The sequence below is a fragment of the Musca vetustissima genome, unplaced genomic scaffold, assembly GCF_032173495.1.
Source record: "Musca vetustissima isolate MV318-11 ecotype Yass unplaced genomic scaffold, APGP_CSIRO_Mvet_v1 utg4449, whole genome shotgun sequence".
NCBI classification, from domain to species: Eukaryota; Metazoa; Arthropoda; class Insecta; order Diptera; family Muscidae; genus Musca; species Musca vetustissima.
The window spans coordinates 193,499-332,174 of NW_026880903.1; the positions used below are offsets into that span (position 1 = coordinate 193,499).

The following is a 138,676-nucleotide window of genomic DNA, read 5'->3' on the forward strand; positions in this document are numbered from 1 at the left end:
AAATCTTCCAAGGGAGATGTCATTTCCATTGAAATTTCAAAACCGAAAATATTTCCTTTCAAAAATCCTATATTCCTCTCTCCCCCAACTTAGCCACGTCCCTGCCAACAACACCACTTAATGCCGCCGACAAACAAAGCTGCAACATTTTGTTGTATTTTATGAGCTGATGTTTTTCCATTTTTATTATTATTTTTATTTTTGTTGTTGTTATTATTATGTATTTTATTTCATAGTTTAGTTTGTGTTGCGGGTGGCTATATAAACAGCAACAACAACAAAATTATGATCAACAACATAATGATGATCCTGATCATCATCGTCGTCATACACACAACGTATTTGATCTTGTAACTCAAGTTGTAAATATTTCTCACCCAGCAGCTCCCCTTCCCACTTCCCCCAATTTCACTCCTCTACCTTAGATCCAATCAAATCATAAAAAAATCAAGATGACGAATAAAAAACGAACGAACGACGTGAGGAGGACGAGAACGTACACAGCTACTAATTAAATGACTACATTTGCATTCTTCGCACACACACACACACACACACACATCGTTTACATTGTTGTTGTTGCTGTTCTTATTGTTGCTTATTTTCTTTCAGGAGCAGCGATTTATTCTTTGATGTTTGGACACATTACGTTTTCCTCTTCCAAATGGGAGGAGGGACGTAGGGAAGGGGGAGTCATTCAACATCACTTCATTTGACTACATTATGGACGTTTAGTAGTGCCAGTCAGTGTCTTCAAAAAAAAAAAAAAAAAAAAAACACAAGGAGACTGGTGGCAATGACGAAAACGACCAACCATCCGCCATCGGACCAAAAGAGCCGAACGAGATGATGGCGTTGGATGGATGCAACTGCTGCTGATGCCGCTGCATTTGAATGGTAATTTGTATTTTTATTGCACTTTTATTGAAGTTCAGGAGTCAATGATCGTCTGTTGTTGGTGCTGCTGCTTCATCTTCTACTCATGGATCCATCGCATATATGTATCCATGTATGCATTTATGTGTGTGTGTGCTTGAACGAAACAGGAATGCCAGCATCCATTGCCATTGATTTTATTGCCCTGAATGTGTTCGTCTTGGTAGCTTCTTATTTTTGGTTTTAGTTTTTTTTCTTTTTGCTTCATTTTTTGTTGTTGTTTTTTTTTTTGTTTCTAGCCAGGAAAGAAATAAAAATTAAATGCATGCCCATAAAACAAGCAACTAATTTGATTTCTTTTCCTTTCCTCTTCTCCTCTCCAGGCCTTTGTAGTTTTATTGTCTAAATTTGTTTAGTCTGTTGTGGTTGTTGTTTTTTCTCAAGGAGTGATTTTTTGTTTTGTTTTTTGAATTGCTTTCTTTTCCTTTTTTAATAAATTGCATCTTTCATTTGTGCACTTTAGAATTTATTTTTGTTTACATTTAAAACGGATTCTTTTCGAGACAATTTATTAGCTAAAGCTCTTCAATCTCATCAAAACAAAGAAAACAACGGAATACACTTCAATGACAGTTAGAGAGCGGAAAGAAATGAGAGTAGAGTGGAGTTGAGGGAGTATCATAATAACTCTTTTAAAGAGGAGGATTTTTAGAACTATAACTGTCAAGAGATTGCCCAAAAAATAAATCCCGTTACGGACAATTGAATATTGAACAGTGTTAAACTAAATTAAATTGAGAGTAGGTGTGTGAGAGCTTAACTGAGAGATCATCGTTAAAAATATCTGACGAAAAGAGAATTCGTATTTAGCCATCACCGTTATTGTACTATTTTGTGCATTAGTGATATAGAAGAATCTTTTTATAGTGGTCTATAGATCAGGTTTAGCTCTTCATTAGGTAATGGTATTTTTCTAAATTTTCTAAAGGAACATTTCTTCAATTTATCTGATTTTACACCCCAGGTGTAAGCTCATAAATGACCTTGGGCGTTTATAGAGGACTCTTATTAAGTTCAATCGCGTTTTATAAAAGATAGGAATACTAAAGACCTAACCTCAAACGGGCCGATTTTTTACAAACTCCTAAATCTTCCAAAAAATGGTTTCAAACTCCCTTATCTTCTAAAGAATGATTCTGGCGCCCAACACTTTGTAATTAACTGACGATTAACGAGGTTGAAGAATGGAAGGTCACACAAGAATGCTCCTTCTTCAAAGATAAATCAGGTTTACAATTTCAGGACCATCACAATCGGAACTGGGTTTAAATTCTGGAGACTTATCAGAGGAAGGTTAGGGCAGCAAAACAATTACGGTTCAAAAAACTTCCACGAACTTCGAGAAAGGAAATCTGATGATAAAGAGATTCTAAAAAATTAAATAAATCCAAACAACAGTTGGGCGCCATATAATGATACTTATACAAAATCGATAGTTTGATCAAGTTCTTCATAATAATTCATTCATAATTTTGGTAGCATATCTTCCTACCAAAAATTATCAATGTCGGTCTGCGTTTATGTAAAGCCCTCATAAATCGGTACTCCCCGATATTCGGCATTTTGAAGATTTTGGACACCAATTTCAGCCGAATAGGCCATAATTTAATATATTCCTATCCAAAACTATCAAGATTGATAAATTCTTTTTCGGTTGGGCGCCATGTACCGGTACCACAAAAAATGTCGGTATTTGGAGGAATTTATGCACGTTTCTCAACTGAATTGGCTTTGATTTGGTATTTTGGGTTCCCATTGGGTAGCATATCTGCCTATCAAAAATTACCAATATTGGCAAACTTTTTCGGTTGGGCGCCATGTAGCAGTACTTACAAGAATTTCAGCAGTTTGGGAATATTCGGAATCTTTTCAACCGAATAGATTAGAACCGAATAGATTAGTATTTTGAATTCTAAGTCTTCCTAATAAAAATTGGCGGTTGGGCGCCATATATCAGTACCCCCAATATTCGGTATTTAGCGGAGTTCAGACCTACTTTTCAACCGAATTTGATGTAATTTTGGATTCTCATTTGGGTAGTAAATCTCCCTACCAAAATTTATCAATATTGGTAAACTTTTTTCGTTTGGGCGCCATATAACCGTACCTTAAAAATTTCGATATTTGATGATCCCTATTATTCGATATTATGGGGACTTTGTTTCTTAACCGAATTGCCTCTAATTTAATTTTCAGGTTATCCTGGGATATCAAATCTTTCCACAAAGATGTCAATATCGGTTTGTATGTTGGTATTGCTCCCATATATAGGTACCGATCCATATTTGATATTTTGAAGGCTTTAGCCGCATTTTGTCATCGATTTGGCTGTAATTTGGTATAAAGGGTTCCTGAAGGTTGGCACACATATATAAGAACTGGACTTTTATCTGGACTTTTATCGATATTTTCCAGAAGACACGATCTTCTGTAGAACCTTTTCACTCCTGAGGATATATAAAATTTCTAAATTTCCTCTTAAATTCCTTTCTCCAAGATATTTTCCCCTTCACTTAGATCATCCCTCCTCCCATTCCCCCTAAAATGTTTAATATTTTTAATTTTCTATCTCCAGTTAATAAGTCAAAAACAAAATTACTCATCTCCGCAAAGCGAAACCTTGCAGCCCATATTTAATTTCAATTTATGAAAAACTTAGTTGCTGTTGTTCACGTTGATGGCAGGGCTGGTGGGGTGGTAGCAGTCATGGTGGTGCTTTACATATTCCATAATCAACATAATACCCATTTTAGTTTTACCGGATTTAGGATCAACCAAAAAAAGGATATGCTTTCAACAGCGGCAACAAAATTAACATTAACAGCAGCGGCAGCAGTGCAGAAAGCAGTTAAATTGGCAGTGGCAGAGACCATAATTACAGCCTGAGCCAGTCACCCAGCAAGTTATCCAGCCAGGCCAATGATGGCCACTAAAATATGTGGCAGTAAAAGAGTGGCAATTCTAAGCCAAGCAGCGATAGTAAAAGTAACTGTTAAGTTAAGGCGTCTAAAATTTTAGCATTTCTTCCATTAGATGGGTGAGTGAATGTGTGTGTGTGCGTGCGTGAGAGTGTATGTGTGTGTTTATGCGAGCAGTCAACGTCGCCTTTGTCATTGCTGCTGCTACCGCTGTCATTGTAATAACAGCAGACGCCGTGAAACATAAATTCTCAAGTTTATGGCATCAATAAATGTCAAAGAATGAAATGATTTCGTCGAGTTCAGTTCATTCGTCGTCATCGTCGTTGTAGAAGTTCTCGTCCTCATCGTCCTCGCAGGCCAACCTCATGCTCGGTTTTATGCGTTTAACTGCTTTTGTAAGCTATGTGGGGTTTGTGTTAAGGTCCGATATGTGTCTGCGTATTTTCGTTATCAGCAGCATATTCCCGTTACTGGCTGGCTGTCTGTGTGTGTGCCAAATTCAAATTCCACCCCTCGACCTAAGGACGGATTGTCGGAGGGGGGATGGTTAGGTTAACGTTGTAATGCCACGATATAAAATGAAACTAAACAAAAAGGATTTTTATAGCATTTTTCGGGTAATAATGCCGCACCAAACAAACGGAATGGAACAGCAACAACAGCAGCATAGAAGAATGGCATGAGAAGCAGTAATGGCAGAAGCAGAAGCGCCCAGTTTTAGTCAGCCAACAAAGCAACCAACCCAAAAAAGGATCACTAAACTTGCTTGCTTACCTTCGGGTATCTGCATATCACCAACACACACACATTCGCAATCACACACAAATCCACACAGCTCAACAGTCATAAAAAATATATAAAAATAAAAATACTCATTGCATTTATTGATGGCAGGAGAAGGAGGAGGAGGAGGATAAATTGGGGGTTGGCAGGCTGGCTGACTGGCTGGCACAAACGAACAAACAAACAAAACAAAAACTATAAAAACTGAGAATTACCGCTCGGAAGTGCGGTAGTAAAACAGCAAGCAGTCCCTGTTTCCTTTCCTCCATTTTTTGGTTTTTGTGTTTTATTGTTTTTGTTCTTCTTCTTACTTCTTGTTCTTCTTCTTCTCCTCATTGCTTACTTCCAACTGTTGTAGTAGTATGTTTGGTTGGACTATTCGTCCTGGCTTTTGTTTTGAATTTTACTACTGCTTTGTTTCCCTTGTGTCGGTGTTTCTGTTTTGGTCTTCTCGACGACCTTACAATAATCGTCATTAGAGAGTATCATTGTCAGGATTAAAACAAAACTTCTCGCCCACAAAAAAAAAAAAAAAAAACAAAAAAACGAGAAATCAGAACGAAAAGTGAAACTCTTTCTCATCTCTTCGGATTTTGCCGGCCACCCCCATATACATTTTGTTAATAAGTAAGCTCTAATAAACAACTGTGGTACAGAAGAGCTTTTAGGGGACCTTCGAAAGTTTTTTTACCCGTCTTTTTTACGAAGTCTTCTATTCAGAAGAAACATTTCAATTGTGCCTTTAAAAAAATCTTCCATTGGAGATCGGATGTTTATAAAGTGTACCTGTAAAAGCTCTATAAAAGCGTTTATATTTATATAATAGAATATAATAATGAAATCGTATACAAATATTTTTAATCGGATGTTATTTAGCAAACCTATGGGTATAAAAAGCTTTTAGGGCGTCGCTAAATCCTTTAAGCGGAGATCGTAGGAATAATAAACAATTGTGGAATAAGAGAACTTTTAGGGGACTTTGGAAACTTTTGGATCTTTAAACGGCATACACATTAGAACTTTTTACCAGGTTAACGTACTTTATGAGGATTTATTTGACATGTATGCAGAGGAATTGGCATTTGAAACCCACTGGGTTAACGAAATCCGGTTAAATGTAAACGTACTATTAAAAAGATATTGACTATGTTTTTTATTCATAGAAAACCATTCAATGGTCCCACTTCATTTTCACTTGTCATTGGGTAAGAAATCTTCCTACAAACAATTATTAATATTGACTCAAGTTTCAGGGTATCTTCCATATAACGGTACCCCCCCATATTCGATATTTTGGGGATTTTGGAAAGGGTTTTCAACCGAATTGGCTGTGATTTAGTATTTTCAGTTCTCATGGAATAACACATATCCTTACACTGACATATTTTCCGAATATTTCCAATATTCAGTACAGCCCTTCTAATTACTTGTCCAGATTCCCTTCGCCGTGGGTTGTGTTGTGAAGTTCGGCTTGTGGCCTGTAAATCGACTCGAAAAAAAAAACAAAAATTAAGTTTTCGGTTCACTTCACGTCAATTTTTTTATGCGATCATCACCAAAAATTATAGACGTTGCCCTTGACCATAACTGGAACCTCTTGGAAAATTTTAAAGCGATCAGCGCTATATTTCTGCCCTTTAATGTTAATGGTTTACTAAATAATATCTGAATACGTAAGCACCTGTAAATATTTAAGTGTAACTCCCACATCCGAATATATACGACAATATAATTCGTATCGATTTAAATGCCAACGACAACTACAAATTTTGTAATTTTTCACACAAAAGTCAGGGTTTATTTGACCCGCTAAATAACGATCGATCTTTACCAAAACAGGCATACTTATTTTTTGGCCCGATCCCATTCTCCATGTAAAATTTCGTGCTGTGCGGTCCATAATTGCGGCCTCTGGAGCGACCAGAAAATCAGACAAACATTAACCGATCTTTACCAAAAACAATAGGGGTCTTTGGCCAGAACCCATCCTACATGCAAAATCTAGTGAAGATTGTTCCATTACTGTGGCCTGTATCGTGTTTACAAATTATAATGGACAGACGGACGGACGGAAACACATGTCTAGATGGACTCAGCTAGTCGAGATATGACGTTCGATTAAATATCAGTGTACCTATGGGAATATACCCTATATAAAGGCCTAATCGCTTTTAAATTTTGACTGTCTTAGGTACACTTTTCCCTCGTGCCCTCTCCTCTCATTTTTAGGTATTTCGATTGTATTTTGGCATTCCGCGACCTTTGGGGGGTAAACAACTTTGCTACAGAACCCAATATAAGTCCACATTTCTACATTGTCCCCCATAGAAAGGTCACACTTCATTTTCGTTAGGTCCTTGCCCAATATGCAAACCTGAGTTTTGAAAATTTGTTGGATTTGCATTATCCTGACAGAAATTTTAAAAAGTACCGATTAATTTTGAAAGTCCATCTTATGGTGGAGGATATAAAGAGTTCGATGTCATTTTTACTTTTTCATAAAAAGTAATCCATCTATTCCACTGTTTTCGAAAACTTGAAAATAAACCCTAACCAACCAAACAATTCAAACAGGAATCGAGTATCCTGCTTTAATGAATGAATGAACGAATGAACACCAACAACAATGACTACATTTTGTTTACCAATTCAATCTTTGCATGTATGAAGAAAACACATAACTCTGTGTGTGTGTCTGTGTCTGCGTTTGTGTGTTTGTGTATGTATGTGTGAGTATTATTTTCGTTCAAGGAACATTTGAATTTTTAAGACAGTTTTATGTTTGACTCGTGTTTGTCGTAAAAATGCTCGTAAAAACCTCTCCCCGTTTCTCGCCCTCCTCCTCCGTCGCAATCATTCCACTCCCATGGCTAGTAAAAATGTTCAATTCTTTTGGCTCAATTTCTTCACCATTCAGTTACTGCTGTTTTTTCTTTTTCTTTTAGTTCCTGTAAGGATATTTTTTATTTGCTATATCTTCGTGTGGCTGGGTCTTACGAATCGTTGAGTTGAGTTTACGCATTTATGTGTGTGTGTGTGTTGGAGGGTTTTAATGTGAATTGCTTTGGTATGGATGGGTGTTGGTGCAAAAGTGGCAAACATTTTTTTTTTGTTTTTGGCCAAAGCAAATTATGAGCGATGAATGCCGGTCTTGCTCACACACACACTGTCACATTTGATATCCTTCAGAGTTACTGTTTGTCATGTCATAAAGTGATATTTATGCTAAGATTCTAGAAACCGGCAAAACACAGAGAACTTGTATGTGTGAAATTGTTGTTGTGTTTGTGTGTGTGTGGCTGATATTCCTTTTTGCTATCTTTATGAGGCCTTACCAAATGACAAACAGCGCCAGCCAGCCAACCAACCATACCAACCAACCAGTCGTCCGTCAGTCAGTCAACAGTAGTAGAATTTCTACAATGTAGCTATCGTTGTTCTTGTACCCATTTTTACAGTTTAATTCCTTGTTGCTGTCTGTCATGAAATGTTGCCATAAAAAAGTCGTAAACTTTTTCGTAAATGACGTACCAAAGTTTTCAATAATCAGCATAAATGTTCAACAGAAGCAGGAGCAGCCGCGCCATAACAAAAACAATAATTTTCTAATACTCTGCTGATTCGCTGGCTGGTTGGTTTGGCGAGCTGTCGTCACCATCGTTGTAACGCCGTTAAATATCTTTTTGTTGCTGTACGTCGTCGTTGTTGTCGTCCTTTGTGTTATCCCCATGACGGTATCTGTTTCAAGAGTGTTGGTGTGTGTGCGAGAGTGTATGTGTTATAATTAAAGTTTTACGATTGTTGCCATCGCTGTTGTTGCTTTTGTCAATAACACCAACATAAACCAAACAACAACTACAATAACAACAACAAAGAATGTTAATGATACATTATCAATGATGGAAAGAATGGAAAACAACAAATGACAACAGCAACAACAACAACCACGCCGACACAGGCACAGACACAAAGTGTGACAAAAAACCGAAGTTTTACTTTGTGTTGTTGTCACTGTTGTTGTTTTTGTGTGGTGTGTTGGCTCTTTGACATCTTCTTTGAATTGCGGTTTTGACAGGACACACACATGTACGAGTACATACATATATATGTGATGTGAGATTCTTTGAAAAGAGAAGAGAATTGTGTTTCAAAAAAAAAATAAACTTGTATATGTCACAAACAATTCTGGGTCTTTGTGGGAATAGTAAAAAATGTAACTATAAAAATATCAAGGACCTCTTCAAATATGTTTTATGGGTCTCTAAATAGAGTAATCGTTCATATAAGACTATAAGGGATATAGGAAAGCAGCACAATCTTTACAAGTAGTTTACTTTTTATGAACTTTTTAATCAACATTTTATATCCCCATGGGAAAACTTCTATAAAAATCCAAAATAGAAATTTTTATGGAATAAATTTTACCATGCTGTCTATAATAAAAATCTTTATAAAATGTATTATTTATCTTTATAAAATAATGTAGGCATCTACATAAATACCTATGAAGGTACTATTACAGATTTCTATAAAAATGTTGAATAGCATTTCCAGCCGATTATAGTATATAGTCTTTAAAATACATAAAACCAAACTTCCTTTATCGCTATATAGATTGTAAATAAATTAGAAAACCCTAATAAAGAGTTATGATGCAGAACCCAAATAATTTAGTACCAGTGGTTGTCGTTAATCTGCAAATATTTCATACAGATGTGGGTGTCTTGGCATAAGTAATCGAAGCTATATCTACTAGTTTGCAGCCAACAGGCATAAACAGATCTGAATTGAAGGACAGAACAGTAGCTGCTATATGAGGAACAGAGGCGGAAACTGATCTTGGAATGAACCGAAGAAACAGGTTGAAAATCAACCTGCCGGTAAACGAATGTCCGTCCATCCGTTGTCCGTCTGGCTGGCCGGTGCGCACGATAACTCTCGAAGGGCTTAATCAATTTCATCCACACTTTGCACTTCTTCTTAGTTCAAGTTCGAAGATAATTTTAATATAATTTTAAAAATTTTCTAAATCCAATATCAGGCTCCCTCCATCTGGGACTTACCCAATAATAGATCAACATTTTAAAGACGAAAAACTGATATTTTCTTTAAATACCTTAAAACGACTGCAATATAAGAAGGGAACAGATATTTTTCTCCCGGGTCTGTCTCCATCCAAATTCATGAATTTTGCAACCTGTATGGTCCGAGTCAATAGGGAATTGGGAGACAGATGAGATGAGCACGACTGAGCAGTTGAAGTGGTGCAAAGTGTCGTGTGATCCTAGTCTACATCCTGGACATGTGTTCGGTATCGATCTATCAATTCGTGCCAAATAGAAACGATGGTAATTGCACCGTCCAGATATTAGCTGTGCGAAGAATACTCGTGTTTGTCTAGGCTGTGGTTTTTTCTCTGTTGCGATAAATTGTGAATATTTTTTTATGAATATTATTCACTGTGCCAAATAGAAACTATGGTAATTGCACAGTCCAGATATTAGCTGTGCGAAGGATACTCGTGTTTATCTAGGCTGTGGTTTTTTCTCTGTTGCGATAAATTGTGAATATTTTTTTACTGAATACTATTCAGATCTGCTGGATCCAGAGACATATCTGGAGGTTCTACATTTATACGATTATACTTTTAGGGTTCTCTCTAAGATCTTTAAGATCTTCCCAGACTTGCCTGGACAAGGGAAGTCTGTGAAGGGGCTTTCTCGATAATTACACCCAAGCTGGTACTACATCGACAACATTTGATTATGTCGACGGACGAGAATTACCACCGTCTCCTCATGAAGCTTGTCGAATGGTGTCATGAGAAGACGCCTTGTTGCAGTTCTCAGGGTGGAATTCTGGATGGTATGAATGTGTTTCCATTTACTTACATTCGCAGTTTACCACTGATCGGTCTATTTCTTTATAAGAGATCAATAAGGGACTCCTTGTCAGAGCCAAAAGTATTGCTGAATAGTAACTTGTGGACCTCGTTCCTACTTCTTAGATTATTGCAAATAGCACAGGCGACATGAAAAGGCTGTTGAACATTACACCCAATATATTGGGGTAATTTGTGGTCGCAATCCGTTCTCCATCGAGCGAAAGCATAATTTCAGTGTGGTTTTTTGTGGCGGATATTTTCATATTTCTCAGATGAAAGTAAAACCAAAGGTATGTAAACGTTTATATTCTCTCATATCATCATCAATAATGCTGCTTGATTAAACTAGGACTAGGATTAAACTAGGACTATTCTTGACCCACAAACTTCTTACAAGTCTTTCGTATTTGAACCCAAGAACGCCTAAAAACTAAAAATAATGTCTTTTTTACTTCTTGATTGTCCCAATCGAATGAAACCCATTTTATTTACAAGATCAGAAATAATGAAGAGAGGTAGAGAGAGCGTGTGAGAGAGGGGCCAGAGTATTTAAATCTATCGGATGTGATTACCACAATGTGTTCGGCACATGACGCTGCAATGATGCCCTGTCTAATGTTTACATTTAATGTACTTGTTAACTGATGGATTTTCTTCATACCCATCCATCGATTACGTCTGGGGTGTTTGCTGCAGTTGTTCAATCTTCTTTTCGTTGTTGTTGCTGCTGCTAATAGAGTTCATTTGGCGTGTGCTAGTCGGTCGGACAATGTGTATTGGGTGTGTTCATTTGGGTGTTCTTTTTAGTTAGGTATGTTGTTGTTGTTTGTGCGTGTATTTTTTTGGTAAACACCGCACTTGAACATGTTGTTGTTGGTGTTGTTGTAGATGCTTTTGAGGACGACGACTGTGTCGGCGGCATTATCGCCCATTGATCAAAGGAAATTAGCTGATGATGATGTGAATGATAATGACGATAATGATGATGCTGCTGCAAGTAAATTTAATTTTAGAATAATTTTTGGATTTTTTAATTGATATGTTTCCTGAGGACGCATGGAGGAGGAGTGGGAGTTTAAAGCCAATTTGTAGAATTTACCAGCTGTTTATTATTTTTTTCTCCGTTCGATTGATGCATTTCCAATGCGGTTAGGTGTTTTTTGAAAATTGTCTGATGAGAAGTTCCAAAGAAATGCAAAACTTTTTCTTTTGTTTGTTGTTTGTATTGTAATTGCGGCGGCGGTGATTTTTTGAAGTGTATTAAGAAAACAAGTTCTTTGAAAACAATTTTCATAAATTCAAAGTAATGTTTATGAAAATTTCTTTAAAGAAAAGAACGAAATAAAGATTAAAGCATTGGGCTTTGTTTAATAAAATTTTATTTTATTATTTTTTAAACATAAAAGGGTAAAGAGTTTTGCTTTCATCTCGAATGGAGCCAAAATAGAGATTTAAAGACGTCTTTATTGGTTGCATTATGGAACATTTAAGAATACATTTTTGTATTCACTAGTTAGAAAAATTGTTTATACCCTCCACCAGAAGACGGCAACATCTCGAAATATTCACGGTAAATCCTTGATCGGAAAAAAATTCTATATCCATTTAGCAATAAGTTCGTTCGTTTACTTCCCCAGTAACATTTACTCAGTAAGAATTTGCAGAGAGTAAAATGCGATTTTTTCGTCAATCGGCCAATCCACGGGTATAAAAAGTTCTTCCCGACTAAACATGACAATATTTGTACTTCTTGTCTAGTAACTTAGGCGTGTAACTAGATAATTCGTTCTAATAATCTATAACAATCGAATCATTAGCGAGTGTATCCATAAGTCCCGAAAAATGTTCTCATCTCTATTTCATATAGCTTATAGCTACCAATTTTGCCGGTCCTATGATCGATGTTATAAATGATTTGGAATGTATATATTTTTATTCTCAGAACAAAACAGCCCTTCAGTATTTATTTAATTTCTTCCTCTGTTTAGGTTTCGGACAAGATCACTTTTTTGGTGGATTGTCAGGAATCATTTATCAATTTAACTGGAACGACTGACGCCAAAGGTTTTCGGTGTTTAATGTCATGGCTCAGAGAATTCCCTCACTTTTTGGAAGAGAGTATCTGTTAACAATCGCTCTTGCATAGATTCCAAATATATTCTATATACATTACATAATTGTTTCCTACTACTTCGTGTTCATTATCGCCATTGAACGTCGTTGTCGTCTATTTGTTCGGTTATAATTGGTATCTTATCATTTAACACTTGTTCTATGTAAATAATTACGGACCAAAATACTCTCTCACCTCCCAGCTAGCGCCAACAATGTTGCTGGTGATGATGGCGATGACGATGACGACAACATTCCATCACATTATCCAGTAATGACAAACATAGACAAACAACATCTATCCCTAACTTCAAAATGAGGGGGGTCTTCTTCGTTTTTTTTTTAAATGCAATGAAGAGGAACCAAGAAAAAACCAGTTTGAATACCAAGTGCCAGCACCTTGTGGTACTCACACCCAACCAGGCAGCCAACCACCCAGCCAGTAACATTGTATGAATGAATAACACTCCCACTGAATTACTGCTGCTGCTACTGCTTCTTCTTCTTATTATTATTCGTCATGTTGATGGAATACCAGCTGCTATTATTAAAAGCCATACAAAAGAAAAGTCCTTAGCGATGGCACGTTATGAAATTGCTTGCCAAATCATTTGTAATGCGGGGGTAGGGTAGGGTGGCGCTGATAGGATAACCTTATGTACCCCGAAGACAATCCAAACAACCTGGCCTGGTCCCTGTTAAACTAACAACGAATATATATTAACAGTGAATGGTAACGACAGCACAGCACACAGCCCGGTACATTGCTGGGTATATACTGTCCTGAACAACAGGAGCACTTGAACAATGCAAGGATCTGGTGAATGCAACAAATTGCATGAATGCCTACACAAAATGTTGAAGCAACAAAAAAACATAATGTAAATAATGTATTTTGAATGAGATACTTGACAACGGAATCAGATGCAACAACAACAACAACCACCAGGCCCACCCTTAGCATCAATGTGACTTCCCTGAGTTGCTAAGTTAGTCGTCCAGTTTTTGCATAGGTCAAGGAATGTAAGGTGCCAGCCAGCATGGTATATGCTCCCAAATTTGATATGCTTCATATTTTCCAGTAATTTATACACACATACATACATAGCTACATATATACTTCCACAACAGCAGGTAAGGTCCTTATTGTGGTGATGATGATTATGACGATCATCATCATCGTCATCTGCATGCCATCTTGTCATCTTATTAAACTGAAATACTAATTAACTGTAAAACAATCAAGCACTGCAGGATATATGGATGGATGGATGACTCGTTGTCATGTTGCTGGCGATGATGATGATGACATATCTACCAATTCCTTGCCAAGTAAACATAACCAAACACATGACAGTTATTACTACAACTTTTTTCCCATTATAAAATGCATTTCGAAATTAATTCACGCGAAAGCATCAGCACCATCACGCCAAGAATTCCCGATTCGAGAATAACGCATAATCTCCTCAACCTCAAACATTCGCATTCACTTACATTGTTCGTTCATTCACTTCCGTAGTCATCGTCAAAATTTGCCCAAGGAATTGCAATTACAAGTTCATTTTTTATATTATTTGCCAACACGTTCCATGAAATAATAATTGGCATACTTGACAGCCAGTCATCATCATCATAAGCCAACAAACAACAGAAGCTATCCACTTGAAAAATATGAAATTATGAATTTTTGAGAGGGACTGTTTTTGTGCGTTTCTTCCAAAAAAGGGGGAATGGAGGTTGAGTTATTATACACCTTATACACAAACATACATAATAAAATAAATAAAACCAAAAAAAAATTATTTAGTTCATATTTTAAAAAAATATTTTATTACTCTATAACCTTATTAAAGATTTAGCGTATCCACCCATACTCCCTATACAGAGTTATTTATTTAATAGCTACATTTATTTCCTTGGTAATAAAATGCCATCTCAAAAAACCTCCCACCTGCACTATTACTACCAAAAACCAAACATGACCATATGTTATTGTTGCTAACAAGAAATGCAAACAAGCCGATTTGGAAAAATTTTTACAAATTTTGAATTTAAGCCATTTACAGTGGCAATAAAACTTTTCATGGACATCAATTAGAAGCAAAAAAAAGAAAGAGAATCTCATATTCAGAAAGGCCATTTAGAAATGATTGTTTCCAACAAAATTTGAATCCACATATATATCTACACATGTACCAACATGTTATATACGTATGTTTGTACAAAGTAAATGGCAAACACAATATCAAATCGCCAATATGCATTGCATCCATTCCATCCATCCATCCAGCAAAGTGCATTCATTCATCTCTGTGATGGGATGAACACAATCGATGACATCAGGTGAAAATATGAGCCATGGGGCGGAAATAGTTTAGTTTTTCACATTTCTCACAAACCATTTTGTTGGCCTTTGCTTAGACTAACAGCAGCCGTCATCGCCGCTTCTGATGACTATTGACAAAACCTCCATAGGCATGGCTGGTGAAGTCGCAAATGAAACGTTTTTGGTATGATGCACCAAAATAACAATTCATGGGCTAATACATGATGGCTATGGGTAGTAGGATATACATACATATGTATGTATAAATGAGGACCACCTACATACTAACATTTTATATATGAAATATTTGTTAATAGACGACAGACGTTCCGACTATTGTTTGAGGGGGATTTTGATGAAAAATAACATTTGAAGCGTGAATAGCAGATTAAGCAAACAATTTCACGTCAATATGTTCAATGCAATCCAATGCACACACATGCATCTCTATATACATATGTATATATTCCAAATTTGGCAAATAAAAAAATCATTATTATAAAATGCTTTGAATTAGAAAATGAAATCGATTTCTTTTAGATGAGGACACTAAAGTGAACTGTGGCCAGGGTCTTCATAGATCTACTCTTAGAATACTAAAGCTTTTCTCTTTAAAGTCAAAAATATCTCCACAGTGAAGTCTTCTCATTGAGGACCAATAGATTTTCTAGTCAAATACTTAAAGGCCTTCTTATGGAAAACGAATTCGAGGAAAAAGTACAAAATATTCACCTAGAAGTTCAAAATATCTTCTTATATGAGCAACATGAATTTTCACATAGAAAACCTAATATTTTTTTCAAAGAAGATTAAAATGTCTTCTCAAAGCCACCAAGAAGGGGTCCTCATATAAGGCCAGAAGGTCTACCATTAGTAGGCACCAGGTCGTCTTCTCATGGAATACAAATAGGCTTCTCGGAAATGTCAAATGGTCATCTCATAGAAGACCGTAAAAATTTTTCAGACTTGACCAAGGGGTCTACAAATAAGTCTCTTCAAAGACCAATAAGTCTTCTCGAATAAGACGATATAAACTTATTTTAGATGACAAATTGTCCTTTCATAGAAATCCAAAAATTACCTCTCACATAAGAACCTAAGGCTATCTCATTGAAACACAAATGTAATTCTTATAGAAGCCCAAGACGTTCTTCCCATAGAAGACCAGAAGGACTTCTCATGAACGACAAAAGAAGACTAAGAGGTCTGCTTAAAAATATTGTTATAGAAGACCAATAGTCTTCCGAAAAACGTCCAAATTTAATTCTAATAGGTAACCAACAAGTCTTCGCATAGAATACCAAAAGGTTTTTACAAAGAATACCCAAAGTTCCTCTATTATTGAATCCCAAAAAGAAACCTTCTCAATAGAATACGAAAAAAGATCTTCTCATAGCAGGCATATATATAAGAACGAATGCTTCTTCATAGAAAAAAAGGTCTTCTCACAGAAGATCAGGTGGTTTTATCATCATAAATATACATATGAAAAAAAGTCTTCTCAAAAAAAAAAACAACATGTGTTGACAGCAGTCACACAATTCTACGTAACACTTTAAGTCACCACTACATCACACAGTTCCTTACTGTGAACAGTTCAATTGAACCAGGCTTGTTTACTTGTTTTCTGCAGTGGGTTAGTAGTTATTAATAAATATTTTATTTATACCATTATTTAAACAATAAATATATAATTATTATTTTTTGTTTAAAATTATTAATAAATACAATTTATTTCCATTATTCATTAGTTTATCCATAAGAAAAATAATATTTTCTAACAATTCATTAACCCCCACTAATTCAATTATAGCTGCTGACACAAAATTCCCAATATAGCTGAGCTCAGATGATGATGACCCTTTAAAGTGCAGCAGAAACTGTAAGGAAAAGGAGGAAGCGACGTTGGGAGAAACAAAAAATAATGTAAAGCATTATTCTTACAAATGGCCTAAATATTCACACCAGCTGCAAAATCTATTTTCTTTTAATTTATTTTGCTTAACAAAATGCCTATTCGTTATGTGTACAGGTAAGAAATATCGATGAATGAATTGAATGGGGCATCCAATTAATTACTTTCCTCTTTACGTTTGTTTTTGTAGATGGATTACAAGGACTTTTCTGCTTCTTACGCTATTGTTATGTTGCTACAATGAAATACTTGTCTATCATTTTAATCGATCCTCTTGGCAGGAAATCAATTGTCGTTTCGGTAAGTTGGTCAAGTGACCACAAGGAAATGACATTTTGTTTGATTCACTGTGTGTGTGTTTTTTTCCTGTTTTGTAGAAAACTGCACGAGAATGTTGCTGATTGCTGACCCCCAACTTTTAGGTTTAACATATGAAAAGACAATACTTAGCGGCCTGGCACGCTATGATTCTGATAGGTATGGAACTGCTATTAAATTTTGTGAATATAAACATAATAATATTATTATATTTTAGGTATTTAAAAAGTACCTTCCAACAAGCTCTTAAGTTTACCCAGCCTCACATTATTTGTTTCCTTGGTGACTTACTAGATGAGGGAAATGTGGCCTCACCACAAGAATTTCAAAGTTATATTCAACGTTTTCGCAATATTTATCATACCGAAGATGATATAAAAGTGGGTATTATTAGTATTTTTGGAATATTTGCTATTATTGCAACGTATATTTATTTAAGTTTCAAATGATTTCTGCCTTTCACCAGGTTGTCCATGTACCCGGCGATAATGATATTGGCGGCGAAAATGGTGAATACATATCGAATTTAAATATACACCGCTTTGAAGAGGCTTTTACCCAACGTGATATTTTTGATTATGAATCGAATTTACGTTTTTTCAAAATCAATCGTATGATGTTGGATTTTACCAATCCCGATAAAATGCATAATCATGAAAAGTTACGCATTGGCCTGTCGCATGCTCCCATACTCATTGGTGGTGGACCATTGCTGCGTTCTGTGATCAATGAATTGGATCCACATATTATATTTTCTGGCCATTGGCATGAATCTCGTATATTTTTATATCCCTCCACTAAAGTGATCAATTTTTATGATAAAGCAGCCGTGAAAAGTTTCAATTTGAAAGACCTTAAAGAAAAAAAACACAATTATTTGGAAATAATGGTGCCTACATCTTCCTATCGAATGGGAAAAGTTAATATTGGTATTGGTTATGCGGTTTTGGGTATGTGAAGAAGTCTTTTTTATATATAAAATGTATGTTTGATTGTTTGTGTTTTTTTTAGATAACTATGATCTCCGTTATACTGTCCTTTGGTTGCCAAATCGTTTTGTGTACTTACTTATTTATGTGTTTTGGCTATTATTTGCAATATGCATGTCTCTGGTATTTCGTATGATGACCCGTTGCCCATTTCGTAAGATCTCTAAGTTCAATAATCAATCTCAGTACCAACGCATTTCCGATGCAATACCTGATTAAAACAAAAAACTCCAATATTTAGTATGTAAATCCAAAATTATATTACTTGAACTAACTATATATTATATATTAATATTATTAAGTTATTTATTTTAAATTATTAACAACAATAAAAATAAGTAATAAAGTCGAGTCGGGATATGTTTTGTATATAATAACATATCTATATTTATATACAAATATAATAAAAATAATTTTGCTTTGTATTTTATTTTAATAATAGGAAATATCCGAATTATTAGAAACTTTTAAAAAACAATTTGAAAACACAACAACGGGTATCAAATTTAAATAATCATATGGTGAGCATAAGTGAAAAGTTAAAAAAAAATGTCACCCAAGGCGTATTAATGTCATCCAAAGAGACTAGTTAGATATCAGCTGCTTCTCTCTCGAGTTTGATGTCAAATCCCTTATCATGAATTGACTTGCATTATGTAAACAAAGTCCAAATTTTTGACATTAAACTTGAGAAATAACCATTATCGTGTAAACATTCTTTAACTACCGTTAATCTCTTTCAATTCAACTTAAAAATGTTCTTATACATCTTCTTCCAATAATTTTTCCCCCATGTAAACATTGTTTTATTTACGTCAAAGCCATTCATCTGACATCTGCCAAAAGAAACCATATTTTGACAGCTGTTGTGTTTATTCTCATACATTACGCCACACATACGTCGTGCGCTTTAGTTTAGACGTCTGTCGTTGACTTAAGATGGCGTTAATTTCTGATAAGTGCTAACAAAAATAAAATAACTCGGGGAAAAGTAAAAAATAAATAAATAAAACATTTTTAATAGAATCCAAATAAATTTTTTTCTTTAAATTCATAAAAACTCAATGCGTATTGTGTCCGTAAAGAAGTGCTACACAGATTGCAAGCGGCTAAAAGGCAAATAAAAGAAGCGCAGTCCACGAAGTAATAACAAAAAAAAATGCGAGAAAAATAATGGTTTAGCGAAAATACACACAGAAAAAAAGATACGATTAACAGAGATGTCAACTATTGCAAAATGGGACGTGATTAGTGCTGTGGATATTTTATAAAAAAAAAGAATTCTAGTTTTAATGCAAAATTCCTTTGGTTGGACAATAGAAAAATAGAAATTCTGAAAGTTATTAAAAAGCAGTGCCCCCTTAAAACGCACACACAAACACACAGCCAAAGGCGGACACACGCAACAACACACACACCTATACAAACAATACCCAAAGCTTGTGTTTGCCTGTACCGATAATTAAGCAGCAGCAAGCAGTTGGAAATAACTTCCTTTGCTGCTGCCGCTGTTGCTGTTTATCTATTGGGGAGTGTGTCGGAACGACGGAATTCTTTACAATAAATATTTATTTTATAGATTCTTTGACATTCTTTTTGAAGGTACACCCCATAAACCAATAAATCTGAGTGGAATACGTTTTTGGGGTCGTCGAACATTATGACGGATATTGTGTATCCAGCGGGATGTAGACCGCTGTCCGAAGATCTGGGCACAGATGAACTGATACGAAGATTAAAGGTAAAAAGCATTCAAAATCCAATCCTTTTTAACTAATTCCCTCTATTTGTCGATCGCTTTTTTTAGACACTGGCAAATGTCTTGCAGGCCATGGGCCAGGATGATGGTGTTTATCAACAGTATATACCACTATCACTGCAACTGGCCGATGACCATTTCTTGCAACATCCTTCGCGGGATGTCCAACTGTTGGTGGCCTGTTGTATTGCCGATGTATTGCGTGTCTATGCTCCCGAAGCACCCTACAAGGATCAGGACCAAGTCAAAGTTATTTTCCTTTTCTTTATTAAACAATTGTATGGTCTCAAGGACCCTAAAGATCCCTCGTTCAAACGTTATTTCTATTTGTTGGAAAATCTGGCTTATGTCAAGTCGTTTAATATGTGCTTCGAACTGGAAGATTGTGCAGAGATTTTTTGCCAACTATTTGGCATGATGTTTAAAATAGTCAAGTGAGTTATTTTCAAGCGCCTTAGCTAATTGATGCAGCCATGATTCGTGTTTGTTTTCAATTCCAGTGAGGAGCATAGCACCAAAGTGAAGAATTTCATGATCGACATAATGAGTCCTCTCATAAGTGAGGCAGACAACTTTACCACAGATATATTGGATTTAATCTTAATAAATATTGTGGAGCCCCGAAAATCACAAAACAAATACGCTTATCAATTGGCCGAGCAATTGATTATCAAGACAGCCGATTCATTAGAAACTATAATCAAAATGGTAATGCCACAATCCGCTCCATTGTTCGTTGTCATCTTAATGTACGTTTTTTTACCTTTGCAGTTTTTCAATCAGGTTCTGGTTTTAGATAAAATCGACAAAAACTATGAAATTTGCACTAAAGTTTATGATCTTATCTATGAGCTACATCTAATATGTCCCAATATTTTGTGTTCGGTATTGCCACAATTGGAATGTAAATTGAAATCATCAAATGAACAGGAACGGCTGAGTAAGTTGAAACATAAAATAAATCTATTTAGATTTACTAATTGGTTTCTCCCCTTGCAGAAGCTGTGGCTCTTTTAGCTCGGATGTTCTCCGAAAAAGATTCACAAATCTCGAAAAAACATCCAAACCTATTGCGTATGTTCTTCGGCCGCTTCTGTGACATATCATATTCGATACGCGTCAAGTGTGTCCAATCCTCAATGCACTTTCTGCTCAATCAAGCCCACCTACGAGAAGAAGTCATACAGTGTTTACGTGCCCGACAACATGACTCCGATGAAAATGTTCGTTACGAAGTGGTCATGGCTATTGTAGAGACGGCCAAACGGGAATTTTCCATAGTATGCGAATCGGAAGAGCTACTGGACATTGTACGCGAACGTACCTTAGATAAAAAATTCAAAATACGTAAAGAGGCTATGTTGGGTTTGGCCTTTGTCTACCGCAAAGCGATATGCGAACCAAATGATCTATCCTCGGAGGTTAAGAAAAATGTGGAATGGATAAAGAATAAAATCATGCATGGCTATTATATGCCAACGCTGGAAGATCGCCTGCAGGTTGAACGTTTGTTAATTACATCCCTAGTGCCCTATAAAATGGCTCCGCTGGAGCGTATGAAACAATTATATCATCTGATGGGCACATTCGACGACAATGCCACAAAGGCATTCATTGAATTGCAAAAGAATCAAATGAAGACGCGCAAAACGGTGTTGGAGTGGGTGAAATTGCACAAAACTAAAGACATGACACCCTCAATGCAAAGCCAGCTGAATATAAAACAGGCCATCATTTGTAAACTCTTGGCTGATCCTTTAAAGGCTTCGGAATTTATTGGCAAGTTCAGTACGAATATGAGAAAAGATCCAACGCTGCTGCGTTACATGGAAATCATATTGAAGCGGGATGTTTCCTGCAAGGAGTGTGCGGACACCATGTCATTGCTGTTGAAAAAATTGGGTACACCCATTATGACAAATCTCTATTATCAGACTGTTAAAATGTTAATAGAACGAATAGCATCGGTAATGATTGACAAGGAATCTTTGGGAATTTTAATTGGGTAAGCATTGAAAGACGACAGGATATTTATGATTAAGATTAATGTTGGTATTTTTGTTATTTACAGATTAATTGAGGATTGTATGCGTGGTGGTGAAACCTGCAAGGAAATTGGCTTACCGGTAAATGAGGCTGGTGAGCAAGGCCTTAAATTGTTGACTGTAAGTATTCTGTGCCTTGTTATTGGATATATGGTATTAACGTTCTCCCTCCCTCTTTCCCCTAGGCTTTATCGTATTTATTTTCTCCACACTTTTTCACCGACAAATCCCTACGTCATTTGATCTCATTACTGAGTTATGACAACGACTACTCGGCGCCTTTAATATTGAAATCTCTTACACATCTCGGCCGCTATAAACCACTAATTTCCGTGGATGCTGCCATTTTGGAGGAATTGGCACCCGTCTGCAAAGACTTTGCTGTGGAGGGAACACCAAAACAGGCCAAACATGCGGTACGTTGCATTTTTGTTAATACCCAGGCCCAGTTGAATGGTGGCACCGAACATTTGGACACACCAAAGACTGTACATCCCATATTCCACGAGATAATGGATAATTTGCGACTCACCCTCAAACCCAATTGTCCACAACAACGGACAAAAGTGGTCACCATGGGCCACATAGCCTACAATATGCCCCGAGCATTTGCCGAGAAAATAAAGAACATGATTGCCCGGCGCATTGTTAAGGAGTTGTTAATACAACCAGTACCTGAAGATAGGATTTGTAAACGCATCGAAGGAGATTGGTGTGATCAGGAGGAATTGCCCACAGACACGTTGTGTAAACTGGAGGGCCTGAAAACAATGGCCCGTTGGCTGTTGGGCTTGCGTGACGACGAAGCCTCGGCCAAGAAAACATTTCGTATGCTGATAGCTTTTATTCACCATGGCGGTGATTTGTTGGATCACAAGCGTATGTTTGCCGCCGAATCGTCATGGTTTAGGGCAGCCGCTGCCTGTGCGATGTTGAAAATATGCGAACAAAAGGGTGTTGGTGATCAGTATACCGCCGAGCAGTATTACAGTTTGGCACAGCTAATGGTGAATATGACGACGCGTCTTTGTGTGTGGTGAAAACGAAAATGTTTTGTTTTAAAATTTGTTTCTCTTCTCTCTCTGTGTTTTTTTGAAGTGCGATCCTGTGCCCCAAGTCAGAGAAATGTTTGCCCGCAAATTACACAAAGGTCTGAACAAGGGTTTGCCCAGCAATTGTTTGCCATTGGATTTTATGGGTTTCTATGCATTGTCGGGTCATGAGACAGACAAAAAGTAAGTTAATGGGGGGGAGTGTGGTTGAATGTCTTATAACTTACTCGAAATCTTCTTATTGAACAACAAAAAAGTGGATTTTTTTTTATTTTAACAGAAGATTACAGTTTTGAAATTGCTTTATAATATTTTTCAGATTATTTGAACTGAAACGTCAATTTTTGGAAGCTGATGTCAACAAAAGAAGAGAATATCTCAAAACAATACAAGCAACAAGTAAGTTGTCCACAATACCCAAATGGTTAGATATGGTTTATTTAAATGTTTTTCTTGGTTTTTCAGATCACGATGCAACAGAGGAACAACGTTTGCACATATTACCTGATTTTATATTGGCTTTTGCCCTACCCATACTTGTACACGATCCACATTTTACCAATTATGAGGATCGCGGCCAATTGAAACAAGTGGAAAAATGTTTGCGTTTCATTTTGGAACCCCTAATGGCCAAGTCGGAAACATTCTCATACAGTTTCTACAAGAATCTTATTGAAATGATGAAAAATCATTATGTTGTCACACCGAATGCTGAAAATCAGGCTTATAATTTGGTAGGTCCCCGATCATCGGAAACAAACAAATTATATTTTATTAATTTATAAACTTTTGTGTTGTTGTAGAAATTGTGGGCCTGTTGCGATCTCGCCAACTATATTATCTGTTCCAAAATGGGACAGTGTGATTTAACGCCAAACAAAACATTCAATGTACCGATTACATTACCACCTCTATATTTCCAAGAGCCTCCACCGGATGCTGCTGGATTTCCAAATACTAAAATATATATACCTTTTGATACATATTCAATAATAACGACCTTAGGGACACATAAGAAAGTAACAACAAATGCCTTGAAACCCACCACCAGTGGTGGTCAGTCATCAATAATAAAAAGTGCAGAAAAACGTCCAGCCTCAGATCATCTATCATCAATAGATCAAAATTCTCTGGTAAGTTGTAACTATTACTTCAAATTAATTTTTGATTGATTGCATTTGTTTTGCAGGAAAATGCCTCATTATTTGAGGCCATGACGGATGATACATCCGACCAACCAGTTACCAAAAAGGTACGAGGTGTTATGCGTACCGGAAAAACGTAAACCCGTTTTTCCCCTCCATATAACATTCTAAGCTAGCACTTAAGATTCTTGGTAGATCCAGTTTTTTATAGCGCCGTCGTTTAGAACAGAACAAATATTTTTTGTAAAGAACATTTGTTTAGTTTTCTTCATTGTCGTCGTCATATTTTACACAAAGTGTTGTCGTCGTCGTAACCGAAATCATTGGTTGGATGGATGAATGATTGAATCGAAGAAAGGAAGGAAGATAATTAAGAATAATAATTATAATAATGATGCCTTTATCCGTGGTCTAATATAATTTACAGAAACAACAAAACAAAACTTATCTTTACACAACTGCGGTATTTTTTATTTTGTGTTTGTCTATGAGGAAGCAAACTCTGTTGCTAAAAATAATCAAACAATAACAACAACAAATAATGTTAATTAATGTTAAACAAAACAATTGTGTAAAATTGAAAAAAAGAGATCAGCTTTACCTACTATATTTCGCCTACCACATTTTTTCTTACGTATTTATTTCAAAAAACTTCAATTGTTTATTTTCTTTATTGTACAATGCGTTTTGCGTTCCTTTTTTTCGAATTTTAAAATGTGTTCCAAAATTCCTCAACTACTTTTACAAAAAACAAAAATCAAATCTACGGGAAAATCATAGCATAAACTAAACGTTTCTTCGTTTCTTTTTTAGAGAATACGAAAAAATAACACATTTGTCTTCTAAGCTATACGTTTTTGTTTTCATTTTTTAATTTTAGCAATATGCTTAGAGAGGTGGTGGTCGGTCTACTATTTGTAATGTTTGAATGAAAAAAAAAACTAAGTTATCATAAACACGCCACCCGCCCATCATCATCATTATTTTCTTTTGAAAATTAGTTTTTAAGTTTCAAACACAATAAAAAGTATACAGTTTAAATACCGATTATAATAGAAACTCTAAAAGATAAGACCAATCAAAGTAACATCTACTGATCTGTATGTATATACATATAAAACAAATATATTGTTTTTTTTTTCAATACTAAAAAATAAACAAGCAAAAAAAAGTGAAAAAAATTAGAAATGTTTTCTTTCTCTAAAATGGATGTGGGATGGAAGTTGAAATTATTGTGAAGGAAATTTAACAGCAATCAAAGTTGTAATGAAATGAATACTAATTTAAAATATTATTCAAATAATACCAAGCGGTTTAATTTACAGTTTGTTATTGCAGTACACATTTTATTCGTGACATTTCCTTTATTCCTCTTAATTACAGACTTGGAAATAATAAAAAATATATCCTATTTGCAAGGTAGCTCTGGATTATTCCTTTATTTGTGGCGTTTTGGCTCTTAATACGCTATTTGAAAATTAATTACAAGTATTTTTTATTTTTGTTTCTCCTCTCTCAACTTCGCATCTACTACTTAACACACATACATTCCGTTTAATTTTTAAATTCAAAATTTTCAACTGATTTGTCTCTTAGACCTTCTTAACAATTTGCACAACATCTTCGTCGTTGAGTACATGATCGATACCAACCTTTTGAGGTTGATGTTTCACAGAAGAACCCCAAACCAAGGCACTAAAAACAGAAAAAGAAAACAAAAAAGAAGCATTACAATCGCTTTCAGTTCCGATAAATTAAATTGACTTACTATTTGAATTCCTTGGCAATACTTCTATGCAATTTATTACAGAAATCTTGTATTGTTGTACGTTCACTATTCAACACAATGGGTGAACTGTAATCTGGCAATTGGCCTTTGGGTTTGGTGTAACTGAGGGATGGAAAAAAATTATTTATATTTTCTGAAAAGAGAAACACTTTTAAGTTTTGTTACTTACATTCGCACCAACTGCAAATATTCCCACATTTTCTCCAACAAATCATCAAAATTCCAACGATGATGAGCCGATATGGGTACACAATGTGGTATTTTATAAATTACATCCAATTCCTCAATGGAAATTTGATCGATTTTATTTAGCAGATATATGCAGGGTATATAAATGCGATTGCCTTCAATGACATCAATTAAATCATCACTGGTGGCATCGTAGCGCAGAGTAATATCAGCATTGTGTATTTTATATTCCGATAAAATGGTCTTCACCATATCAGAGTCCAATTCCGATTGTGGCACCATACTGTTCAAATTGACACCACCCTTGTCCTTACGTTTGAAATAGATATTTGGTGGCTTTTTGTTTAGGCGTATGCCAAAACCTTCCAATTCATGTTCCAGAAGTTTCTTGTGGCCCAAAGGTTTCAGACAATCGAGTACCATAAATATCAAATTACAGGTACGTGCCACGGCAATAACTTGACGACCACGACCCTTACCATCCTTGGCGCCCTCAATAATACCAGGCAAATCCAATAGCTGAATTTTGGCTCCTTTGTATTTGATACAACCCGGCACCGTTGTTAGAGTTGTGAACTCGTAGGCGGCCACCTCAGAATAAACACCAGCCAAATTGGAGAGCAATGTGGATTTTCCCACTGACGGAAAACCTACAAACCCGACCCGAGCATCACCAGTCTTTGCAACTTCAAAACCTATAACACAGGATAACAACAATTGCATTAACATCGTCCAGTTCTCTTTTAGATGTATGTGTTCGATATACTTTACCTTGTTCTCCAGCACCGCCGCCGCCTCCTTTGGGAGAAATCAATTCTCTTCTTAATTTGGCCAATTTTGCCTTAAGCAGACCCAAGTGAGCTGAAGTGGCTTTGTTTTTTTGGGTACGTGCCATCTATGGATCAATTATAGAGGTTAGATTCCATTACATTTCTCCAACCATCCGAATAATAAAACAACAAATATGGAATACAAACCTCAGACTCAATGGCCGCGATTTTTTCCAAAATCGTACTCATCTTGTCAAAGAATTTAAAAATCTACTTGTTTTGTGTTTAAATTAAATATAAAATGTATTTTTTTCCTTCTTCTTCTATCTAGAAAAAACAGAAGACCTCGCGTGGATAGTCAACGACCACAACACAATTTGACATACCAACACTGAGATAGCGGTCCATTTCAAGAGCTGTCAAACAATAAATGTCAAAAGGAGGCAAAACATATGGCTAGCGCAACGTATGACAGGAAATTAGATAGCCATGCTAGAAAATGCTTTTTAATTAAAAAAAATACAGTTAATTTAAAAAATTATTAAAAAAGGAATAGTAAAATTAAAAATGGCGATTAAGTGTCTTAAATAAACTGAAAGAAAAAGGTCAGCTAATACGGCTTGACATATTTGGACGTGCCTTTTGATTGCCACAAAATGTTTCTTTCAAGTATTCGTTTTTAACACAATTAAATAATTTATTACTAATAATTTTCATTTTCAAATAGATACGAAAAAACCTCTTGCTCAAATTTTCCGTGATGGAAATTCGAGAAGTAGATTTGTCAATGAATTGAAAGACCACGAGGAAAAAGTTTTCAATTGCAGCTTTGATACCGCTCAAAGTTCATTGAGCAAAAAAGTCAACTTGAAACAAACCCAAATATGTGTTAGACGCTCGCTTAAAAGACCCCATGACTCCTTTACCACGGCTGATAAATTGGAAACCAAAACGGAATTATTTTTAATGCCAATGCCAACAAAGATTAAGGCCAATAACTATGCAACAGCTAAATTAAATGCCACCGTTTGTGGCCAAATGGATGAAAAGTCGTTAATTAAAAATGAACATGGAGAGACTGGAAGTGATGTTAAACCACTTGATGATCCAATGGATGTACCACAAAGAACTATGCGTGTTTTCGTGGGTAATGTGGATTTTGTCATCAAATATTGTAAGCTGAATCCAAACATAAATGCACTATGGGATGTTTATGGTAAAAGTGGAATTAATATATTTCATTTGCTGGAGTTACCATGTGTTTTGTTTTGCAGGAAAATTAATCAAAATTACCAAAGGTAAACATCGCTTTGAACAAAGTCTTTTGATAAGGAATATGGATGGAAGTGGTCCCATTTTACAATGTGCCTATTTTGATTTTAATAATTTTGTGGACAATTTAACACTGGGTTTGTAAATTTTTTATGGCATTTTATTACATTATCTAACTAAAAATTATTCTTTCAGGTTCCAATATTCGCGTAGTTGGAAAACTGTGTGGCCTCAATTGCCTCAGAACATTTAGAATAGATCCTTGTAATAGAACCATAAATCAATCGAATTTCATACGCCTACAAAATGTTAATTCATTTGTTTTGCTACAGAATAAAAATAGCAACAACAACTAAATGGGCTTTATATAAAGATATAGCATAGCATTGATATTTTTAATAGCCTTGATATTTTCCGAACCTCGGCTTCTTAAAAAATACTTTTTTAATAATTATCAGGGCCTCCATTTTTTATATATTTTTGTTTAATAAATTGTTTTTTATTCTGCAGCAAAACAAATGAATAATGTGCTAATTCATTTCATAAACTAGTGTTTTTTAATATTTTTTATAAAATAACTTTGTTTTAATTTCTTAAAAACTCCGTATATCTGTATAATATTTTAGATTAATTAGAAAAAAAAATGTATCAGAATTTTGAAAGTAACGGTTTGAAGAAATAACAGTTTTAATTTTTAAATATTTTTTTTACCAAATATATTTTATATGTCGTTATAGGAACCAATCCAATCCAAACATTTACTTAAAACCGACCTTGGCCTTGTGGCTAGCTACCCATTCATGAAAAAATAAATAAATTGAAATTCATATATAGAATAAAACATCTTATAAATATGTTATATATAAAAATATAGTTTTTTTATATTTATTTCTCTTATAATGTATAAATATATGTATTAATACTTCTTATTTTTAGTGCTTAGAAATAATTTTATAAAGCATATTATGTTAACTATCTGGGAAGAACCTATATATTACTTTGTACTTAGAAGAAAATTTCATTATTTTTTAGTTATTTGATCCAGATCAAATGATAATAAAAAAAGAAATATAAAAAGTTTTTTTATATAAATAGAAAGCTAAATTAAATTGGGAAAGAAGCTCTACAATGATATTTAAATATCTAAATACATGAGAACTGCAATGACCAGGCCGGCTGCCAGGGCGGTTAAATAACCCAAATGAATACTACTTTTTTGTTGATGGTAACTGTAGAAGAAGAATAAGGAAATAACAAAAATCAATGTAAATAAAAACAACATTTTAGAAATAAATAATTTACTTACTAGACTCTTTTCCTTGGTGAAAATGGTGAGGGAGGATTAACACCCGGAACATTGCTATCCAAATATATTAAACTGTAACCAAATATGGCAACAAGTAAGCCACATGCAATGGGCTGTAGTATGTGCAACACTTCATGTTCCTTGGCCCAGACAACAGCATTACGATAGCTGTCTTCCAGAAATCCTTTGAAATTTACAGCATTTTCCATATTGGAATAGGGCACTGTAAAAAAAAAATAACATATTTGAATACGCAATATTTTGTAAACAAATAACCTTCCATATATATATAAATATATATATGTGTGTGTATACATCAAATTGCACAAAAACTATATGCGGAAGGTAAGGTGGTGGGATGGATGGATGTTAAGCTAACATCTAGTATAGTCTATGGTAATGAGATCATCATTCAATAGAGCACACTCTGAATTGTTTATTTTTCAATACGCATACACACACGCACACACTATTTGTAAAGTCGACACACAACAAAGGCAGTGTATCATCAATATTGTTGCATTTCCAATTCGATATTAATATTGAAATGAAAATACACACGAATTGAAATTATTATCGCTTATTTCTGATAAAAAAAAATTCTGCAAAATATTTGGGAAATTATAAAACTCTTCTTCGGTCCCAATTATTAACTATTGTTGCCATATCAACAAAAGGCGATAACGGCAACAAAATTTTAGCTAATCAAGACATAAATAACAACAAAAATTTTTAACAAACTTTGATAAAGATGTAAACAATAACCACAAAATGGTAGTCAAATAAATGAAATATTGTGCAAAAGTATTTTGTTACATTAATTTAACAAAATATTTAACAACTGGATGATATTACAGTCGTGAAAAAAAGTTTGAAATTATTTTCCATACCGAACACACACCGTCTATTGAACTTACTGAAGGCTAGGCTAGTAGTAGTACACACAGAAAGAACTAGGAAGGTGAATGTAATTCAGTCAAGTGCACAGTGATGTCACCAATAATCACTTCGTCACCGTATTTGTTTACATGAACGAGGTCAGGCAGTGGGAAACTATTTAAATAAACTATTTGTTGTTCCTCTTTTAGTTCCACACAATATCAACATGTAAATAAAAAAAATATAATTCCAATTCGATTTTTCTTGCACTGCCACGAAAAACTACCACCAACATTAGCAACAACAACACAACATCCTCCCTCCCTCAACACCCCCTTCCCTTTACACTTGCTAGTTATTTATATTTTATTTTTATTTCTTGTACTTACTAACAATAACCATTTTATAAATCAATGTTGTACAGGCAAATACCCCGAATAAAGTTATTAAACGTAAATCCAATAAAACTTTTCGATTTCCTTTTAAATTTGCGATGGTTATGATGTCTTGTCGCTTGCCGCTGTTGTGGAATGAATGATACGAAGAATTATTGAAATTCGTTGCGGTTGTTGCTGTTGATAAATTCGCATCTTCATTTTCGTGCATTGTTTGGTATTCTATTGATTGATTTATTAGTGAATTCTTTATATATATTGTTTTCGATTGAACAATTTTGAAATAAACAAAAACCGAAGATTGTACAACAACTCAACAAACAATGACGTATTCTCTAATGACGTCAAATGTTTGCATCAACAAGATGTCAGTCGTTTGATAATTGACGGCGTCGTTTCATGTGAATAACAGGCGCCGTCATTTACTCTACTTATACCACATTTACAAGGAAAGTGTTTTAAGGTAACTGCCATTTATTTGATGAATATATAGAAAGGAAATTGTAAAATATATGTGGATTTTCATAAAGTACGTTTCATGTTTACACCGAACGTGTTTTATGATAAATCGTCATTTAAATTGTTATTCCTTTGTACATATCCCAAGTAAATGGTTTCTACAAAAAATAAAGTGCTGTCCAAACGTATCCTTATATTAGGTGTGTTCCATGGTATAATTATACAAGGTAACTGTAATACTCAGTTGATTTGATTGCATCGTAATACTTGTGTCATGTTCCATATGACATTTGTGATTTATGCAAATATATAACAATATACATATATGGAAACCAGAAAAAATATAAAACACCATTTTTGAAAAGTTTTACATTTATATTTACTATATTCCCAAATCTGCAGACGATAGAAAAATGTAGTATCGACCTATTTTACATCCATAAATTGGCATGAGAATTCCAATTATATTAATTTTAAAGAGTAGTAATCCCGCCTTAATAATTATACATTTAGAAATCAAAGAAATCGTAACAGAAGTTCGTTTTCCTTTGGTTTACAAACGACTTAAATTTCCTAATGGAAACATTTGAAGCAGCAAATCCTTTTTCAATGAAAAATTGCAATTTCAACGCTATTTTTAGCGTATTTGTACGAGTTACCTCTAGACTTCCTTGTATTATTTTTAAATACATTCCTACTCATATTCTAATCATATATATATATATAAATATATATATATATATATATATATATATATATATATATATTCTTCCTATTCTAATAATATTCATAAGTTCCTTTAATTTTTTACTCGTTTTTTTCTTCCTTTCTTTTTGATAACGCCTAGTTTATCGACTCAACGTTGAAATATCAATAGTCTAAAGCACCACTAATGGCGACAAACAGCCAGCGTCGTTATTGTGTTTCAATTCCTACCGTTATGCGGGTTACACTGCTCGTCTTGTGTGCTCGTAACTATTGATTTTTTCAACAATTAACATTTCGACGACATAAGGATACACACAGAAATTACTTAAACAGAAGGAAACAAATAAAAAAATGGAAGAAAAATCCTTAATGGAAAATATTTCAAATCAAGAAGACGGTTTCAATTTATTAAAAGATGAATCTGCACCATCAGAAGAGGCAGATAAAAAAGTAAAATTTTTAGATTATAGCAACATTAAAATTAAGAATCAACAACATATTGTACCCATTGGCCTATTAATTGTTTTGGCCACAATTTATTTGGGTATGAGTGGCATACAAAGCTGTTTTGTGAATTGTTCCGAAAATCATCAATTGTTGCTAAAATCAGCCCAAAATTTAATCTACAACAACAATAACGATGATATTAAAGATCCACAAGTTATATTGGAACGACTGCTGGAATACAAGGACATATGCAGGGATTTGGAAATATTTACGAAAGAACTTAACAAAACAACAAATGCTAAAACACAAGAACAAACAGACGATGTAAAAAATGAAATTGTTTTGGAAAATAGTGGCAGTGGAAGCGGTGGCGGCAGCGGCGCTAATGGTGCCACTGATGATGGCAGTGGAGACGAATGCACAACCACCACCAGCAGCACTAAGTCATACAGTAAGAAAAACAAAAAGCCTAAATCTAAATATTCAATAAAGTTTCCTACTAACGCTAAAAATGGTTTTCACAAATACAACAAATCAACAACTAAAGCTAAAAATGGCAAACATGACAAAAAGGATTTGAATATAAATAAGAAAAACTCCTCTGCAGAGCCAATTATATATCTATTTGCCCTGGTATTTATATATTTGTTAATAAAAGCAGCCTCCGATATAAATCAGCATTATAAATCTGTAAGTTTACCTTGAGAAAAAAACATGACAATTTATGGTAACTTTTGTTGTTTGCAGGAAAATAAAAAGGACAAAAATTTCATGAGACGATGCTCATTGCAATCGTATGCCCAAGCCCATAGGGATCGACGTTCATCAAAAGGTATTTCTGCTAAAAGTTTGCCGAAATTTTAAAATTTCTTAAACTACCTATCTACCTACTACCATTTGAAAAATCTTACTCAACAAACGAGAAACAAAAAGCATTTAATTTTATAAAACTAACTGTACCAGAAACAAAACAAACAAAAAATGACTTGAAATCAAAATTTTTTGACCAAACTATTTAGCTTTAAATGCAAAAAAAATGAAAAACTGAAAAACAGACTCACACACACATCCAACAAAAAAGGAAACGTTTTTATCCTCTAAATGTTATTTGTATATGTAGAATGTGTGTAGACATGTAAGCGTCGTTTCATCTATATTTTGAATGTACTTTGTGATTAAAAATATATATACATACCTATATTTAATATAAAGCCTTCCCTCCGTACCTATTAACCTTATACAAATGAATAGTATTTTATTAATATTAGTAAATTTAAATGTTTTTTGTTATTAGAGAACGAACTTAGCTGTCAGAACTTTTACTTAAACTTTACTTTTTTGAAGACAGTCTTTGTTTGTTTGCCAATAATCAGTTTAAATTGGGTTGTTTTAAATTTATATATTAAAATGAAATTTCTTTCGTAAGTTCTCTTCTACTGTAGCTCTTGATTTTCGTCCAAGTTTACACTGTTTATTATCAAAGTGGTATAGGGTAATCCTTGTTACCTTTGAGAAAAACTAATGTCAGAACCCCCAATTATCTATCCCCTTTCAACTTAGTCTAAAATCGTACTATTTTTTATTAACCTCTTTTTTTTTTGATAATCTGTGTATTGAGAGCACTAGATATCTTCTGAATAAATTTGTTCACAATATTTAGATTCTTGGTTCACACTTATCTATGTTGTTACAATTTCTTATACTTGTATTTAGAAACAATTACCAAAAACTTTAATAAAAAAAATGAACTTAAATGTCTCTGTTTTTTTCGTGTTTTATTATTCGTTTCTTTTTTTTACACTCTCCTCCTATCTATCCTTAACCACCAATAAACTAAATTTGGTTTCCTTTCGATGTTTATGTGCTCTTCGTCTTCTCCTAATTGCCTTTGTCATCGATTTTTTTCTGTATCAAAAATAAATGAAAACGAAACAAAAACTTATTAGCAAATAACCTTTTTACCAAAATCAATTCAAAAAACAACAACAACATTAGAATTGGCAATGAAAACAAAACAACAACGCACATTGGCATCTTCGCAACGTTCCATCAATGCTGAACAGATGGCAAAAGCACAACAACAACATTTCTATCATCATCACATCGAAACATCACCCGTTCAAAGACCACTACCACCACCAACACCACCCACACAGTCTCCTGCGCCTAGGAGCGGCAACAACAGCAATTGGCAATTGTTACGACAACACATGACACTATCTGTAGATAATTCGGATTTAATTGTAACCCCCTTGAGTAAACCAGGTAGGTGGTCAACACACTTTCCCCATCGGCACCCATAAACCTCCTCATTTGCATTCATTTTCATTTCATTAAAGAGTTTTCTTCCATGATGAAACGCAGACGTTGTTCAGTACCAGTTGCTCTAAATTACCAAAGACAAACCAATAAAACATCCTCACAACCAAATCCCCTGGCAATATTAAATGATCCTCCAAAAATAAGACGAACCTCCATAACCATGCTGCCCTTGGATAACGTAGATCCATTGGCTGCACCCGAGGGAATGAAACGTAGAGTACGCATGATAAACAGGCATTAGATTCCCAGCCAAGTTAGCAAGTAATCAAAAGAAAAAAAAAACATATTTTGATTTTTTCTTTTTTTAATGAAACAATTTACAAAAAATGTATACGGATTTTATTCGTAAACTATTCTGATATGTATGTATGTAGTACGTACGTAAAAGTAAGTGAATGTAGTAGTGGTAAAATTAGCGGGTGTATTGGTGTAAATCTAAAATCATTAAACATACTATAGCTATATATATATGAAGCGCATATATAAAAGAAATATATTTGTGTTATTTACATTTTTATCTTCGAAATACAGATTTATAAATAATCATAAAAATAGGAGTTATTCAGAAAAAAACCTTAATTAATATTTATTATTGTATTGTATAATTTTTTTCTTCTTTTTTCGAATTTTGTATATAAAACGTTTCTTCTGTTTTTTACCAGACATTATTACAATAATCTATTAAAAATGAAATGGTCACCTATCCAGTAATGGGTCAATGTGATTTTTGAGAGATGTAAAACAATTTGCTGTTGTTTTTCTTTCTTCTTGATGATTCACTTTTATCAATGTACATTTTATTATTATTATCAATATTATTAAAATTAACACTAAACTACTTATTATGTACTTTAATTAAATAAAATAATTAATAATAAAAATATTACACGCTAAAAGGCAAGATATTTGAACATGGTTTTAATTTGTCTCAACCGTTAACTTACTTACAAATGTGTGTGTGTGTATATAGATGCATTTGTTTGTGTGTGTTAGAATACTACTATGTTGCATTTCGTTTGTGATGTTTTTTTCTTTACTTGGAATGGAAGACGACAACATTGGCATTGGGATGGACAACGCCGGGCGGCTAACTCAATTCATTGCCCTCATAAAGACTTTCACAACTTTCCAAAAGACGCAGTACCGGCGATATATCATACGGATACAATTGTCTGGACACTAGCCGCGATATTTGTAATCTTAATCGTATCAGAACACTCATCGCCTCATCCAAGATGCTAGCACCCATGCCAAAGTCATGGCAACTTTGCACAAACATAGACCAATTCATTCGTATGTATTTCAGGAATCGCAACAAATAGAGCAGGAAACAGGTCTCGTTGCTGACCAACAAATCGAGCAGCAAATCCGAGCTGTTCGATATCATTTTGAGGAACTCTAGGAATGTATAGACGGGATTTAACATTGACACCAATTCGGGAAATGCATTGTTACGAAACGATATGCCAGCCGTGACGTCCAGCGTACACACCATGGCCTCGATCAGATGATCGTCCTGATCATCGAACAGATGTATTAGAATTTTACTAAAATGACATTCGGGATGGAATTCCAGTGTGTGTTTGATAAATGATTCCAACTTGCGCAGTACATCGCGTATGGAGCGTTCAATTAGAACCATATCCTGAAAGGCATCATAATCGGTGGAATCGATCGATGAGTCGGACGAATCGCTACGTATTTCCTTGACGGTAACAGCTATTGACTTGAGGACGAGCAATACGATTTTCTGCAAAATCGTTTTGTCCATTTCAATAACTTCGGCCGCATTCAAAGCACTTGAGTTGACATCATCATCATGGCCATAGGGATGATGCTGAAGTGACTGTGGCGCATAGGCCACTGGTTTCCGTTTGAAACCAATGAAGCCCACAATATTCTCCGGCTGTCGACGAGGTAGAGATTCTAATATACGAAAATCCTTCACATGTCGTACAATCTGATGGGCCAACATACATGTTTCGTCGGGCAACATATCCTGCAACGCCAATGTGGAGCCATAACACAAGGCCTCATTGAACAGACACAACATTTGTTTGTACACCGTGCAGGACAGGTTCTGATTGAGCAGCAGTTCGAATTTGTCCAACTGTGCATAGAATGGCAAAGTCTCAACTATGGAGAGATTGGCCTTTACGGATATGATGTTCTCCCACAACTGAAGGAAATTCAAAATACAGTTCTCGGCGTTTTCAACGTCCAAATGATTTGCTATCAGGGCCGACATATTCTTAACCAATGCCGGCCATTTGTTTTCGAGTATTTTTATGGTAATGCATTTGAGATGGGTGGTATCAAAACTTTCCGAGTCCGTTAGGGTAACCAAATGACAACTTTGACCCAGTGTGGCGGCTGCTGTGTGGTGATGATTAATTAAACCATTGAAATGATGTGGGTGGAGGTGATTGCTGCTGCCAGGCGCCTGATGCACAGACGAGCTGCTGTGGGCATACATGGGAGCACCCGCATTTGTGTTAGTCGCCGCATCGTCAATATTCTCCGTCGAACTATAATGCATTGCAAAATAATTGCTCTCCAATGATGTTTGTTGTGTTTGAAAATGTAGGTAGCCGTGTCTACTCTCACCCATAGACGTCGATGCTGTTGGCTCGGCTACACTATGCGTTTCGGCAATTTCTTCTTCCAGTGGATGCAAATCGATGTCCTTCCATTCAACAATCCGTTTTATTATCTCCAAACTGAAGTGCATTTTTTGTACGGCAACATGATCAAGCCGATCAAAGTTGAATAGATTGTCCACCAATTTCTTCAGCCAATCATCATCCATTTCCTGTTTGGCTATAACCAGAAATGAGGCCAGAACACGGCCAGCCAGAAACTGTACATACATATTGTTGTAGCCCGCCAATACAATGATCTCATCGATGAGATTGTGGTCGTTGCGTATGAGAGCATCGCAAACGTCCATAATCCGGGCGCATATAAAGCCCTTGGAATTCTGTTTTAGGTATATGTCAAAAAGTAACTGTAGATTCGAGAGAAATTGCAAAAGTTTATTCGTCGGCCATTCACTCAAATTTGCGACACGTTTCTGACCATTGGCGTCCATTGAGTAGTGCGATTGGAAGGGTTTCCTCAGCATACGCTCCGACACTCCACACAGGCACTGTCTATTTAATGATTCTTCGAATTCCCGCATATCCTGGGAAGCGGTAATTTCATCCAACCGTTGTGTCCTCGCCGTTAACGACGCTACAGTGGGGTTAGCATTTGGTACAGTGTGGCAGGACGATGTTAATGTGTTTATTAGTAATTTGCTATTGCTGCTGGCGGCGGAACTGCTGGCAGCCATTGTCGAAGACAATGACAACAAATCAGGCAGGGTAACACGATCGACCTCATCAGCCGAATGGTCACTGGAACTACACACACTACTGCTACTACAACCACTCGAGGCACTTGCAACCATGTTAAGATCACTGCGTACAGATGAATCGTCTTTGGATGAGGGCAAAATGCTGGCGACGAGGTTTTGAACATTTAACAGCTGTGTTAGGGACGATGCTCTTGAACTACACGGTGTGGATGACGGTGAACTACTGGACGATGAATCTTGTGTGGATATTGAATTGACCGAAGACGACAGTGAGGAACACAAAGGAATTTTTTCACTGCTGTAAATTATATCCGGAGGACATGGCATAGCTGGAGTGGACACATTTGAAACTGGTGTTGAACTTGCAACTGTTGTGGATGGTGATTTGATTTTTTCAATTTTCTGTCGTTTAGTTTGGGGTTGTTCATGATGGACGCTACTGTTGTTATTCATAAGGCCCGACGACGACGACGATGTACTTATATTTGCATTTATGTTATTGCTATTGTTGTTGTTATTGTTATTATTATTCGAATTTTGAACTGTTGAAGGCATTCCGGCTCCTGACATAAGCACAAAGTTAATGTCTCCCCTATTGTGGGTATCCTTTTGCGAAGACATAACTCAACCAATAGCTTATCAGACGTTCCCGACGTCTTTTTTAGAGTTTATTTTCCACACACTTCACAAAACAGTTAGCTACCACGAAAAAATGTCCCGTTCTTTCCTAAAAAGAAAGAAAACATTTTATTTTGGATCACAATTCTTCAACTACAACAAGAACAAAACAACTGAATAACAACAAAAACACAAATCCCTGAAAACGCTCAACAGACAACATGCATACCAGCAGCAGCATCGTTCGCCTCGCATAGTGATGCCATGACAAAAGGGCTACTGTGCTACGCAGCTTCACAAGGTTACGTGTGCATTTGCTGTAGAGCAGTAGCAATCCTTTTTGTTCCATACTTGAGGTCGATCCGCAGTCCTCGAATTCGTTTCCATTGGGTATTTGGCATTTTTGTTGATTATTATCTTTCTTTTATTTACCTTTTTTACGTTAAAATGTTTTGTTATTGATATCTGCTGCGCACAACAATTCGCTTGTTTTCGTGTACAATTTACTCAAGTAAACGGAACGTTTCATGTTGATTGTTCGCAAATGACATTCTTCGAAATATTAGCCATGTAAAATTATAGTTTTTTGTAATAATTATTTGGAAATAAAATAACACAAGCCACAGCAAAAGAATTTTTCAATTTTTTCTTGATTTCGACTTCTTAATTACACACTATGTCGCCATCTTGCTAGATGTGACTGAAACAAAAATTAAAAACGTTCCATCTGCTACAAATTTGGGGGAGAAAGAATACGCGATAATGAAAGAACTCAACGTAATCGATAATGTTGCTACGTACTAAAGTGGTGTATACACCGGCAAGCATAAATAGAATAAAAGTTAAATTTAATTATTTAAATAAATTTGAGTGTTTTGGCCTTTTCCCGTACTGCAATAATCTACAACATTTTACTACGGTAATGATCTTTCCTATATGATATCGAAGAAAATAGTATCGACAATGTTGTTACCTAGTAAAGTAGTGTACACACCAGCAAGCATAAATAAAAGTTAAATGTAATTATTTTTAATAAATTGGAGTAGTTTTGAGTGTGTCTGACTCTTGGCTATGTAATATTGATAATGTCACTTACAAACTGGCTGGACTACTGCAGATGAATACATTTCCTTTATTAAATCTAAATTATATTAATATTATTATAACTGTACATTTACACTGGGCTGGATTAAGAAACTCTAGTAGATCTTTGAGGACAAAACAAATGTATATATGTCAAATAAATCCTCGCAGAGAATTTCACCTCGTAACAAGGTATAAAGGGTAAAACACATACGAAAATTTTAGGCATGACGTGTTTAACGTAAAATAATGAAAGAAAACTGCGATCAAATGTTTGCAATCCTTTGTAAATAGTCATTTAATACAATTTAACTTAATGAAGAATGTCTGACATTCTCGTATGTGTCTTCTCCCTCTTTACATGCCGTGTGGGTGAGTATTCACAAATATGATTTTTCAATTTTATAACGGAACAATCTTAAAGGATTTCGATATGTAGGATTTTTTTTGTTTTGAAATACATTCAAAACAATGTATTTTTTCGATAATACAACAAAAACATGGTAACGTTCAGTGTTGATGTTATCATCACCATGTTGTTGTATTATTGGTAATAAATAAAGCGACGGATGGCTTCAATGCGACCATTGTGCCGGGGCCTGAATGGTTCCGTTGCATTATCCGTTGTATGGGTAGAATGTGCTTTGGATTTCAAGCACTGTTTTGTTTATTTTCGAGCTAAATGTCCCTACATCAGATTGTCTGTTATGTTTTGATTCTTAACATCCGATTTCGCTTTCTTTTTAGTTTTTTTCAGAAAACAACGGTACATTTCAACAGATATATAAACCGCAGATAATTTTCAAATTTTTAGTACTCCGAGGCAATAACACATCAATTTGATCCAACATCAATAACAATATAATTTTTTGTAATTTCTTAATTTGTTTCAAAAAATGTTCTAATCAAACGATTAAAAATGTATTAAGAAACGTATTTCTCGACAAATCCACCAAAAATTCAGCAATTTTAATTCATATTTTTTTAAATCATAACTATTTGACAACTCACTGTACTAACCAGCTGTTCAGATGCATTTACCCTGTCTCCAAATAACATATTCCTTTTCTTTGCGCAGTCACTCGATGTGAATGCCCACTAAAGAAGAAGTTCAAAAAATTTGTTTTTCATTTGACATTGAAAAAGTTGTTTCTGTATTCATTGCCTGGAAGAAGAAGTTCAAAATTCTCACGGCACATATCCAGTCGGCATTTGGTTGGAAAAGATATACTTATTTTTTTATTAACTATTTAAACTTAAATTATCGGAAGATAACCACTAGTAAAATGGCTGGTCCACTACCATTGCTATCAACTGAAGCGGTTTACAAAAAAATTGCCGACTATTACAAAGAGAATGGCGAAAAAATTAATATAAAAAATCTGTTTGAAAGTGATCCTGAACGTTTCAAGAAATTCAGGTAATTTTTATGGCATTAAATTGTGGGTTTTGAATTGCATTATCTATAAAGTGGGATTATTTTTTCTTTATTATTGAAGATAGATAAGTAAATCCTTGTTTAAATAAGTACATAGTCCAGCAGGTTACATCAAGGTTATTATATATAGAATTTGTATTAACTATTACATGATACCATTACTTGATTGCACCTTCATTGAATTTTGAAAGGTGATTTACATTCACAAAACCAAAAATAGATGTTTTTTTGAAAAAGTGAAAGTCGCACATGTGGAGGTTTGCAAAAAATACAAAAAAACATATTGAAATATAAGATTTGAATATGTGATGCTGTCTGCCTACCTACTAGATACTTTTTGTCGGATTTTTCATTAATGAATGATTTTCTTTGAAATACGTCATCGATGTATATATGTATTTTTGTGAATTAAAATTCAAATATATATTTTTTTGTTTTTGTATTTGAATACTTAACACGGAAAGTGTGTATTCCAATTAATTATCTATTAATTTCAATTTATTCGAATACTAAAAAAATGAAAGTGTGCGTATTCCACCCCTTAAACTCATGACCCGTCCTTTGCCACTCCCCATAAAATATCACCACAGGGGAGACATATTTTCATCAACTTAATTAAATATTGATGTGCCTGTTTTATGTACTGTCAAACATATATGGGTATAACCTAACCGTCAATCAATTTTTATAAATAATCAAACACCACCAACTCAGTGGTCGTCAGTATTTTCTTTAATTTAAATTAAAATTCAACAATATGGACTGCTATCTTTATTTTAAAAAATGTCCTTACTTTAAAGCACACACATTTTTTTTAAATATTAATTAATGAGATTCATAAAAATTCAAATAAGTGATTGAAAATTAAAAAAAACAATTGTTTTTTTTCGAATTCCAGTTTGCGCATCAGCACACCCAATGATGGTGATATCTTACTCGATTATTCAAAAAATCGTATTACACCCGAAGTATGGAATCTACTTTTGGAATTGGCCAAAGTCAGGCACGTTGCTGAGGCTCGTGACGCCATGATGTCTGGTCAGGCCATTAACATTACCGAGAATCGTGCTGTATTGCATATTGCCTTGCGCAATCGCGGAGACGAAGCAATTCTGGTCGATGGCAAAGATGTTATGCCCGATGTCCGTGCTGAATTGACCCACATGAAGGAGTTCACCAATCAAGTCATTTCGGGTGTATGGCGTGGTTTCACGGGAAAACAAATTACAGATGTTGTTAATATTGGCATTGGTGGTAGCGATTTGGGTCCTCTGATGGTCACTGAGGCTTTGAAGCCCTACTGCAAGGGCCTACGTTCCCACTTTGTCTCCAATATTGATGGTACCCACATGGCTGAGGTCTTGAAGAAGGTGAACTATGAAACCACACTGTTTATCATTGCCTCGAAGACTTTTACCACACAAGAAACCATAACAAATGCCACATCGGCCAAAAATTGGCTACTAGAACAAACAAAAGATGTAAGTTTTTTTCTCTTATCAGCAATTTACAACAACAACAAAATATTTTTTGAAACTTTTATAGCCCTCTGCTGTTGCTAAGCATTTTGTGGCTTTGTCTACAAACAAGGAAAAGGTCACTGAATTCGGTATTGACAGCAAAAACATGTTTGGTTTCTGGGATTGGGTGGGAGGACGCTACTCCTTGTGGTCAGCCATTGGTTTGTCAATTTGCCTATCGATTGGCTTTGAACATTTCGAGCAATTGCTTGAAGGTGCCCATTTCATGGACAAGCATTTCAAAAATGCTCCCTTCGAACAAAATGTAAGTGGAAATAAATTTGTCGTCTTTGGAATATTTTTATTGATTAAATGTAATTTATAGGCCCCCGTCATTCTGGCAATGCTAGGCATCTGGTATTCGAATTTCTACAATGCTGAAACCCATGCCATTTTACCCTATGACCAATACTTGCACCGTTTCCCCGCCTACTTCCAACAAGGTGATATGGAAAGTAATGGAAAGTTTGTTACCAAGACTGGCAGCAAGGTGGTCGACTACAACACCGGTCCAATTATCTGGGGCGAACCCGGCACAAATGGCCAACACGCCTTCTATCAACTCATTCACCAGGGTACTCGTTTGATTCCATGCGATTTCATTGCTCCAGCTAATACTCACAATCCAATTGCTGGTGGTGTCCATCACAAAATTTTGCTTGCCAACTTTTTGGCACAAACTGAGGCCCTGGCCTATGGCAAGACTTCGGAACAGGCTAAGGCTGAACTTGAAAAGGCCGGCGTCAAGGGAGAAAAATTGGAACAACTCTTGCCCCATAAAGTATTCACCGGCAACCGTCCCACCAACTCCATTGTTGTTAAGAAATTGACACCTTTCATTTTGGGAGCTCTTATTGGTAGGTTTACAAGACCCCCCAAAATAGCTACGAAGTTCAAACTAAAGTTCGTTTTTTCTTTTACTCCTTTACAGCTATGTATGAACATAAAATCTTTACCCAAGGTATTGTTTGGGACATCAACTCATTCGATCAATGGGGTGTTGAACTGGGAAAACAATTGGCAAAGGCAATTGAACCTGAATTGGCCAACAAGGACCCGGTCTCTTCACACGACTCCTCCACCAATGGTCTCATCAATTTCATCAAAACCAATTGGTCTTAAATGGCTGCATCAAATTAAAACTGATTCTCCAAAAAAAAAAAACGTACTAAATTGCAAGGTTATCTAGTAGCTTGCATTACACATTTCCTTAAATTTAATTTCATTACGAAATTCGTTTGGAGGATTTTGTGCAATCTGTAGAATTATTTGCTTAATCTCTAATTTTCACTCAATCACACACAAACACACAAATTATAAGCTTTTACATACAAACATGTTATAAGATTATTCTTTAGAAATATAAGTTCAAAAGAAAAAACTAATGAATATCAGCGTTATTGCCCTCTGTCGTTGTCATATTACCCAATATGAGATATACAAATTGTTAAAACCTATTGTCGTATGTACTCTTCATTATCCGGAAAACATAGATGTAGAATGTAACTAACAACCACAAAAGGAATGAAAATAAAAGACCTATTTGTTAGATGTTTTAAAAAAAATACGGCGTACACTGTATTTGAATTCCTTCTTTTTCCATCAGCATCACATCATCATATTGTGGGAATCTGGGGGTGGGGGATATTCGGTACTTTTGAAAAGACTAACTATAGACATAACTTAAAATTAAAGAAAAGATTTAGATCTCTTTTACTACATATCCATATCATCGTCGTCATCATCATCCTGATCCATTGATTCGCCACCATTTTTCTGATCATCCTCATCATCCTCTTCGCCCTCTTCCCATTCATCATCTGAAGAAGATTTGTTAATGGCATCATCTAAATCGGATGTTGAGGAGTCTAAAGCAAAGAATTTTTGTATTAACCCACATGGCTGTTACTCTCTCGTTTAATTTCAAAGCTTACCATCATTATCCTCAAATACCAAGACATTATCACTCTTAAGATTGTCTTGATCCTGTTCATTATTTCGTTTGATTTGACTAACAAGTAATTGTAAGCGACCATTCAGTCTGTAAGAGAAAAATACATCAGTTTAACAACAGTTTAATTTGTGTCATTAAAGTTGTTGCTTTGCCACATACTTTGACAGTTCTTTGAGACAGTTGGCTCTATGTTCAATTATTCCAATACAGGGTCCAAATTTATTTAGCAAATCTTCAGCTCCCAACGCCATAAGCTGACTAGAATGTGTCTGGGCTAGTACCTTCAACCAGTTCATGGCATATTCCACACTAAACAAAAATTCTTATTTAATTAACGTTCCGCAATACAATTTCTGCTCTACTCACTTGGTGTGTCTTTGCTGCATTAACAAGGTCAATTCATTGACCAAGGTGCCAACATATTGGACAGGTAACTTCTGTAATGTCAACTGTATAGTCTTCATATCTTTTGTACATAATACGGAACGTAATAACCTTTGGAAAAATAGAAAGAAATTTCAATGAGTTGCACAGAAACATGACTCCAAAGAGCGAATAACTTACGTCTCATCTTTACTGTGCAGCGATTGTACCAATAACTGGACCTTACTTTGAGCCTGTGGTACTACTTTGCCCTCACCCACATTAAGATTAAGATTTTGCAATCGTGCCTCCATGGGCATATCTAATGGCTTCAGTTTTTTGTTCGTCACTGCTATCGATGATTTGTAGTCCACGTCCTTGGTATCTATTATGGGTGTAATCATTTTGAGGGCCTTCTCTGATCCGATTTCATTGCGTTTTCCTATTAGCTGTTGTTTGGCTTGTTTGCGTGGATCTTTGCGCACCAAAACCTGCATTTTTTCGTTGAAACTTGGTTTCAGCTGTTCAAATACGATAACATGTTTATCACCATAGGCGAAGAGTAATTCTCCTTGTTTGGTCGAATGTTGCAACGAAGCTGCCACTGCAGTAATGGGCTCAATAACAGTTGTACTATCGGACGCAATGCTAATGGTTACTTTTGGTTTCAGTGGTTTGTCCGCTTTGATGCTATCTATGTCCAAGACATATACATGTATTACACCACTTCGGGTGACACTGGACACACGCAGTGTGTTCTCATCGTCGATGTGACATGTTAGGCAGTGAGCGATATCTTCCATTAGTAAGGTACAAGCAGCCGGCTTATTGCGGCCTTTCTTGCCTATTTTCCACAGGCATATAATGCGTTCCATTCGTGACGTTGTGAGAACATATTCGCTGCCATCGTTGCTGACAAATTGTGCCATCAGGTTGATTTCAGAAGTGTGTCCCGTAAATGTCTGGACCAATTCTTCCCTGTCTGTGGAATATACTTTGAGAGATCGAGAGCCGACCACTAATGATTTGGATGTAGGCATTAGGGAAATACTAAAAGGTTTCTCGGGTCCAACACTCCATGACTTCAACTGTTTTTCTTCGGCCAGAGACCAAACAATAACTTGGCAATCTTCTCCGCAGGTGTACAGATGTCCCTCCGTATCTCGAATGATGGATGTGATTTTACCATTGTGTCCTTCACCTTTAAGACTGCGTTCAATCTAAAATAGGAATACTATTCACAATTTTCCCCAGGTACATAAGGCAAAATAATTGTTTACCTTGGCTTCGGCATAGGAATACAAGGACACTTGTCCTTTGGATGTGCCCAGAGCAATATAAAGGGATTCACTGCTTTCGCTGGATTTTCGTGCCTTCTTTCCCTATAAAAAACACTTTCTTATTAATTGTTACATGTAACATGTGGCTGGTATTCACTCACCTTTTTGTCTTTGATAGCACTTGCGGCCGTGGAGACCGTTATCCACACCAAAGCCGAGCATGGTCCGGACAAATGCAGATTCGGTGTGTATTCCTGCTTGAGTTCATTGGTATCTGTATCCCATATCCTCAGAATACCCTGATCATTGATTAGGGCAAAAAGTTTTCCATCGGGTGAAAATCCCAACACGTGCTGCTCACCAAAAGCCATTTCCAAAATAACATGCTACCATACCACGGTAAACATTAAAATCAAAAAGCCAACAGGGTGATTCCAATTGACAGATAACCGAAAATGTTGTACGACAAATCGTATGTGTCGTTTCTTATGCTCTTTGTTATATCCTCTTTCATCAACAACTAACTTGTTGTCGTGTAAAATAAAAAAAAAGTATACCGAACCACCCTGTTATGAAGCACACTCTTCCTCTTGTTTTATTTTTTTGCAGCAGCAAAGAATACCATCCAAGCCATTTTAATTTAATTTCCCAACTTTTTCTTTCAAAATGACGATGACCGCAAGAGAGAGGAGCACTTTAGCTGCCTCAGCAGATCATGAATGGACCGCCGAAGAAGAGATTCAATTGTTTTATGCCATGGCCGGCCTGAAACCTGTCGGTGTTAACAAGCATTTTTACATAGCCTGTATTGCCGAACGTGAGTATTTAGCACACTACCCCTGAAACTTAAAACACCGCTGAATTGTTTTTGTTTGCAAAGGCTTGAATCGTGACACCGAAAGCGTTTGGGGCCATTTACGAACTTTGTACAATCTTGAGGCCTTAGATGAATTGGAACCACTGCCTTTTCCCAATGATGAAAAAGAATTCTCCTTGCCAGAGGCCGAGTTCTCTCTGCTGTTGTCAAAGAAGAGGGGACACGTATCTGAGGAGACCACCAGCGACGGTCCGCCATCAATAATAGCCGTCGCAACAGACAACACAACTAAAGGTAAGTCTTTAACCATTTCCGTCAATGAAAGTATAAGGCAAATCCTTATTGCAGACAAATCCTTTACCCAAACCAAATTACCTAGCACCACAACGCCCACAGTCAAGGAATTGGATAAGAAAATTACAGCAAAACTTGCGGATGGTCCCAAAAGAACTCCAAAACGTACACGAGGATCAATGTCACTGGAATCGAATAGTCCATCGACCACACCACCGCCACCCGTGCAAAACAACAAACGACGACGTATATAAGGTCACTGAAGCCACACCATCAACAACACGTACATACTATTTACATTTTTCCTTATTTATAAGTTTTATTTTTTATAAGTTTAGAGTTACACACAAAGAAAAAATACTGCACACAAAAACGAAGCGAAGCAAAATAGAGAATCAATCATCGAATTCATTGGCGTTGTCGTCGTCTTCATTATCGGCGAGGGGAGGGATCTCCATAACGTTCATTCTTTGAAGAAATGTTGATAAAAGTTTTTTGTTTAGATGATCGGTTTGTGTTATCTCTCGCACCACCTGAGGGTCCGTAACTGGATCAGCATGTTGTGGCGTGTTATAAAGTGATAAGATTTGTAGGGATACATCCAATTCTTCCTTAGGTGATTCCAGACAACAAGGCATTTTCACAATTTTTATTTTTTTCTCGTAATTTTCTAACAAAAAATATTAGTCAGATCGGGATTGAGATGTAATAATGAACTTGATGTGAAATGTTGTTTGAAATGTGTATGTAACAGGGTGCCTCAACACGTATCACACGGGGTGTTCACATTGTCACAAATCATATATTTCTTATAAATGTTCTAAAATTCATCTTATAAACAAATCGATATTCAAATATATTTTGTTATATTTTTCAAAACATTACACACATAGAAAAAAAGTGACATTCCATTAATTTTTGGTAAAATGTTAAAAATTGGTTAAATGAACAGAACGACTTGTTGCATTTGTTTATTATTTTCCATAAGGTAGAGGTGTATTTTTTCCTTTCTGACAAAAGCTACCCTACCTTGTATAATTGTACCATGGACTTTAAAGTGGCCACATAATTAAAACATTTGTTCGGTTCCCGTACTGCCACTTTACCACTTTTTACTACAATAACGAATTTTCCCTTATGATATCGAAGAAAATAGTAAAATCTAGTAGGGAACAGACAAATTTTTTGCTTTCTTTACTTTACTGTTTTTTTTTTAATATTTGCAAAAAACTCGAAATTTTTTTTTAATTAAGTAAAATAAACACCGATAAAATCATTTACGGATGAAAATTAAAAAAATTGGCAACAATTTGAACAGAACAGTACATTCGGAAAATCACCCTTAATGTATAAAATAAATGTCCGAATGTACGAGAAATTGCTAGAATTAATAGAAAACAACAAATAATTCTTAAAATAAATAAATATTTGAAATAAAAGCACAAAAAATTGAAGAAGGATGGAATCATAATGCAATAATAAGGTGATGTATCAAAACAAAAACCTTTGTTTTGTCGCGACCATCTGTCAAATTTTTAATTTAATTTAATTTTATTACGTATAGTAATAAAGCCAAATAGGCCATTTAAGTTAAACAAAACAACATACCTTATAATATTTCACATGGTTGGCAACATTACACATCGAATTCAAGTGGTAATTACACACTTTGACAGTTAATCAAGACATCAGCTGCTCTAAATGGACTACATATTCATTGTGCCATGATGCAATAATAATGTGATGTATCAAAACAAAAACCTTTATTTTTTGTCTTGACCATCTGTCAAAATGTTTCCTTATAATATTTCACATGGTTGGCAACATTGCTCCTAGAATTCAAGGAGAAATTATGCACTTTCACAGTGAATCAAGACATCAGCTGCTCTAAATGGACTACCTATTCATTATGCTATGGCCGTAATATTTTTGCAGTGTGTAAGAGGAAATATCGATAAATATTGACATTTATTAGTCTGTAATCGTACAAAATACGGTCACCTCATCATTGCCTGTGTGTGTTTGTGTGTAAGCCATTTTTGTATATACATAATAATTTGTTTGTCATAACTGTAATCGTATTGTATTTTAAAAACACAATTTTATAAAAATATTTCTTTTTTAAATTATTGTTGGGCTTCTTAAGTGATCGTGTGGCATGTTGAATGTGAATTACGTTATCGTCTACAAACGAAAATCATCGAAAAAGGATTATTGCGAGCAACTTTAGCATTGAAGAACTGTCGTCGTCGCCGTCGTTGTCGTAGTCGAAATTGCAGGGGGAAAGTTTTGATGTAGACGTCGAAGAAACCACAACAAACAAAGAGACGTCACACAGCAACTTACACACAGCCAACCGACTGACCGAACGCAGAACGAAAAAAGAAAAACAAAAGTGAATTTCCAATAAGGAAACAACAATTGTCCCAACATGGATTACGTCTATTGTGGAGATCCCATTGCAGGTGAGGATATGCTAAGTGAGTTAGTGTTGTTGTAGTTATGTTGACCTGTTACCTTTGTGTTTGTGGGGTGTTTGTAAATAGATGTCTATGATGGTGGAGGAACTCGATCTGCTGCAACCCATTACTCGCCAAATTTCGCTGGCTTCAATTTGGGCTCCGAACCAGATTACATGGAAATGGTGCCAATATTGGCAGATGGTGGGGAAAATTTTGGTGTTTCAGCTGTTACCTTTGACAATTATGAAGAACTCTTGTGGATGGGCAATCAAGGTGTAAGTGACTTGAATTTATATAGGTATTGTGCCCACAAAAAACTAATGAACTTTTTCATGACGTTTTAGGGTCATGTAACATCATATTATCTTAGCAACACATTGCAAAAGTATACATCATTCCAAGTACATCCGTCGGACATTGTGCGCCAAATAACCACCATTGATTCGGGCATATTGGCATTGACACAAACTTCGCTGAGACATCAAATACGCCGAGGAATTCCGAAATTCACCCACAAATCAAAGAATATGACGGAAATGGTGTGCATGCAACAGTTGTCACCGCATCGTTTGATAATGGCTGGTCTCCAGGATGAAATGATTGATTTTGATTTGAGGACGTTGAAGGAAACGAAATTGGTGGGTAGACAGGCATAGAATTTGTGTCATTGTGTGTTTTTTTACTCCTAATGTCCTTGTTATAGGAACATGTGGGATCCGCAGGCTGCACGGTGTTACGTCAAAATTCCCGTTTTCTATTCGCCGGTGATCCCTTTGGAAATGTAACATTGCGTGATCTGAATTCTCTGCACGTTGAGCACACAATAAAGACCCACACCGGCAGCCTATCAGACTTCGATGTCCAGGGTAATTATTTGATATCGTGTGGCTACAGTGGCCGCCAAGGTACCCTTGCTGTGGATCGATTCCTTATGGTTTATGATTTACGTATGCTGCGTTTGATATCACCCATTCAAGTACTAATTGATCCACAATTGCTGAAATTTTTACCATCACAAACATCACGCTTGGCTGTCGTCTCAAGCTATGGCCAAGTGCAGCTGGTGGATACAGTGGAGCTGAGTGAGCCACGCGTAGCTATGTATCAGATAAATACAACAGGCAATCCCTGTTTGCTGAGTTTCGATGTTAGTTCATCATCACAGGCATTGGCATTTGGCGATCAATCGGGACACATAAGTATTATGACGGCCGTAAATGTACCCCAGCCTCAGTTTAATAGTTTTTCGAGGGAAACTGAGTTTCCAGACCCCCTGCCTCAGTTGCCCATTGTGCCGATTACGGATACCACATTCCCCTTGTCATCGATTGTTTTGCCACATTTAGTCACCGGGTCTCGCTGGTTTTCCGATTGGCCAACCGAGTTGCTGAATTATCAATATCGTCGCCCCAAACCCATCGATGCCGAAATCTTAAATCACATGAAAATGCAAGGTCCCATTGGTTATTCGCCCAATCCCCGGACACAACGACGCAATCAGATACCCTACATCATAGAGAATGCAAGTGGAATAGCTGGCAACGGTAATGGTCTGACAAATACCATTAAATCATCCGATCCCGGTGTTAAGATTATACCTAGACGTTATCGTAAAGTTGAATTGAAATATTCGAAATTGGGAACGCAAGATTTTGATTTTGAACAGCATAATCAGACATGTTTTGCTGGCTTAGAGGCAACACTGCCGAATTCCTATTGCAATGCTATGCTGCAAATTTTGTATTTCATTGAACCGTTACGTCAAAAGCTATTGGAACACAGATGCAGCAAAGAGTTTTGTCTGACATGTGAACTGGGTTTTCTCTTTAATATGTTTGACAAGTGTACCGGTAAGTGGACTAAAAGCCTGGAATGAATATTGTATGGATTATTTGTTTAAATTTGTTATGACAGCTTCAACACCATGTCAGGCCAGTAATTTTTTGCGTTCTTTTCGAACTGTACCGGAGGCATCTGCATTGGGACTTATATTATCGGATCGTTCATCTAATGTTAATCTAATGAATTTAATACAGGTAAATCATATCGTAAAGTGTACACCAACAACAACAAGACGATTGAAAAAGAAGCGTTTTTTGAAAATATTCTTTTGAAAACTACAAAATTCGATTTAGCTAAATAGTTCAAAGCCAATAATTGTTTGAAAAGAAAAAATGTCTGTTGGCGCCCAATCATATGTATAAACTTTTAATATTCCTAAATATCCATGAATTAATAAAAATATTATTTTTCTTTTAGAACTGGAATCGTTTTATATTGCATCAAATGCACTATGAGATTTTAGAGTCTAGCAAAAATGGCCATCTAAGCCATGCAAAATATGGAACAGGAATAGGAACAGCAAATTGTAAGTATTTAATTCGTATTACGAAAAAAATAGAATAATAGTTGCATTTAAATACATTTTAAAAGTAGGTAAAAATTCCGTGGAATTGGTCACCGAGGAAACTGAGGAAATATTTCAGGCAATCGATGTTAAAAATGGTAAGTTGACATATACATATTAAAACAAACGAAATTGCTTACCTAAAGCATTATTATTTAAATTTGACAGATGACACTACAAAGGATGACCAGGATCATGAGGCCCGTAGTAAGGTTAACACCGAAACCGATATCAGTCGCCTTTTTGGCACAAAACAAACAACCGTTAATCGCTGTCTTAAATGTAACGAGGAAAAAACAAAACAGAGTATTCTATTGACATGCAATCTTAGCTATCCACACAACTCCAAAGAAACGGAATACTTTAGTTTTGGCAGCATACTGAAGGGTTCTTTGAGTTCGGAGAAAAGTATTCAGGCATTTTGTGAGAATTGCAAAAAGTTTTCGCCCACAAAACAGATGGTTAAGGTAAATAAAAAATAAGAGACACAATTGCAATAAATTGATGTATTTTTTTGCTTGAATTTAAGGTTACAAGTCTGCCACAAATATTGACCGTCAATTGTGGCTTAAATAATGAAAAAGATTTGGGTTTCTTGAGGCGTCATCTGCAGCGTAACAACTTCAATTTATCGGAGAGTCCAGCCACATTGAATACCAACAAACCCTGTCGTTATGGTATTAATTGTTCACGCAGTGATTGTCATTTCCTACATCCGGATCGTAAATCGCCTTCCATGGCCTCCAATACCACACAGCAGCCGCAGCAACAACAACAACAAAATGTAAACATATCACCAAGTGGAAGGCAAACTTCATGGTTTCCCTTATCGTTTTCAATGTCGCTCAATGATCAGGGTGAATTAGGTGTACAAACGGAGAACAGTAATACAAAGACAACAGTGGTGGAAACAACAGCAGAAGGGAACAACACTAAAGGCAATGGTATATATTTTTGGTTTTTAATATTAAATATTTTTATTTCATTTGTTCATTTGTTTTTATTACAGATGCCCCCTCGGATGTTACTGAATCGTATAGGGAATATGCCTTACATGCTGTGGTATGTCAAATCGATGATGGTACACAGAAAAATTTGGTTTCTTTAATAAATGTTAGCAAAAAATATCACACCATGAAAATGGAGACAATGAATAATTCCGATGAACAGCAACAGTGGTATATTTTCAATGATTTTTGGTAAGTCCACCCACAGGAACAACAAAGACAAAATTGTTCGAGGTTTACACATTCATTGTTCGTATTTCCCCTTTTTAGTATTTCTCCGGTATCAAATCAAGAATCCGTATGGTTTACTTTGGATTGGAAAGTGCCTTGTGTTTTGTTTTACAGCAGTGTCAATTCGGAGAAAAATGAATTATTGGATGGCCTAATCGAAGTACCACACAATGAACCGCAACCGTTGTACAATCCATTCTTGGAGGTATGTACATAGATTATGGGTGGCCCCATGGGGCAGGCAACCAATAAAATCTTCAATATTTGTATTTTTAGGATATTGAAAATGTTGCCCATTCAAATACCACGGCTGGCGATCCATTGTTTAAACCATTACAATCGCATGAAATGCCACAGGCTGGCGATTTAGTTGCCATGGATGCCGAATTTGTTACCTTAAATCCGGAGGAGAATGAGCTGCGTCCAGATGGTAAAACGGCAACAATAAAACCATGTCATATGAGTGTTGCACGTATTTCGTGTATACGCGGGTAAGTAGATCCAATGCCTCGTAAAGCTTATGGATTTGACAAAAATGTGTAATTTTTTTATTCACAGACAAGGTCCCGATGAAGGTGTTCCCTTCATAGATGATTATATTTCGACACAGGAAAAGGTGGCTGATTATCTGACACAATTTTCTGGCATTAAACCCGGAGATTTGGATGCCAATTTTAGTAACAAACGTTTGAATAGCATGAAAAATTCATATCAAAAACTAAAATATTTGGTAGATGTGGGTGTTCTGTTTGTGGGTCATGGTTTGAAAAACGATTTTCGGTAAGTCTAGTCTCTAGTAAACAAATAGCATTCCATTCTAAACAATCTTTTATTTTAGCGTCATCAATATCTTTGTACCCTCGGAACAAATAATCGACACTGTTCATTTATTCCACTTGCCCCACCATCGTATGGTATCATTGAGATTTTTAGCTTGGCATTTCTTGGGCACAAAAATCCAATCAGAAACCCATGATTCCGTAGAAGACGCCCGCACAACATTGCAACTGTACAAACACTATTTGCAGTTGCAGGCGGAAAAGAAATTCCTGGCAGCACTTAAGAACCTCTATGATCGTGGCAAACAACTGCAATGGAAAGTACCGGAAGACTAGAAGGCGAGCAACAAGTAATAACAAGGAGAAGCATTTAATTTAATTTTAGTACATTGGAAAGGAATCCCGTCGTAAAAGAAAGAAAACAACTTTTTAAAAAACAAAAACAAACAAAGTACAAAATGACACTCAACTGAACCGTACCGCGAGAGCAACAAAATTGTTATTCCATTTTAAATGACATTTCGGCACATTATTACAAAAACAAAACAAACATTTTTCTATAACAGACTTTTACACAACAAAAAAGAAAAAACAATCTATTATTGTATTTTGTTTATCTTTCGTCTCAGACACACAAATAATAATGTCCGAATAAAAACAAACAATAAGAATGTGGTCAAATTTATATTACAAAAAAAGAAAAAATAATAAAAACAAAACGCATACATACATATATTTATTCATTAAAAAAAGTGTAAATCAATGGACATCAAAAAGAAACAAAAAATTAAGAAAAAATACATTTAAAATCAAAGAAAACATAATCCATATTCAGATCAGTGCATTTCATTTCAATAATTTCGTAAGGATGGAAAAAAAGGAAGCTAGAAAAAATGGGATCAATGGGAATTCTATGTTTTTTTTTGTTTTATTGGTTTTTTTATTTCACTTCTTCTTACAAAACGCAGTTTTGAACATACAATGTGGTTTGATCAACACGATCCACACGGGCTCGATGTAAACAACAACAAAAATAATGCATTTTTTATTTCATGTTTACATCCAAATTTTATTCAAAGCTAAACTCCTCGTGAGGGAGGGCAGTGTAGCCGCTTCCACCGCCGCTGCCTTATATATTGTCATAGTCTTCGTCAAGTTCCAGACAGGAACTGTTGCTATTTACCGTTGCGGTAGTAGTCATGGTTGAAGCAGCAGCTGCAGCAACAGCAGCGATTTGTGCCGGCTTTGCTGTTGAGGAATCGAATGGCTCCGCCATTACAGTTTTGGAATTACGAGATTGTTGTTTAGAGGTACCGATACTTATGGTGGCCACCGGTGGCGTCGATGTTTTGGGCCTGGCGGTGGCATCAACTGTTGTCGCAACAATATTTGAGAGGTCAATATTGATAACTGGTTCTGCTGTAAAATTGAACGCGCTAGCATTCGTTGTCATACTTGCAATATTAGCTGGGGCACTCAGGGGCGTCGGTGCGGATGCCACATCTGTGGTTATTTGTGGCAAATTGCTATAGTCTATTTTCACCACGGGCTTATTGCAGTAGTCGATGCTAACAATTGGTGCGGGTATGGCAGTCTGTTTTGGGGGCGGCCGTATTGGTTGGGGAGTGTTATTTGGTTTGTTGTTGTTATTGTTGCTCGAGACGCAATTAGACGGCATTGAGAATGATTGATGTTTCAGTCGTGGATGTGACGCTGGCGTCAGTGTGGGTGTCTGTTGTAGTTGTGGTGGATGAGGAGGAACTGGTGTCGATTCGGAACGTGCTAGCTTTGGGGGCAAACATTCTGTCGAACTGTAACCGCCTACTCCAACTCCGGCATTTGCCAACGATGTGGTATGCATAATAACGGAATTGGCATTTGAACTCACTGATCTTTTCAAATGGTTTCGGGGATGATGATCATGGCCACCATTTTGGCCATTTGTTGCCATCGCCGAATGCTGACGAGTCACCGTCGAACTCCTTACCGTCGATGTAGATGGCATACTCAGATCATAGGGTGTATCCGAATCGGCATATGGTTCATCTGGCGAACTGTGATTATCATCCTCGATGTAATTCGCTGCCTCTTCTGCTACACTGATGTCTGGTATATTCCTTACCAGTTCGCGTAGAAAATCGAAGCGCTGTTCCGACATGATGCACTGTTTCATGTGTGATGTTGACAATGTCTTGGAATTACGAGAATTTGTAATCTTTAAAGACTTTGTTAAAAGCGATTCGACAAAGAGCTCCAATGTCCTAGGTAAACAAATGAAAAATCAAATTGAGCCAAATAACAGCCCACACAAGTGCATAGTTAAGGAAATCATTTTTTTAAAATAAAATATAATTAAAGAAATTAAAAAAAGTTATTGTTTTGAAAAGGATATAGATTATAATTGGTACAGCTTGCGCCACTTTGCCCACTTCTTCGTCGCTTTGCATGATTTTTTTGATACGTCCCTAGAAAACAAAACAAATATTTGCTATTAATATATTATAGTTCACATTGTCGATTTTTACAGCATTCATTTTGCACATCACTGTAAGTTCTGAAATTCCCGTGCCAATTTCCTTGTCATCCATCCCTTAAAAACAACATCCCATTTGGCTTGGCTTTTGTTTGTTTTACTAATGTTTGTGTCGTCCCCGCTACACACAACACCAAAAACAAAACTTACCACTGGAAAACGCGCATTGTATTTCTTCTTTTTGGATGGCATTTGTAATGTGTTTTGTTGTTGTTGTACTCCCAATAACGATATGCAATAATTAAATGCAGTTCCAAAGCTTCCAAATTGCCAGTGTTGGCTTCTGATTGTTTCCGCACCTCCTTCGCGTGTTTTTTCTTCCTTCTGTGACAGTTGCAAAAGATTCTTCTTCTTACTCTAGAAGTTTTGTTCTAGGCTTGCATTTTCCTCAATCGGACGCATAGGCAATCTAAATTCGATATTTGGTTATTGGCCAGTGTAATTTTGATATCCAATTTATGTTTGTTTGTATTATTTATTTCGGTTATTTCAATATTATTTATTTATTCTAAAAAAAGTAAATTTATGCGGAATTCCAATTCTCTATGAACTGACAGACTGACAGATACTCTTTTTCGCTAGTATGCGTGGCGTCTTGAATGAGCACGCAACGTAAATGGTCAGCTGTCATAATTGCAGCAGACGCTCGAGTAAAGCGTATGACGTATACTGTATTATGAGGTTATTTGTTTTAAATATATAAATTTATTTTCTAAAAAAAGTGTTTCATCTTTTAAATATATTAATTTTAATAATAATATAGGTATTATTATTTGTTTTAAATATATATATTTTTTTTAATTTCTGTTTTAAAAATATATTAGCTTAAATAATAATTATTATATTGTATCAACTAAAACATCATGTGTGTTAGTATGTTTAGATTTATGAAATTCACTGGTTCTCAAATCCAAAATGTTTAGCAAATAAGTCAAATAAAATCCGATGGATTTCGTTTACAAAGCGGGTTTATTATTTCCTACTTAGTGAATGAATGAATAAATCTTTATCGAGCAATATATGAATTTCCAAAATATCAAAATCTTTCAAAAATACCCAGATTTTAATTCGAATATTAAAAAATAATAATTATTTAGCCCATTGTGGTTAATTAAACCACTTTCTGACTGAACTGACAATAGTTCCAAAAGTTAATTTCACTGAATTCGCTCAATTGAACTCGTTCGTTGCTGAACCACCGACACAACTCTACTGCTGCGGAACTGCAGGCAGACTTATGTCATATAATACCAAAAAAGATCCTTGCAAAGCAAACGCTTGTAGAATACAAGCTTGTTTGAAAGGTAATTTTTGCACGATTTGGCACGTTTTTGTTTGTTTTGTTGTATTATATAAGTAAAAAATAATTGTTTTATTTTAGAAAATAACTACCAAGAAGAAAAGTGTAAGGAGGTGTTGGAACAAATGCGCATTTGCTGTCTGAAGTGGCACAAAACTTCGTTGTGTTGCTCTGGTATTGATTTAAACCGTTCATATTTACCCGAAGAGGAGGAACATCCAAAGAAAGAAAAGCAGTTGTCATAACTCTTTAGAGGTTTGTATCAAATTCTCAACTTACCGGCCAAATTTCCTAAGGGGGATGTTTTGGAAACGTGGGAACCCATGTGTGCTTGTATTAGTCAGTCTATAGATGCCGGTGCGAAAAAAATACACTTTATTTGGTTCGTTGGGGATGGTTTTTTTTAGCATTATTTGCGGTGTGGTGGTGGGTAGATTGTGTTTTGTTTTGAAACTAGGAATTACAGAAACTGATACGTAGATTTGGCCTATATATTTAGGCACAAACCGTACACTATTGATAATCTTCATATCAACCAAATATTGTTAATCTATTTAATATTTTATCTCTATAAAATACTGCTGTTTAAAAACGAACCACTGTAAACCCCAATGTCCGACTGTGGGGGCAGACAAATAAGTTGCTGTTGAAGTTATTCTGAGAATTATCTGGGAGCTAATATAGAGAATTAATGATGCACTGAGGAAAGACAGACATTTATCTTTTCTTGTAGCTTATGTTGATATGTTTAGTATTAAATGTATGTTTTATAGTTATCAAAGACTTATCTTCATTACGTTATTCTTTACTCATAGTAACAAAAATATTTGTTTTTCTTACAGAAAATAATGCAAACGCCGCCATACAAACCGCCCAAAGAATTGCAAGACATTCTAAATCAACAAGCTTCGCAAAGGAAACGTACAGCTCAGTTGCCAAAACGAAATTGGATTCAACGGAATCCTCGTGCCTTTCAGTTAACTTTCATTGCTGGATCATTGCTCGTGCTGTTCTCTCGGCCACTGTACGATATCTTTTTTGAGACATCATTTCCGGCCCCCGATTCAATTGTATTTGAAAAACGTCAAAAGTAATGGAATCGGTGCGTAAGGCGAAACAACGTTTACGCAACTATCCAATATTATTAGGAAAATGTGCCGAATCGGCAACAGTTTATGCAGCTTGTGTGACCAGGGATTTGAATGTTCAACACAAAACCTGCGACAAAGAGTTTCAATTGTTTAAAGATTGTTTAAAAACTGCTGCCAAAGAAATGAAAACAAAATTATAAATCATAAAAAAACGCAAAAAACGAGAGAATTTTTCCAGAGAGCGAACAAAATAAACCGGAAGGGATCAATCACATTTTTTTACAAATAGTAGTAATACATAGATCAAAACAATGACTGACCAACAACAAACAAGAAAGATGGGAGGCATTTTAGCGCTGTGTCACAACATCAAAGATCGTTTACTAACCATTACATTCCGTTCACATATCATATTGTCCATACTAATACGCATTTGTCTAATTATCTATGGCCAGTTTATGGATAAATATTCCGAGGTACCATATACGGATATCGATTACATTGTGGTCACCGATGGAGCCAGACAAATGCTGAGGGGCAACAGTCCTTTTCGACGCCACACCTACCGCTATAGTCCCATATTGGCCTTTATGCAAATACCCAATGTTGTGGTGTACCATGAAATGGGTAAATTTATATACTCCTGCTTTGACATTCTGGTCGCCCTGCTAATCTACATTATAGTACGCAATGAGCTACAATCACAATGCAATAAGGCTGTGAAATATCTGTTAACTAAGTACGGACGAGGGTCACAATTTTCTTCGAAATTGAATTACGGCGATTCGGATTCACGAAATAGCCCAGAGAAAATTGCCAAAGCGTCGGCCTGTTTTTGGCTTTACAATCCATTGACTGCTGTCATTTCCACCCGAGGAAATGGTGACAGTTTTTCGAGCTTTTTTGTTATATTTACCCTCTATTTGATTATCAAATCCGATGACTGTAGCAATAGTGTTAAGAAACGTAATTGGTTGATATTTACAGCGGGTCTGATACATGGCTTTGCCATACATTTACGTTTGTATCCTTTATTATTTAGTTTAGCTTACTTTTTGACATTGTCCAGTAGATTGGTGAAATCGTTTAAAGATTTTATGCGCGTAGTTCTATTTCCCAATTTACAACAGCTGATATTAATAGGTGGAACCTTGATGAGCCTAATACTTGTAACGGGTTTCTTTTATAGACTCTACGGCTGGCAATATATTTATGAAGCTTATTTGTATCATTTTGTACGCAAAGATATACGCCATAATTTCTCTTTATATTTCCTAATGCAATATTTGGGTAGTGATAGCAGCCATGGTGTCGGGGGCTTACAAAAACTACTTATTTTGGCACCTCAACTTATTATAATCATATATTTAAGCATAGGTTTCGGACAATTTCGTCAGACGTTACCATTTTGTATATTCACCATTGCCTATACAATGGTAACATTCAATAGCGTAGTAACATCACAATATTTCATTTGGTATCTGGCCTTACTGCCACTTTGTATTAATAATTTCCAATCGATGTCACTGCGACAATGCTGTGGGTATTTTGGAATGTGGTTATTGTTTCAGGGTCTGTGGTTATTACCCGCCTACTTGTTAGAGTTTAAATCGTGGAATACCTTCTATTGGATAGGCATACAGGGTGGTCTCTTTTTTATTGTTAATAATTTTATTTTGTCGCGTTTAATAGAGAATTATAGCTTTACACCGTTTAAGATAAACATTAAGAAACTTTTCTAAAAAAAAAAAAATAAATGAAAGATGACACACAAGTTATAAGCAAAGTAAATGAAGTAATAGAAGTAAAAAAACTACTAGCATTCAATCTTGACCATAAATAACTATACTAAAAAATAGAAACAAAACAAATATTAAACAAATGTATTATATTTCTTCCCAAAAAACAACAATTTTTTTATAATGAAATAAATTCAGTAGAAACCATAAAGCAATAATAATTCAACAAAAAAGGCAATAATAAATACAAATTTCTATACAAAAATACTTCATATACAGCCTTATTTTGGATATTCGCTAGGTAGAGATCTCGTTTGTGAAACATTTTTCGCTTTCACATTCTTTCACAATGAATAGGGAGAAGCTGAAAATGTGGATTCGAATTTTTATATTGTATTTATATTGTATGCGATATTTTATGTCCCAAATTCTTCAAAAGTGGCCAATTATTTTATGATATGCTTCTCTTCCTTAAAAACGTCCTTCAAATCATGCTCACGATAAATTTGAAAGAAAAATATGATTGTTCTCTTAAAATTTTTATTTGAGTTTTCAACTTTTAGGCGGCTCATCAGGCAAATTTGGCTATGTGGTTTTTCCACAATTTTTAATATATTTTTCTGGAGAGGCAGATCCTCACACAAAATATCTTTGCACCGTCTTAAATATTCCTTGTTTGAGCATGCATCGTTATCAAAAGGATTTCCAATGACATATTATTTGTTCTGTTTTGAGTTAAAAAATATGCATATAACAATTTATAATATTTAAAATCGTCATGGAATAAGTATTGTGTAGATATTTTTAATAAAAGTATTACTTATGCTTTTGTAGTCAGATCCCATAAAATTTATTTGCGAAAAATTTCCCACAAAATGTCATCACATTCTCCCACTCCACGTAATCCAGAATAACTAGTTTTTCCCCAAAGCGGATTTTTTCGCTTTCGAACATGAATCAGAATAAGGGGAAAGTGAAAATGCGAAAAAAATCGCTGCCAGTCAGTTCTGCTTCAGAATAACTAAAATTTAAAAAATTATACCTTACCGCCCACTGTAACGCCAAAAATAATTTGTTAATAATCTTTAAACATAAACCGACATATTTATTGACATATTTCATTATCTTGAGGCGTACGTATGGTATATTTGTGTGTATTTTACCATTCGGCAAGAGGAAGGGGACGAGATACGACAATGGCTCTCAGATAAGTGAATAGAGTACCAATGGGACCGGTACTCATTTCAGTTTTTTTTTTTTGCAATTTTTGCAATAACAAAAAAGGTGTATGAAGAGTATGATAACAAAAATAAAAATTACAGTATGGTTCCTTTAACAGCTACTACTGAACCCCTACAATTTATTTTCCATTTTTCCATATTAAAGTTTTAGTCATGCCTCATGATTTTCACTGACAATTGTAACCAAATAATATGTACATTTTATTTACAAAATGGTGAAAAGAAGCAAAAAATATTGTGGTAAACAATTCTGGTGAAAATTCGCTTATTCGGAATTAGCTGTGCAATGTAGCGCTTGATGAGTGAATGCATCAGCTGTGTGCTCTGCGCTATCTGTATCTTGTAGTTTCATTTGGCCGTTTTTCTTTATTTTCATATTTTTTTTCGAATTCGCTTTTAGTAGCCTTTATGTTTTTACCATAACATCACTCCCTCCCACCGATTGTTAGATATACTCGATTAACAAAACAATAATTTTATTTTGTTTAGTAAAAATAAGTGAGGAATAGAAAACATGAATATTGTTGATCAATTCCTTCGTAACAATTATATTTTGGCCATTTGTGAGGATGCAATCTGCAAGAAATCATTTACTCTTCATCTGTCGCATTTTAAAATGTCGGAAGTACCGGATTTAGTGGAGAAATGTGAAATATTATTGAAATTGTTTTTGAATCGTAATCAATTGACCAGGGTAGGTTGCAGCATGTCAAGATAACAAAATATTAAAAGCCAAACATTCTCTTTAGCTGCCATCGTTTTTAACGAAATTCACCAGCCTACAAATACTAACATTGGACTATAACCAACTGAATGAATTTCCTCTGGTGCTGTGTCAACTGATCAGTTTAAAATCTCTAAATATTAGTTGTAATTCCATAACAAAATTACCGCGAGAAATTTGCCAGCTAACACAATTGGAAACATTTTGGTGCAACAACACTGGCCTGTTGGAATTGCCCGAGGAGTTGGGAAATTGTGATCGTTTGGAGACATTGGGTGCCAGAGGAAATCAACTGCAAACACTACCCGCAACTATGTGCCGCCTAAAGAGACTACGTTGGCTAACATTGGAAAATAATCGACTAACAGTGATACCCGACACCTTGGGCGAACTGACGAATTTGATACATTTAAATTTGAAATCGAATCGGTTAACGCACATACCCAATTGTTTGTCGCAGCAAAAGAAATTGCAATATGTCTTCTTAAATTGTAATTGCATAGCGACATATTCCTCGGAAGATCTACTAAAATCTTTGAGCCATATACGTATGCTTAATATCTGTGATAATCCCGTGTGTGATGTACCAACATTGCAGGAGAAGTTAAAGGTAAGACGAAACCATACATGCATTCCAATAAGCAAATGTTATTGTGATTTCAGGAACATTATAATATATTCTGCGATAATAGTCAAGAAGATGATGTGACCGGTAGCGATACGGTAAATGTCGAAAATGATGTGGATGATGACAATGGGGAATATCAAAGCGATTGGGAAAATTCTATAGAAACAAGTGACATCGATTCCACCGATTCAAGTAGTACAGAAAATAATTTAGAGGTATCCTTCTTCTCATCATTAATTTTTTGTTTGCTAATATATTCGCCATATTTTGTTTTTTCTTTCAGGATATTTCAATACTTATACCGGAACTATCACGTTATATTACAAATTTCAGTTAAATCCCATAACTTGTTTCTGTGTGTGTGGGGGGGGATTTTAAAAACTGTTTATTTCAATGCAACCAAATTGGGAGGCTATAACAAATTAAAGTAACCATGAAATTAAAGCAAATATTGCTATATATGTAGTACATAAATAAATGTATGTCTGTCACAAATCTTCCGAATAAATTATGAAGACATTTTCTTCATAAGATCCTCATCCTGCATGGACATGGCGGTTAATTTTTTGCCAATTTTCTCATGAATATCAAGATATTTGGCAACACAGCGATCAATGCAAACCATTTCTCCTTTACCTGAAACGAAAAAAAAGAAACAACAATAAAAACAATTTGTTTATATTTTTCACCCCGAATTTAAGGTTTTGTCTGCACAACTCAACTCACCCAATTCCGCTTCTCCATAACGTGGTGGTATACATTTTTTGTGACAAGCATTTGTCATGCGATTATATAAATCGGACATCATTTCAATTTCCATTTCTTGCATCATTTGCAATTTAGCCTGTTCGGCGGGACTCAAGTTCATCTGGGGCATAGCCATTGTAAAAAATTAAGCACGTGTAATTCTTGTTTCTAACGTTCCAAAATTAATCGAATAATTATTTATTCAAAATAGCGTTGTAGTATTGTGGTTGATTGCCTGCCAATTAAGCGTTAAAACGTCGGGTGCCAACTGATTCGTATTCTCCAAGATTTGCTTTTTTCATGCGATCACGAATTTGCATGTCCTCGTAACGACGTTTTTCCACAGATTCTTTGGAGAGCACAAACGAATAGACGCCAACAGCAGTTAAAATAGTCCTGTGTGTGTGTGTGCGAGTAAATAAAATAACAAGTTAATTGTGTTAGTTAAAATTTCGTTTAATTAAGGCCGGGAAATGTTGTAACATCTTACCAACCAACAGCAATTCTTCCAAAATTACCCAAAGACATTACTCCCGTTCAATTTTTGTTCCTATTACAATGAACAAGTGTCAGCTGTTATGACATAACCTCTCTTTGCCGTAATATGAGAGTGCACTAATAGAGTAATGTTATTTAAATGAAAGCGATGGCGTAAAGCGAAAAAATTGAAAAAATTGCAAATTGTTTCAAAAATATAAATAAATTCTTTTTTTCACAAAATACTCACATATGTGTTAACTAATTTATTAATTCTCTGAGATTGTTTTCTTATTGGAAAATTGAATTATTATCATATGACAGCTAGAGTACGGTACACATCATGGTGTAATAACACAGGGTAGACTAAAACAGTTTCCTTTATTGAGGTTTGTTATGTCAAGGCTTTGTATACAAAATTTCTGATTGTGTGTGGGAGTTTAAAAATAACTAAAATATTTAAAAACTCCGTTGTTTTAGTTGAAAAAGGCCTGAAATTTAATTAAAAATAAAATAAATACAAAATGAAGTAAATAAATAAAATAAAAAATTTCAGCATTTCAGAAAAAATATATAATGGAAAGGTGATAGTATCCAATTTTACTAGAGGTCAGGTAAATTATAAATAATATTTCTATCAAATTAAATTCATAGTTTCATTCCAGCTTTCCATCTTGAAGTCGACTTCTACCACGTGTTAACACGACAGGAATCTCTTGCTGATATTTCCGGAAGCAATATCTACAAGAAAATTAATTGGTTCACGACAAAAATTAAAAAAAAAAAAATATTTGGACCCAAACATATACGAATGTTTCAACTACTGTTTTCAACTGCCTTTCTTTCCAGGCAAACCACTCATTAAAATATGACTGGAACAAAACTAGAAAATTTTCTTAAAAATGTTCTTTATTTTCATTTATTCATTTTTTCAAATAATAACAATTTAATATGTATATCAAAAAATAACCAAAAATATAGAAAAATATAGAATTTATAACAATATAATGGAATGTATAAATTAAAAACAATATGATAATACTTCTACATTACATTTTTTTAAACAAAAAACAAAAAAGACTAAAAAATAACGAAGATAGATATATGTATTAGCCAATTTCAGGGGATAATAGAGATCAGGTAAATGAGGAGGGAGAGAAAATATATATGTTTGCATGTATGGTTAGGTTTTATGATCGATGATGATGTTAAAGCTTTTATCAAATGAGATTCAACGTTATTAACTAGGCGGTATGGAAAAGGCTCTCTGACCACGACCATGATCGGGTTTCGAGCCAAACCAACTCATTTTCCAATTTAGTGTATCGTGTAAAAGTTTTTCTTCTTCCTTTGTTAGTTTAAGTAGCGTGGCAACAGCTCTTATCAAATGGCGGGCTTCAACCTGTAATATCAATGAAAAATTGAAACTCTTAATATAACTTCGATTCGATTTTCGTTTGCTTTCGGTCGTACCTCTCGGCTTGTTAGAAACTTAACTATAACATGTTTTAAATATTTGAAATTAACTTCATCCATTACAACACTACCACCTGCAGCGGTAGCTGGATCTAAGGAAATGCAGTTGGGACAACGTTGATTGCCATCCTTGCGGCCATCATTTGAGGACTCTTCACTACCGCCGGCCACAACTTTGGCGGAAGCAAATTCTTTCTGCAATGTTTTTTTCAAGTCATTCACTCTCTGGTTTAGAACTTTAATGGTCTGTGGAATATAATTATTTAGCAGTTAATAATTTTTGAATTTTTTAACAATTTCCCACCTTATTCTTTTCCATTATATCCCTTTGCATTTCATCCAATTCCTTTAGTTTCTTATCATTAGAGGAAAGTTTATTTTGCAATTCTTGTATACTTTGTTCTTTGGATTTCAGTTGGGATTCCAAATTCTTATTTTGTTCGTGTATATCGTTTACTTCGTCTCGTTCCTGTCGCAGTTCCTTCTTTAGCAACTCTTCGCTCTGGGAAATTTCGGCATTTTTTAACAGCGCTGTTAGTTTTTCTTCTTTTTCGGTTTCCAACATCATTTGGGTTTCTGTTATCTGGGCTTGTAAATCGCCTATTTGTTGCCGCAGCGATTGTGTAACATTTGCTGAATTGGCTGCATATTCGCCGAAACGTTCATCAGCTGCCTCTAGCCGATTTTGTAACTCTTTATTTTGTAATTCTAACGATTCCTGTTTCAAGAGATATTGCAATAATTCAAATATAACAAAAATAGTAGGGGAAGTGGGACAGTAAGTATAACAAACAAAAATAGTTGCGTTCGATCAAAACAATAATAAAACATTTTATTAAACATAAAAAACATAACATAAATAAAAACAAAACAAAATTTTGTGTTTAGGTATATGCAAACTTAAGGCATACAGATTTTGTCTTTGGATTTTCTATTTTCTTTGGTGTTTAAGGTTAAGTTAAGCTACTTTCGATAAAATACATATTAAGCGTGCCAGTTGTGTAATTTTTTTTTTGCTGTTGGTGTTAGTCACATATCATCCCAGGATAAATCATCACCCTGCGGTGACATACTTACAACTTTACTGCGTTCGAATAGTATCTGTTGTTCGTTTTCTTCACGACATTCCTTTAAGGCGGCATTCAGTTCATCAATCTCCTCTTCCAGAAGTTTTATCTGCAATATGAAATGATGTTGAATTTCAAATAGAATGGGAAAAGGAATTTAGTATTACCTTATCATCCCTTTGTTTTATTTCCTCCGTACTTTTAAGTAATTCGAATTCCAAATGTTTGACCCGTTCAATGAGGTCATCTTTTTGTTTAAGGATTTTACGTTTTTCGGTGGTTTCCTCGGCCACTTGTTTGGACAAACGGCTAACTTGCGTTTCCAGGGCCAAATTTTGACCCATCCATGAACTTTTGATGTCGGACAATTGTAGATGGGCTTCTTCGAGACGTTGTTCGAGGTGTTTACGTTCCTGTATTAGAGTTTGTAGCTTTTCATCTGAGCCCAGTGAGCCCAGAGCTTCCAAGCGAGTCTGTTCGACAATTTGTAGACGCATTTTTAGATGCCTATTCTCCTCCTCGATGGCCGCCAATGTGATGGTAAGATTATTTTTCTCTTGTTGTGATGAATGCATTAGTTGTTGTAACTCATCCTAATGGAAGAATATATTTTTGAGTACTTGTGTTTTGTAATTAAATACTCCAACTGAAGGCTCACTCACCTTAATTTCCTCCAATTGGGGTTCACAGTGTTTAAGTCTTTCCAATTCGGAGGTTAAATTTTCCACTTGCTGTTGATGTTGCCGCATAGCATTCAGACGATCGACTGCCTCCTGTTCGCGAAATGACAACAAATTGCGCAGTTTATCGATTTCACTCTGTTGCATGTTTTGTATCTTCTCCTGCTCCTCACAGTAAATATCCTTTTGTGTTTGGGCTACCTTGACGGTTTCCAAGAGGATTTCATTTGTCTTCTCAACCCTTAGTTTTTCCTCTTGCAAATGTTGTAGGCGTGTCTGATAGTTGGCAATTTCTTGTCGTAGTGCCGAAATCTGTTCATTCTTTGCAGATAACAAAAAGAGATAATTGTATAAGGCCAACAAACGAAAAACCCCCAAAAGCTACATACCTGCGTATCGTCATTGGATGTTATGCTCATAGAAGAGGAAACACGACTTTTTAGGCGATTGTTATTGTTCGTTGCGTTGGAATGAATCATCGAACGCTGATGTGGCGTTATGCCAGGAGTCAATCCTGTGTTACACACTACCTCGGAACCAGTTTCCTCCTTTATCTTGTTCTTCAGCGAAGCAAACATTTTTGTGTGTTTTGTTGTTCTCGGCCCTCCCTCTATAGGATGATTGAATAAATGAAGAAGAATTGCACAAATTTACACCAACACCAGAACTTTACAGAAAAAGTCTTATGCCATGGCCCAAGAATGCTATATAATCGACTAGAAATTGCTATTTCAAAATACTGCCTTAATGGTAAAGTTAATTTGCTTTAGGTATTTTTCGGCATGGTTTATTTTCTTATCAGAATTTTATGTAAATTAAGTTTTTTCCTTCTTTATTTATCAAACTGTGTGTTCACGCAGCAGTAGGGTAGTGGTGTATGTTCAGTTAAGTGGTTGATTTTGTTGCCGTTGAGTGTTTTGTGAACGGCGTCGTATGTTATCAAACAATTGTGAATGCTTTCTCTACGTCTTCTTGTTGTTGTTTGTTTATGTTTTTTTGGTTGCATTTTTAATGTTATTTATTATTATTTGTAACGCTTTTTATAGCACTATTAACAAAAGAATAATATACATATATGGTGAAGTGCCTTATATCAATATATTTTCCGATAACATCATTTGGATTATTTGCTACCTCATGATGTGACCGTTATCATTCAAACTGTGTCTACACCTTGTCCCTGTTTCCTTTTCTACAAATCAAGAAATGTTTTATTGTTATTCCTCACATTGCATTCGTAAATAATAGCTTTCGGTTATTCGGCTTTTGTCTTTCCCCCTTCTTCGTAGCTTGTGGAACATTTTAAAATTTGGTCGACTTGCGGTATCTCTAATCGGCAATTCTCCACATGCCTCTCTTTCTCAACAATACGTTTGTTATGCTTCCACTTTGTGTTATTTCTTTTTCTGACATTTTTCTGTACCTCATATTCGTAGCTTTGGCGCTAAAGAGGGCATCACATTAAAGACTTCAATTTGATTGAATTCATTTCAATTTCAATTTTTTTTTGTTGAAAAGGTGAGTAGCAACCCAAAAAGGACGAGCAAAGTCGGAAGGGTCCCACTTTGAGACATTATTAAACTTTGGCTATTCGCAAGCGTTGCTTCTTGATTAAGTTAGAATCCGAAATGTGCAGAATTTTACAACAAAAACTTCAATAATGTTTATTTTTTTTTGTATAATTTCAGTTTTTCTTTTTGTCTGTGAATTTCGTTTTGTGTTGTCTGTTTTTGTTTGAAACAAAATGAGTTGCGATTCAACTGCGGGTGCTGGCGCCGCCGATTCTGGTATGGTGGACAATAAGGAAGCTTTGTCTCGATCAATTTTAGATTCCACCGATCTAATTGACAATATGACAAGCTTTTTGGAAGCCGGCGCCGTTGATGTTGATAAGAAAATTCTACGAAATATGGCTTTGGCACTGACCAAACATTTAAATGAGTAAGTATAGCATCAAAATTATGAAAGTAATAAAATAAATTAATTGTAATTTTAAATATATTTATTAGTTAGAAAAAAGGAGAATATTTAAGGAAAATATATCAGGAAAATTAAATAACATTTTTTGAGGACCTATCAAGACGTAGAAATGTTACGAAATATTTTTGCAAGGATACAAAATAAAAGATGTTATGAAATGATCCAAATAGGCGTAGCTGGTTTAGAAAATATGTTGTCAAGGCCGTTACTAATGTTTTGAATTATGTCTGCAAAACGATTGATGAATAAAGTTATTGTGTTGCTGGCAGTTTTTATGATTTGTCCAGGGCTTTCGATATGATTGACCATAACATTTTACTGCAGAAGTTGCGATTCTATGGAATGAATGATACCAGTATATTGCTTTTGAAATTTTATTTAGGAAATGATAAATAATTTGTGGTTCAATGCAGGTTCAATATGGTGTACCGCAAGGAAGCATTTTGGGTCCAATATTTTTGTAATATACATCAATGATCTAAATTGTCGTTTGTTAATGTATGCTGATGATATTTGTATGTTTTTATCCGTATAAATCAGAGACGGTCGTTAAATGTTCGATGGAAAGAGATGCTGCTCTCATTCTTGAATGCATGTGGCTCAATAATGGGACATAAATGATAGAAAAATAAAGCTGATCCGGAAATTTTGAACTTCAATATTAATATAGGCTTGTACGGGAAGTGCATGAAATAATGTATCTTGGCCTGCTATTACAATCAAATTTTTCTTGGGATAAACACATAAGCCATTTGAAAAATAGACCGGCACTTGGTCTACTTTATAAATTCAAATACAAATTTAATCAAGAAACTAAATATCATAAATTACATGGCTATAATATATGTTCATAAAAACAATGTTAACCCCATATCCTTGCAACGTTTACAAAGTAGAGCTTTAAAACTAGTCGCAAACCTGCCAATTTTACACTCAACACTAAGTCTTTTTGAAAATACATTTAAATCGTTATTACCTTTACAAATATCAAATTGATTTATGTTTTTAAATGTTTAAATAATTGGTCTGTTCTTGTACTGCAAGAATCTACGAGGTTTTAATATTTTTTCCGATATCTGAAAAGCTATTGATATATAAGCTATTGTTTCAATATATACCTACACCTATGTATAATTTGCTAAGTCTTTTAATGCCCATTGACGCTGAGGCGCATTGTAACTTGATTATAGGTATATATGAAATATAAAAAAATATAACTTTGGTCCAAAATTAATTTATCTTAGGATTTTTCATACCATCAAATCCCATGAACCATATTGAATTTCTATGATATGATTCAGTAACGCAGCTCTCTACCTGTTATCAACATTCATTCTCAACATTAATATAAACTTTGGTCCAAAACTATTCTATCTTAGGATTTTTCATACTATAATATCCCATTAACCATATAGGTATATTTGTATTGTTAAATTTGATTTTTTCGATTTGTATATAGCACTAACACACTTTACAGACTCTAAGTTGTTTGTTTCTTTGATTTTTTGCACGTTTACTTTGGCAAAAATCCAAATTAATTTATTTTTATCTCTTTTTGTGTTGAGTGTTGTGTTGTCTGTCTACCTTTTGAAACAGTGAAAAAGTGAGACTAATGTCACAAATGTGCCCAATACTAATACAATTGGCACACAAGAGTCGCCGATGTTTTTTTTCGGTTGAATATACTATGGTGACAAAGTGACGCCGTGGATCATATATAAAAATAAATTATCAATTACTACTTCTTAAAAAATATTTTATTATATTTTTATTTTTCAAATAATGATTTGATTTGATGGTAAGATTTTAACCACAATATTAGAAATATTAAAAAAAACTAGAGAACACACAGGTATTCTTAACAAGTATCTTTTTATTATATTTTTTAACTTTATTATAAACAAAATATATTTTTTCTCTATTTCATTAAACACATGTATGTCTATTTTCTGATACACTGTACATTTGTAATTTATATATATATATATCGTATCTTATATACTTACCTCATTGATTGTAGAACAAAAAATACTATAATGAAATCAAAAACAAGATTAAGAAAAAGAGGCCAACGAACCGCCATTAACATCATCCAATATTCGTCACCATCTCATTCACATATACAAAATTTTATTTTTTTATAACAATACGCACATCTATGTGACATAATTTTATTATTTAAAGGAAGGTATGGCATCCACCAGTTTTTTAATTAAATTTTTCCTTTTAAATAATAGCTTAGCATTTTTAAAGTTCTAGTTGAGTTAAGATGTTCTAGTAACATTTATTATTAAATTTACATTTACATTTTTATTATTAAATTTTTTAATATTTTTTGCATTGAATTTTCTAAAACATTTGGAATATCAGCCAATAAGTGTAGCAAATGGAAGCTGTTCTCAATTAAAAGGAAAAGGTGTATGCAAAATAAGAACGAATTCAGCTATTCTAAATATTACTGAGGTTTATTTTGCACCTGACTTTAATTCCAACTTGCTATAAGTTAGAAAGATTACTAAGAAAGGGTATAAAGTCAGTTTTTCTGAAAATGAATGTGTAATAGAGAAAGATTCTAAAATCATTTGTAAAACAGTCCTTAAGTGTGGTTTATACGTTCTAAATTCTAATTCTGAAAAAGGTCTTTCCGTTGTTGATTGTAATAAAGGTTGTATACACTATTGTCATCGTATCCTTGATCATCATAATGAAGCGGATATTAGAAAATTAAAGAGAGAAGATTTAATTGAAGAAATACGAATTGGTGTTTGCAGTAAACTTGCTGAAACTTGCGAGGTGTGTTTCCAAGGCAAAAGGAATTGGTCCCAAGGAAAGTTTTAGTCGATCGAAAAGCTTTTTTCATTTAATTCATACTGCCCTGCGACGTATAGTGGTTATAAGTATTTCATAACTCTTATAGATGTCTATATATGACAAAATAATCGAGTTTTGGAATACAGTACGGAATCAGATAGATAATTTTCCAAAGGCAATTAGATCAGATAGAGGAGGGAAGTATGTAAACTAAAAACTAATGATGTTCTTGAGCACTTGTGGAACAGAAATTCAATATACAGTTCCATACCTGAAGAACACCCTGAAGAACAGAGACAAGAAATCGAGGTTATATTGCGGATTCCAATGAATATTTTGAAGATGCCATACAAAGTCCAATTCCAGCAAGGAGAATATCTACTCGCATTTAAGTCTTACCTCAAAGATATAAAGTAAATTCTGCCATTATTACGAAAGAACCAAGTAATTTCAATGATGCCATTTCAATTAAGGTGGAGAAGACTCAATGGATATCAGCCATGAGGGAAGAACTGGCATTGAGTTATGAAAATGGTACATGGATTCTCGTCGATCTACAACCTATCGGATGTAAATGGGTCTTGAAGACCAAAATGATAGTTTATGTATTTTCATCAAAATAAATAAAAAACACATTGTTTTTAAATGAAATAATACAAAACTGGTGTAAAGGACATATGTCCTGCATATAGGGGTCGTCACACGTTTCAGATAACACAAAAAATGTTTTTTTATTCAATTCTAAAACATAACATCATTTCCTGTTTTGTTAAGGAATCACACCATATTTGTGATTATTATCAATGGGTCATGCTACCCTGACGAAAACAAGAAATGTGTATATTTGCCTGTTTGTTGTTTACAAATCACAATGCAAATTTACCTACCAATGAAGCTAGCTGTCAACAAACAACAAAATCAGATCTACCTGATATTTGTTTTGCTTATTAGAAAAGTGTCAACATCAATGAAAAACATTGTAAAAATAAATAAAATATTGACATTTTATGAAAGGATGTGGACGTGCTTTGGAAATATGATAGGGGGATATTTATTCTATAATGTGAATGCTTTAAATAAAATTAGCATTTTTTAGAATCATTTTACATATTTCATATTATGTTGGATTATTCATAATCATATTTTAGAGTATGTAGGTGTCGTGCCTGTAAATAAATTAAAAAACCTCATCAGTAATACTGATATGATATTGATGCAATTGAAAGTTCAAACCCTTAGAATAATTTATATATATAGTGGAAGAGTTTTTCCTGATTAGTTTGTTGTTGGTTTATTTGTTTTATTAGGCTGTGTCTATAAATAACATATTGCAAGCCGTCTCTGTTTAGTAATACGATCTCTTGATGGAAGTCTGACAGTCTAAACCCTAAAAATAATAATCATGATGTGTTTTCTAACACCCCTTCCATTTTTCAATTATGAGATAAATGAAATTCAAACAAATATCAAACGATATTTGCAATTATTTTCTGTTGTTTTTAACATTTTACTCAAGAAAACGCTTCGAAGCATAACAAACAAAACGGTTTTAAATTACATAATTTATTATTTTTAGCGACAACTAAAAAACAACAAATACTCCAACATCAGCAAATAAGAAAAAAATAATAATACTGTGTTTATATGTGAAAAAAGCTTAGCAATATAATCGAAATGAAATTGATTAATGTCAAGCTTGACTAGTTTTCCTCCATCCACGTTGGGAGCGTGAACCACAACAACAACGTAAAATAGGGTGTGTATTTACTGTTGTGGTTATATAGGCTAAAGTCAAAAGAGCATAGCATCTATGTTTACATTTCTAGATAATTGTTTCGATTTTGTTGGAATGTATGTTAATAGGTGAAAATGTCATGTCGCCGAGATCCAAAATGGTAGATAATATTGGAAATTGTAGGGAAGATCATAAATATTTGTCGGAAGAAAAAAAGACGTATGCTTTTATGTGGTTAGTTTAAAAAGTACTCAATATAACCTAAAAAAAAAAAAATAATTTCTTTCGATTTTCTATGTAACTTTAAAAAGTTTTCAACATAACCTAAAAAAATAAAACAATTTGCTGATAAAACGGCTAATATTGGAAGATTTTTTATTTCCATGTTTGAGGTTAAGTTTACGATTTTCAATGTAATCTAAACAATAAATACAAATAAATTGTTGGTAAAATTAATTATGTCAAACTAGAAATTAAAATATTTCATGCCGTGAAGTAAAAGGTTGATATTAGGAATTGTTCGTAGGATTTTTTAGAAAAAGAAAACATTTTTGAGGTTATTCAAATCATGAATCCCAATTTGTTATCCTTATAAAAAACAACTATTTATTAGTGGGGAATGTCGTTTATAACGACATATCGGTTATAGCGACTGTATACAAAAGTCCCATGAAAAATCCGGCCCAACTTAGGCGTCAATTTGGACTGTAGCAAATATTGGAATATAATACGAAACCAGAAAAAATATTATGTCTTGGTGAAAATCAAAATCTAATAATATTGAAAATTGTAAGGCAGGTCAGATTTGTTGTGAAAAAAACTGTAACATTTGTTAAGGATAACATAAAAATATTCAACATAACCTAAAAATAATAATAATAATTAAATAAAAGAAAATAAATAAATACGTAATTTAAAATATTAATTATGAATAATAGGAATATATAGTAAAACATATTAGGAATAATAATACTATTTTTTTGCAAACAAATGCAATTTTATTAGGTTGAAATTTTTCAGCATAACCTAAACTGATCATTTTTGGTAAAATCGCCAATTTATTTTTATTAACATTCTCTTAAAATGTAAATTCTTTTGTACTCCAATATTGACCACTAATTGACCAAAGTTTTCCCTATAACAGTTAATATTTCACTTATAAGAAAAAATTGTTTTGCTTGGTTTGTTTATTATCGCATAAAACAACAACTGCATGTCAGACATGTATGGAAATGTTACCCATTGACCTTATCAATAATAATATAAGAGAAAAAGAGAGTGTATTTATCACAGAGAGGGAGAAATTTTGCTACATTGTTGTGAGAAAAGCAAGATTAGGTGGCAAAATTAAAAGAAAATTCACCCCACTCGAACAAAATAAATGCCACCACTAATGTGTGTGTGCGTTTGTTGTGTGTGCCTACTTGAGAGAGAGAACTGTAATAAATGCGCGCTTTTCAATGCCTGTTTGCCGCCTGTGTGTGCTTGCATTCTTATTGTGTATTGGTTTTGTCACAGCAAATAGGAAAAATATTCTCCCGCTGGGTTGGCAAACAATAGCAATAACAACATAACGGATGAGCAACATCTGCCTGCTCTTCGTTTGTTCGTTTGTGTGTGGCTTGCTCGTGTCGTCGCCGATGAGCAAAATTCAATGGTTGAGGAGTACACGAGCCAATGTTCAATAGATTTACTTTTAGTTCTGTTCTTGCTTTCTTCGGTTTAATTACAACACACAGTGAACAAAATAAAAAATATACACAATCTACATTATCGTGTTCGCCTTTTAGTTGCATATTTGCTTTGTCTTGCCGTCATTCGAAATAAACAACAAAATTCTTTTTTTTTTGTATAAATTGCTTGATGAATTTTGTTTTGGTCACAACACTACATCCAAGAGATACAAGAAACTTGAAAGAAAAACAAAAAAACTATACTCCTCTACAAAACGGGAGAAGAAGAGTAGTGACAGATACAAGCATCTCTTTATGGTAAATTAAAAACAAATAACAAATTTAAAAAAAATAAAATAAAAAAAGTGAACTGAAAAAATTGTGAATTGTGTGAATAAATAAATGTGCAAAAAAGAATATTCTTAAAAAGAAAAAAATTCAGAGCCAAAAAGATTCAAAAAAATATAAAATTGCTCACATCCAACTTACAAACGCAAAAGAAGTGTGTGTATATGTATAACAAACAAACAGCATCTTTACTGGGCCCCTAGTGTGAATTTTATTGAAGGCGCCTTTCTTACGTTCGTTTTTTTGCGGATGCTGCAAAAAATTTCAGCCGAAAAAGAGTATATATACTCCTCCTCTTCTACATACAGATTGTAAATTATCATTTGTTGTTGTTCTTGGACCATTATTTTCTTCAAATATATGAGAACGTGTGTATAATAATTTAACAATAAATAAACATTGTGTATACGTACATATATACGAACAACCCATATGTGTGGTATATATAGGAAAAACCACAATAATACGTATGAGTGAGTCTACTCTGGCGTGTTCGCGTTCTATATACATATATGAAATAATAAAAATTATAACATAATTTCGTTTTGAATTCAACACACAGCAGCAACTTGTTGTTGTTTTTGTTATCGTGTTAATTTATTTTAATTGAACTCTATTATTTGTGCCGTTGTCGTCGTCATTGTCATTAGTCGCCATATAGCAACAACAACAAAGTGTCCCCACCATCAAGATAAGGAATATTTTTACAGATGTCCAACAGTGGCAGCAGCATAACTTGGAATTCTATGTGGTAAGTACAAACACACTCACACACACAACTGTTACATTTTTACATCATTTCCTTTTTTCCCTGGCCATTGCTACTTTTCTGAATATAAACCAGAAAAAACAAAAACGTTTGCGAGTTCATCCCTAATTTGCTTTCTTCCTTTCGTTACATCTCTTCTCAAATCGGCGATTATAGTTTTATTCATCACACCAGGATAACAATTAACATTTTGTTTATTTTCAATACACTCACCCCCTTGGGGATGGATGTTGGTTTTCTCCTTTTTTCTTTTTGTTGTAGTTGTTTTTGTTCGGTTCATTGACACACACATGGCGTTATTCCTTCGTTTTTTGTTTTGTTTAACATCCCTTCATACTATTGTTTTGTTTTTGTTGTACTGAGGTCCATCTTGGATAATCTCATCTGTTTAGTATACTCACTCTCTAGTTTCTATTTGTCATCTCTCTCACACTTGCACACATTTGCTCGTAAAAGAGCATTGTTGTGATGAGCATTGTGTGTGTGTGTGTTTGTGAACAAATGAATGAATGCTGTGATATTTAGTGCTGCTATGAATCATCATTTTCAATTAGAGATGAAAAACACACACAACTTTTTCAATGACATTTTTTTTCTCAGCTTTCATAAGTTTTGCCAATAATCTGTTAAACAAATATTAGAAATTGCAAAGTACAGTTTATTGTTGTTGTTTTATTGTAATACGGAGAGGGAAATTATAAGAAGGCAAATATGAAAAGAGTCATGCATTTAATGAATTTTATTGTATTATTGGATTAAATCAATAAAAAGGGATCATTTGAAAGGGAAACACATATGTTGGGAATATTTTTTTAGGGTAAATGTTACAAAATAATTTAAACCAAACAAAAACTAATATTGGAATCTTAGATTTGGAGGATTATTTTTGTTAAACATTTTAATTTTAATTTTTTTTTTAATTTAAACATTTTTTAATTGATACAATTTTTCAACACTACCCACAGCTTGGATTTTTTGAAAAATATTTTTACAAGCTTATTTAACTTAAAGTTATATATATAACTACATATATTTTTAACTTAATTTTATTTTATTTTTTCAATTCTAATTATACAATATTAACTTATCTCAATACGTTTGCAATTTTTAAACAAGCGGCACAATTAATTGGTGTTCTTTCTATTTTAAATCATATTAATTACAAACAACAAAATCAAAACAAAAAAAAAAAACTGCTACAAAAAGTGTAACAAATCTCTGAAAACCTTACGTTCCCATCATCATTATTATGTCCATATGTAATAAATCATGTAATATAGGCACTTTTATAGGAGAATAAAATAAAACAACAAATACACAAACATCATTTTTTTCTGTGTTAATTAAATGCCATTTAAGGTAATATTACCACCCCACACCCGTTTCGGTGTTTTGTGTCGTTCAATCGAAAACTGATTAATTAATACAAAAAAATAAAACGTTGGTTATTTTTAAAAAAGCCTCCTCTAGGTTAGGTTATGTGGTGTGCATTGACATTTCAGTTTTTATAGTTTGTTTTGTATTTTTTTGCAAATAATTACGACGGAATTTGTTTTTATCCATTTGTGGTTGTGCCGCCGCCACCACCGCTGACAATATAATATAATTTTATTTTTTTTCTATTTTGCCGGTTGATTGCTCAAAAGAGGCTAGTCTAGTCTCATTTCTTTTGACAATATGTGAAACAATTTCATTTTCACTATTAATTTACATATGCACCTATATTGATTTGTTGTCGATTGTGAAAAATTTTCAAATTAGATATTGCGTAATTTATTATTTGTAATTTGTTACAGGGAATGTAAAAAGGGATTTACAGTAATAAATAAAAATATTGATATAATTCAAATCATTAGTTCAAATAATAACTTTAAGATGATTTTGCCAAAGCTGTGCAATTATAAAAATAGTTTCAAAATTGTAAAATTTATTTTCAGAAATAAATGTAAAAATAATTGCGGCCATCAATTCAGAAAACAACTTTAAGCTGACTTTGCAAAAGTCCCATATATTAGTCAGGGAGAAGTGTAAAATTTCTTAATGTGTCAAAATGTACCCCCCACCTTTACTCAAAAATTCCTCAAATTCACAAAACAATTTCTTTAGCTTACCAAAAATTCACTGAAACACAAACAATTTTATATTTGTATTTAATTGATTTCCATTCAGATGGGTTCATATTTCCTTATGATCTTATTTGTTGTTTTTTTCTTTCTTTAAATATTTTATTTAATCAAAAATATTTACAGTATTTATTTATTTAATATTTCCCTTATTTCATAACTCTGTTGGGTTATCAACACACACACTTTTGTTGTTGTCATTGTTGGGATTTCACACTCCATTTGTCACTTACAAAACTTTGTGTGTGTTATCACCATTGGATTTCTTCTGAAAAAATGTCATTTCCTGGCTTGATTTCTAATAATAACAGCAACAATATATGAAAGCTCCCTTAAAATATACTGTTCTAGTCATATCTTGCATTCTCATATTCTTTTCTGTGTCTTTTTATTATTATTGATAAAAAATTAGATCAAGCTGCCGTTTTGTTTAAATTTCCTGCATGATTGATTGCTTGCATAGTTTTGTTTTAAGTGAGAGTGGGAGTGAGGAAGATATGGCAAATTGTTATGCCATTAATTCCCCCCGTTACTCATGTAAATGAGAGTAAGCAACGATGAAATGCAGTTATTTTCTTTTTTTATCTGTCTCATACTCTATATGAGAGTGAGAGTGTGACTAAGCACCGTTTGCTGTAATCTTTGTTTACATTTCCTTTTCTTCGTAATGATATTTGCATTTACCGTTTCATTCTTATCATTCACGTTCATTCTCTCTGTTTTTATTGATAAATAATTAGATCAAACGGTATTATATGTTTTGTTTACATTTCCTTTGCTGATTAATTGCGTAGTATTGCTGTGGGTGAGAATGCTAGGCAGAGACAGAGAGAGAGAGAGAGAGTTTGGTGAGATAACTCCATATGTTAAGCATACCTTTTGTTGTGACAAATTCAAATGTAATCAATTTCCCCCCGTCAATCATGCAAACGAGAGCATGCAGCGATTTAATGCAGTTATCAATTTATTTCTTCTTGCATTATCGGAGAGAATTAACTAGAGAGCAAAAGAACTACCGTTTGTTATGCTCTGATATAAATTACTTTTCTTTTCTTTGCTGTGTGTGTGTGTGCTCAACTGATCAAACTCCTTTGCTGTTATCTTTGTTTACATTTCCGTTTCTTCTTTGTATTGATTGATTATGGACGGGGGTAAGAGTGCGTGCGTGAGGGAGAGAGAGATAAATACAGTAAGCTGGAGTATGAGTTATGTGATACCAACAACTCGTTTATGTTAATCATACCTTAAGAGTGGCTGGCTGGCCCCCCACATATCAATACAATGCAATATGGTATAGAAAGAGTGACACAATGTATTGTTGTTGTTGCTGTTCTTGTTCTTTGTTGTTGGTTAAACACAAAGTAGTATTGCATTCGTCTTTTGTTGATTTCCTTTTATTTACCCATTTATTTGTTTTCAATCGTACGAAATATCAACAATTTATGTATGTGGGTTAGGGATTAATGTATTTCATATAATATTTTTAATGATAATGTGCCGTTTTTTATTTTATTTTGAAATGTCTTATAACCCAAATGGATGATTATATATGTGATGATAGTGCAACATCCCAACTGTTGAGTGTTTTATATGCATTTTTTCATTTCAAATGTTATCATATTTGGGGTTTTTTCTTCTCATGCAGTTTTTTCCCCTTTTCGTTTTTTGAAACTGTGTTAACAAATCATTTATTTGTCGAGCAGCGAATAGTCATCGAATTGCCCCCTTAACACCCAACTAAGGCAGTTTTATTAGCCCAAAGGAGGTGAGAAGAATTTTTACTATGTTTTTTTTTCTTCGTCTTATCACTCACTCACATTTGTGTATATTTTTAGAACATCAACTTTATTTTCGTTTTTTTTTTTACAAAGGTGCACACCTGGTACGCCAGGTGAGATTTGAAATAATGTTATCACCTTGTGCATGTGTGTTCAAAGGTGTCTGAGTAGTAATCCACAGGAAGTCATTTTCTTGCAATTACAAAGGCGCCTTTTTAATGTAGATCTTCAATATTGAGGTTAGATAAATAATATTAACACAATTTTTTTTAACATATTTTTCTATTGGGGGTGTAAAATGATGGTTTATTTATTTTTTGCATAAGAGTGGATTAGGAAAATAATAAAAAAAAACAAAAGAGAATTTGTAGGTGGTAAAAATGAAGGAATACAAATTTAATATAAATTCAAGACAAGGCTCCAACTACTTTTTTGATATTATCATAATGGAATAGAAAATATTTTAGTAGGTTTTTAATATAAAATTTATTCTCATTACGGACTATTTTCGATTTAATTTCTGAAACCATAATTTTTTCTTCTATTTATGTTTTATAATTAAATTCCTCTCCGAACAATCCTCAATAAAAAATCTAAAATTGCATTCTTTAAAAATCAATATGAAATTTATTTTCATAGCATCATTTCCATTTTCAATCCCGCAATTATTGAAACCATTTTGAATATTTACAGCAATGGAAAACTGCAAATTTATGAATAATTTTTTTCTGTGTGTGTATTAATGCTGACAGATATATCCAACAAGTGTTTCCATTTTTTTTAATAAAAAATATAGTCTTTCTTGGCTGGCTGGCTATCTTCCAGTCTGCCTGCCTGCCTCTATCATTTCCACTTGTTATGGCGAAATCATCCATACAAAGTTATTTTTTTTATTATAAATGTGTGTTCTTCAGCGTCTGGCTTGTTTAAACAATTGTTGTGTGCATCATAGTTCGTTCATTCTTTTTTTCCATGGGCTTTTCCTGCGGGTGTGAATGGCTGTTGCGATGATAGAGATTCTGTGGCTGTTTGGTTCTGTTTCTTCTTCTTCTTTTTTCAGATATATTCTTCTATGGTATCGTGTAAAATGCAATGCATGTAACTATATAAAGTTTGTAGTTGTTGTTGTTTTTTTGTAAAAAACATGTGTATACAATTTTATTTAAACATGCAACTGATGTTCTGGAACAGTGAGACAAAAATGTTAAGTAACCTAATTAATCCTATCCGATTTTTTTTACATAATTTTACCCAACATTTCCATTTCGATTTATTAAAGGGTAGGGAAATCCCCTCGCAGTTGACAATTCTTAGCTATATATAGATCTGAACTTCTTTCGGGATGTTGTAAGCGATTTTGAATTTCCTATCCGATTTTTTAAACTTCATTTTCTCATTCATCATCATTTCGAATTCATTAAGGATTACAAAATCTCCTCGCAGCTCCATTTAAGTTTTTTAAATGAAGTGGCTGCAATTTGGCATGTCAGGTTCTTAGCTAGAACTTCTGTCTGAAATTGTCAATTCTGACCCCATTTTAGGTATTCGAATGGTCCTAATAGCATATTTCAATTTCCTTTGAATTTTCCCACTGTAATCACAATGAATTGAAATTTAAATCCACATCTACCCACATCATCTGATCTCTTACGCACAGACATGCATGCTTCCTATAATTATGTGTGCCTCTGAAACTGGAAGAAAACACACAATTCAAAATTCACATAATTCAATTACCACAACCTACGCATAAACTAATTTGCTGATGTTTTTTTTTCTTCTTCACTTTCAATACAAAATAATGAATTCTATGTCTCGAGATGCAAAGGAATGTCGGATATTATTTCGCACAATTGTTGATTTTTTCTACTTCTTCTTCATCTTCCTTTTGTTTAACTTGTTGCTGCCATAATTTGCATTTAACCTACATTTGTTGTTTTGTGTGTTTCATGTTGCATTGTTATTGGCCTCCCCTGCTCCTTCCTGATTATTGAACCACTTGGTGGTTGCCATCGTCCTTTTTGGCTGCGTAACCATGGTAAACTTGGTTGTCCTGTCAACCTTTTTTAAATGCTTCTAGAATGACAGCCGATAGACTGACTGACCACTGGTCGTCCAAAAAACGAAAAAAACCTATTTGTCAGTCTATAAATTCTAATTTTGATTTCAAGTGTCGTCCGGTTCGCAGGCCCTCTTTAAGTTTTGCTAATTTCCAAAAATAAATTCCGTGTCTGATTTTCTTTTTTTTTTACTTTATTGAGTGATGAATGCACAAGTGTGTCCCAAAAAAATGAAATAAAAAATCTGAAAACTTGTACATATATGAATAAAAAAAAAACTTAAAACAACAACTGAAAATAAAAATGCAACAACATGAACACCAACAACAACCTTTCATGTCTTCTCCCATCGTCTACATCAAGTAAGTGCTAAAAATCTCATTTTCTTGTCAGTTCTGTTTCAATTTTTTGTTGTTTTTGGCAACATTTTTTTTTCAAGATGTTCGTTCTAATTTTTATTAGATTTTTTTTTTTTATTTTCAACAATGCAATGTGTAAAATTTTTTTATTAATGCAAATTGAAAAAAATCGTGACTTTCTTTGGCAACAGAACAACAAAACAACAACAAAGCAACAAAAATATTTGTGTTGTAAATTTTAAAGCGTTGACATGAAATTGTTCTCTTTCTTTCGTGATGAATGTGTGAAAATGAAATGATAATAATTTTTATATTCTCCACCAACAGAAGGTGCAGGGGGGTAGGAGGTATAAATAAAATTTGTCATTCCGTTTGCAAACACCTTGAAATATTTATCGGAGGCCCCATAAGGTACTTTTTATTTATTTTTGATCTGAAAGAAATCTATGTCGATTTAGAAATTACTATGGAGATCGAGGTCCTCTATACAGATGAGGACGTATTCTAGGTATAGGTTTAAAGTCTAAAAAACATTTCTCAAATAAAGTAGCTCAAATCTATCGTATTCTCTGACCCTAAGAAATATATTTTCAATATAGGTATATATTTCGAAGTTGCTACCACTTAGCACTTCGGGACCCATTTTCGATATTTTAACGGTTCTAGACGTATTTTCCCATCTAAGGGTGTCCTAGTAACGTTTTTGTGTTCCTTTAGGAAAATATTTAATATAGGTCCATTTTTCGTCAGAGGTCCCATATTCAGGATCTGCCCTTTTTTAATTTTTAACTTTATTTCTGTATTCTGAAATATCGGAAACTCTGAGCCTAACAGATCTAATTTTTCTATGTAATTTTCTCTAATTTTTCCAAATTGTTCCACCCAGCAGTACCGGACCCAATTTAACCATAATTTGCCATTTCGGATTCTCGAACGGTAAAAGGCGTTCCTCTAAGAAAATATCTAAATATAGGTCCACTTTTTCATCAGAGACCCCATATTCCGGGTCCCCTTCTTTTTTAGTATTTTTAACTGAAGTAAATGGTTGTAATCAGGAATTTCGGGTTCTCTGAGCCTAAGAAATCTATTCTCAATATAGGTTTATGTTTTGAAATTTCTCCCATTTAACAGTTCCGAACCCATTTTCGATATTTTAAAGGTTCTAGATGTATTTTCCCATCTAAGTGTGCCCACCAAAAATTTTTCAAAGAATATAGCCCCATTTTGGCATTTAGGGTTCTCGAAGGCTACCCTTTTCATTGCAAAACATTTTTACTGCCGCTTCGATATAGCTTCCAAAAGACAGGCCAGCTTTATTTTTTTGATATTTTTATGGTCCTAAGCGAATATTACAACCGAAAGTCTGTAATTTAGCATTTCGCATTCTTAGTAGATAAAAAAATCTTCATTGTAGAAAAATGTCGGTATTTTGAAGGTTCTACACGCATTTTCCAAACGGAATGGCTGTAATATGGCATTGAGGCTTCTTGGAGAATATTTTCAATATTGGTCCATACTCTGTCCATACATATTTCCCAATATAAACGCTGCGGCAAGTTTTGGTATTTTTTATAGTCCTAGGAGGATTTTTCAATCCCAGAGGATCTAATTTGGCATTGATGGAGATCCAATTTTAGACAAAGCCTCTATATATAAGTCTCAACCGATTTTAGATGGTTTAATATTTGTCCTCCACGATTTTGATAGCAGATGATAAAGATTTTCACCAATTTCTTCTAAGTGAATCATTAAATGAGTTTGGAGAAAGGAATGAAACAAAAACAATTCAATTTCAAACCCTTCAATATTGAAAACAAAGCAAAAAATAGATTTCCGTTTTAAAATCATTACCGTTTGCCAAATTAGGACGTGTAATCAATTTTTCGCCTTTTGAGATTGGTCATTGAAATGGGCTTAGTCACAAATTTAATGTGATTAAGAAAAGCAACAACAACAAACAAATTTCAAACTCTTGAGGAGACAAATAATTGATGTTGACACAAAATGGCTGTGTTTATTTTCACAAGGAAAATGCAAAAAAGAAAACTCGCAAACGTTGTTTTTTTTTGGGTATTTCTCAGCAGTGCAATGGTCGTCGCTCTTTGATGTTTCTATTCCCGTGGTGTTGCTGATTTTTTTTTATTTATTTATTTTGTTTTTCTTCTAAACTCCTAATTCTAGATGAAACACAAATGTACATCAACACCAGCACAGCGGCAATAAATGTCCCTTAAAAAGACAAACGTCGTGGTGGGACCAAAGCCTTTTGGCGGCGCGTAACCAGCAGCAGCACAATTTTTTCGCTTGGTGAACGGCTGTTGTGACTCATGCGGCTAAGGCTGCATCATATGTCTGCTACAACAACAACCACAACAACGACACATCAACTTAATTTAATTAAATTGAGAAATCAAATTCAAACGGAAAATTTGAAGAAAAGGAAAAAGAGAAGATCTTCTTAGCACCAGAAAAAACCAAAGATACACAACAACGCACAAGGATACAAAAAAAAAAAAAGAAAACAACAACAACGGAGAACGAAGATCTACAGCAGCGTTAATTAACGAAGCATATCAAAAGTTATTTTGCTTCGTTTTTTGTGAGCAATTAATTTTAGAATCAACCAAAAAACAACCAAAGAAAATAGAAAATAAAAATTTGCAAACACCACACCAAAGTCTGATCAAGTTAAACTGAAACCAACAAACAAATTAAAAATTATATTTTATATAATTTTCATCGTTAAACTATTATTAATTATTAATGCCTTAAACATGTCGGGAATATTTCGCAGTAATTCAATGTCAAATCATAGCAATGATTCAACGCCAAATAAACGTTTTTCGTTTGGTGCATTTTGGTAAGAGGCACACACAAACATTTATTTGATTTTTTTGATAACAATATTTTTTATTTTTATTTACTAACATTACTAATTTCCATTTCTATGGTAAATATTATAAATTATTAATCGTAGTATTAAATGTAATAATTTAAAGAAAAAATAAGAGATAAGGAAACTGAAAGTTCTCACAATGAAGTCAACTTAAAGATAATTGAGAGGATGCATGAACTGAGCAGGAGAGATTATTCTCTCTCCTTTAAACATTTTAAATAAATTGTTGAAGGATAAACAATTTTCTCGCAGATTCTTTCAATAGAGGTCAGTGTTCCCCATAATTTTAAGCATTTTGAACCATTTTTCCCACCTAAACTTCTTTAATTTGGTTGTTCGATTTCTTAAGGGATAACAAACCTCTTCAATATTGGTCCATGGCGCCAATAAAAGGAAATTTAAAACTCTCTACCCTTTATTTTCAGCCGAAGTTGCCATCGATTAGCATTTTGGATGCTCAATATTTAATAAAGGTCCACATTGTTGGCCAAAACCTTCTTCCTATAGAAATCCTCTGGAAGGAGATCTATCTTTAGAAGATAATACGAAAGGCATTGTACCAAGAAAATACTTCTAAGCAGATCCAGAAAGACTTTTTTAAGGAACCCTCTTAAATTCCAAAAAGAAAAAACTTCCTTCCTAAAGAAAAAAGCCGTATCAATTTAGGCATTTGAACCATTTTCCCTAAACTTCTATAATTTGGTTGTTCGATTTCTTAAAGGATAACAAACCTCTTCAACATTGGTCCATGTTTGGCCCATGGCGCCAATAAAAGGATTTTTTAACTCCCTAGGCTCCTTTTTAAACCGATATTGCTATCGATTAGCATTTTAGATTCTCAATTTTTAATAAAGGTCCACATTTTTTGGCAAAGACTTTCTTCCTATAGAAACCCTGTGGAAAGGTATTGTACCAAGAAAAAACTTCTAAGTAGATTCAGAAAGACTTCTGGACGGTTTTTTTAAAGAACTCCTCTTGAATTCCATAAAGAGAAGACTTCTTTCATATAGAAACCTGCTGGAAAGAGATCTACCTTTGGAAGAACTTCCAAAATTATTGTACATAAAAATAATTCTAAGCTGATTAATAAAGACGTGTCGCCAGTGTCCCTATCCCTATCTAAATAAGACCCCTAGACTTTTTTCTTTAGAAATCATCAGGAAAGTTATTTATCCTTAGAATATCTTCGAAAGGTATTATATCTAGAAAATACTTCTAAGCAAATCAATAAAGACTTCGATGGTATTTTTTCTATAGAAACCACATGGAACTCAAGAAAATCTAAATATGTCCTGTATGAAAACCCTCCGGCAGGTACATACCTTTAGATCGTTATGTCATATCATGAAATACTTCTAGATAGTAAAAAATTTTATAGATGGTCCAATAAGAGATCTCCGAAAATATTTCATCTACTGAGGAGGATTGTAAGTTTTCAATTATAATTCAGGTCATTTATAGGATCTCCGTAGATCGAATGTCTCATATATGCCATGAATCAATTAGAATTTATATAGAATGCGGGGATCTTTTTATTTGTCTTTAACAGGTTTGAGGTAGTTTTTATTGGTGCCTCAATATTCTCTCAAAATTTTATTTTTGATTCGGTTCTGTTTATTGAATTTCTTCTGTAGGTCTTGATTAATTAATACTTACCTTGGACATCAGCTTCATAATTTTTTGCTTGCGAAAACGTAGTGGAGTGCTTCTATGGGTCTACTATGTCTAAAGGGCCTACTTTATATATATATATATATATTGTAAACATAAGACCTCAACTCTTTTAAAACAGATTTTTCCTCCAACAAACCTCTCTGCCCTAATTCTCCCCTCTTGTGGTGGCGTTAAAATTTCTTTTGGTGTCAGATCTTATTTAGATGAAATCATCAACATCGTCGTCTTCTGTGGTGTTTGGTTTTTTTCTTCTTCGTCTAGTTTTATAAATAAACATCAGGTCATAACATTAACAAAATACAATAACAGCAAAAAATTGTATATTAACCACCGTTCTCTTATCAGTGACAGAATGGGTGTGTAGTGGCTGGCAGTGGCGACAGCCTCAAATCGACATCACTCGCCACTCACTCAACTACTAAGAAAATATAAATTCCAAATTATTCCAATTAAAGAAAAATGGAAAAACTAATTCATCTTCTTCCACGATGTTCCATGGCGAAATGATGGAGATGACCACACGCTACTAGTAGTGGTGCGGAAAGTGATTTATTTACCAATATCACTAATTATAAAAATTTAAATGTTTAAAAAATTATAATAGAAATGGGTTGGGTCTCATTAACAAAAAAATAAATCATTAAAAAAAACAACTTCGAATTTTGATGATGATCTGTTGAAGATATATTAATTTGGGGAATATCTTTTCCCATTTGTATCTCCAATTAAAAATTGAACTAAATATAGTACCATATAGTACTTTTCGTACACATGAGTACATGTTTTCAAAACACCTCCAATCCTACTTTTCAATCTTAATTCCCATTTCAAATTTCAAGTTTTTAGCTCTATCCATTCACATGCTACGAAATTGTACAAAATTTAGTACTTTTCGGATACTTATAGTTCGAATGTCCCAAAAACCCTTTGCTATATCTATTCTACACTCCAACAGTGGCCCTCATTTCAAATTTAAGAGTTCTATCTTGCTTTCATACGAATTAACGCTATTCTATTGTATTTCAGAACAGAGTAGGTTCAAATATTTTCATCAAAATATTGCATAAATATTTCTATTTTTTTTAAATAACAAAAAACTAATATAAAACAATGCATATGGTTTTTATTATTAGTCTGCTTGTTTTGTTTATATTTTTCCTCAATTGAAATTTTTAGAAATATTACTTCGTGTGAGATCTCTAGCAGCTTTCCTCCAGTGCAACAATGTAAACATTTTTCGGTTAATTTGGTTGGGAACATTTGGTCAAGCATTACAACATTTTTTTTCGTGTAAAAATGAATGAAATATATTTCCTCAATTTAATGGCCAGACCTCAGTAATCGATGCAGAAGCATATCGAAAAAAACAACACCAATTATAAAACCATAACCATAATTTGTTTACTTGAATAGTAGTGCTGGTGCGGAGTCATTTTATTTGTTGCAAAATATAAAACTGTCGTAATTTATCATTTCCTTAGGGGCCTACAAATATCTGTCTATCTGCCACATCTCCGGTATAAAATAAAGCAAAACACAAATGTTCAGGAATTTTCAGTTTTTTTTTTGCACTTTATTCACACTTCGTTTTTTCCAATTTTTTTTCTATTTCATTTCGTCTCTGCCTTCAAAAACATTCCTCAATTGAGGGCAAAAGTTTTGCATTCTTACAGCGGCCATTGTATGCCGTCCATGCACGCCATCCTTGTAATTTTTTCACTTTCTGGGCACATTTTATAGATTCTTTCAAGTAGTCATCGTCATCGTCTCTGTCGTTGTCATTGCCGCCGACTAAATGCTGACAATTAATTTGACACAAATTTGCTGAGCTTCTTGATGGCTTGACGGAGGACTGACACCAGTAGCGATCACTAAATTGAAACAGGCCATAATCGTTTGACCAGTTGCCATTTAAGCGGCCAATGGCCGTGGTATTAAATTTACTCTCAAACTGGGCGATGCAACACCAGGTGGCAAGTTCAGATTTTGCAACACCTAAATGGAACATTGCTCTAGCTAAATCACAACATTTTATTATGCGACCGCTGGCGAAATGGAGATTTGTTAAAATGATGATGAGCAGCCAATAACTAAATTTTAGTTTCATAGTTCCACTATCTGTCTTCGGCCGTTCTTGATGTGACAAATTAAATATTCTAACTAAGAAAAAAATACAAATGCCTAAATATTCTTTGGAATCTGTTAGACTCTATGAAAATCGTAAGCTGTTTTGCGAAAACTAGTTTTTTTATTCTTGCCAAACCCCCACCAGCAAGCAGAGACAACACCCTAAAATTTGTTTAGTTTAAACAAATTATTTTTTTTTTTCGAAACCACTTTATTTATTAATGAAGCCATTAACTAAGGCATTTTATGACATAGATTTTTTTAATACCTTACATACCTATAAAGTGTTATCGAAGGTGGTTTGAAAAGTTTCGTTTCCAAAAATGGCAATATTTTTTGTGTTAAAATTGCATATTCATAAAAAGTTTTATAATATTAGAAGAACATACTAAGTAGTTTCTGGTTAGAAGACCCACTTTAGCCCGCAGTAGGGATTTCTGTTGAAGATCCATAAAACATTTTCCAGATATGGTAGACACGTAGCTATTCTGTAAAGTTTCGATGCTAAAAATTATAATCCCTTTTTATTGGACAAAATTCCATAGACAACTTTCATGACAATAGAATCTATTCCAGCAGTAGAATATTCATTTATTCAGAATGAGGTTCATATAGGACCTGATTGTCTTAATAAAAATTTCTTGATTTCTCGAAGGCCTATTGTCGGTCTTCTTTCTATAAAAAAAATTTGGTCAAAATCTCCAAATGAATTTATATAGAAATTATATTATTTATTGGAGATTCTTCTAGATCCTTAATCTATAAAATTCCGTAAAAGGCCTTAAGTTTTTAATACCTAACACTCGCATCTCAACTTCTCATGTGCAACATTTTTTTTTTGCTTAACACAAAATTAATTGTAAACATTTTTTAAGTATTTGTAACCCAATAGTCGGAGGGTCATTAATGCAGGCCGAACAAAAATCAATAAACAATTTGTTTACATTCGGTTTTAATGATATCTAATTCGGAAATCGGCACGTTTTTTGTAGAAATTCGCCATTAAAAGAAAACAACAATTAAAAAAGGTGGTCCAACCGTCCGCTTAGCCACTTGATATACTGACCACCCAACTAACTCCTTGGGCAACTTTACAAAATAAGCTAATAATTAGGACCACCTAGAGAGCAGCGGTCAGTGGTGAGAAATTTTGTTTAGATGGGGAACAATTAAAAATATTCTATTTCGAATTTGAAACTTTGCAATAATATTAATATTATTTGAGAAATTAAATACTAATTGCTGGTCATCTAAAAACAACAACAACAATGTTGAAACAGCAAATTTCAATTGCAGAGCATAAAATGGAAATGTTTCTCAATATAATTGTTTGTTTCATAAAGGTTTGGCGTTCCTTTTTCTTTTGTTTTTCTCCAATTGATTAGCTGGAGATTTGTTTACAAAAAAAAAAAAAAATAAATAAATAAATAAATCGAAACCGGTTTATTGTCATAATTTGCAATAAAAATCCGTAAAAACTGCACAAAGCTTTTGTACTTGAAAGTTGTTTAATTTAACAGAAAAAAACTATTGTTTGTCTAGCTGCTAATGCATAGAAGGTGCTGCTGTTGGAGGTGGTGGTGATGGTCAACACCCCAACCTTATCGTCGATGATGATTTACAATTATTGGCATAGTTTATTAGCTAGTGTACTGAGAGTCAGACGTAATTTCAAAACTTCAGCAACAGACAACGGATTACCTAAAAATCGAACATGATGAGTACTACTCCACACCCACGTTATTATATTAATTATGCAAAGCAACAGCCGAAAGTATCGGCAGCAGCACGTGTGTTTACGACGCTACCAATTTCCATAATCGTGACATCGTTTTTATTATCGTCGCTAATTTTATTAATGCACTGCAAAGAGACGCAGACGCGACGTCTACAACCATGCGAATTAGCAGGTCAATTGTATATATTGGACATACCGAAAGAGGAGTTACCGCTATGGCTTTGCATTGTACAATACGAGAGTCGCTTCAATACCCATGTCATTGGTTCGAGGAATACGGATGGATCCCTGGATTATGGCATATTTCAAATAAGTGATAAATATTGGTGTAAACCACCGACGACCACCGAAGATCCTCCACTAGTTCATTATTTCAATGAATGTGAAGTCGATTGTATGGATCTAATGCAGGATGATATTACCGAGGCTGTAAAATGTGCTAAACTCATACGAAAGCAGCAGGGTTGGTCAGCATGGTCGGTATATGGAGAATTTTGTAATGATACATCGAATGCGGCAATGATATATCAGGATATTGAAATTGAAGAATGTTTCAGTTAGGAATTTATGTACTATTTTGTGTTTATTAGAGTGTAACGGAAGTGAAAATAAAAATCGTAAACTTTTAAATTAAAGAACTGATTTTTTCTCTTAAAATCTTAATTGAATTGAAAAAAAATCGACCTTAATATCCACGAGAAAGTCTACAAGTCTCCTTAAGCCAGCAGTTATTTTGCAGGAGTACTATAGCCTGAGGAATTTCTAAATAATATGTAGCTCATATGTAGCTTGAAACTCTTCTATTGCTCTGGTATATACAACTTTATAGCTAAACGATACCACTATAGATTCTACTGCCGAGCATACCTTTATATCGTTAGTCAGCCTATGAACGTTGCTTCATGAACCCCTTTACATTTATATCGCTCACAACAACTTAAACGGATTTTATTAAAGCTTGAACAGATTCCGATAGGGTTATTCACTTCTTCGTGAAACCTCAAAGTGATAGCCAAACAAAGGGACCTCTAGAGCTTCTCAGCACCTAGAGGTGCGATTATACAGCTCCTAATGACCTACAGAAACTTCTATGGAGTGAATACCTTCAATAGCACCTAAATAGGGCTGGTTTAGACATAGAGGTCATTTAGCACATAAATATAGCTATTACTATTCCTCATTGCCAAAATACGCCTCCAACCAGATATTTACCTTCGATAGACAATACAATTTCTTACGACTTACAGGGAGCTCTTCACCTTCTACAGATTAACTGCACCACAAATAACATAGAATTAGAGCTCCTCAGGACCAAAATGCCCCTTTATAAAGCCTTCAGGAACTTTGTTAAGCCCTTCACACCTTCTACAAATGAAGTTTTATACACCCACACGTGTTTGAACACATTCTACACTACCGAAAAGTATCTCTAACTAGCCCTATGCTCTTCATTTTGTGACCATTTTACAGCCTTCATGGTATATTGAGATATCTATGTAGCTCCTTATCTCTTACAATACTTCTCCAGATGTGCCTTTATCAAGCTCCTCATGATCCACAGAGACGTCTGAGGAACTTCACAAATCTACTGCCAAGTAGTATTCTATAAATCTCCTATAGATCGTGTAAAGATCGAATACCTTTAAAATTGATTTATCGCTATCATAAGTCAATTCACTTTTTTCTCCATTTTTCACTTCATCATGCTGATTTTAATTTTTCAAATGGCAATCCGACTAAAAAAATTTTAATCAATGTTAATCCCATAAATTTATAATTCATTTCCTCTTTGTATATGATGGATGGGCTAAATTACTTCCTATTTTTAAATCATTTATTTTTGTTGTAATAATTACAATATTTATTATTGATTTTGTAACATTAAAAAATATAATACGAACACTTACATCTAATTTGATTACACTTTACTACATCCATCCAGCCATACAATTCAATTCATTCATCCATCTATCTATCCAGACAATACGATTTTTGGTTGTGTTTAGAGACAGATAAATATATTTTAAAAATATCTTGACTATGCACGTTTTTTTTTTCAATTTTCCACGTATAAATTTACCAACCCATGATTTATATTTAGAATTCAAAGGAACATCATGTGAGTTGAGATGTTGTTGTTTTGCCACTGAACAGATATGGACATAAAAAATCCGAAAACACTGAACCACCATTGGAGACCTATTTGGAATAGATTTTTGTGTGTGTGTTTTTGTTCATGCCATGTGTGTATAACAGCAACACATTGATTTGAATTCCACAAGAAAAAAAACGAGATAACACTGTCATTACAAAATTTAATCTGAATTTTATTAATTCGATTTCAAAATCGTTTCGTTTCATTATTCACAATTTATTATAATTCGTTTTTTAAGTGTTATTGTACATTAATTTTCTTGTTGTTGATCGTATTACTGCATTTGCATTTATTTATTTGTTGTTGTTCTTTCATAAAGGAAATGGTCAAACAACACTCTCACTCTGACGACCACCGCCAATGACCTTAAGCGGATGTTTAGACACCAAAAAATATCGGCCCCGCAAAGAAAGAAAAATTAATGCTAATTATTCCAAAGTTTGTAGTAGTTTTTTATGGCTGACCTTAAAATCGGAAATTGATTTCTTTTTTTCTTTTGTAATAAATTGGAAGTACATTCATGCAGAACAAAGATGGAGGTGTGAAGAAATAATGCCAAAAAGACAGGGAAATGGAAAGCACACATGTTTAGAAGTAAATAGAAGGCTAAACGCTAATATTGAAGTCAACACATAGGTGTACTATACATTTCTATATAAAACACCAAATTCTGCGTTTACCTATGTTAGACCAACAAGTTCAAAAGATATGACTTCACAAAATCTTCTTTAATATTCAATAGCAATCACAACTTCAAGAGGCTTAAAATAATCAGAAGATTTTCTAGATGACATTAATAATCAGCATTTTTTCTAGAGGTCTTCTATGGTCAGAAGACTTTGTAGTAGTCTTCTGACATATAGTTTTTGGTCGAGTTTAAATCCATTAGTTTCTGATGCAGACCACATAGCATCATCCCGTACCCTAAAATGTGGCTATGATTAAAAATCCACAACCCATTGTTAGGTATAGCCTCGCCACTGTCTTGTTGACCTTAAGTGTATGTCAAAATCGTTCCCTATTTTATGGCAGATGTCTTCCTAAAACAATATTTTTTATTATAAGTACAAAAGTGTGCTTTTTTACTCCTCCCAGATTTGCTCATCTTGTTTTTTGACCATGAAATACGGAATATGATGATTTTGATGATGTCTGTGGTGCGATGACTTCCTCACATTCGTGACTGCTTATGATGATGAGCAAGTACGCAAAAATATGTCGAACAATTACTTAAAATATTTTTTCTTTTCATTTTTCTCGAAGGGGCAGCAATTTTTTTGAATATAATTGCCATATGAGGTCATTTATTTCGTTCGGAATTAAGAACTTGAGCTTGCTCTTTCTTTGCAAAAAAAAAAAAAAACGCGTAATCAAATTAAATTTTTTTATTTAAGCATTTAATTAATTTTTCAATTGTGGTGCGATTCCATCCATCCACAGGCAGACTTTTTGATCATCTTTTTGTGTTATTGTTATTAATGGCCTTTGTATTCTTTATAATTTCAGCACCAGCCCTGGCACTCTACAAGATGTGACAATGGACAATCCATGTAAGTATTCATTTAATAATAGATATGCACAAATAGTTCATAAATTTAAAACTTATTGTATTTTTATAGAGAGGGAAGAGAGATGGGTTTAAACAAACAATCATCACACAGAACTCTGAAGTTCAAGCTTTGGCTATTTTGGGAATAGATGCCTTTGTAGGTCTATGCAGGTCTTCTATAGATTGAATAGCTTTTGCATGTCATATAAATACAAAATATCTGTATGTATATATAGGCAGACGCAGAAGCCACCTAACTCCTTTTCGGTGGGCAGAAAAAAACTTTTGCAAGATCAATATCACTGACCTTTTGCGGAGGGTCTTTTTTTAGGCAAGTGGACATTTGGAACACCTTTTGCCTTTTATAAGAAGACCTGCCTTATAAAAAGAAGACCTTCCCCTGCTAACATTTTTATCGTGATTCTCACTGAATTCATTCCCCATAATTGCCCTTTGAGAAGGCCATTTTATAGACAACTGAGTTGTATACGGGTCTCTTACCTTAAGAACTCCTAAGGCCTATTTTCTATAAAAAGAAGACCTTCTTCCGCAAGACTTGTTTGTTTTCTTGTTCCATATCAATTTATTCCCCTCAATAGCCCTTTAACCTCTTTTACAAAAATTTCCTATTGAGGATTAATCTCAAAAGAATTTCAAATATTCAAAATTATGATGACAATAAAAAAATTGTTTTTCAATTTGCCGACCGGGTCAGCGCAACAACACGACCATATAGTTTTCTACACATGGTTTAATGCCGTCTTCTCCACTCACACATATCGATAAATTTCAAAGTCTCTAATATGAAATTCAAAATGAAAAAAAATAGAAAAGAAAAAACATGAACTGAAATCATGGTCATTTCCTAAAAAGAACTTGGCAATGTTTCAAAAAATAATTCCTAACGAATGTGAGAGAGGGTGGGTGTACGGGAAATAAATAAACATAAGTGGCAAATTTGAGTGTAACACAATAATGATGTGGTGGGGGAATGGATGCTGTCCAGCCATATGCCTGTCCGCCCGTCCCATTCACTTAATATTCATATTTTCTTTCAAACATCATCATTTGCACCACCACGACGTGTGTTGTTTGGACCATGTAAAAGGTCATTTAAGAAAAAAATTGTTTTTAATTCGGTCCATTGTTTTGACCGTTCTTTCCTCCTACTACTTATACGTTTTCAGTCTAAGCAAATTTTAAAAATGTATAGATTATTTTACACTAGGCTACAATGTTTTAAAGATTTTAATATCGGAAAATGTTTTATTTTCACACAACAAAATTTGTTCTCTATAAAGACCTGTGGCTTCTATACAGACCAATTGTTCATTATAAAGACCTTTGGTCTCTATACAGACCAATTGGTCTTAATAAAGACCTGTGGTCTCTATACAGACCAATTGACAGACAAATCTTTATAAAGACCTGTGCTCTCTATACAGACCAATTGGTGATTATAAAAACCTGTGGTCTCTATACAGACCCATTGGTCTTTATAAAGACCAGTTGGTCTGTATAGAGACCACTGGGGCTTTATATAGACCAATTGGTCTGTATAAAGACCTTGTGGTTTCTATACAGACCAATTGACAGACAGAAGACCAATTGGTCTTTATAAAGACCTTATGGTCTCTTTACAGACCAATTGGTCTTTATAAAGACCTTGTGGTCTCTATACAGACCAATTGGTCTTTATAAAGACCTTGTGGTCTCTATACTGACAAATTAGTCTTTATAAAAACCCTTTGGTCTCTATACACACCAATTGGACTTTATTGTGTCCAAATCTTCCTGTTCCATAAAATATTTTCTTTTCCCATCAAAACCTAATATTTCATCCAGCCCCTCAAAAGTCAACTTCTTTTGAATAGGTTCTTCTCTTAATACTATAAGAGTATCATTTCTCTTTCTTTGTTACCTTTCTCTTACAAAATTGAAATTCTGTGCCGCCACATTAATTAATAGCAAGCAATGTTCTGCTGCCGATGTGCCTGCGTTTCGTTCGTTCTTTTGGGTTGATGAGGGTATGTCAGGAAATTCATTTTGTGGCAGACAACAGCATCGTCTGTGTTATAATTTTTATTGTTGTTGTTCTTGATGTTGTTTGTTCTGTGTTAATTTCCATTTGAACTAGACAACACCGAAGCGAACCACCACCCCCACGGATCTTTTTTTAGTTCTGAATAGAACTTTGTGATCATTACATCTTGGTGTCTGTCTTGCATTAAACAAATAAACAACTTTGTAGTTTTTTTCTTTCATTCCAAATAAAATGTGAAAAAATATTTTGAATTTTATTTCAAAAAAACAGTACATCAAAATTTTATAAAAAAAAATAAATAAACTGAAATTTTCACCTAACTGGAAGATTTGGAAAATTAAGTATAAAAAATAAATTAGAGAATGCAAAGAAATTGCATAATAAAAAAGACGGCGACATCGAATCAAGAAAGCGAAGGCAATAGCGGAAATGAGTATAATTTATTATTAGGAGATTTTGTAAAATCCCAGAACACCACCTCATTTGTGTGTCCCACAACAACATTTCAGGGTAGAATTTTTCTTGTCTATGGAATTTCAAATATTTTACATTATTTTTTTTCTTTCCTCCATTTCAGATGGTATCGGTTATCGTTCACCCTGTGTCAGCTTGCAACAGCCCTTCCAAGGCTCCACATCTCCAGCTGGCCATGGCCGTTCAGTAAGGGAATTTGAAGAACAAATGGCAACATTGCGCAAAGAAAATTTCAATTTGAAATTGCGTTTGTATTTCATTGAGGAGAGTATACCGGGCTATCAGCAAGCCTCAAATTCCACGGAGGGTCAAGATACGCTAATGAAACAGCTGATTGATGCCCGTGTGGAAATGGAGATTTTACGCAAGGAGATCCAAGAAAAACAAGATCTATTAAAGGAAGCTGCTCAGGCCATGACACAAATGGAGAAAATCCAAAAGGATACGGAATTCAAATATCAGGAAATGCTTGATGAGCTAAAACAGAAGATACAATACATGGAAATGGATAGGGAAATTGAGAAGACAAAGTCATCGTCGGCGGCAGGAGGAGGTCATGGTGAATCCATGAGTGATTTACTGGGACGTTCGGAAATTGCCGAAAACATGAATGCCTTGCAGAGGGTCAGTATTAGAGATATCCATTTTTAATTTTTTTTATAATAATACCTCGCATTTTTATTTTTAGATACGCGATTTGGAATCATTGCTAAAACAATCCGATGACAAACTTGAAGATTTCCAACAACAAATAAGCAAGCTAGACGAAATCTTGGCCAAACGTGATGAAACCATCCAAGAATATGAGGAAAAAGTCAAGGAACTGGTATTCCAAAATGCTGAACTCTTGGAGTCGGTGGAAAATCGTGATTTAGAATTGGCCACGAAAGAGGTAAATTTCCGCATCTGTTTTTAAGGAATATTCTGAACATTTTAATCTCCAACCCATTGTGTTTAAATAATCAAATTTGTTTGTTGTTTTAAAGCGTTCCATAAAAGGTCTTCGTTCTGCCAATGCAGAACTTAAATCTGAAAATGAAAAACTTGTAAAGGCATTCAAAAGCTCTCAGGATAATTTCAATCAAGAAATGTCTAATATTAAAGAATATGAGAGTAAAATGAATCAACAACAAGAAACGTTAGCGAAAATTCAAGTAAGTCGGAGATCTACATTTTGTGAGGTGGGAAAATAGGTGGCGGGTGTTGGTTTTGATGAGTGTTATTTTTTCTTGTAATCACTTGTATAAATTGTTTCATATCCACCACTGTATTAAAATGGTAATCAGAGGCACTACAGAGGATTTCCAAAAATATACATGTTATGTTGTTAATGTCGATTGGAGAAACGGCAACTTGGAAAAACCATTAAATAAATGGGAAGAAGTGATATTTTATATGAATTTAATTTATAAAAAACGAAGTCCTAAAAGTCCTTTACTTGGATCCTTTCGTGCCTGTATCCTAACGAAATCATTAACATTTATTCATCAATATTTCCTTCGTTTTTTTATTCTTCATATCGACATATATTTTAAGCTGAATTTTTTCACTTTTAATAACATAAAACGTAAATTTCGTCCTTTAAGATCATTCCGATTCTTTTTAATATTTTTAAAATAGAATCCATTTGCACCATATGTTTTTTACATTTTAAACCATCATCTTCATTCATAACCTCACATTTTGTGTTATTAAACCATCAACGCTTTATTTTTTGTTTTCATACAAATTCATTTTGGTGTCTGGCAACGAACAACAAATCCATTCCATTGCAATCTCTCACATCCGCATTTAACAAAAAAAAAAAACCTAAGACCACAATAACCATTAAAACTTTCAATACTGAACGTTTATTGAATCGCCTCGATGACTTTGAGCGAATTGTTGCAAGAAACGCTATGGAACGGAACTTGGTGAAAAGAGAAAATCTATTTTTTAAAATGATTATGGATAAATTGAAAAAGGATATCAGCGAAAAGAAAATGGGTTAATGAATACATCTGTATATATTTTTTATTAATTTGCAATTCTGATTTTTATAAATAAAAAATGGAAATTTTATTTTTTATAAAAGATAAGAATTTTTGGTCACCCTTCAAAGAATGTCAGGAGTGATTAAGAAGATCAGTCAAAGGTCTAAAGATTCCCACGAACAAAAGACCTTATTAGGAAGTACTGGGAAGTACTTCATGGAAGACCACAGATTATAAAATGAAGCCGTTTGCAGACTACCAGAATAGTAAAAGCATCTCCTTTGATTAAGTATTAGAAGGTATTATAGATGAACTTCTGAACATGAAGTTATCCCGCATTTGAGAACGTATCAATCATTTGGAACAAATAATCCATTATTGGCAAGACTTCTTATTATAAATTCTTATGCGCAACTACCAGGATGTATTCTTTTGTAAAATATCGTTAGACTTTCCCTATGGAAGGCCAAAATTGTTGATAAACAGATAGACATATCCTTTGATTTTTTACCAAAAGGTCTTAAAGATGGGCTTCTGAACATGAACCAACCAATTGGAATAAATAATTCAATAACGCTATAGTCGCATTCTTGAAATTAAACGCCAATTAGCCGAAGCCGATGATATGCTGAGAAAGGAAAAATGAAGGTTGAGGAATAAACCAAATAATTGCAAATTTGTAGACTTGACAAAGTAAAGAGAAATCTCGTACCTTGAACAAAATATGACGGATTGTCCGTTTAACTGAACTGCATATCAATTCCCTGAATGATGGAATGGAAAATATGAAACTGAAACACAAAGATGCTTTACAATAACACAACGAAAGTAACAATTGGCCCTGTTAGGTCAAGGTCGAAATTGATTTTTTGTAAATGTTCACATTTTGATTTTAGGGTCTCAATTCTCTACTAAAATTTTATATTACTCGACCTTGTGAAATTACTCTTTCGAGTATATATATATTTCAGTACAGTTCAAAATATATATTACTTCTCATTTAGCATCATTACTACTACACATACACATTCACAATGGGTTGAAGGTTACATACATATATATGATCAACACACATTATTCCTCCTCATAATTATTAACATTTCAATCAATTCATAATCATAACCCAACCTCTATTTTTTATATGACAACAGACCCAACAGCTGAAACAAGATTTGCAAAAATGTAAAATGGAGGTGGCGGATAAAATGTGTCTGGTACAGGAATTGGAAGATAAACTTAGCAATCGGGATCAATTGTATGACAAGGCACGTTTTACCATACAGAAATTAATGTTGCACATTAAAAATCAGCAGGCTGAAATAAATCGTCTCAAGAATCACAATACAAGTCAAAATGCATCGTCCGCAAACAGTAACAACATTAACAACAACACGGCAAATAATGAAAAAGAGGTAAGGAGGATATAAACCCCAAGACAACAAGGGCCATTTTTAATAACTTATTTATTTTATTTTCTATAATTTTAGGCTGCTGTGGGCATAAGTGGCCTTGAAGTTACCGGTTTCTGTCCATCGCTAAGCGATTCCGATGCCATACAAGAAATGCCTTTGGCCCAGAAACAAAAATATGAAACCATTATACAGGAACAAGAGGCCGTAATTGAAACCTTAAAGGCTGATATTAAAAAGAAAACTGCTGATTTACAGGTAAACACAACATAACCACAAATTATTTATCAGTCTCTTAACAAATTTTATATATTTCTATATTCTTCAATAGCACTTCGTCAACAAGGAGTTGTGGGAAAAGAATCGTGAAATAGAACGCCTCAATAAAATGTTAAACAACAATTCCACCACATCGGCAAATTGCCCCACCTCCCCGAAAAACAATAACACCAGCAACAACAACATTAGTCAAGATGCCGTTGAACTTCAGCAATCCTTTTCCGATGTCGAATATGCCAAAGCTGTACAACGCAACAAGTTGCTGCAGCGTAAAGTTGATATTCTGTTACAACGTTTGGGTTCGGAACGTAATACCGATGCTGTTATATCACAATTACGTACCGAACTGAAACAGGCTCGTTCAGATGCCGAGAATGCTGAAAAATGGCGTCGTCAATGTGGCGACTTGTGTGCCACATTATCTACACGTCTCGAGGAGTTGGCCGGTTTCCTTAATTCCCTTCTAAAACACAAAGATGTTTTGGGTGTTCTCGCCGTCGAGAAACGCAAGGCTATGCGTCGGGCCGTAGATCGCAGTCTCGACTTATCGAAGAGTTTAAATATGACACTTTCGGTGTCTGGCCTATCCATGATTGATCACTCGCTGGCCGAACTGCACAATCTCTCCGATATTTTGGGTGATGTTGAGGCTGGCTTGGCCAACGAAACCTTCAATTCACACGAAGAGTTACATGCCGTCAGCTATGCCAGTGGTCAACAAATGTCCATTGAAACGTTGAAGGCTGAAAACAAGGCCTTGAAGAAGGAATTGGACAAACGACGCAATGCTGAAAACAAAAAGGAAAGACGTTCTTTGCCGCTCAGTGTCATGTTGGAGAATCGTGAAAGTGAATCAGAAGCCTGGTCAGAGCCAGATCGTAAAGTTTCTCTCGCCCGCATTGGCTTGGAAGATCATTCATCTTCGCTTATGCCACCACCATCTAAAGAGCCATCACACGCCCAACAAGCTGAGACCGACAGCGATTACAGTGAATCTGGTCAATTGGATAGCCGCAACATGAAATCATCCCGCACCCAAGAACGCATCAATCAATTGGAACAAATCATACAACAACGCGACAATCGCATTCTGGAAATCCAACACCAATTAGCCGAGGCCGATGATATGCTGAGAAAGGAGAAAATGAAGGTGGAGGAGTACACCGAAGAATTGGAAGACTTGAAAGTACGCAATAAAGAACTGCACGATGATTTGGTTGCCATTGGCTCGCAAGAACCCAGCTCCGTGCACAATGAATCCATGCTTTTGCAACAAATTGAAGAAAAATCTCGTTCCTTGGAAAAAATGCAAGAAGAACACGAACGTCTGGTGATGGAATCACGTTTAGCGGAAATGCAAATCAATTCCCTCAAGGATGAAATGGAAAATATGAAACTCAGACACGAAGATGCTTTACAAAAGGCCAACGAACAACAGAAGCAGCAATTGGCCATGTTGCGTCAAGAAATGGATAATCTGTTGCAAGAATCCCTGCAGGCCAAACAGCAGGAAATGGATGAATGCCGCAAACAGTTGAGTGACCTGCAACTGCACTACATGGAGGCACAACGCAATATTGAATGTTTGCAAGAGAACGAACATGAATTGAAACAAACCTTGGTCGAGTCCGAGTTGACGGCCAGAAATTTGCAAAAACAAATCGATGAGAGTACGTTGAGGGCCTCAAAGGCCACAACGGAACGTGTCAAGGCATTGAATGAAAAATTGCAATTGGAAAAACGTTTGGAGGAGCTGTCCCAAGAATTGACAACATATCAAACGGAACGTCAACAACTACAACAACAAGTTGAACAATTGGAAACGGAACAATCGCAGCTAATGGAACGTTTGGCCGTCGCTCAACGTATGGCCGAAGAGGCAATGGCCTCAAAAGAAAAGGCGCAAAAGAAAGCCGATGACACTTGTCAATCGGGTTACACATCGGAAGAAGTTCCACTTACCATGGCCGCCAATGGAGCTCAAACGGTGGCCCAACAACGCTTGGGAGAACAACGCACCCAAAATTATTCACCCGATTTGGGTATTGAAAGTGATGCTGGACGTATATCAAGTGCTGAATTGAGTAGTGCCCAATTACCGCTATTGAAAACTGTGGAAATTAGTCCTAATAAAGAAAATCTAAATGTAACTGAAGGTAAGAAAAAATATCATAAATATCACAGGTTTAAAAAAGAAGTGGCTCAAATTTTTTTATAAGGAATCTTTAGCATTCATATAATTTAGAAAATTTAACTTTTATAGGATATCAGGATGAATTTTTTTAAGAATCCCAAAAGGATATTTGTTTCTTTTTTATTAATTTGAATTCCTTTGTTTCTTCTTTTTTATTTTCAGAACCTTTGGATTCAAGTTTGGAAAACATTAAACCATCTAATTTACCACCCAATACAGCTGCTGGTACTGCTGCTGGCCAAGATAATCTCGCCTTTAAGAAACACGATTGTGCCAAGGTAGAACAAGAAAACGCTGAACTGCGTCGTAAATTGTTGCGCACAAAACGTGCCTTCGAAGACACCTATGAGAAGTTGCGCAATGCCAATCAGCGCAAAGCACAAATCGAAAAAGACATTAAAAATCAAATACTCAAAACGCACAATGTCCTCAAGAATGTCCGTTCCAATATGGAAAATGAATTGTAACAATTTATTTTCGGCCATGGAATGGACGTGGGTGACAAAACAACTCCAATAATAATGCAATAAACCACCACCAACCATACCACATCACCACACATTAAAGACACTTGTTTTTATATTTTAATATGAAATCATGTTTATCATTAATTTTAAATTTAAAATAACTTAATTTATTTTTTAAATGCCATTTACTAAGTTTGTTCTTTAATGTAGTTCTAGAATTAGAATATAATTTTGTAAACAAAAAACGAATGCAACGAACTTTTCCAAATGTCCTCCTCGTCGTCGTCGTGTAACCAAACCACCCAACACCAACCACAAGACTTACAAACAAAAAAATCATTATCCTTTTCCAAATGCCATAATAATTTTAAGTTTTGTTCCATGTATTATTAATTATAATTACTACTTAAATTTAGAATGTCACACACACACACATACCCACACAAACATGGAGACATCATCACATGCCCTAATAATTTTAGTTTCTTAACGAGATTAACGACCAAAATAACTCTCTCGATCATCATTCATATTGAATGAAATGTTTCTCTGCAATGCACGATTAAAAAAATAATTTTAATAATAAATAAAAATATTTTTCCTTTAACCACTTTTATTTTTTACTGCTTGTAATTATTTTAATTTTATTTGTTTATCCGATTTCTTGCTTGATTTTCTTTCTTACTTTTTAGCTTATTTGAAGTTATGCTGATGCTGCCATCACGAACATCACCATCAACAACCTGCAAAATTATTTAAGCGATATTTCGATTTTTTTTTGATAACGAACGAACAAAAAAACTGAAGCTTTTTATTCTAATTTCCATTTCTTTCCATTATTGTGCAAGTTAATTTTTGTTGTCCACATTTAAATAGCAAAAAAATTGCATGTACATTATGTAAAGAATTTTAGTATATAAATTAATGTGTTTTTTTATTGTACAGTCGTCCCCCTTTTTCCTTTAACAAAAACAAAACCCACCCGCCCCTTGTCTATTTAGTAGTTGTAAATAAAATCTACGAGTTTAAGTTTTATATCGAACAAAAATAATTGTTAATAATACGAAACGAAATAAATTAAAAATAAGAAGAAAAATGTTATATGTAAAATGAAAAGTGTGTTTTATTTCAAATTACGTTTTGGTGTCTTCCCGTATTTAAAATTTTGTAAGAGGAAAAACGAAAGCAATTAAAAACTAAAAGAAGAATCTTCCATATTCGGGACCAAAATACAAATGGGTACAACCAAAAGTGGTTGCTCTGTAGAAATATATGTTTGACTGTTTGTGGGGGAGGCATTAGAAGGAGTTGATTGATGGATTTCATTTTCGGACATGATCTAGGTTTGGTAAAAATATTGCGATTTGCAAAATTTGGATCAAATCGGACATTTCATTCGTTTGATATTGGATTGACAAATGTTCAAAATTTTGACCCTTCATGGGGGAGGTACTAAAAGGAATGCGCCGATAAGTCCCATCTTACAACATTATACCAACATGATCAAAATATTAGCTTGTGCAAAGTTTGGTTGAAATCGGACATTCCATTCTCTTAATATTGGACTTATAAAAATTGAAAATGTTAACACGTTGTGCGGGAGGCACCACAAGAAGTGCGCCTATCTAGTGATCTATTATTTGTGTGGGGTATAGCACAGGTTGCCCAAATCGACTATACTGCATTGGGTACATTTAACCAAAAAATTAGTCGATATTCAAAATATCTTCGAACTTGCAAATAATGCTAATTTTCTCTTGTATAACATACATTTTTATAAGTATTTTCGATATGGAATAAAACTTTATATTTTCCTCTAACCATTTTTGCAAATTTTTTGAAAATCGGTTAAGTATTCGCTGAGTTATTTGCATTTGAATTCAACCATGTTCCAAAATATACTTACTGATTGGTGCTGGGCACCTGTTACGTAAAAATGCAAAATCACACAAAAATGCATTTCTCAAAAATGACAATCTTCCTTTCATAGTATGTATGTGTGTGTGGCTGCTGGTTTGTGTAATGAAATTCATAGTATACTTTTAGGCCAAACACAGTCATTAGCCCTTTGTGGGCATTTCTTTAGAATTGTCTTCTAATGCCTGTAACTTTTTAACAAATTGCTCAATTAACACAAATAAGGTGTCATATTAAAGGGCAAAATGTTGTCTTTATTATAGTATCAATAAATTCAAATTTAAAAACTCATTTAAGGTTGTAATTTTTAAAGGTAGATTTTAAAATAATTTTTCATATATTACATTTCATATTTATATGTTTATGAGCAAATATCGAAATAGCTAAACTCCTTCTTACCTTTCATATGATACCAATTTTATTACTGTACTCCATATCTAAAGTTATTGGAACTCTTCTGGTACCTTTCCACAGATGGTTGGATATTTTATTATAGAAAAATTATCGATAGTGAGATTTTTCTATAGAAAAATTATCGATAGTGAGATTTTTCTATAGAAAAATTATCGATAGTGAGATTTTTCTATAGAAAAATTATCGATAGTGAGATTTTTCTATAGAAAAATTATCGATAGTGAGATTCTGAAATAAAACTTCAATTAATTTTCCTTAATCAATATTGCGATTTTATTATTTTTTTATCTTATTATTTTAATAGTAATAAATTGCTGTTCATAATTTTAACTTTTTTTATTATTTTTTTTTAATAATTTATTTTTAAATAATAACTTATGATAAGAGAGAGATAGATAGTAGAGATATTCCTAAAGTTTACAATTGAAATTAATGGCGAATTGTAAACGATAAAAACCATTTTCTTGTTTGTAGAGATCATTTGAAATCGCTGTTATTGAGTTATTGAAAATATATTTTTGAAGCATATACTACAACAAAAGCAAATTTAAATAAAATCGCACATAGAAAGCAAAGTTATTTAATTTGTAATTATTTGGCAAAATTCCCATGAAACTTATTTACGCTAATATCTGACATTTAATATAAATATAATTTCAATTTTGGAACAATTCTTTTTTTTCTTTTCTTAATTAATAACATAATAGGATTTTAAAGCGATATAAACAAAAAATTATATCACTTAAAAGAATATTTGGAATGGAATCCTTTATTTTTTTAATTTATTTTCAATGTAGATTGCATTGCATTTTTATTAATAGTCATAGATTTATACTAAATATTTGTTAAGCATAATTTGTTGGTTTTGTATACTTAAAATTTAGAGTTGTTGTTGTTGTCAAAGCTAAAATGCTAAAAATTAGGTACCATCTACATATGTATTGAATTATTCAAAACATTTTGATAAAATGTTCCAATTTCATTTTGTGTTCTCTCTGTATGTATATATATAGAAGAAGAGTATTGTAAATAACCTCTTTATTTTTTAATATTATTTGAATAGAATTGCACTTTTCCTTTGCTTATTATTTTTCATTTGATATCATTTATTTTTGTTTAGAGTTTCTTATTTTGTTTTTGGCAAAGCACACACACATATCTAATATATTTTCATAAAAATAAATTAATTTCTTTTTAACTAAAATGTGCGCATAAAAAAATAATATTAAATTGCAATTTTTGCAGGCTATATTGCAGCAGTTGTTGGCAAGTTTGTTTGTTTTGTTTTTCTTGGTGGTGTTTAGTATAAGAGGTGCTGTTTAAATTTTAAAATTTAATTTTTATTTTAAAAGTTGTCACTTATTATTTATATATGTATAACTGTACATGATTATTTTCGGGTGGGGACCATTATAAAATTCAAACACAATGTTGAATGAAACCTTTGTGTTTCATTCATAATTGTGGTGTGAATCTCATAGATTTCCCTTTTTGTTAAAATCCTAGTAAGTTTAACTATCGACTGCTATAGAATTGATTTATGCCCAAAACATGTTTCTCTTCGTGATATTTTTGTAGGATATGTGTTATAACCGAGGTTGTGTCATTGTCATCGCCCCACACACGTATTGATTGTTCATTTTCCAGTATTGCTAAAAAGGCTAAAAGAGAATTTTGTTTTTGAAATTTTCTTAACATTATTTTTCATTTTCTTTCGAACTTACCCAATAAAATTTCAGGATTACTTAAGCTTAGTTGAACTTGTGGCAATTGCAATATTGTTTTTAATATTGGCGAGTCTTGAGCTAATCCCTCACGTAATTCTACTAAACTACCAGTACGATTTCCACATAACCATTCACAGGCAGCAGCTTTGTTGTTGCAGGTTTTCTTTAATGCCTTAAAGAAGAGCAGAAAGTGTTGAAGCAATTATACAAAATTAAAAAAATGAAATATATTTTTTTCAAGTAATATCCTGAGGGGTGGATCGATAGTGAGATTTTTCTATAGAAAAATTATCGATAGTGAGATTTTTCTATAGAAAAATTATCGATAGTGAGATTTTTCTATAGAAAAATTATCGATAGTGAGATTTTTCTATAGAAAAATTATCGATAGTGAGATTTTTCGATAGTGAGACTATAGAAAAATTATCGAAAAATAGTGAGATTTGTCTATAGTGTGATTTTTCTATAGAAAAATTTCGATAGTGAGATTTTCTATATAAACATTACCTACAATGTGATTTTTATATTTTTTCCTAAGGAAAAAATTTAGATAATTTTTTTAGAAAAATTTTATCGATTTTTACAAAATATGTTTCTCTCACCTCAATGACGTCACTTTCCTGAAAACCCATCTCCACCAAAGTTTGCACAGCATCGGGGGTAGGCGGAATATCACGATAGCTGTATATGCGTACAATTTCCAATAGAGCTGCAATATTTTCCACCGTATTCTGTAAAGAGAAAAATTGAAGAATATTAATTTTAAAGATTATAGACTTGGGGCCCTGGATTTTATTTTTGTATTCAGGAATGGTCTCCCTTAAATGACTTTAAAATTACAATTTTACGAATTGACTTCAGGTCAGCCATTAAAAGACAAGATCTACCATTTGAAGATTTTAGATCGTACATTAAAAGGCCTAAAAACTTCTATTAAAGGACAAGGCTTTTCAGATACATTGAAAATAAATCTTCCTTTCGAGGATCCTTAAAGAATGTGACATATAAAAATTACTCACATCACTTGACAATATACCCGATGGTGATGCCATTGAATTTGTCCTTGGTATACCCATTACAACCTCTTCAATCGATGTCTCTTGACTTTGACGCTGTATTAGCCATTCCAAGGCGGCCGAATAGACATTATTGTGCAGCTTCAAGGCATATTCGGCCTTTTCTTTTTTAAAGCCCATATCGACAAGGCACTGCGTTGTATCGTTCTGATAGTTACGCTTATTGATAAGTTTCTGTTTGAGCATGGCTATTAAACGTTTGGCATAGGGACCGGAACCAATAACCACAGCAGAGGCCTGGGCCAGGGATATTAATACTTTGCGGACATCAAAATGTAACTGAAATAAAGGGAAGCAAGATTAAAGATAAATTATAAACAATTTCCCTATTCCACTCACATTTGATTGCTGAAATATTTCATTAATATCCACGAGGGGAACATCAGCCGAACGTACGGGTAAATTTCTTGTTGCCAATTCTATATCTTTGTCCGAGGGTGAACGAATCTCTCGGGTTTGATTTACCAGTTGCTGCAGATTGTTACGTTTTGCCACCAAAACCAAGGTATCATTATTACCAATACCCAATTGTTCAAGGCTATGTGCTTCATTCAGTTCGATGCCTTGATAATCAGCCTTTAATAGACGAAATTTTGTAGCCAATGTTTTAACCTCACAGGCATACAGGGACATATGGGCCATCAAGTCATCTGATATTTCTAAGATAATTTCATTTTTCAATTCTAATAGACGGCGTTGACAGTCGGTTTGGAATATCATTACCCTGGCCGATGGACAGATTACACGAACCTTAATGCGTTCTCGAGGCGATGAGCCTCTGGCAAAGCTATCTGTTGTATTAACTAATGTAGTGGCGAAGGACGAAGATGCTGCCGAGGAACGGCGGGAACTTTTTCTAAAAGCATAGAAGAAAAAAACATTAATGTAATCTGTTGAAATGAATTATGGGATATTACTTGGCAAAAATGCTACGTAATTTTTGCATTTTACTTGAAGAATTTAGAAATGAATTTTAATTTTTATTTGTTTTCAATTCAAAACATTGCATACTTAGCTAACTTGACGGGGGACGAATGTAAGGAGCGGGTTGCATGATGGCATTGTTGTTGTTGGTGTCGTGTGGGCGTTGGTGAATTATGTTGATTCCTATGTGAACTATGTTGACTGCTGTGTCCCGGTGAATTTGCATCGGTATCATCTTCCAAGTCCTCTTCATCATCGTCGTCGTCTTTACAATTTAAACGATGAAATCGAGGTGAATCTCGATCACGCATTTCACTGGACTCATCGTCATCATCTTCTTTGTTGCCGCCGCCACTAGCTCCACCACTACTACCACCACCACTGCTACCTTGTGATCGTTTGGAACGTGCCAACCACTTTGCCCGCCTTTCAGCAAATTTTTCACGCACCCATGGAATCATTTTTTCATTTCGCGCAGGAAGGATTCACAGGACACTACTCAGTCATTTTTTCATTTCTCTGTAAGGTTGTTGTTGCTGTTGGCCTTTATCTACTATTGTTTTTGGAACCGTTGTTAATGCTATAGCTTCGGTGTCGGGTACATTTCAAGTTTTCGATGGCGCCATAGCTAGAAAAATACCAAAACAATTCCAATTCGATTTATCCATTTAACCCAATACTTAGATTTTTTCCAATTAGAATTTTACTTTGCTTGTAGCAGAATTTTTTGGGATGTAAACATGCAATTATCCTTTAGCCGTCGTTCAAAAATATCCAGGGGCTTTGATGTTTTGCATTTGTCAAATGTTTGTCCGAAATTGCAACTCTGATGAAAAAACGGTTATTTTTTTAATAGTTGAAAATGACACGAGATCAAGGTAGGTATAATTAGAAGAAATTTTCGAAGGAGTGGATATTTAAAAATATTAGTTCAAACAAATTTTAGTTCAAGCCCCATCCAAAGGTGTGGATTTTTCAAACTAGTAGTTCAAGCCCTATCCAAAGACTTTTTTTGGAATTTCTGAAACCTAAAATACAGTGGGTATTGGTTTACCACCACCTTTCACAAAAAGTATCAGTAACCAAAGTGCATAACTAATGTAATAATTTCCAAATTGTTTAAGAATTTACTTCTTTCGCGTCATCTGAAATAATTAGTGTTGCCACATTGTATACAATTTTACACCTAGCGCCCTCTGCATTTCAACATCCATAATTTATTTTTTAGCTCCGTTTTTTCCCTCATTCTTGTGTTGTGTGCTCCGTTTTTTGTCACAGGCCACCGTTTGCAAACAATCAACGCCACGCCGTCATTTATTCAGTTTAGTATGGCTCCGTTATCTGCAGAAATTTAGTTTCATTACGCGATTAATTTTTATTAACAAATATCTCGTGAAATTGGTTTTTTAATTGTGAAATATTTATGGCAAACGTGTCCCCAGCCACCACCATTGCCCGGGTAATAGAAATTAAGTGAAAATTCATAGAATTTGGAGCAGAAAAGCGCAAGTGAAAATTCTCAAGCAGCAGTAGCAGCAATTCGAGAAACAAGCAAAATCAAGCAAGCAAATGAAATCGTAGAAAGAAGAAGCATCAGCAGCAGCACCACATATTAATGCGTTGGATTTGGTTGAAGGAATACTAAGAAGAAACACACAAAAATAAGGTAGCAAACAGCAAAAGAACGAAACAACCAAACACAGAAAACAAAAGAAACAAATAGAAGAAGAAACAAAAAGAAAACGAAAAAATAAGTTGCTTTGTAATGTTTTTATGGGCTATGCGAAATGAAATGAACAAGGAAAATAACTAACAAAGCCGCCAACAACGACGACGCAAAAATCAAATAAAAAATAAAGCACATACAACACAACATAAGAAAAAATACTAATAAAAAAGAGGTAAACAATTTTGTCAATTTATAATCTTTGTTTTCAATATTTTTATCAGAGAAATTAAAAATCCGAAAATTCGTTATTTTTCTTGGAATGGTGGAGTGAGTGTTGTGTGTACTGGCCCTGCACACCATCTCATCGTGGATTGGTGTTGTGTATATTGCAAGAGTGTGTTAGTGTATATATGTATATCAGTGTGTGTATATATGAGTGGGAATCACCCTGCAAATAATGCGCCTAACCCTTACACGCGTGTAAAGAGTAGTCCATAACAGACCAGGAGTAGTCCAAAACTAACCCAAATGCATTGAAAAAACCTAACCGATTTAGCATTGCTATGTCCTAGGGCCGGACCATGTAACCCAGCTTTGCATTACATCAAAGTAGTTTCAAAACTAGTCCACGTCATTACTCTATGGTACACCACATACGGTTGATCTTAAAACTAATCCGTGTAACTAGTCCATAGAGTACCCCAGAGGGCTAGTTTTGAAACCAATCCATTAAGTGGTCTATTTATTTTGCGCTTTTCTCTGATTTAACGATATATACACTCAGAGAAAAACAGGAAATAATACAACATAAGTAATGTACTATAAGTATTAGTGTTTTATTCTATAAAACATAAAAATAAATATTTCATTCTGCAGGTACATTGATAGTCTTTAGTGAGATAAATAATATAAGTAATAATAAATTCATTAAAAAAACTTAAGTAATATTCCAATTCACTGTCATTAAAAAAATTAAAAATTACATGTAATTAACAAATTATATAATTAATTTTTGTTTTTGTTTTGGGAACAAACAACTCGGAAGTGCCTTTTTTTTACGACTTGGAGTGCTGCTCGAAATTCTTTTTCGCTATTGGGGGAATAGTCACTTATTGCAGCTAAAATAAAGAAATTCATTAAAACTTAATAATGTTTTAGAATCAGAATACTTACCAATAACAATTTTATATATTCTTTTAAAATTCTTCAAACATTTTTTCCCACAAATACCATCCGTATTGTACATTACGCAAATCTCCCGGGAAAAAATGCGTTCCAAATTTTTTATTGCGCTGCCATCGATTAAATACTTTACAGCAGATATCTAAAAATAAAAAAATATTGAAAAAGTATATAATTTTAAAATTGAAGGTATTTCAACATATATACAATATAGGGCAACGATTACTTACATATTTTTCTTCATTCGAATCGCATATTTCACTCTCAACTTTTTGGAGATCTTCTTCGGATTTGAGGGGAAATTTGCTTGACAGGGAAGTAACATTTTTCTGGGACTTATTGAGGGTTTGCAGCTGTAATTTGTGCTCTGCTAACATTTCCACTATTATTTTGTTTTGCTGTTCTGTTGTTGCTATAAGAGAAAGAACTATATAACAAAAAATAACGATGACGAAAAAAACATTATACTTTACTTTGTAATTTTGAGAGCTGTTCCTGTAATTTTTTTTGTTCAGTCATCATCCCAGCCATCATTTCTATAAATTAAACAATGTTATTAATAAAGACGAAACTCCATATTTAACAAAAACTACCTTTGAGTTCTATGCAAGAACAGCATGGCGTTTCTTTGGCACTATCTGAAAAACATAGTAATATGGCTTTAGAAAATTGAAAAATGTATGTTATAAATTTACTTACAATTAGAAAGTCTGTTGCAAGTATTTAGATGTTTAAGATTTCTGCCCTCCATTTTAAATATTGTCGAATTGCGAAGATATCAGTTAGAATTGCGTAGATTAAAAGTGTTGGCTATATTAAATAAATGAGACGTTAATTTTTGCAACTTTAAATGCAACTATGAAGAATTGGCATTAAAACCACTTTATTTTCAAAGGGCAATGATATTAGTTTGCAATTAATATTTTCAATATTAAATATTTCCTCACTATCTTCTAATATCTTATCAGCAATACATATACCTAATGCTGATAATGAGTCCAATGGCTCTTCAAAAAAAGGACAAATATTTTTGAAACGTCTCGCTTTAAAAAAAATTTTATTATTCTCTCCTCGTTTGAAGCCTGTAATTTTTAACGGGGTAAATGGCATTACAAGACAAATGTTATCTGGTGTTTTAATGCTCAACCAGTATTCATCACCCAAGTAACCATAAATAAGTCCATTTTTTTCTTTTAACCCCAATGTTTTTGGCTCTTCTATTAAATTTTGCAAGACATTTCTTCTGTGTAATTGATTTAGAATATCAGTCGGTTTGCGAACATCTTTTTTTATCATTTGCAAATGGTTCTCAAAATCATATGCTGAAAAGCTGTACAGCAAACCGTGCTGTTTGACGCATTCACATATATGAAGCAAACTGTGCACATTATAGGTAACGTTTTGAGGACCAAAAACGACACTGAAATTTTCAACAAAGAGTTTCAACAAATCTTCGGCGGCAGCAATGTTATTTTCAAAGTTTTTTGGACATGACAAAAGCCTTATAGCACAATGAAAGACTAAAAACGTGTAATAAAAATCATCACCAACATTGTTTTTTAAGACTAAAACACCAGTGTATAGTAAGAATTGACGAAATTCTGTAGCTTTCCAGTTCGCAAGTTCATCCAAACTACGAGGCATTCTTGTGAAGTCTTTAGTAATACACTTTTTTAATGAAACTAGTAATTTAGATATATTTCCCTTATTCGAAATTGAAATTTTTTCATTCACTTTATTTTTTACTAGTTTCATCAACATTTTCCTAGTTACCCCTAAATCAATAACGTGCATTGGGTCTAAAGGAACTTGACTTATCATATTTAAATTTATTTTCTCCAATGGTGTTTTGGTTTCAATAAATTTTAATTGGTGATGATTTTTATATTTCCTTTTAGCAAAGTCGTCATCGTCTATAATTGTACCTACTTCTGAACTATAAGTTAAAACATTGCATATTTTTTTGGCCACTTGGGTACATTTTGAACAACCATTTGCAGATGAATGGTGAGCTATCCCACAAATGAATGATTTTGCGGGAGCATCACAAATCACAGCTCTTATTTTAAAACTAATTTTTTTGCCACCAATAAACAAGTGATTTTCCTGTAAATCGCAAATTTCTTCAACGAGTTTTTCTAGGAACTGACTTATATCATGAGGTTTCTGTTTGCCCTTATAAATACCAACAGGAAACACCTTTATATTTCTAATATTAATAACTTTAATTAATATTGGCCAAAGTTGAAGATTTGAGCTTTTAAAGATGGGTAAACCATCAATATTAATATCGCAAATTATTTCCTCATATTTTTGTAAAATTTGTGCTGCTTTCATTAAATTTTGTTTCAGGCCGAAATGTGCATATTCACCAGGAGGAACAGAAATTATATCTGCCCTCGAACTAACTTTTTGCACCAGTGTCATTGGAGAGAGAGGCACATCCAAACCATAATTTTTTAAAATTATTAGCAGTTCTCTCATGTTCTGGTTGGATGTCCGGCTTTTTAACTGCCATTGCCCTAAAGCACTTATAAAGTTGTTTCTTTTGTCAAATTCTTCATTTGCATTGTAATAATCATTTTCTGTCCCTTCTATTTCAACTATTGAATCTGAATCTGCTTCGGCATTTTTTTCTACTTCAATTTGTTCACACTCAACACTTGAACTAAATAGTCTTTTGACAAAATCTTCTTTTTCAGCTTTTAAAAGCCGTCTTTTATGACGCGAACTACATTCCATTTTTTTATAAGTTATTCTTTTTACCTTCAAATCTTTTACTTTTGTTTACACAATCTTTTGTTTGCAATTTATCACCACGCACACCGATGCAACCGACGCACAACGCTTCCAGAAACAAACTAAAATCAATGTCAAATTTGTGCCAAAAAAAAAACGATAAACACGTGTCTGCAAAAAAAACTAGCGCTTGCAAAAACAACAAATTAATGAGCAAACGATAAAAAACGATCATTTGCCGTTACATTTCTTAACCAAAACATTCTTGATTGACAATGACATGGTCCATAGCTGCATTACATAGGACAATGTTGTAACCAGTCCGCAGCTGCTGAAATGGATCACGTAGTCCACAATTATTTGCAGGGCAATGGTTGTTTTGACTGTCTGCTGCTGCTGGATACTTAAATGCTTTTCGAAAGGGGGATGAAACGGGGGTTTGCATGCAGGTGTAGGGTATTTTTTTCGATTATTCCCTTTTTTCCTCGCACACACACCCGTACGCACACTCACTCGCTCAACCAAAATATAATTGTTATCACAAATGTTGTTCCTTTATTTTCTATTGTGTTCTTCCTCTTCATCCACCAATCGAACAAGAACAACAACATCATCACAAACAGACAGGAAGTGGAGTTTTTAAGGTCGCAGAGTGATCTATATTTGGAAAATAATAAAAATAAGCCATCATCTCAGTATCCATCTTCTTTTTTGGTAGGTGATAGTGATAGAGATCAATCTATATTTAGTTAGAGGGGAGGAAGCAAGCATCTGCAGGAACAGAAAAAAAGTTTTCTTCTAATTTCAAGATCTTATTGGTAAAGAGCAGTATTTCCTATAAGGATACGTCTTCAGGTATTTAGAATTTTAAATTAAATTTCAATATCTATTTCAAATATTCCGTTATATATTTTTTGTATATAGATAGCCTCTAAATACAAAAAGCCATTAACCTTGCATTACTGATATGTCGTCAACCTTCTAGAAAGTTTAAAAAAGTAATATTTAATTTCCGGTTATTTTTAGTATAAAATTTAAATATTTTTGAATATGTAATTTTTGAATTTTAAATATTATTACAAAGCCAAATGATAGTCCATAAAATAAATCTTAAATTTTCGTAATTGACCTACCTTACATTCTGTGCACCGATCGGTATCGGTATCGCTTTCTCAGAAATACAACTCATGGAGCTTTAAACGTAATCCTGAATCTCCAACCACTGAACCTTTTGGCTAAGTTCCAAGCAACAACATGTGAACAAAAGAAACCATGGCTTGGCGAATTAATAGGTCCCATTTTTCGGATTTTGGACAAATTTCCAAACAAATTGCCTGAAAACCCCCATTAATTTTGGGTATTTCAAATACATATCTCATGGAGGAAGGTATAAAAAGTTCGACCCGTACTAACTTATTATTCTTTGTTGAGATGTGGTCATCATTAAGATTTTTTTCCACTTCCAAGATGTGTAGTTATTTTGAATTATATATGGGAGCTATATCTAAATCTGAACCGCTATCAGGATATCCCATATACATACTTTATTTTTAAATGTAGTTATTATTTTTAAATATCATGATTAAACCAAAATTTTTCAATTATCTTCTTACAGCCTACAAAATATCAAATTAATTTCAAGTGTGACTGGATGAAGAATTCCAAGATATAAATAACGTGCGGCATAAATTACACAGACGAAACTTAACATTTCTCAAGTTTCTATATATTAGTATTTGTTTTTTTTTTTACTAACTTTAGTTCTAAACAAAAGTAGTGGGATTAGTTTTGAGATTTTTTATTGAAACAAAGGTAAGTAAACTGTAAAATGAATTTAAAAAATTAGAACATTTTCTCATTCAAAAATATTGTAGGAACTTTTCCCAGCTTGACCATGTGGAATTCAGATAGACAGCAGCAACAACAAAATGGTGTAATTACCTCAACAAATGCAGGAACACAAAATACCAATAATGGCAATGGTTCAAGATCCAGCTCACAAAATCCACCCAAACAATTAGGTATGACATCCGCCATTAGTTTGGCAGGTCCACGTCCCGAAGATGTACAAAAAACAGAAGAACTACGCAAAGCTTTGGAGCCATACAAAGTCTTTGAAACCGAAGAAGAATTAAATCATCGCATGGAAATTCTTGCCAAGCTAAATACACTGGTCAAACAATGGGTTAAAGATGTTTCCATTGCCAAAAATATGCCCGAAGCAGCTGCCTCGAAGTTGGGCGGTAAAATTTACACCTTCGGTTCATATCGTCTGGGTGTACATCATAAGGGTGCAGATATTGACGCATTGTGTGTGGCACCACGCAATATAGAACGTTCCGATTATTTTACATCATTCTTTGAGTTGATGAAAAAACAACCGGAGGTTACCGAATGCCGAGCCGTGGAGGAGGCATTTGTGCCGGTAATCAAAATGAATTTCGATGGCATCGAAATAGATTTGCTATTTGCTCGTCTATCTCTCAAAGAGATACCCGATGATTTTGATTTACGTGATGATAATTTGTTAAAGAACTTGGATCCACGTTCGGTGCGTAGTTTAAACGGTTGTCGTGTAACAGATGAAATATTGTCGCTCGTACCCAATATTGAGAATTTTCGTTTAGCTTTACGTTCCATTAAATTGTGGGCCAAAAGTGAGTTGTTATCATATTGAAATTTAAACAATTTTTAAATTCTCACTTTTTTTTTAATACAGAACATGGCATCTATTCCAATTCCCTGGGTTATTTTGGTGGTGTGACATGGGCCATGTTGGTGGCCCGAACTTGCCAATTATATCCAAATGCCACAGCTGCCACATTGGTTCATAAATTCTTTTTGGTCTTTTCACGTTGGAAATGGCCACATCCCGTATTGCTAAAACATCCAGACAATGTTAATTTAAGATTTCCCGTAAGTATATGCCATGTATTTCAACTCATCATTTTTAATGCAAATTTCCTTTCGTTTAGGTTTGGGATCCTAGAGTTAATGCCTCGGATCGTTATCATTTAATGCCCATCATAACACCAGCATATCCCCAACAAAATTCCACATTTAATGTATCTGAATCAACAAAGAAAGTTATTTTAATGGAATTCAATAGAGGCATGACCACAACTGATGAAATCATGTTGGGCCGTGCTAGCTGGGACAGATTATTTGAAGCTCCCAGTTTCTTTTATAGGTAGGTTTTTGCAGCCCCCAAAAAAATATCCTCATATTTATCTTTGTATTTCCCTTTCCAGATATCGCCACTTTATTGTGCTCCTGGTAAATTCACAAACCGCTGATGATCATTTGGAATGGTGTGGTTTGGTCGAATCTAAAATTCGTTTACTTATAGGCAACTTAGAACGTAATCAACACATTTCATTGGCCCATGTCAATCCCAAGTGTTTTGAGCACAAAAAGGGCAACAGTAACAACAACAATAATAATAATAACAACAACAGTTCATGTTCACAGAACAGTAGTGGCAATGAAGAGGATAAAACTGGTGGGTCGTCACAACAGACAACAACATCAACGGTAACCAGCTCGCCATTCTGTTCAATGTGGTTTATAGGTTTAGAATTTGAACGCACGGAAAATCTCAATGTAGATTTAACGGAAAGTATACAAAACTTTACGGAACATGTTATACAGCATGGTGTAAGTAGAAATGTGCAAAGGGAGATAACAAAGAAAAAAGAGAAAAAACATTAAGATCACAATAACTTATTGAATTTTTTATTTTTCTTTTTTTTTTGTTGATTCTTAGGTAAATATTAAAATGCTTAAGGAAGGTATGTCTATTGAAGCACGCCATGTTAAACGTAAACAATTGTCACAGTATTTGGACGCTGATTTCCTGAAGAAGGAACGTAAATCTATGGAAAGCCATAATAATTTCAATAATCAGATTATGGCTAATCGCAAAAGGCTATCCACAGAAATGCAAAAAGATGGTGGCAGTAATGGTAGTAGTAATAATGTTAAACGTTCACGTGTCAGTGAATCGGTAAGCACAATTGAAACTTTTTTATCGACTAAGATTTGAACATAATTCGAAATTATTATTGTTTTTTAGAATGAGGAAAATTCAAATGCATCAAGTGATGCTGGTGGCGCCACAACTCCCACAACACCCACCTCTACCCAACAGACGCCGCCGACATTTAGTAATGCCAGCAGCAAACAGGCAACACCTGTGGACGATCATTCAGATAATAGCAACAGTGGTGGTGGTAACAGCAGCAGTGCAAATGGCAATGGCACACCCAACAGCAATTCGGCAACAGCTTCAACGCAACCCGCAACCGAAGTTGCATGCTCGTGACCGCCGCCGCCGCATACGACGTCAGCGACACCGCATCCGCATCTCTATCCTCCCACGCATACACTGCTGACCCATGGCTCACCACATCCTCTGCTTCATCATAATACACAGAAATTTCGCAAAAACAACAATGCCGCTGCAGCTGCCAATTCCAATAGCATTTTTTGCCAACGTCTAACATCCAGCTCTACATCAGTGTCATCGTCGTCGTCTTCATCATCGTCTTCAACAGTGAATCCCACGACTTTGTACAATCGTCATCCAAGACGTCTCTCCAATTCGTACAGCAACAACAACCACAGCCACAATCACAACCATAGCCACAGCCATAAGCAGCAACATCTACAACAGCATCATCATCTACATCAACAACATTTATCAACCATCAACAACAAAAATACGAATACGAACAACAACAACAATAGCAGCCACAATCTAAATCACAATTTATCTGACCACGAAACTCCGGGAAGTGCTATGGCTACACCAACCACTACCATAACTTGTAAGTTTTTATTTCAAATTAATAACAAATTTCCATCACTCTTCTTCTTGTTCTCTTCGACTGTGAGTGTCTGAGTCTTTGATATTTTTGTAAAAGAAATTTTTGAAGAGAGACAAAATACTTTTTCTGTATTAGACAAAGTATGCCCCCACAAGAAACTCATCAACTTCATCATTCAAAATTCATTAATTTGCATTAAAAATAAATCTCCATCGCCCCCTCCTTCTCCCTCCCAATTGCAGCTTGATAAATGTACCTCTATGGTGTGTACTTTTGTATACATTGTACCTTTTTTAATTCTACTTTACAATTTTTTAGGAAACATTTTTAACATACTTTTTTATAATGCTACCTATATAGATATATATACAAATTTTTTCTTTATTTTTTAGAAAATATAATAAAATTTAAAAAAAAAAACAAAACGAATTAAAAAAAGAAAGAAAAGAAAAAATGCAATATTTTATTTAAAAAAATAATTTATATTTTTTTATAAAACAAAAAATGAAACTAAAAAAAAAATCAAATAAAACCAAAAAAATTAAAAAAAGAAATGAAAAAAAATTAAAAAAAAAATATATACAAAAACAAAATGATTCCAAAAAACAATTTTATTTTAATTTAAGACTTTATTGTTTCTTTTTCCAAATTTATACTCTTTTTTTTTTGTTTCTCATATGGTTTTGGGTTTCTTCATATTCTTTCTATTTAGAGAAATCGACATTATAATATTTTAGAGTTGAAATCTAATGTTTTAAGAAATGTTGCTATTGTCGTCGAAGTATCGAATTTTCGAAATGTGTAGGGTAGTATATTTAGCTTTGAAAAGACACATTTAAATTATATTGTGCAGGACGATTATGTGAAATCGGTTTTTCATAGCAGAGTTTTATCGAAAGAGTCATATTTATTTATTTAAAAAAATTCAATTTGAAGATTTAAAGACCGATTTTAATTAAATTGCAAACGCTTATTTTTAGTTGGCTCTGTCCGCTTGGCCCTTCAACATTTCTCTGGGTTTCTAGGATGCTTCCATTCGCCCAATTTTCTAAACATCAAATTTTGGTCCATAATTTTTTTTTTTTAAATCCCATTTCCAGTTGTCTTTAAAGAATACCAGAATCCATATATCTTGGAGTATAATTTTTCCTTTTGATAAGCGGGACCTAAAAAAGTGAAGCCTCAGTTGTGGGGAATCTCTTAAAATAATCTGTGATGAAAAAACAAAAGCAACCATTTTTTTGAATACCACTTTTGCAATGGGCAAAAATCACATTAACGTCTGTAGATCGGATTGACGGTTGACGGTTGGTACCACATATACTCGCGTTGAGCTGGGGTATAGCCGACAAATTCCAATCAGAACAAGACATTGTTTGGTCTCTTCATTAATACTGCGGATCTTGGCCTAAGCCATGAAAACATTGCTCTTCGGAACACATTGAACGATTGAATAACCTCAGATCCTGCACATATTATGCAATTGAAAATAAATCCACAATAACGTCTGCGGAAAACAGATTGGAATTTTGGTTGAGAACCACAAAGTCACATTGAGCAACAAACTCCAATCAGAACAGTTTTTAATCTCTTCAAAGAGTCTGTGGATCTTGACCTAAATCAGGAGAGTATTCTTCTTCGGACCACAAAGAACGAGCATCTATTTCACGCTGAGATGGACTCACATCAGATCGTCCAATGTCTATGAACCGCCCCTCTTAATTATAGCTTAGATATTCAATGGAACTGATTGGTCCAACTTCTAATGGACTAAAAAAACTCTATGCTGGGCCTTTATTTAAAAATTATACTTAAAGATACTCTATGGAAATCCAATCGCATTTACCACCAGCGTATGATTTATATGAAGCGAAAAAATGAAGCACCTTAGGGTGTAAAAATTGTCATAGTCTATGAGCCTACCCCTATCCTAAGGAAGAATGCATTGGTCCTGAAGAAAAACGACATAAATTGGTTCTTTTTTTCTCTATTCACCCTGAAGAATAATCCACTTCTAAAGACAGCCTTCAGATGACTACATATTCTGCAAACCTACAAGTAAAGGTTCTACAGGGCGTCTTATGTCCTCTATGGACCTCTGAGTCGTCCGCAACCACTATTATAACTTTAGTTTATACCAATAGATTTCAGCAATTTATTATAATTCAAAATACTGCCTCCTTAGATAAATTGATTCGCATCCATTCCCATCATTCGCAATGTTTCCAACCAGATGGTTTAGAAATTTCCCTCAAGAGGTCTATGATTCTAGGCAACATCCCTTTAGAATAACTGAAGAGACTCCAAAAAAAAAAGTATTAAATCTTGGCTCATGTTCTCATCATCCGTTGTATATAAAAATTCCCTTTAAGACTGCATTCAGATGACAACATTTTCTGAATATGTAAAAGTAAGGTTCCTACATGTTACCTAATGTGCTCTATAGGCCTCTGCGTCGTGTCAGTGAAATTCAAAATACCTTCTCCTGGATCCATTCTAACAAACTCATCAGAAAGAAGATCCTTAAAGCTCCATTAAAAGCCAAATCTTGGCTTGATATCCACTTTATCATCCGGTGTTGATAGAAAATGCCCATGAGAGGTGTATGAGAAATTTATTTTAATAACTGGAGGAATAATTTTGTTTTTTTTTGTCTGTTAATACATTTTTTTTTTTTGTTTTGAAAATTTTGATAAAAAATTAGCTTTTCATTCTTTTTAAATCACCATTCTAACTCTCAGGAAATAACCTTCCTTTAGAAGTCAAAAAATAGTAGTTCTATATCGCCAATAACAATTTCTATTGCCTATAAAAATTTTCATTCGGACCTCTATACAAAGTGGTTTCGACTTGTCAGCTTTGCTGCGATGGTTGCAAAATTCGTTTGAGTTTGGCATTTTCGCTGTATTTTTGAATGACGTTTCAAAATTCAATATTCTTTACAATTATAATTTCTAACGGCTCATATTATCATTAGGTAATGCTAATTGTTTTAGAAAATTTAAATATATAGCTACAATAATAAGTGGTCTTTAGAATATTAGTAAGTAATCTCTTTCAACAATAAATAATTAATCAATTGTTTTTTTCTTTTTTCGTTTTTTGTCTCTTTTTTCTCCCTCTCTACTACATTTTCTCCCCTTCATATTTCTTTCTTATATCCCCTTGTGCCAAAAAAGTGTTATAAGGCCTGTATAACCTGTAAACAAGAACCCTACCCCACAACTCCAGACCCCCAATACTTCATCTTCTCCTCGTCTATAGATTTAGGATTTTTTAGTTATAAGGACTATTGGTTTAAAGCCACGCAAATAAGAAACAACAAACAACAAAAAAACATTTGAGAAAAACAAAAGAAAAAGGTATGACATGACTTTAATTAAATAATAAAAAATAATAACTAATTTAAATATCAATTTTTTAATTATAGAATATCAATAATCAATTATAAAATGAGCACTGTTTACATTGAAGAAAATATCTCCAGCTCTAAGGAGGGGAAAGTGTTGAAAGAGATGGCCATGGCTTTATAGACCAAACACAACACAGACGAGTTGTGCAGGATCCAGGATAAACAGCATTGACCAACCAACCAACCACCACCAATCGTCTAAACACCACATTGTCCACTAAATAACAATGGTAACCAAATAATTGTTATTAACATTTGTATATTTTACAGCTTTCAAAAAGCTTATAAATTTGTTGTCCTCCTCCTACTACACCAACGCAAAAATTACCAACATGGAATAATTGGTCGGTCATCGTCATCATCTTTAACTCAGATACAGTTTCTAAATGCTGCTGACTCCTTTGGACTACTGAACTGGATCTCTGGCACAATTTCTCTAGCCGCCTCCGTCGCCCTCCACTCCCAATGCAAACAACTTAAGTAAACAACAGAAAAAAACTCTTATTTTTAATTAATTTTTCCACCATTAGAGCATAACAAAATGCAAAAAAAGCTAAACATTTTTTTGATGGTTTATTATATTTACAACAAAACTGAAAGAAAACACGAAAAGAAAGAGAAAAGCAAGAAAACTGAAAAAAGGTAAATCACAATTTTAAAATAACAACCATTCTTTTTTTCAAATACAAAACTAATTTAACCTAAAAAAAATAATAAAAAATACAAATAAAAAAAATAAAGTGAACAAATAATAATACCAACAAAAAAACAAAACAAATAAATATGTTTCTTTTATTTTATATATTCTAAAATGTTTAAGAATTTTATAACAGACAATGAATTCAATTTAGGTTTTTGTTTTTGGATATAACTTTTAGATGAGATATTCTGTAGGTCATGCGTTTAAAAGCGACTTAAGGGCCTCTATAGATGGACGAGGCTGCATAAATAGATCTTTTAAACACAACAAGTATTTTCAAAATAAATAATTTATAGACCTTGTCAAGACCTTCTATTGTTGAAGATATATTTTTTATATGTATTCAAAAGAATATTTTCTACAGTCATGTAATCTTCAACCCTTTGTTCCTGAAAATACTTCATAATCTTGTGAGAAAAAATTAATTCCTAAGTTTCCGATTTAGCTTATGATCCATATGATCCACTATTCGTTGAATTTTCTAATGGTTTTTTTCAATTTTTGTTTACAAAAATAAATACATATTCAATGAATAATACTCATATACAATAAATAAATAAATAAAATAAATTTCGAAGTGGTGAAGATCGATATCGGTCTCTAAAAAATTTAAATGTGTTTTTTTTATTGAGGAAGGTCCACTATACGGTAAGAAAAAAAATCGTCACTTAAGCCCGAACATGTATTATTTAAAAAAATGTTTTCCACACATGGATACAACTGTGAATTTATTAAAAATACTTTTTCATAATTAGATACAAAAGTGATTTAAAAACAGTGGGCAGCCTGTGCAAAAATTTGGCGATATACTCCTCTTTTTGACCGAGTAGAGGTCAATAGATCATCGTTCTTATACTGGTAACTTTTCGGAATCAGGTTAACGGGTTCATTTGACCCTCTTAATATTGAATTTTCATCATGAGAACAGCCATTGTCCTTCTTTGATTAGATACCCTTCCCCGTGTAAAAGTTCGTGATGTTTGAGTCATAGTTTTGGTCCTGGACCGACCAAAAAAAAAAAAAACAGACGAAAATAATGTCTACGGTCCATTTCATCCCCTAAATAGCCAGATGTTATAAACGAAAATTATATGCAATACGGCTGTAGAACAATTCCTTAAAAAATCCGCGCCTTAGAGAATCAGCGCGGTTTTAAACTCCGCGCCTTGGGGAATCAGCGCAGACTTTAAAATCCATACCTTAGGGTCTCAGCACGGCCTTAAAAATCCACGCCCCAGAACGGCTGTAGAAAAATTCCTTTATGATTCACGCCCCTAATCTGCTGTAAAAAATTCCTTTAAAAAACCATTGGCCCAGATAGGCGGAAAAAATCCTTTGAAATCTTTTAAAAATCCACAGCGGCTTTAAAAAAATTCCTCTAAAAATCCATGCCCTAGAGTCTCCGCACGGCATTAGAAAAATTCCTTAAAAATCCGCGCTTTGGGTCCTCACCACGGCCTAGTCACCATCACCAAAAGACTTCCTGATTCTTCAGTTCCTGTATATATGTATTTCTCATTGAAAATTATTCATATCCAATGACGATTTCATGTATCCCAGGTTCTCGAAAAGCCATTTATACAGATTCCTTGAGCCCAGAGACTTCCTAGATATTTTGTCCACCAGTTCGTCTATATAAAAACTCCCTGGCGCCCAATTAATTTTGCACACTTCCTCTCTGGTGCCCAACTCGTTCGTATAATTATTCATTGTCCTCAATATCGTTCGTATGTACCCAATGGCGCCCAACTATATTATAAGATTTTGTGGCGGTCAGCTCACAGATATCATCCTTGACCATAACCGGAACTTCGTGTTAGGCGTTCAGAGCGACATTTCCGCCATCTAGTGTAGTGTGGCATTAGTAACACCAAACAATATCAGGCTAAGTACTTCCCTGTAAATATTTACTTATAATTCCCACATCCGAATACATTCAAAAATATAATTGGTATCAATTTAACGGACAAGCACCTCCTCATGGGTATACTGTTCAACATCTTCGGTCTATGTTCTTCGTAAATACATACGCCATAGAATGCAAATTTTTACAACATCAAAGTCTGGGTCAATTTGGCCCGCTAAATAACCGATAACCATGAGAAGGGAAATGCGTGTTCCTTGGTCAAATCACATTTTCCGTGTAAAATATCGTGATGTTCGGGTCATAATTCTGGTATCTAAAGCAACCGGAAAAACAGATAAAAATATACTTTTTGGTCCATTTTATCTCCTAAAATGAACCGATCATTACTAAAACCAATTCTGGACTTCTTTGATCCGATTCAGCTAGTCGAGTTATGAGGATTGGTATATTAAAATGTGGGTGTAGAACCGACCAATAGTTCGCGGCATTAAAAACTCTTAAGGCCACACTAAACTATAATACCCTGACAGCATAGTTGTGTAGGGTATGAAAATTGTCCCACAGTTTTTAATTAACCCTATGTTCGGGGTCTCTAAAAAATCGTTTTAAAAAATTATTTAAAGTAGTCCTTAGGTTTGGGTTAAAAAAAATCAAAATCTCTTCAGGCGTGGATTTAAAAAAATATATATATTTTTCCGAACTTCACTTTAGGCTTGGATTAAACAATATTTTTTTTCCGAAGTTCCGTTTAGGCTTGGATTTTTAAATAATTTTTAATTTTTTAATTTAAAAAACCTCTTTGATGGAATCAAAATTATTTTTGGTCAGGCCAGATAGACTAAATATACCCTGGCTACCATTCTGGAAGATGCCTCAATATTAAAACTTTGCGATTCTAACTGATATTCTACACTGAGAAAAATTATATTAAAATTTTATTTCAAATTTTGTCGTTTATTTTCAATTTAGGTAATCAACACTGTCTGATTTTCGCTCATTTACCTGTGATGATTATGGTAACAACGGTTGCTTTTGTTGTTTTATGCAAGATGTTTTTATTTTGCGACCCTTTAACCTCGCTACAACCGTTATAAATGCATACATACGCTGCTGCTGCGACTGCGGCTGCCTAGTTGTTGTAGCTTTACTTAATCCAAGTCATAAAACCCGTCATAAAAAGACTATTTTGTCTGTGTCTACAGAGTTTGGTTCCTTGGAAAACAAAACTAGGAATTGGGTTATTCCAAGGCTTTACTAAATCCTCCTGGCCTAACAACGGCGTAGAAAATCTAACCGTCACAGGCTTAAACCAAGGTACTAACTAAGACCGGAGCAATTTAGTTTAACTATGTTTGTTTTTCGATAAAACGAAAGGAAAAGAAAATCGAACCTTTAGCGTTGGGCATTGTTGGCTGCTGCTCAACGCGATTTCAACACCCACAGTTTTGGGATCTTTTGTTACAATTGTGTTTGGATAAAAGCAGCCTGCTGCTAACTATTGTCTCGATGTCTCAATGTTTTGTTTTTCTGCACTTCTCTTTATTGAGCCGAGAGCCAATTCCTAGAACTCAGCTCATTAACAGTATGAGCCACCAGCCAAGCTTTGACAGAGTCTGGAGATGTTTTTTCTGTCTTTCTTTTTATTTTCTTTTGGGTATTTGTTGTGGCTCATCGTCTCAAGCCTCAATGTGGGAAATTTCAGTGTTTGTTCATCTCAATGAGCCAATGCTAGGGTGATGATATTTTTTTGTTGGTGTTTTTGGTTGCAAGAGAATCTGTGATGCACGGGGTACGGATATACTAAGTTAGTAACGCTTAGTTGGACATTTGTCTCTGACTGTTATGCTAAACAATGGCTATCGTAATTTTCTTAAGCAAACAGGGATGAATTGTAGTTATTGTGCATGACAAAAACAAATCTATTAGTTCTAAGATTTTTTGCTAGCACATATTCTAGAATGCAAAAACGAAAAGAAATTTTGAATTAAATTTTAAATTTAAATTGTATCGTATATCTTTTATATTGCGGAAATTAATTTCACAGTCGAAATATTAGCACATGCCATGATGATAGGCGTAACTTGCTCTGCAATAAATGTATTTGAAGAAAAATTTGAACCGTATATTCAAAATATTGAAAATTAAAACATATGCTCTTCCAAAACTGCTGGTTGAAGGAGGTAAAATAATAAACAGATGCTCGATTTTTCCTCTGTAAAAATCCAAAAAGGAAACCAAAAATTAAAATAAAAAATTAATATTTTTTTTAAATCAACGATTTCATATTATCAGATTTTTCTATAGATACAATATGTTCTCATACACCATTCTTCAAAAGTGGTATACAATAATAGTTAGCTGTGTAAAATGTTTGAAGAAATTGCATATTCTTTGACAAATTTAATCCTTACTTTAAACTGAGAAGAAAATGTTATACCCTAGCCTAGGGCCTTCAAATTACGTAGAATGTGACAGAAGCTATTGACCTTGAAAATGTTGTTCTTCAGGGATTTGAAAATATTAAAAAATAGCACGAATTTTATATATAGGAATATGGCGCCCAACGTGGATCCTGTAAAACCTATACGCCTTTGTAATATTTGTTTTTTTTTGATCGTATAACGGGCCGGGAGATTTTTCATGGGAGCTATGGACCTTGAAAATATTCTTTTTCAGCTACATCAAAATATTGAATAATAGCACTACTTTTATATATGGGAAATATGGCGCCCAACGTGGGGCCCGATATAAATTATTGTATTGAAAAATCTAAAAGTGGATATCGACTTTTGTTCTTTGAGAAAGTCGCAAAGTCGCCTTTCAAAACCGAATTTAGATTTTCATCATAAATCCTATGTATTCCTAATGTGGATAACGAGGCTAGAAACTGAAACGAAATTCTTATATGTAGTCTATTTTTTAATATATAGCTGTGTTTTTTTTTTTAATGCGAGGATGTTTTATTATTCGAAAAGGCTTCGTTACAGGCATTTATGTTGGAATGGATAGACTTTTAAAATACTAAAATACTTTTTATAAACATTGATTTTTTAAGAATATTTCTCCACAATTTTATATATGGGAATATGGCGCCCAACGTGGGACCCTCCGATGACCAATTTGGCTGGATATATAAGTGCAGACCCTCCAATGAATTCTCCACTGATATTGGTTCTTTTAGTATACCGATCGTCATATCTCGACTAGCTGAGTCGATCTAGACATATGTGTCCGTCCGTCCATTCATATATGGACCAATCATCCAATCGAAATTTTGCATGTACGTTCGTTTTGGGACAATAAAGACCTCTGTTGGGGATTTTTAAAGGGGATGAAATGAATCAAAAACTTTATTTTTGTCTGTTTTATTCGGACGCCCTAGAGGACACAATTACGACACGACGAGCATCACGACCAGGGATGGTCCATGCGACGAATTTTTAGGTTTTCGACTGTCAAAAAGGTGTAAACGTCGAAAACGTCATATACCTGTATAAAATGTAATAAATGTAGTAAACGTCATTTATTTGAATATCATTACCATATATAGGTATTTTGTAGAATATACATCATTTTTATATATGTCTGACTATTCCTTACTGGAACTGATAAACAATTCCAAACTTTTTGGAGAAGAAAATTTTGAAATTTGATATGGACTTGAGTAAAGCTTACGTAATTTCATAATTGATTAATGCAAATAGCTATTTTGTCAAAACCCTAATGGTTTTGGGTAGGTTTCCGACGTTTCTGACGTATGTATTATACGTCGGAAATGTAGGTCATTTACGTCACTGTTTCTGACGGAACATCTCTGATCACGACATTTTACACGGAAAAAGCAAACTGACCAAGCAACACGCATTCCCTTTTCATGATAAACGGCTGTGATATTTAGCGGGTCAAATGGACCCAGATTTTTGCGTGAAAATGGCGAAAATTGCATTCTATGGAGGCCGTAGACCAGAGAAGATGGCAATATACATCCAAGAGGAGTGTAGTTGGCCTTACGTTGTAGTATGTACTCTGTGAGGGGGTTATACGTAAATATTTACAGAGAAATACATATTCTGATATTGTTTAGTATTACCTTTACCACACTAGATGGTGCACTGATCGCCTTACACGAAGTTATCGTTATGGTCACGGACGACATCTGTGAGATGGGCGCCAAAAATAGTACAGTATAGTTGGGCGCCATTAGGTACATAAGAACAATAAGGAGGGCAATGAATAATTATACGATCGATTTGGGCACCAGAAAATGAAGAGTGTAAAAATTAATTTGATACCAGGGAGTTTATATATTCACATTGGTGGACAGAATCCAAGGACTGTCTGGGGTCAGGGAATCTGTATAAATTGCTTTTCGAAAAGCAAGGGTGCAAGGGTTCACCATTGGGTATGAATAATTTTCGAAGAGAACTTTTAAGAAGCCGAATCTAATATAAAGGAATTAAATAATTAGGAACTCGCTTAGTGATGGTGTCTAGGATATTTAAATTCATTTTTCTACAGCCTTGGCTAAGGCGTCGATTTTAAAAGCTGTGCTGAGTTATAAGTAAATATTTACAGGAGCCTTCGTATTATGATATGGTTTATTATCACATTAGATGACAGAAAACTCGTCTTACACGAACCTCTGGTTATGCCAAAAATCGTATAGTATAGTTGGGCGCCATTGGAAGCCATACAAACGAAATCGAGGACAATCGAGTTGGGCGCCATTATGTATATAAGAACAATAAGGAGGGCAATGAATAATTATACGACCAAGTAGGTCATCAGAGAGGAAGTTTGTAAAAACGAATTGGCGCCAGGGAGTTCATGTAGACGAATGGGAGCACAAAATATCCAGCGTGTTTTCTGTGTCAGGGAATCTATATAAATGACTTTTCGAAAATGGAGGCCCTTTCCCCCTTCATTCTCGAAAATTCGGTATGAATAATTTTCAATGAGAAATTTAAAGAAGCCGAAGCTTATATATACTGAAACTGGAGAATCCAGAAGTCTCTTAGTGTTGGTGGCTAGGCCGTGCTGAGGTCCTAAGGCGTGGATTTTTTAAAGAATTTTTCCACGACCGAGCTGAGGCCTATAACGTGGATCATTACAATTTTTATGGCCGTGCTAAGGCCTATGAGGTGGATCATTTAAAATCTTTAAAGGTCGTGTTGGGTTTTTATAAGGGCATTTTCTACGGCCGTGCTGATGCCCAAAGGCGTGGATTATTCTACGGCCGTGCATATAATAATTCATGCATATAATTTGGAACGAATACATTAATTATACATTAATTTTATCTGGTTTTGTTGACACTCTAAATTTATATGCGGAGAATTAAAAATAAAATATCCAATAAATTTAATTATATTCAGGATATTAAATGATTTAATATTTTTTTGGATTTTTTGAAAAGGTCGACATGAGACTTCAAACATTCTATCTTCAGAATATATTATGTTGGGGAAAAAGAAATCCATGAGGCCGATCGCCGAAAAAGTCGATAAAATTGGATAAATGATCAATGTTGACCGGCATGTTAGCAGTCGTAATATCGCCCAGAAGCTAAAAATCGACCATAAAGCTGTTTTAAACCATTCAAAAAGAAGTTCGATGTTTGCGTGTCCCACTAATTAACAGAAAAAATATGATGGATCGTATTTACATCTGCGAAGCCTTGGCCAAACGGAATGAGATAGACCCATTTTTAAACGGTGTCTAGGGAGGATTGTGAAAATCGACTACTAGAGTTTTATGCAAATAGAGAGCAGGACTTCTATGAGAGAGGAATTATGTAGCTAACTTTAAAGTGGCAACACATCATACAACAAAACGATGTCCAAATCGGACATTCCGAAACATGTTCAATAAAGTCCTATAGTTCATATAAAAATAATGGATTTATTTTTCCCCCAACCTAATATTCAATTGTGAGATAATTTTGCAACATGATTGTGCCAAAATTAATAAAGGTTAAAAAGGTAGAATATTATCTCTTTCAATTTAGAATGAAATTAATTAAAAGTAAAGTAAAATATATCTAATATTAAGATTTAACTTATTGCAAATAAAAATTGTGTGATAATTGCAATATTTTGTCACGATTTGTGCCAAGTATCAAGATGTTAGATAAACATAAGGAGCATATAATTTTAATATTTAAAATCATCGAAAAAAATTTTGTCCTTGCGAAATAGAGGAGAGAGATCACTAAATTTGTGTGTGCAGTTTTTTTTCAAACAGGTATGAAAATATGCGCGCGCATTTACTTAACATAGACTAAAATACACATACATACACCCACACATTTGAGTTTGGCAACGATAGCAACAAAAATCCCTTTATGATCCTCGTCGTTAAGGCTAAAATGTACACCCACACTAAAACTAGTTATAGTAACTACGACAACAACAACAAAATGTAATTAGCAATAGGTGATCATACCCCGAATTCCTGGAATTGTAAGTTTTGAAGGATAATCTACCTGCCTGTTGCCCAGTTAGTTAGAAAATCACAGTTAATTTCTCGATGAGTTATGTCAAGTATAAATATTGAGCGAAATTCAAGTAAGAGTATCAGTCATCCACTGTTCATTCTCAAGAGAACAACCAGCAGCAATTCAGCAAAAAAGGTGAAGAAGAAGAATAGCAATTTCTCATCATTAATCTTTGATAAGTAAAGAGATTGACAATTATAAGGCAAACATTGTCCAGCATTTTGATGATTCGTTTCGAAGATATTTAACCATATATTCCTTTGCATCACTGGGTGAAGTTTGTCTTATAATAGAAAAAAAAAACAACAAAACAAGAATTACTCTGATGACATGAAAGAGTGAGAAGGCATCAGCTAACCAACAAAAAAGAGGAAATTCAATTTATCTTAATTGAGAAAGAGAGTGCCAAGGTGAAGAGTGTCTTTAAGAAAAAAAGAGGCATTGTGAAGGAAACTATCTTATCATCATTGGGATGCAATTTGTTCAGTTTGTTGTCGGCTTCCAAAGGGTGCGCATGCGTACGGATTCAACACTGGGCAAAGTGTGTCTCAATGCTGGTAGAGCAAAATCATCAGGGAAACAATAACAACAAAAACAGAAAAACAGAGAGAGGGAGTGTTAATGTTTACCCCAGAGAAAGTAATGGTGAGTGTTTAACAAAGTGATAGAGAGAGTGAGTGTTTGTGTGTGCTAGAAAGAGAAAGTAAACAAGCAAGTGACGCCAAACAAACGGAGTAACAACTGCATTTTAAAATTAAATGGCGATTGTCGGTATAGTCTCTGTGTTTGTTTCCCCTGTCAGTGACTAGACCGAACACTCGTGCTATAATTTTAGAACCTACATCAAACAAACAAACCAAAAAAAAAAGTGGTACAGTAAAAATAGTTTTGAAAAAATAATAAATAAAAATTAGTGAATATTTTCAAGAAAAATTTGATTTTGAGAACAAGAAAAAAAGCAATTAGTCTCAGTGGTCGTTTAGGCTTTAGTGATGAATTTTTATTGGACTCATAAAGCTAGACAACCATTGAAATTCGTTGTTTATGAAGCATCAACAGAAAAATATTGAAAATAAAAGTGTAAAATAAAAGAAAAAACCTACCTCAATAAAAAATTTAAATTTTTCCAAATGATCAATTCAATCAAAGGAACGATCGTTGTGATATGCTTTGCCCTTTTTTTATTAAGGACATATCACAGTTATGTTCCTTTAGTTATGTGAGATCAAGACAACATTTAAGAAGGTGTAAAAAAGAAAAATAAAAAATCAATGAAATTGAAAAGTGTTAAATTTAAATTTAAAAAATGCTAATCATTTCAATAAAAGGAACGATCGTTGTGATATGCTTCGCTTTCATAGACCTATCACAGTGATTTTCCTTTATATTGCAGTGATTTCAAAACATCATAAACAAATTAAAAACATTATTAATAAGGTGTAAGAAAGAATATATTTTGAAAATTGTGAAAAGTGTGTACAAAAAATAATTTCCGCATTTCAAATAAAGGGAACTGTGGCTGTGATGTATTTCAAATTTTCTCTTCTCTATATATCACAGTGGCTGTTCTTTTTATTTTTAATGTGCAATCATCTAAAATGATGTTCTATTCTCAAAAAAGAAGAAAAAATAATAATAAATAAAATAAATTAAAAAATAATAACATTTAAATAAGAGAATATGTATCGTGGTTTCAGGAACCCATTTTGGCTAAATGGCTAGGTTCCCATATTTGAAAATAAATTGAATTGAAATAATATTTTTGTTAATGGTAATAATAATTTATTAAAAATATCAATATCTGGGCTTTAATGGAAGAGAACGACTGCTTGTGATGTACTAATTTTTCCCCTCCATGGCTGGTTATATCACAGTGGCTGTTCTTTTTTATTCCATAGCTTCCACAATCATCATGTCTTTAAAAGATAAAATAAAAATAAATTATAAATAAAACTAATAAAATAACAATAAATTAATTAAAAAATCGTGTATTGCCATTTGTTCTATGCCCCCTTTGTTTAAATCGAAGGGAACAGTGGCAGTGATGTATTCGATATTGAAAACAATTTAAATATTTATATCACAGTGGCTGTTCTTTTTGGGTTTAGCAAGTTTCATCAAGAAAAATATTCAAGTTGTTATATAAAAAAAATTTAATTGAAAAAAACATAAGTTTTAAAAAATTAAATATTTTTTGATACAAAAATAAAATTTATTTGAAAATAAATTTTTAAATCTTATAAAAATAAATTTAAAAAAATCATAAAAAATAATTCTATTTTTAGTGTTTGTTATAATTTTTATAAAAACTAAATTCATTTCTAAAAAAAAATATTTTTATAAAAAACAAATTAATTTTTATAAAAAATTAAATTAAATGTTATTGTTTATACTTTTATTTTTATAATTTTTTATAAGAATTAACATTTAATTTCATCTCTATAAAAAAATATTTTTATAAAAAAAATATAATAATAATAAAAAATATTTTTATAAAAAAATTATGATTATATATTAAAGAAAGCAAAATTAGTTTTCATTATTTTATTTTTTTTATAACAATAAATAAATTTCATGCTTATAAACAATAAAATTCTTTTTTTAAAAGATAAAATTAATTTTCATAAAGATTTATATTTATGTAAATAAATATTTAAAAAAAATATTTTTTTTATAAATTTATTTTTATAACAAAATTATTTTTATAAAAAGGTTTAATTCACTTTTATAGAAAAAAATAAAATTTGTTTTTATAAACAACAAAGTTAAAAAAAAAAACATTTATATGAATGATTTTTCGCCCTAAAAAGGCATAAAACTCACAAAATTAAACGTTTTTAAAAAATAAAATGTATTTCTATAAAAATCGAATTAGTTTTTATATTATTTTTTATATTTTATTTTTTCTTTAAAAAAAACTATTTTAGTGATAACTACTCTTCCAAAGTGGCATATGTGTACATACCCACAACCAATGAAATGAATTGTACAACTTCCACCACAAAGTGTTGTTGTTCCTCGACTTCTTCTTCTCCTTCTAGTTTACCATGTTCATCCTCTTAGTTGGTTAAATAAACTCTAATGTAAACATTGTTTTAATGAGAAAACAAAAAAGGACGAAAAAACAACTCCTTGCAACAACAAATTGTTGCATGTTTTCCACTGCAACTACCGCCGCTGCTGCTGTTGATTTTCTTTTTACGTGTGACTGCCTGGCAAACCAGAAAAAGGAGCAGCGAAACGAATAAAAAACAAACTTTTGTGTTAATGTAAATTCTTGTTTGTAGTTTTCTTCGTTTTGTTTTCTTTTTGTTTTTTATTTTTCATTTACAGCAATCTTATCTAAGATTACAACAGGAGCGTAACCAAGAAACACGATGATTTCTAGAAGGATTTCAGTGAGAAAAGAGAGAAGGCGAGTACAATAAGGCAGAAGAATTTTACTCAGAATATTTTGAAATGTTATGAAAGCAATAACAGCGCAATAAATATAAGATTTCTTAAAATATATTTTTTGCTGAAATTATTTGGGCCTAATAATGGAAAATGTCTCTAATGGTAATAAGGAGGATTTGAAAATTGAGAGGATACCAAAAAAAAAAGATCAGCAAAGATTTTAGGCGAAAGATTCACAATGAATTAATATCAGTAAGATTTTCGGTTATATATCACGATAGAGAAATAAATAAAAAAATCTTCATTTTTAATTTCAGAAAATGGAATTGACCTATATTGGACTGGAGATCTTAGATCTTAACACACAATTTGAATCAGGTTTAAAATATACTGGACGTTCTTAACGAATAGGAATTTCCTTACCAAAAATTGAGGGGATTAAACATCAGCTAGAACTTTTAGAGAAAGATCAGAAAAAATGCATAATTCTCAAATATATTAAGACAATTTCAACTCTAGAACTTAATATGAAATATGGACTTCCATTCAACATTGAATGTTGACGAATACATTTTTTTAAGGATAGAATAACAAGACTATGCATTGTTGGGGTTTACATATGCATTTTTGTATGCAATTTTGCTGTAAATCTGCTAAGTTTTAGGGAGAGAGATAAGAAGAAAACTCCGAGATTACAAACTATAGGGAAGGAAAAACGATAAAAGGCTGTAGGGGTTAGTAAAACGATTTGGATATCATAAAAGCATTTTATTATTTTTTTATTTGTAGCTTTTGAAACTAACACGAAAAATGGATCTTCAAAATCAAAAATTGGCTTTTATTTTAATGTATTATAATATTAATATTTGTAGGTTTACACTTAACACTGTAACTTTACCACTAATAAAAACACTGTTAAACTAAATTTTAAAATTTGTTTTTTTTTGTAGCTTGTAGTAAAATCAGCAGAATTTTGTGTGGAATATTCTTTGAATACCATGAATTAATATTAGGCCGACTAAAATTCTCCTTTAAATTTTTCTTTAATCAACTTCTCTATAAAGTTTCCAGTCGTGAATCCCTGGTTTACCTTTTTAACAAAAACTTCATACAAATACTCCAAAAAGCCTTAAACTCGTATATAACAACCTGTTTCGGAGTGTCTATAAAGGTTCCCTGCTTCAGATCTTTCCATTTACTGTAGACAATTCATAGTTCAACTTTTCTACGAAACCGACTTCTTCAATTTCTCAACAGATAAAAAGCAATCCGTGGCTCAATTATCTAGAGAATCCCTGGTACTGGAGGTCTACAAAGATACTCTGCTCCAAGTCCTCTAAAAATATTTGTCTTACTTCATCTAGAGTCTAAAGATTCCTATGTCCAGATCGTCCACTTCAGTTCGTTATTAAACACGCTCTGCATGAGCCGACCTATAAATATTATCAGCCTCTGCTCGCCTAAATTTTTCCTGTTTTTGATCATCTACAAAAATGCATGCTTATGTTTTGATAAAATACTCTTTACTTCATCACTTCGCCCATATATATATTTCCGAACATCAGCTAATTATTATGACATCCGGACGTTAGTTCTTCTGTAAAAACTTGAGGATTTTATGTAAGTCTATAAAGGCTTTTGTGCTTCAGATTATCCATAAAAGTGCCCTGTGCTT

At 33.9% G+C, this 138,676-nt stretch overlaps 25 protein-coding genes and 1 long non-coding RNA gene across 34 annotated transcripts; 16 read left to right on the top strand and 10 right to left on the bottom strand.

Annotated features, from left to right (window-relative positions):
* Positions 1 to 16,907: 16,907 nt before the first annotated feature.
* LOC133326848 (metallophosphoesterase 1 homolog) lies at positions 16,908 to 18,406 on the top strand. The gene is made up of 6 exons (XM_061535453.1): positions 16,908 to 16,997; positions 17,071 to 17,180; positions 17,258 to 17,357; positions 17,416 to 17,578; positions 17,665 to 18,148; positions 18,210 to 18,406. Exons 1-6 carry the CDS (start codon positions 16,975 to 16,977, stop codon positions 18,404 to 18,406), a joined length of 1,077 nt encoding a protein of 358 aa, XP_061391437.1. The 5' UTR covers positions 16,908 to 16,974.
* A 1,428-nt stretch (positions 18,407 to 19,834) lies between these two features.
* Positions 19,835 to 24,485, top strand: LOC133326851 (sister chromatid cohesion protein PDS5 homolog B-B). The gene is made up of 12 exons (XM_061535456.1): positions 19,835 to 19,928; positions 19,995 to 20,380; positions 20,447 to 20,654; positions 20,718 to 20,886; positions 20,946 to 21,951; positions 22,018 to 22,111; positions 22,177 to 22,998; positions 23,090 to 23,226; positions 23,363 to 23,442; positions 23,509 to 23,777; positions 23,847 to 24,176; positions 24,233 to 24,485. The coding sequence occupies exons 1-12, from the start codon at positions 19,848 to 19,850 to the stop codon at positions 24,326 to 24,328; spliced, it is 3,678 nt and encodes a 1,225-aa protein (XP_061391440.1). The 5' UTR covers positions 19,835 to 19,847; the 3' UTR covers positions 24,329 to 24,485.
* Positions 24,486 to 25,753: 1,268 nt separating this feature from the next.
* LOC133326840 (GTP-binding protein 128up) lies at positions 25,754 to 27,219 on the bottom strand. The gene is made up of 5 exons (XM_061535446.1): positions 27,144 to 27,219; positions 26,938 to 27,061; positions 26,147 to 26,861; positions 25,957 to 26,079; positions 25,754 to 25,883 (listed from the first exon to the last, which is right to left on the bottom strand). The coding sequence occupies exons 1-5, from the start codon at positions 27,183 to 27,185 to the stop codon at positions 25,781 to 25,783; spliced, it is 1,107 nt and encodes a 368-aa protein (XP_061391430.1). The 5' UTR covers positions 27,186 to 27,219; the 3' UTR covers positions 25,754 to 25,780.
* A 284-nt stretch (positions 27,220 to 27,503) lies between these two features.
* Positions 27,504 to 28,564, top strand: LOC133326828 (uncharacterized). Its single transcript, XM_061535432.1, has 4 exons — positions 27,504 to 27,516; positions 27,664 to 28,152; positions 28,211 to 28,345; positions 28,404 to 28,564. Exons 1-4 carry the CDS (start codon positions 27,504 to 27,506, stop codon positions 28,562 to 28,564), a joined length of 798 nt encoding a protein of 265 aa, XP_061391416.1.
* Positions 28,565 to 29,343: 779 nt separating this feature from the next.
* On the bottom strand, positions 29,344 to 30,999 carry LOC133326829 (uncharacterized). Its single transcript, XM_061535434.1, has 3 exons — positions 30,783 to 30,999; positions 29,515 to 29,737; positions 29,344 to 29,437 (listed from the first exon to the last, which is right to left on the bottom strand). The coding sequence occupies exons 1-3, from the start codon at positions 30,997 to 30,999 to the stop codon at positions 29,344 to 29,346; spliced, it is 534 nt and encodes a 177-aa protein (XP_061391418.1).
* A 1,325-nt stretch (positions 31,000 to 32,324) lies between these two features.
* LOC133326830 (uncharacterized) lies at positions 32,325 to 34,461 on the top strand. The gene is made up of 3 exons (XM_061535435.1): positions 32,325 to 33,092; positions 33,150 to 33,234; positions 34,349 to 34,461. Exons 1-3 carry the CDS (start codon positions 32,325 to 32,327, stop codon positions 34,459 to 34,461), a joined length of 966 nt encoding a protein of 321 aa, XP_061391419.1.
* Positions 34,462 to 35,811: 1,350 nt separating this feature from the next.
* LOC133326839 (protein lines) lies at positions 35,812 to 38,702 on the bottom strand. The gene is made up of 2 exons (XM_061535445.1): positions 37,199 to 38,702; positions 35,812 to 37,156 (listed from the first exon to the last, which is right to left on the bottom strand). Exons 1-2 carry the CDS (start codon positions 38,650 to 38,652, stop codon positions 35,812 to 35,814), a joined length of 2,799 nt encoding a protein of 932 aa, XP_061391429.1. The 5' UTR covers positions 38,653 to 38,702.
* Positions 38,703 to 41,045: 2,343 nt separating this feature from the next.
* LOC133326845 (glucose-6-phosphate isomerase) lies at positions 41,046 to 43,865 on the top strand. The gene is made up of 5 exons (XM_061535450.1): positions 41,046 to 41,203; positions 42,120 to 42,702; positions 42,767 to 43,006; positions 43,067 to 43,598; positions 43,673 to 43,865. The coding sequence occupies exons 1-5, from the start codon at positions 41,070 to 41,072 to the stop codon at positions 43,861 to 43,863; spliced, it is 1,680 nt and encodes a 559-aa protein (XP_061391434.1). The 5' UTR covers positions 41,046 to 41,069; the 3' UTR covers positions 43,864 to 43,865.
* A 592-nt stretch (positions 43,866 to 44,457) lies between these two features.
* LOC133326831 (WD repeat-containing protein 43) lies at positions 44,458 to 46,709 on the bottom strand. Its single transcript, XM_061535436.1, has 7 exons — positions 46,500 to 46,709; positions 46,339 to 46,440; positions 45,260 to 46,278; positions 45,062 to 45,190; positions 44,855 to 45,004; positions 44,676 to 44,782; positions 44,458 to 44,609 (listed from the first exon to the last, which is right to left on the bottom strand). Exons 1-7 carry the CDS (start codon positions 46,707 to 46,709, stop codon positions 44,458 to 44,460), a joined length of 1,869 nt encoding a protein of 622 aa, XP_061391420.1.
* Positions 46,710 to 47,004: 295 nt separating this feature from the next.
* On the top strand, positions 47,005 to 47,703 carry LOC133326849 (uncharacterized). The gene is given in 1 exon segment (XM_061535454.1): positions 47,005 to 47,703. A coding segment is annotated over 1 exon segment (699 nt).
* Positions 47,704 to 49,880: 2,177 nt separating this feature from the next.
* LOC133326832 (PAN2-PAN3 deadenylation complex catalytic subunit PAN2) lies at positions 49,881 to 54,674 on the top strand. Its single transcript, XM_061535437.1, has 14 exons — positions 49,881 to 49,929; positions 49,996 to 50,186; positions 50,256 to 50,549; positions 50,615 to 51,761; positions 51,826 to 51,947; positions 52,171 to 52,279; positions 52,348 to 52,416; positions 52,487 to 52,785; positions 52,848 to 53,262; positions 53,328 to 53,517; positions 53,596 to 53,761; positions 53,833 to 54,047; positions 54,115 to 54,336; positions 54,395 to 54,674. Exons 1-14 carry the CDS (start codon positions 49,881 to 49,883, stop codon positions 54,669 to 54,671), a joined length of 3,765 nt encoding a protein of 1,254 aa, XP_061391421.1. The 3' UTR covers positions 54,672 to 54,674.
* A 790-nt stretch (positions 54,675 to 55,464) lies between these two features.
* LOC133326833 (dr1-associated corepressor homolog) lies at positions 55,465 to 57,060 on the bottom strand. Its single transcript, XM_061535438.1, has 3 exons — positions 57,019 to 57,060; positions 56,728 to 56,800; positions 55,465 to 56,600 (listed from the first exon to the last, which is right to left on the bottom strand). The coding sequence occupies exons 1-3, from the start codon at positions 57,058 to 57,060 to the stop codon at positions 55,465 to 55,467; spliced, it is 1,251 nt and encodes a 416-aa protein (XP_061391422.1).
* Positions 57,061 to 58,105: 1,045 nt separating this feature from the next.
* LOC133326834 (cx9C motif-containing protein 4) lies at positions 58,106 to 58,413 on the top strand. Its single transcript, XM_061535439.1, has 2 exons — positions 58,106 to 58,172; positions 58,250 to 58,413. Exons 1-2 carry the CDS (start codon positions 58,106 to 58,108, stop codon positions 58,411 to 58,413), a joined length of 231 nt encoding a protein of 76 aa, XP_061391423.1.
* Positions 58,414 to 59,016: 603 nt separating this feature from the next.
* On the top strand, positions 59,017 to 59,382 carry LOC133326841 (uncharacterized). Its single transcript, XM_061535447.1, has one exon. It carries the CDS (start codon positions 59,017 to 59,019, stop codon positions 59,260 to 59,262), a length of 246 nt encoding a protein of 81 aa, XP_061391431.1. The 3' UTR covers positions 59,263 to 59,382.
* Positions 59,262 to 59,482, top strand: LOC133326842 (uncharacterized). The gene has a single exon (XM_061535448.1). It carries the CDS (start codon positions 59,262 to 59,264, stop codon positions 59,457 to 59,459), a length of 198 nt encoding a protein of 65 aa, XP_061391432.1. The 3' UTR covers positions 59,460 to 59,482.
* An 88-nt stretch (positions 59,483 to 59,570) lies between these two features.
* LOC133326835 (GPI mannosyltransferase 1) lies at positions 59,571 to 61,016 on the top strand. Its single transcript, XM_061535440.1, has one exon. The coding sequence runs from the start codon at positions 59,571 to 59,573 to the stop codon at positions 60,999 to 61,001; it is 1,431 nt and encodes a 476-aa protein (XP_061391424.1). The 3' UTR covers positions 61,002 to 61,016.
* A 1,734-nt stretch (positions 61,017 to 62,750) lies between these two features.
* LOC133326850 (leucine-rich repeat-containing protein 57) lies at positions 62,751 to 63,928 on the top strand. The gene is made up of 4 exons (XM_061535455.1): positions 62,751 to 62,933; positions 62,989 to 63,573; positions 63,627 to 63,806; positions 63,875 to 63,928. The coding sequence occupies exons 1-4, from the start codon at positions 62,754 to 62,756 to the stop codon at positions 63,926 to 63,928; spliced, it is 999 nt and encodes a 332-aa protein (XP_061391439.1). The 5' UTR covers positions 62,751 to 62,753.
* Positions 63,929 to 64,099: 171 nt separating this feature from the next.
* On the bottom strand, positions 64,100 to 64,493 carry LOC133326846 (mitochondrial import inner membrane translocase subunit Tim10). Its single transcript, XM_061535451.1, has 2 exons — positions 64,318 to 64,493; positions 64,100 to 64,227 (listed from the first exon to the last, which is right to left on the bottom strand). Exons 1-2 carry the CDS (start codon positions 64,472 to 64,474, stop codon positions 64,100 to 64,102), a joined length of 285 nt encoding a protein of 94 aa, XP_061391435.1. The 5' UTR covers positions 64,475 to 64,493.
* Positions 64,494 to 64,566: 73 nt separating this feature from the next.
* LOC133326847 (uncharacterized) lies at positions 64,567 to 64,930 on the bottom strand. The gene is made up of 2 exons (XM_061535452.1): positions 64,829 to 64,930; positions 64,567 to 64,734 (listed from the first exon to the last, which is right to left on the bottom strand). The coding sequence occupies exons 1-2, from the start codon at positions 64,864 to 64,866 to the stop codon at positions 64,581 to 64,583; spliced, it is 192 nt and encodes a 63-aa protein (XP_061391436.1). The 5' UTR covers positions 64,867 to 64,930; the 3' UTR covers positions 64,567 to 64,580.
* A 1,117-nt stretch (positions 64,931 to 66,047) lies between these two features.
* Positions 66,048 to 68,616, bottom strand: LOC133326844 (golgin subfamily A member 1). The gene is made up of 7 exons (XM_061535449.1): positions 68,428 to 68,616; positions 68,021 to 68,359; positions 67,526 to 67,951; positions 67,369 to 67,467; positions 66,596 to 67,009; positions 66,289 to 66,537; positions 66,048 to 66,217 (listed from the first exon to the last, which is right to left on the bottom strand). The coding sequence occupies exons 1-7, from the start codon at positions 68,614 to 68,616 to the stop codon at positions 66,056 to 66,058; spliced, it is 1,878 nt and encodes a 625-aa protein (XP_061391433.1). The 3' UTR covers positions 66,048 to 66,055.
* Positions 68,617 to 69,785: 1,169 nt separating this feature from the next.
* On the top strand, positions 69,786 to 104,653 carry LOC133326836 (centrosomin). The gene is made up of 9 exons (XM_061535442.1): positions 69,786 to 69,979; positions 95,771 to 95,814; positions 98,435 to 98,955; positions 99,020 to 99,223; positions 99,318 to 99,485; positions 101,456 to 101,716; positions 101,792 to 101,971; positions 102,045 to 104,148; positions 104,349 to 104,653. Exons 1-9 carry the CDS (start codon positions 69,828 to 69,830, stop codon positions 104,651 to 104,653), a joined length of 3,939 nt encoding a protein of 1,312 aa, XP_061391426.1. The 5' UTR covers positions 69,786 to 69,827.
* On the top strand, positions 92,086 to 92,670 carry LOC133326855 (lysozyme 1B). Its single transcript, XM_061535458.1, has one exon. It carries the CDS (start codon positions 92,086 to 92,088, stop codon positions 92,668 to 92,670), a length of 585 nt encoding a protein of 194 aa, XP_061391442.1.
* A 3,845-nt stretch (positions 104,654 to 108,498) lies between the features above and the next one.
* On the bottom strand, positions 108,499 to 111,172 carry LOC133326837 (ubiquitin-associated domain-containing protein 1). Its single transcript, XM_061535443.1, has 6 exons — positions 110,799 to 111,172; positions 110,127 to 110,643; positions 109,731 to 110,066; positions 109,314 to 109,442; positions 108,709 to 108,883; positions 108,499 to 108,645 (listed from the first exon to the last, which is right to left on the bottom strand). Exons 1-6 carry the CDS (start codon positions 111,170 to 111,172, stop codon positions 108,500 to 108,502), a joined length of 1,677 nt encoding a protein of 558 aa, XP_061391427.1. The 3' UTR covers position 108,499.
* A 2,020-nt stretch (positions 111,173 to 113,192) lies between these two features.
* Positions 113,193 to 116,404, bottom strand: LOC133326856 (uncharacterized). Of its 9 annotated transcripts, none has more exons than XM_061535462.1 (7): positions 116,329 to 116,404; positions 114,262 to 114,372; positions 114,156 to 114,200; positions 114,036 to 114,098; positions 113,793 to 113,965; positions 113,554 to 113,704; positions 113,193 to 113,498 (listed from the first exon to the last, which is right to left on the bottom strand). In XM_061535462.1, exons 2-7 carry the CDS (start codon positions 114,311 to 114,313, stop codon positions 113,386 to 113,388), a joined length of 597 nt encoding a protein of 198 aa, XP_061391446.1. In that variant the 5' UTR covers positions 114,314 to 114,372; positions 116,329 to 116,404; the 3' UTR covers positions 113,193 to 113,385. The 9 variants fall into 9 exon arrangements, 5 of the variants coding, with proteins under 5 accessions (XP_061391446.1, XP_061391443.1, XP_061391448.1 ...); XM_061535459.1 differs by having other exon boundaries at positions 113,793 to 113,974; positions 116,329 to 116,403; XM_061535464.1 differs by having other exon boundaries at positions 113,550 to 113,704; positions 113,793 to 113,974; positions 116,329 to 116,403.
* A 1,771-nt stretch (positions 116,405 to 118,175) lies between these two features.
* Positions 118,176 to 120,948, top strand: LOC133326852 (poly(A) polymerase type 3). The gene is made up of 6 exons (XM_061535457.1): positions 118,176 to 118,958; positions 119,021 to 119,217; positions 119,277 to 119,491; positions 119,553 to 119,958; positions 120,068 to 120,307; positions 120,377 to 120,948. Exons 1-6 carry the CDS (start codon positions 118,196 to 118,198, stop codon positions 120,623 to 120,625), a joined length of 2,070 nt encoding a protein of 689 aa, XP_061391441.1. The 5' UTR covers positions 118,176 to 118,195; the 3' UTR covers positions 120,626 to 120,948.
* A 60-nt stretch (positions 120,949 to 121,008) lies between these two features.
* LOC133326853 (uncharacterized) lies at positions 121,009 to 124,595 on the top strand. Its single transcript, XR_009754203.1, has 3 exons — positions 121,009 to 121,130; positions 124,310 to 124,492; positions 124,561 to 124,595. It is a non-coding gene; the product is annotated as an uncharacterized LOC133326853 (long non-coding RNA).
* The last annotated feature ends 14,081 nt before the right edge of the window (positions 124,596 to 138,676 follow it).

Bases quoted from the DNA above. Each gene is read 5' to 3' on its own strand.
- LOC133326836 (XM_061535442.1), top strand. From the start codon at position 69,828: ATGGTGGACAATAAGGAAGCTTTGTCTCGATCAATTTTAGATTCCACC. The intron at 98,956-99,019 runs GTCAGTATTAGA...TTTTATTTTTAG, and splicing joins ACATGAATGCCTTGCAGAGG to ATACGCGATTTGGAATCATT. The intron at 101,972-102,044 runs GTAAACACAACA...ATTCTTCAATAG, and splicing joins AGAAAACTGCTGATTTACAG to CACTTCGTCAACAAGGAGTT.
- LOC133326829 (XM_061535434.1), bottom strand. From the start codon at position 30,999: ATGCACGAAAATGAAGATGCGAATTTATCAACAGCAACAACCGCAACG. The intron at 29,738-30,782 runs GTAAGTACAAGA...TTTTTTTTACAG, and splicing joins TTATAAAATGGTTATTGTTA to TGCCCTATTCCAATATGGAA. The intron at 29,438-29,514 runs GTAAGTAAATTA...CTTCTTCTACAG, and splicing joins TCACCAAGGAAAAGAGTCTA to TTACCATCAACAAAAAAGTA.
- LOC133326834 (XM_061535439.1), top strand. From the start codon at position 58,106: ATGTCATATAATACCAAAAAAGATCCTTGCAAAGCAAACGCTTGTAGA. The intron at 58,173-58,249 runs GTAATTTTTGCA...GTTTTATTTTAG, and splicing joins AATACAAGCTTGTTTGAAAG to AAAATAACTACCAAGAAGAA.
- LOC133326828 (XM_061535432.1), top strand. The intron at 28,153-28,210 runs GTAAAAGTGGAA...TTTGTTTTGCAG, and splicing joins TGCACTATGGGATGTTTATG to GAAAATTAATCAAAATTACC. The intron at 28,346-28,403 runs GTTTGTAAATTT...TTATTCTTTCAG, and splicing joins TGTGGACAATTTAACACTGG to GTTCCAATATTCGCGTAGTT.
- LOC133326837 (XM_061535443.1), bottom strand. From the start codon at position 111,172: ATGATTCCATGGGTGCGTGAAAAATTTGCTGAAAGGCGGGCAAAGTGG. The intron at 110,067-110,126 runs GTGAGTGGAATA...CCTTTATTTCAG, and splicing joins AAATATTTCAGCAATCAAAT to TTACATTTTGATGTCCGCAA. The intron at 108,646-108,708 runs GTAAGTTCGAAA...ATTCTCTTTTAG, and splicing joins TAATCCTGAAATTTTATTGG to CCTTTTTAGCAATACTGGAA.
- LOC133326850 (XM_061535455.1), top strand. From the start codon at position 62,754: ATGAATATTGTTGATCAATTCCTTCGTAACAATTATATTTTGGCCATT. The intron at 62,934-62,988 runs GTAGGTTGCAGC...CATTCTCTTTAG, and splicing joins ATCGTAATCAATTGACCAGG to CTGCCATCGTTTTTAACGAA. The intron at 63,807-63,874 runs GTATCCTTCTTC...TTTTTCTTTCAG, and splicing joins GTACAGAAAATAATTTAGAG to GATATTTCAATACTTATACC.
- LOC133326835 (XM_061535440.1), top strand. From the start codon at position 59,571: ATGACTGACCAACAACAAACAAGAAAGATGGGAGGCATTTTAGCGCTG.
- LOC133326852 (XM_061535457.1), top strand. From the start codon at position 118,196: ATGTGGAATTCAGATAGACAGCAGCAACAACAAAATGGTGTAATTACC. The intron at 119,218-119,276 runs GTAAGTATATGC...CCTTTCGTTTAG, and splicing joins ATGTTAATTTAAGATTTCCC to GTTTGGGATCCTAGAGTTAA. The intron at 119,492-119,552 runs GTAGGTTTTTGC...TTCCCTTTCCAG, and splicing joins GCTCCCAGTTTCTTTTATAG to ATATCGCCACTTTATTGTGC.
- LOC133326841 (XM_061535447.1), top strand. From the start codon at position 59,017: ATGCAAACGCCGCCATACAAACCGCCCAAAGAATTGCAAGACATTCTA.
- LOC133326831 (XM_061535436.1), bottom strand. From the start codon at position 46,709: ATGGCTTTTGGTGAGCAGCACGTGTTGGGATTTTCACCCGATGGAAAA. The intron at 46,441-46,499 runs GTGAGTGAATAC...TGTTTTTTATAG, and splicing joins GTGCTATCAAAGACAAAAAG to GGAAAGAAGGCACGAAAATC. The intron at 45,191-45,259 runs GTAAGTTATTCG...ATTTTTCCAAAG, and splicing joins CTGCACAGTAAAGATGAGAC to GTTATTACGTTCCGTATTAT.
- LOC133326840 (XM_061535446.1), bottom strand. From the start codon at position 27,185: ATGAGTACGATTTTGGAAAAAATCGCGGCCATTGAGTCTGAG. The intron at 27,062-27,143 runs GTTTGTATTCCA...ATTGATCCATAG, and splicing joins TCGCGGCCATTGAGTCTGAG to ATGGCACGTACCCAAAAAAA. The intron at 26,862-26,937 runs GTAAAGTATATC...CCTGTGTTATAG, and splicing joins CGGCGGTGCTGGAGAACAAG to GTTTTGAAGTTGCAAAGACT.
- LOC133326855 (XM_061535458.1), top strand. From the start codon at position 92,086: ATGATGAGTACTACTCCACACCCACGTTATTATATTAATTATGCAAAG.
- LOC133326845 (XM_061535450.1), top strand. From the start codon at position 41,070: ATGGCTGGTCCACTACCATTGCTATCAACTGAAGCGGTTTACAAAAAA. The intron at 43,007-43,066 runs GTAAGTGGAAAT...TGTAATTTATAG, and splicing joins ATGCTCCCTTCGAACAAAAT to GCCCCCGTCATTCTGGCAAT. The intron at 43,599-43,672 runs GTAGGTTTACAA...ACTCCTTTACAG, and splicing joins CATTTTGGGAGCTCTTATTG to CTATGTATGAACATAAAATC.
- LOC133326846 (XM_061535451.1), bottom strand. From the start codon at position 64,474: ATGGCTATGCCCCAGATGAACTTGAGTCCCGCCGAACAGGCTAAATTG. The intron at 64,228-64,317 runs GTGAGTTGAGTT...TTTTCGTTTCAG, and splicing joins TTATGGAGAAGCGGAATTGG to GTAAAGGAGAAATGGTTTGC.
- LOC133326847 (XM_061535452.1), bottom strand. From the start codon at position 64,866: ATGTCTTTGGGTAATTTTGGAAGAATTGCTGTTGGTTG. The intron at 64,735-64,828 runs GTAAGATGTTAC...ACACACACACAG, and splicing joins GGAAGAATTGCTGTTGGTTG to GACTATTTTAACTGCTGTTG.
- LOC133326833 (XM_061535438.1), bottom strand. From the start codon at position 57,060: ATGCCATCCAAAAAGAAGAAATACAATGCGCGTTTTCCAGTG. The intron at 56,801-57,018 runs GTAAGTTTTGTT...TTTGTTTTCTAG, and splicing joins ACAATGCGCGTTTTCCAGTG to GGACGTATCAAAAAAATCAT. The intron at 56,601-56,727 runs ATATCCTTTTCA...TCATTTGTTTAC, and splicing joins AGCTGTACCAATTATAATCT to CTAGGACATTGGAGCTCTTT.
- LOC133326842 (XM_061535448.1), top strand. From the start codon at position 59,262: ATGGAATCGGTGCGTAAGGCGAAACAACGTTTACGCAACTATCCAATA.
- LOC133326830 (XM_061535435.1), top strand. From the start codon at position 32,325: ATGGAAAATATTTCAAATCAAGAAGACGGTTTCAATTTATTAAAAGAT. The intron at 33,093-33,149 runs GTAAGTTTACCT...TGTTGTTTGCAG, and splicing joins TAAATCAGCATTATAAATCT to GAAAATAAAAAGGACAAAAA. The intron at 33,235-34,348 runs GTATTTCTGCTA...AAAACTTATTAG, and splicing joins GGATCGACGTTCATCAAAAG to CAAATAACCTTTTTACCAAA.
- LOC133326832 (XM_061535437.1), top strand. From the start codon at position 49,881: ATGGATTACGTCTATTGTGGAGATCCCATTGCAGGTGAGGATATGCTA. The intron at 53,518-53,595 runs GTAAGTCCACCC...TCCCCTTTTTAG, and splicing joins TATATTTTCAATGATTTTTG to TATTTCTCCGGTATCAAATC. The intron at 53,762-53,832 runs GTATGTACATAG...TTGTATTTTTAG, and splicing joins TGTACAATCCATTCTTGGAG to GATATTGAAAATGTTGCCCA.
- LOC133326844 (XM_061535449.1), bottom strand. From the start codon at position 68,616: ATGTTTGCTTCGCTGAAGAACAAGATAAAGGAGGAAACTGGTTCCGAG. The intron at 68,360-68,427 runs GTATGTAGCTTT...TTATCTGCAAAG, and splicing joins CATCCAATGACGATACGCAG to AATGAACAGATTTCGGCACT. The intron at 67,010-67,368 runs GTAAGTATGTCA...CTCTTGAAACAG, and splicing joins TATTCGAACGCAGTAAAGTT to GAATCGTTAGAATTACAAAA.
- LOC133326848 (XM_061535453.1), top strand. From the start codon at position 16,975: ATGCCTATTCGTTATGTGTACAG. The intron at 17,181-17,257 runs GTAAGTTGGTCA...CCTGTTTTGTAG, and splicing joins GGAAATCAATTGTCGTTTCG to AAAACTGCACGAGAATGTTG. The intron at 18,149-18,209 runs GTATGTGAAGAA...TGTTTTTTTTAG, and splicing joins TATTGGTTATGCGGTTTTGG to ATAACTATGATCTCCGTTAT.
- LOC133326856 (XM_061535459.1), bottom strand. From the start codon at position 114,313: ATGGAGGGCAGAAATCTTAAACATCTAAATACTTGCAACAGACTTTCT. The intron at 114,099-114,155 runs GTAGTTTTTGTT...TTTAATTTATAG, and splicing joins TTCTTGCATAGAACTCAAAG to AAATGATGGCTGGGATGATG. The intron at 113,705-113,792 runs GTAAGTAATCGT...TTTTATTTTTAG, and splicing joins ATTCGAATGAAGAAAAATAT to ATATCTGCTGTAAAGTATTT.
- LOC133326839 (XM_061535445.1), bottom strand. From the start codon at position 38,652: ATGTCAGGAGCCGGAATGCCTTCAACAGTTCAAAATTCGAATAATAAT. The intron at 37,157-37,198 runs GTATGCCCACAG...GGCGCCTGGCAG, and splicing joins ACAAATGCGGGTGCTCCCAT to CAGCAATCACCTCCACCCAC.
- LOC133326851 (XM_061535456.1), top strand. From the start codon at position 19,848: ATGACGGATATTGTGTATCCAGCGGGATGTAGACCGCTGTCCGAAGAT. The intron at 20,655-20,717 runs GTAATGCCACAA...TTACCTTTGCAG, and splicing joins TAGAAACTATAATCAAAATG to TTTTTCAATCAGGTTCTGGT. The intron at 21,952-22,017 runs GTAAGCATTGAA...TGTTATTTACAG, and splicing joins TCTTTGGGAATTTTAATTGG to ATTAATTGAGGATTGTATGC.